The sequence below is a fragment of the Macrotis lagotis genome, chromosome 5, assembly GCF_037893015.1.
Source record: "Macrotis lagotis isolate mMagLag1 chromosome 5, bilby.v1.9.chrom.fasta, whole genome shotgun sequence".
Classification (NCBI taxonomy): domain Eukaryota; kingdom Metazoa; phylum Chordata; class Mammalia; order Peramelemorphia; family Peramelidae; genus Macrotis; species Macrotis lagotis.
Genome location: NC_133662.1, coordinates 121,616,417 through 121,732,688, shown reverse-complemented (window position 1 = coordinate 121,732,688; position 116,272 = coordinate 121,616,417). Strand labels below are relative to the sequence as shown.

The 116,272-nt window shown below is 36.1% G+C and overlaps 1 protein-coding gene across 1 annotated transcript; it reads right to left on the bottom strand.

The window, feature by feature from the left end:
- Positions 1-4,072: 4,072 nt before the first annotated feature.
- On the bottom strand, positions 4,073-110,721 carry DCBLD1 (discoidin, CUB and LCCL domain containing 1). The gene is made up of 15 exons (XM_074187444.1): positions 110,320-110,721; positions 77,174-77,386; positions 48,866-49,000; positions 46,969-47,020; positions 45,097-45,169; positions 42,144-42,277; positions 27,693-27,733; positions 24,997-25,212; positions 24,040-24,164; positions 19,857-20,004; positions 19,620-19,727; positions 16,734-16,821; positions 15,640-15,689; positions 9,732-9,848; positions 4,073-5,520 (listed from the first exon to the last, which is right to left on the bottom strand). Exons 1-15 carry the CDS (start codon positions 110,486-110,488, stop codon positions 4,991-4,993), a joined length of 2,199 nt encoding a protein of 732 aa, XP_074043545.1. The 5' UTR covers positions 110,489-110,721; the 3' UTR covers positions 4,073-4,990.
- Positions 110,722-116,272: the final 5,551 nt, after the last annotated feature.

The window sequence follows — 116,272 nt, the reverse complement described above, 5'->3', positions numbered from 1 at the left end:
CAGCCCTGGAGTCAGGAGTACCTGAGTTCAAATCTGGTCTCAGACACTTAATAATTACCTAGCTGTGTGGCCTTGGGCAAGCCACTTAACCCCATTGCTTTGCCAAAAAAAAAAAAAATCCTTAACATCTGGGTGCAGAGAGGGGTTGTACCAGCAGTCTGCTCTCCTCACCTAAGATAACATATGGCCTTGAACACCTGCTGTTTCTTCTATCTCTGTTGTATTTCTTCTTATCTGCTCAGTATCAGAGATAGATTGAACCAGACCATAATCTTGTGATCTTCTAAATGTTAGAAGAGCCATCAGAGGTGCAGGAGATGAGGTTTGCCTGAGGATGGACCTGCTTGAACCAGCCAGTGAGATGCCCTTTCTTACAAGCAAAGGTACTCGTCCATCAGCTTAGCCAGGAAATAAATTACGTAATGTTTTGAAGTTACCACTCTAAATATTTGAATTTAGTATTAGTACCCTCAGAAGTTGAGTATATCTATGCATGTACACACACACACACACACACACAGAGGAGACAAGACATTCCCTAATTTCAGAGGTAGTTTTTTATTTTTGCTATAGTTTTTTAAATTAAGATCCTTTTGTTAAAACAAATTGATTTTAGTTCTTAGTGATAGGAGATACTGGCTCAGGAAAATGATATCGAACCATTAATGGTTCGTATTTGGGTGAACACAAGGGTATTGAGGCTCACAGTGACCTAGTAGAAGAACCCCAAAATTCCAGTAGAATTGAGAGACAAACTTTCTCCTAGCTATCTGTAGTCTGTCAGATTTTTCTCCTTCCTCACCTGCTCCTCCTTTTCCAATTACAATATTATAAATTCTGAGGTATGATGAAAAAAAAAGCCCCAGATTTGTTTCTTCCATCATTAGCCCAATGGTATGGCAAAAAAATTTAAAGAATGAGTAGCATAATTCAATAGCAACTTTTTAAGGGCTTTCTTTGAAAAACATAACTTTAAAGTATTCTAGGATAATGAATTGCCAAACTATGAGATACCCAAAGGGAGAGTTGGGGCAAAATGGATAGAGCACTCACTGGATTTGGAATCAGGAGGCCGCCTCTTCAGGAGTTTTAAAAGTCTAGCCTGAGACATTTACTTGTCTGACCCTGGACAAGTCTCTTAACTCTATTTGTCTCAGTTTCCTCATGTATAAAATGAGTTGGAAAGGAAAATGGTAAGCCATTCCAATATCTTTGCCAATAAAACCTGGGGGGGGGGGGGGTTGTGTGAAGACCCAGAAATGACTGAAAAGACCATTATATTTTTAAAACAAAAGCTAATGAGAAGAATGACACTCTTTCACTTTTTCCCCCCAATCTAATACTGTCTGGCCTAATAAGAAGATAGCTAGATTGTCATATATGCTTCTTTATTCAAAGTGATGCAATGTTGTTTTGTAGGTTGAATTAAACTCTTGAATGGGTCTTATAGACTGCCCCACTAATAGCACTCCATGTACCACATTTTGGGAACTGCTGCCTTATACCATAATGCTTTATGGGTTATCCCCTTACTAAATAGTTTATCTGAGTTTGGGGACTGAAAGGGTTTTTTTTTTAGGGCATTCACAACAGGGAAATTTATATATCTGGATTTCAGTAAAGCACTTGACATGTCTCATAACATCCTTGTAGAAAGGATGGATGGATATAAATTGGATAAGCTTATAGTTAGGTGAATTTAGAACTGTCTTGTGAGGTAAATAATTAAAAGTATTATCCTCACTTTATAGATGTCATTAATTGAACTCACAGAGATTAAGTGAGCTCAGGGTCACAGAGATTCCGGGAATCAAAGGCAGCATTTAAGTTCAGGTTCTATGCTATTGGCATTTTACTATATCTTTTTTTTTTTTCCTTTTTGGTGGTAGTGTTGGGAGGAGGAGAGTGAGAGAGGGAAAAGATGATTTCCCTATTGAAATGAAAGAGAAAATGAATTCTATTTGGACCCAAAAAATACACAGACCTATAAGTATGAACTATATTGAGGAAAATTAAAAGGTATACAACTTAAAAAATTAGAGCTGTCCAAAATGGAAAAGGTTGCCTGGTTCCCGTTCAGTGTTCAGGACAAGACTAGATGACCGTATGTTCAAAAGCAATAGAGAGGCTTATACTTTAAGAAGGAATTGCACTAGATGGGAATGGTTATGGTGTAAAGAACACTGGGTTTAATTAAAGGACCTCCATTGTTATCTTGGCTCTATTATTTTTTATGTGAGAGCTTCAGCAATCATATCAATGAATATTTATTTCATTATATAATTTAATATTTAAGTTCCTTCCACACCAGTAATTGTGCTGTATACCATGGATGGAGAGAGACGAAGAAGGAAACTAACCCTCTTTATAAGGAATTTACATTTTGATGGCACCTAAGTAGATAATGGTCTACAGAATGAATAAAATAGCAGTAATAGTAGTTAAATACAAGGTTGTTTGGGGGGAAAGGTGCTAGTATTAGGGAGATCAAGAGAGGCTTCTCATAGATGATAGTGTTTCTTGAAGGAAGAGAGATTCTATAAGGCACTAGTAAAGGAGGGGACAGGCCAGGCATGAGGAATGATCAGTGCAAAGGGAGGGGAAAGGACATGGAAGTGTTGAGTGAAACTGAGACCAGTCTGGGTGGATTACAGAGTGTGGGAGGGTAATGTTGAAAGAGTCTGAAGTATGGATCAGGGGCCAGTTTCTAAAGTGCTTTAAAAGTTAAACAGAAATGTTTCTATTTTATATTAGAGGCACCAAGGAATCCATGGCATTCACTGAGCAGGGAGATGACATGGTCGTATCTGTGCTTAAGGAAAATGCAGTATTAAGGATGGAATGAAGTGGAGAGAAATTAGAGTTAAGGAGACTCAATTAAAAGGCCACCACTGCCATAATCTAGGTGGAAAGTGATGAAGTCCTAAAATAAGGTAGCTAGGTAGCTATGTGAATACAAAGAAGAGGTACACTCAAAGGTCAAATGAATTTTGGTTTGGAAGTTTAATTATTAAAATTAGTATACAGTATTACCACATAAACAACAAAAATGTCAACAACTTAATCCCTCAGTATTGTGAAAATAAGCTGCCATGACATTTCAGCACCCCTCAGTGTTTCTATACATTTCACAGAAATTATGAAAAACTGTACACATCTACAGTTACATCCAGAATTTAAGACTGGATTTTTTTGGTCCAGACTTTCAGCTAATACACCCAAGAAGGTCACAGATGGAGAAAGATCTACTTTCTCTCTTGTATACAGTGTTTACAAATAACTACATTGCACAGTTTTGTTTCATAAAGCCTGCTCAGATTAAAAACCACTTCAAATAATTTAAAAGCTTTTCTGGCCTAATCTAGAATTAGTAATATGTGCAAGAGAAAAAATATATATATTTTCAAAAATACCTCTTTTCCAACCATCTTGGAACAAACAACTATTGAGCCATGTCTTTGTCACTCATTCAGTAGACTCCTTTGAAATAAAAACAAATTAAAACCACTTTTTCATCAGACTCAGTAACATTCTGTTCTTAGAGTCAAATGTGGTTATTTGACCTCAGAATCAATGTTAAGTTGAGATCAGAAATCATACCCAGTAACAGAGTCTGGAATTTACCTTCATCTTTTGTTGGTAAGAGCAGAAATTTTTGTGTTTCATTGTTATTAATTCACATTTTGGTTTCACAGACATTTTGAAAAGGGTAGACACACATAGAAAGAAAGCTCTGTGATATTACCCAGAGTTCAAGTGAAGAGTATATGGGAAGAGAGGAAATGATCAGCTGAGAGAAGGAAAACTAGACCAGTATGAAGTCTTCTGAATTTCACAAAAACTGAAACTATTCTTGAGAAATGACTTAGTATTTCATGTTCTCATTGAAAATGGAACCAATCCCTGGAGTCAGGAGGACCTGAGTTTCAAATCTGGCCTCAGACACTTACTAATAACCTAGATGTATGACCTTGGGCAAGTCACTTAAAAAAAATGGAACTAAGGCAGTTGATCACAAAAGAATAGATGATGTCTGCATTTTAAAAACAATAACAGCAGCACATGTTGCTTAAAAAAAAAAAAGAAAAACCATCACCCTTGTTGGTGTGTTTTTAATGCTTCAAGTAATCTGAGGTGTTCTAGGAAAAAAAAATTTTTTTCATTTTTCACTATCAAAAGAAAGGAAATGAGCCATAATAACAAGATGATTAAGTTTAAACAGGCCTGCTGCTAAGATTATCAGATAAAACAGCTCTTAAAAGTCAATGTAACTATGTTTTTTTAAATAGTTGCACATTCCCACTTCACCTCTGTGCAGATCTAAAATTTGATCAAGAAAATTTAAGTTATTTTAATTCATGTTAAATAAAATTCTGTACAGATTGCACATATTACACCAAGTAGCTTAAGATCACAGTTACAGAAAGAAAACTACCACCTACTCATCTGACAATTTCTGCCAGTCCATGAGAAAAACCATAGCCTTCTATGATCAACATCAACCAACATCAACTGCAATATTGTGTAAACAGTAAAAGAGGTTGTCTTTGAACCTCCCCAGCAAGATCCTATTAGGATACATGCACATACCCCATGTATGTCTATATATCGAAAATAGACATAAAGATATATAGATATACATATCTATATATCCACATACATACATACAATGGGTATGTGTGTGCGTGTATACTAATAAGATACACCTATATCTATGTCAATAAAGATATCCATAGCTATCTATATGTATTAGTAGCTATATTGAAAGGTGTGCTTATCTTTATAGCTAAATCTCTATACATATAGTTATGTATATCAATATACATACAAATAGCTAGAGATAATATCTGTAATGATAGATATAGGTAAAAGTAGATATATACACAGACACATACATATTAAAAAAATCTTTAGGAAGATTCTAATGTTTTCCAGTGACTATACACCAGCATAATGTTCAGTACCACAGCAAGTTTCTTTCATGTTGTGCTTATAAAAGGGCAGTCATTGCAGTCTGGTTTATTGGTTTGAGACAGTCTCTAGGGGCTGAATAACCTTCATTCATTAAGGGATTCATCTGAGGATTCTGATAGTCAGTATCACAGTCTTCTGTGGTTAAGAAGCTTTTGACTTTGGGTTTATCGTAGTCACCATCCCCTGGTTTAAGGACTTGAGGCAATTGATAGTCTCCATGTTTGGCATCCACTCTACCTGAACTGGAGAAGTTGCCAGAGGAAAGGGAATGTTTATGAGCTGGAGCAGTGACGGGCACATTGTAGCCCCCTTCAGGAAAGGCTTGTTCTCTCATTAAGTGCCGCTCTATAATAGGAGTGGCATACTCGGGCTCCTGGTTTGTCAAAGGCAATGCATACTCATGGCGGCTGGTGGGGTGAGGACAGGCATAGTGGTTTTCTGGCTCAGAGTTCTTCCCAGTCTCATTAGTTTCTGTGTCCATTGGTCTGAAGGTGGAACCTTTCCTCATGACTGTCCCGGTTCCGATCATGAGAGGCTGATGATAATCTAAAAGTCAAATAGATTATGAAATCTGATTAGGTAAATGATACTGCAGTATTATTTTAGTCTTGGAGAGGCGGGCTTGTAGTTAATGAACATTTTTCTTTTTTATACCAATACCACCTTGCCCTTCCAATTCTCTACCCCCAAACAATAATGAAAATTTTCAAATTTAGGTACAGTACAGTAATGAATGTGTGTCAATTGTATCTAATTCTCCAGTTAGTCCTCTATATTTGGAATATTTGTTAGTTGACATAGCAACCAAAAAAATTAAATAATTATTATAAACAGCAAAAGTAACTGGGATATCCCCCCCCAAGTTGATATATATCAATCAATCTAGTTTGTGCCAGGCACCAGGCTAGACATTGACCATAAGATGGCAAGATAGTTATGGGTCCTATTCTTAAGGATATGAAAAGATATATGAAGTATATGAAAAGATAGGAGAGTATAATACAAATAGTAATAGTTTAATCAACCAATGAACTACTCATATTCCTTCATCCGTTTCCTTTCCAAACATGGCTTCTATTGACATTGGTCAAGTGCTACATCCCATTCCCCTAAAATCTCCTATCACCTGGCTGCTCCACAGGTGCAGTATTCATTGAACATATTCATCGGCCTTGACCTGGCCACTTGGCTTTGGAGATTGATCATATCTCAGCTATCTGAAGCCCCCAATAATTCACCATGATTCACACTCCCAGCCTTATCTTTTACTTTTACCTTTTCCCTAATGTCCCCCACATAAGACTCCCACTTCTCTCAATTGTTAACTCCTTAGGAAATTATTCTTGACGGATGTCATTACCCATTGTGGCCAATTCCTCTAGACCCACAGAAAATTCCACAAAACTCTCCTTCAGAGAATAAAAATGAGTCAAGAAAGATCATGAGGTGGGGGGGGTATAATATCCACAAATGATAAAGAATAACAGAAGCCAACAAGATAGCCCCTTCAGGTGATGTGTAATTCTAATTTCAACTTTTAATTTTAATAATTTTTTTGGAACTGTATCATTTTACTGTTATAATGCAGCTACATAGCATCACTGAGGATATAGTCACATGAAAAACATGAATATTTTAAAATAAAAGCCTATATGCAGTGTTTTTAATGACTTCACTGTTATCCTTAAAACAATTTCCCAAATACATTCCAGAATACTCTCTATTGTTTAATTATGGGGTCATTTTATTACACATCCTCAGTATCTGCCCAACAAATGAAAGACAGCATCTTACAATGGAAGAATTTGGAACAGAGGCCCTGACATTAAATTGAGGGTCTGTTACCTCTGGGCAAGTACTTCAACTGTCTAGACTTCAGTTTCATGTACATTGATTCTTCCATCAGAATATAAGTTCATGAGGCAGCTAGGTGGTGCAGTGGATAGAGCACCAGTCCTGGAGTCAGGAAGATCTGAGTTCAAATCCAGGTTCAGACATTTAATAATTACCTAGCTGTGTTACCTTGGGCAAGTCACTTAACCCTATTGCCTTAAATAAATAAAAAAATTTTTAAAAAGTTTACAAGTTCATTGAAGGCAAGGACCATTCTGTATTTTTCCTTTAAATCCCCAGTCCTTAAGCATAGAGTTTCATACACAGTGGATAATTATATAAATGCTTGTTGATTGATTCATCCACTTGGATCTTCCTGTGTAGAGAGTTAGACTAAACTATTATATAAGTATGTAAAATAGACTTTCACAATAGCAAGCATCCATGGATCACTGAAAGTACTGCATAATTCTGCAAATGTGATTTCATACTGATTGAATCAGGGACTAGATCACTTTCCATAATCTTCACTAGTTCAGGGTAAAAACATAGACACATATATATCTATGCATGTGGATATTTCTGTATGTGTGTGTGTGTGTATACACATACACACACATACACACACACACATTAGAATATAAGTGTATATGTGTATATGTGTATCTACTAGGTTGTATATTCAGATATGCTCACTGCATATCTGACCTGAAATTCATCTCTGTGAAATCTCACTGCTGCATGGTCACCAAACTGATTTCACCATTCCTCTAGGCTGGTGGAGTAATCACTGATGAAAAAAAAAGAAATCACAAAATTGAGCTGACTTGACCCTACTACATATTCATGGCATATAAATGAAGCCAGGTCCTCTCTGATGCTTCATAATCTCTATGTTCTACCCTTACCAATTCTTTATCTTTTCCCTATAGCAATTATGCCAAACATTTTCTTCTTTCCTCTCACTATCACCTATGCAGATGATCTAGCCTCCTACTTCACTGAAAAAACTGAGGCTGACCAAAGTCTAATCCCCTTGTACATTCTTTATATTTTTTTACCATCACTCCATGACTTACTTTCTTTCTTCTGATCAGAGAAAAAAGAGAAACTCTTATTATTCCCAAAGTCTAATGTAGAACCAAAAAGTCTTAGTATTATACAAATATCACACAATAAGAAAACCAATGATTTGTTTCTAGATGTTTTTTTTCTGTTTTATAGTTCACATTGGCCCAAAATATTTATCACTTTTTGGTAATTTAGTTTTTCTGTTCTTAAGATGGTCCTAAGATAGCAGCCTAGCACTAGGAGGAAGGAAATATACATTTATTAAGCACCAGTTTTATGCTTGGTTCTGAGATATGCACTTTAAATTATTATCTCCTTTGATCCTCATAAGAATTCTAAGAGGGAGGTACTATTGCCATCTCCATTTTTATAGTTGAGGAAATTAAGACAGAGGTCAAATGACTAGCTCAAGGACACACAGTCACTAAGTTTCTGAGGTTATATTTGTACTCAGGTCTTCCTAACTCCAGACCTAGGCAGCACTATTTAGCTACCTATGACAACAATTGAAGTCTTTCCTGAGTTTGATGGAATCTGCTGCAGTTTGCAATCTAGTGACAGTCTCTGGGAATCCAGGTTAACTACCAAATCATCATAAAGCACTTTGCTGTAGGGTTTTAGTGGAGGAAAATGCCAAATGTTATTTTAATGAATGCCAAGTCAGTAATAATCTAATAAATACATTCCTAAACTAGATTCAAATACTAGATCTAAATAAAAGGACATATCCACAATATTAGATACATTTCACTACTTTTCAAACAGGAAAAAATAATGTTCCTTCTTCCTTGGCTTCACTATTCCTAACTTCAACACTTTCAGAAAATCTCTAGAATGGGATAGTCTAGTTGACTATTTTAAGAGTTACTATATAAAGCAGATGCAGAGAATAGTGAAGAAAGAAGCTGTGATACATAAGTATAATGGCATTATTACTATATTATGTCATAAATACAAGCAAACATGGGAAGATTTAGCAAAACTTGATATAGAATAAAATAAGCAAATCAGGTGAGATAATAATATAAAACACTTTGTAAATCTTAAAATTCTATAAAAAATTCTAGCAGTTATTAACATAAAATCAGGAAAATAATATACATAATGCTGATAATATAAATGATTAAAACAATAAAAACTGAAAAAATGTGGTGAAAGAAATCATTATGACCTAGTTTGGTCCCAAAAAAGACATATGAAAAGGTACCTCCCCAAGTTTGTTTGCAGAAATGGGGAACCATGGGTTCAGAGAATTAATTATGTCAGACTTTTTTGATGTTTCATGAGTTTTGCTGACCTTACACTTTTTCCTTCTTTTTTATTCTTTGTAATAAGGGATGGCTTACTGAGAAGGAAAAGAAGGAGAAATATATTGGGAAATATAGGTGGTATGAAAACAATAAAAAGGTAAAAGCTTATACCATCTCAAAACTAACAATTTTTAAAGGAAAAAATACACTCAAATGTTATTAATTGTAGTAACTGTATCATGATACTTGAACTATGGAGAACATAACTATCTTCCTTTGATAATTTAGAATTACTATGAAATCTGATAGTGGCTGAGGGTCAAAATCATGTCTATTAATTATTAGAACTGTTGGCAATTGGGTAAAATCAGTGCTAAACACATGATACAGATTCTCAGTTCTTTAGATATCTTTCTCATAGGGGCTTGTTTACAGCTTCTCTAAAGTAGAGTGCTGAAAAAAAAAATCTTGGGAATGAGAGTTCTCATTTTTAGATTCAACATAAATGAGAGTTGACTAAAATCATGTTTCCCACAGGTCCTATTATTGCCCTAAAACTCCTCAGGTCAAAGGAGATCATTTTCTTCAGAAAATGACATTTACCTGCCATGTCACTTGTGACCAGGTCTAATTTCTGTGTCATCTTATCATTTTCATAACTGATAGTGTATTCTGATGATGGACGTCTAACAAAGGGCTGTTTAAGCAACTTCCAACATCCTGGAAAAAAGATGTAGCAATTAAGAAAAAAGAAAAAATTACATATTTACAATGCATTTTGTTAGAGGAGCTATCAAAGGACAAAAGGACTTTGTTGAGGCTACCAAGTTTTCAAGAAGCTGTAATGCTGGTAGGCTATAGGGAAATACAATAGACTTACAAAGAAGACCACAACAACCAACCAAATCATCAGAGGTATGAATTGCTCAATTATGTTTATTATGGTGAGGGGTATGCTGTGCAAGGCATCTCAGGACCTGATTTTTAGTAAGATGGTCTTGCTACTGCAGGAGTCCGGTCTTTAATGGTTTCAATTTCTTCTTTATCAGTGAGGCAAGTCCAACACTTTAACAATGCCAGGCAAGCACAAGTCCATGTGATGTGGCAATATACTACAACCTGTCTCTCCATGAGCTAATCCTCATTATGGTCTTAAATCTCAGACCTATAGCTATCATTGTGATGGGCATGGGCAGGATTATGACAATATCTAATTGTGTTCTAACCTCAAAGGACAACATGGTACACCCTAACCTGTGTGCATGAAGAAGTATACATGCACACTATATCTTTTACATAAGGTTCTTGCTTTCTTAGATGTAGAATAGCCTCATTTTAGAAGTCAGTTTGAATAAAGGGATTTTCAAAATGCTAAGGAACATAATCATGCTACATTTGTTGACAAATGCAAATAATATTTATAAAGGCTGTTCCTCAAACCTGACAGGTACTCCCTCCCCACTTCCTAGAAATCTAAATTTCTTTCATAGCTCAGTTCAAACACAACCTTCTACATGATGCCTTTCCTGATTTCCTGAGTCCTTAAACTTGCCCTGTAAAATTTTGCATGTATTTATTTATTCATATTCTCATCTATTGACTCCCTCCATTGGTTATATGTTCCTTGAGGGCAAGAATAATTTCATTTTTGTATCTTCACAGTGTTTAGCACATAGTAAACACTTATTGCTTACTGATTGTGATTAATATAGGAAAAAACCCTTAACTATCTTCACTGACTCCATGTTAGTCTTGTTTCATGGCAACCCCCAAACCAAATCTTATCTAGTCTTCAAGGTAAGTAGCTCATTTATAATGAGATCCTGAAAACTGAGTATGATCTCTTCTATGCAATTTCTAGGGTTGTCTGCATTCAGTTTTCAAGCTCTGTGGCAGGGATGGGAAAAGGTTTGAGGATCCCAAGATTTCTTGGTGCCTCTGAGACAACTGAGTTCATTTCAACTCCTTGGTGGCCACTTTAAAATCTTTACTCAAGAATAATAATAATATCATGAAGTGGTGAAGGGGATAATGATGTACTTCAAGAGGAAAATGTTGGTTTCTCTGACACGTAGACATAGGGCACATTTCTGCAATTCCATTGCTACCTTAAAGACACAACAAGGCCCTGCATTAGTACTTGCTGTTCTAACATAACTAAGAGAAAATGAACAATCTTTTTTCATCTGGGAAATCCCACAACTTCACAGAAAGTTATTAAAAACTGCTAATATGGGGACAGAGTCAAGATGGCAGAGTAAAGGCAGGGACTCCCCCAAGCTCTGCCCCAAACCACTCCAAATACCTTTATTTTTTTTATTTTTTAGGTTTTTGCAAGGCAAATGGGGTTAAGTGGCTTGCCCAAAGCCACACAGCTAGGTAATTATTAAGTGTCTGAGACTGGATTTGAACTCAGGTACTCCTGACTCCAAGGCCGGTGCTTTATCCACTATGCCACCTAGCCGCCCCTGCCAAATACCTTTAAATAATGATTCTAACTAAATTCTAGAGTGGTAGAACCCACAAAGACTGAGTAAAACAATTTGTCAACCCAAGACAACTAGGAAGATCTGTAGGAAGAGTCTGTTGCATCAGGGTAAGAAAGGGCCTGCAATGCAGCTGGGGCTTCACTGGAGTGAACTGGCTCTAACCAGCCAGGAAAAGAACACGAGGACCTGGGTCTGTGGCAGCAGTGGTGGTTTCCAGACCTCTCAGCCCAAGGATTGCCAAGGACAATTGGGAAGGTCATCAGGACAACTCTGCTGCACCAGGGTGAGGGAAGCACAGTGCAATGCAGGCCTCAGGGCAGACCTGGCCCCAGGAGACCAGAAGCAGGCCTGGAGAGCCTCCCAACAGCTTCTTCCAGAGCACTCAGACCAGGATGGTAAGGGGATCAGGGGAGATTGCAGAAGTCTCCTTGCTATCCTTAAGGCAAGACTCTACTGCTTAGTCCATATTAAGATTAAGTTGTAATAGGGGGCCCCAATCTCAGGAAAAGGAGCAGAAGCACAACAAAGCTTATTGCCTGCAGCAGAGCAGGGACCCTCCTCACAGTCACAGGTCAGAAAGGATTGCTCAAGATCATCCACATACCAGAGCACAGATCAGAAGAGCAATCATAGCTTCTCTAAGACCTTGGAGGAAGTGAGAACTTGTAGGTCCCTGGGGAGTATTCCTGAAAAGCCCTCAAAAGCTTAGGAGTGTGTCGTCTACCCTGGAAGCAGCCCACCTTAATAAAGAGTTAAAATCAAGTCATAGGTTGGGGAAATGAGCAAACAAGAAAAAATCTCACCACAGATAATAATTTTGTTCCTATGGAGGATCAAAATGCACACTCAGAAGATAACAAAGTAAAAGCCTCTGAATCCAAAGCCTCCAAGAAAAATATGAATTAGTCTTAGGCTATGGAAGAGCTCAAAAGATATTTTGAAAATCTAGTAAGGGAAATAGAGGAAAAATTGGGAAGAGAAATGAGAGCAATATGAGGAAAATCATGAAAAACCAACAGCTTGGTGAAGAAGATACAAAAAAATACTGAAGAAAATAACATCTTAAAAACCAGTTTGATCAAATGGAAAATGCAGCCCAAAAGGCCAATGAGGAAAATTGGGCAAAAGAAAAAGGAAACGCAAAAACGCTCCGAAGGGTGCAGCTAGGTGGCGTAGTGGATAAAGTGCAGGCCCTGGAGTCAGGATTACCTGGGTTCAAATCCGGTCTCAGACACTTAATAATTACCTAGCTGTGTGGCCTTGGGCAAGCCACTTAACCCCGTTTGCCTTGCAAAACCCCCCCAAAAAAAAAACACTCCGAAGAAAATAATTCCTTAAAATGTAGAATGGAGCTAAAGGGAAGCTGATAAATTTGTGAGAAATCAAGAAACAATAAAACAAAACCAAAAGAATGAAAAACTAGAAGAAAATATAAATATCTTATTGGAAAAATAATTGACCTGGAAAACAGATCTAGAAGACATAATTTAGTGGACTACCTGAAAGTGATGACCAAAGAAAGATAGAAGCAGAGGGTAAACTAGAAATTGAAAGAATCTGCCATTCAAGGGGTGGCTAGGTGGTGCAGTGGATAAAGCACCGGCCCTGGAGTCAGGAGTACCTGGGTTCAAATCTGGTCTCAGACACTTAATAATTACCTAGCTGTGTGGCCTTGGGCAAGCTTCTTAACCCCATTCGCCTTGCAAAAATCTAAAAAAAAAAAAAAGAATCTGCCATTCACTTCTAGAAAGAGATCCTAAAATGAAAATTGCCAGGAATATTATAGCCAAATTTCAGAGCTCCAAGAAGAAAATATTGCAAGCAGCCAGAAAGAAACAATTCAAATATCATGAAACTACAATCAGGATAATACAAAGATTTAGCAGCTTCTCCATTACAAACCACAGGGCTTGTAATATGATATTCTGGAAGGTAAAAGAGTTTGATTTGCAGCCAACAATCAACTATCCAACAAAACTGAACATACTCTTTCAGGGGAAAAGATGGACATTCAATGAAATAGGGTGCTTTCATACTTTCTTGATGAAATGACCAGAGCTGAACAGTTTGACCTTCAAGTATAGGACTCAGGTGAAGCATAGAGAGAATGGACAAGGGGAAGGGCAAAACATAAGGACTTAATTATGTTGAACTACTTCTATTCCTTCATGGGAAGATGATACTGATAAGTCATATGAACTTTTTCATTTATTAGAGCAGTTGGAAGGATCATATATAGATAACATAGAAAGGAGCTGAATTTGAAAGTATAATATATTTAAAAAGATGGAGTTAATGGGTGAGAATGAAATGTACTAGGAGAAAGGAAAAGGAGAGGTAAATGGGGTAAGTTATTTCACATAAAAGAAGCAAGAAACAACTTTTGCAGTAGAGTGGAAGAGGGGGATGGTGAGGGGTAGTAAATAAAACATGCTGTTATCAGAATTGGCTCAGAGAGGGGAATAACATTCACACTCATTTGGGTATAAAAATATATCTTACCCTAAAGGAAAACAGGAGAGAAAATGGATGGGAGAAAGGGAACAGTTGGGTGTAGGTGACAAAGGGAGGGAAAATCTTGGGAGAGCATTCACAGAGGAGTCAGATGCAATACACTTTTGAGGAGAGACAGGGTAAAAGGAGAGAGAGATAATAGAATAAATGGGGGTGGGAGGAATAGAGTGGAGGAAAATACAGCTGGTAATAGCAATTGTGGGAAAAAATATTGAAACAAGTTTCTCCGATAAGGATCTCATTTCTCAAACAGAACTGAGTCAAATTTATAAAAAAAAAAAAGAGTCATTCCTTAATTGATAAATGATCAAGAGATATGAACAATTTTCAGATGAGGTTATCAATGCAACCTATTTAAATTTTTTTTAATGTCCAGCCTCACTATTGATAGGAGAAATGTGGGTTGGAACAATTCTGAGGTACTACCTTATACCTACTGGATTGACTAAGAGGACAGAAGGAGAAAAATACCAAATGTGGGAGGGAAGGAAATTGAGATAGGGAAATTGAGATGTTGATGCACATTGAGAGGAGCTGTGAAATGTTTTAACAATTCTGTAGCACAATCTGGAACTATGGCCAAAACTATAAAACCATGCCTACCCTTTGGCCTAACTGTGACACCTGCTAGGTCTATATTCCAACAGAGGAAAAAATATGGGAAGAATTTATATGTATAGGGATACTTATAGTAGCTCTCTTCTATTGGCAGGGAACTGGAATTTGAGAGCTGCCCAGCAGATGGGGAATAACTGAACAAATTGTGGTATGATTCAGATGAAATGCTGATCTGTTATGGGAAATGATGAACAGGATGCTCTCAATAAAAAAACAGAAGCAAAAACAATGGGAAATGTATCTTATACAAATAACAGCAATAGTACAGGATGATCAGCTGTGAATGACCTACGTTTTCTCAACAATGCTGTGACCCAAGAGAACTCTGAAGGATTTATGATAAAGAATGCTATCCATCCCAAAGACAGAGTTGTTAGTGTCTGAATACAGACTGAAGCATACATTTTTTCAGCTTTATTTTTCATGAGGTTTCTCTTTTTTTGTGGGGGAGAGGGTTATGTTTACTTTTACAACATGACTATCATAGTAATTTTTTCATGACTACACATTTTTAACCTACACCAAGTAGCTTGCTTTCTCAATAAGGGGGAATGGAATGGGAGAAAGGGAGAGAATTTGGAACTCAAAAGGTTTTGGAAATAAAGGTTGAAACTTGTTTTTAAATGTAGCTGGGGGGGGATTTTTCAAAAAATAGGTGAAGATGACACACACAAATAAAAAACATGATTAATGTGGAAATATGTTTCCATGATTGCAGATATATAGCCTAATCTATGTTGGATTGCTTACTGTCTTGGGAAAGGATAAGGAAGGAATAGAGGGAGAAATATTTGGAACAACAAAATGAATGTTAAAAATACATGTAATTAGAAAAAAATACTATTTACAAAAAAAAGGAAAAAGAAAAACTGTTAATATTTTTGATCAACCTGTTTTCTGTGCCTCAGCAGATCCATACAGATTTCCTTTCGTCTTCCATCTAGAGGGATTAAACAAAAAGAAAAGAAAAAGAAGCTATAAAGCATGTTTTTTCTCCTATATCTCAAATACAATTTGCATTTAGCTAGAAGAAAGTAATTGTTCTTTATGTTTTGGAAATTGGCATCTATAAATGTATTTTTCATCACCATCTATTTTACTGCATTACTTAGAAAAACTTAGCTATAAAAGTAGTTGGGGGGGAAGGTATCCAGTTAGAATGCAATCTTAGAAAGATTAAAATGTAACTCAAAGTCAGCTCTGCAGAGTAAAGGTTTTCATTGTAGTCTGCTATGCGCCAGTCTCAAATAATTGGCTCTTTAAAAGTATAAAACTAAAGTACACAATTGTTTTAAGCAAATAACAAGTCTGGAGCTCTAAGCTCCAGACATTTTTTATCCCATATCAGCTTCTAATCAGAAAGTTACTCATCATTTTGTTTGCACTAACATGCAGAGAACATTCCCCCCATACCAGAAGACAAAGCTTTTTATATCATGGCAAGAAATTATAGTAAAGTATATGTTAATTAACGATAAATCTTAGTCTTGATCCTACTCACTGTAACCCAGGATTGGAATCATAACATTTTTGAGGGACCTTGTTTAACATTTTATATTGTTGTTGAATTGTTTCAAAAACTGGGACCCAGAGAGTTCTAAGGTCATATAAGTAAATTGAACCCAAATCTCTAGACACCTAGTTTAATTTTTATGTTCTAACACATGCTTCCAGGAGATGTCTTTTGTCCCACAGATCAAAAAAAAAAAAAGCACTTGAAGGTGTCAATAAGGAAGATTTAATATAGTTCAAGATCCTGACATTAAATGAACAATGTCATTTCCAGAATATGCATCTTCAACAAGGTACTAAATCCTTATTTAAAGCTTCTATATTACAAAAAAATTATTATCTCCCAAACTTAAAACTCAAAATAATGTTATTTTGAATGATTTCCATGCATCAGTGGAGGAAGCCAATGAATCACCCTTTTAAGTTCTAATACTATTTTGCTTTAATAATTAATAATTAAAAAGTCACATACTTTTTTCTAGCAGCAAAGATACCCATTCCAACTACGAAAATGACCACAAAGAGCACCAATGGAATGATTATAGTCCTCAGTTTTATATCTAAAAAAAAAACAAACAAATTCTGACATCAAATTGAACAGATTCCATTTATTTGAAACAATATAATTTGACTTGAGCCAATAAAAATATAAAGACATTTATATGACATTGTAGAAATCAAGGCTCAACCACTATTATTTGCAGACTTTGTGCATTAAGTGGATGAATTTTATTGGTGAGGAATGAAAATACCAGAAACTCAGGAAACTTAGGAAAACAACATCTAAAGTAAATGTTAATTAAAAATGGGCTTAGTTCCTATGCTTCCAAAGGATTTTAATCTGCTCTCTCAGATGGTTACTTGGTCTACACTATGTGTTCTCCTCTGTGGGTAAAACGGAATACAAGGAAAGATTTGAAATGGGACATCTCAGAATTTCTTCTAGCTAGCTGACCACAGTTCAAAATGGAATCTTACATAATAGGTTAGCACCACTGGAAGTAGGCAGTCCCAACCAAGGGACCCCAGGATGTACTATTCATTTGAATTTGGAGTATGTAGATTAGAAAAGGAGGAAAAGATAAGGAATGCAGATCCCTTTTATCCTCCAGCCTGCCCCAATAGAATATGAGTTCCTTGAAATCTGGGACCATATTTCTTTTTTATCTTTTATATCTCATCATCTAGAAAAGTACATAAGAAGCACTTAATAAATTTTGTCAAATAAGTCAATTCTGAAGGTTGATAATACCAAATAGTACTTGGCTTAGGCTTCAGGGAATCTTTTAAATCACAGTGAAAATATTATAATGTAAGACATATTAAGGAGGAAGCAAATTGAATGGGTTGGATATGTTTTTGGTTCAACTCTGCTTAATGAAACAGTGAATGATTTTAAGTAGCTATGGGTACAGGTCCCAAACTGTTTGCTCTTTCTACAACCTATGAAAACAAAGAAAAGGAGACCCTCTTTACTCCTGAGCTCCTTGACCTTTAATCCCAGAAAGTATCCTGAAAGCCACAACAGAAAGAAACTCTAGGAAAGTAAGAACTCCACAAAAGTGCCTTTGTTAAATAAAGGAAGGAAAAGAGGGATGGCTAGGATTGTGAAAGAAAGATGAACAGAAACATTGTTCCTGTGATGCCCTCTTATATGTTTAAAAAAATGGAGAGGGAATACAATAAGAATAACAAATCAGCATCTTAACTCACAAAACACCTGTATTCAGAGCATCTCTATTACTGATAATATTCATTCCATTTTGTCTCTAATCAGTGGGTGTCTGTTTTCATGATGCACTACAGTTCCCCTGGAGGTTCTATCAGGAACTTGGAACAGTGGAATTCACCCTCAGCTATAAAAAAGAACTTACATTTAAGCAGAGTTTTAATATATACAATATGCTCCTTTCCTCAAAACAATCTTCTGGGATAGGTAATTCACCTACTATACAGATGTCCTTATTTCAACACTAAAAAGCTCCAATGATGCTGCCATCTTATAAAGGGGACTATGACAAAAGCAAGATCTTTGGCATGTCAGTAATTAAGGTAGATATTATGCTGAATTCCTCTTGGGTTATAATATAGAATAGCTGAATGTTGGTTGTTATACTTAGAATCCAAATGTCTTGCTGAAGTAATACACATATGCACATATTTAAATTTATTTTTAAAAAATTATATATACTATTACATATATTGTATAATTATATATTACAACATGCTATGTTATATAATTACAACATACTATGTCTATATGTATATGTGTATATATACACATAAATAGATAGGTATATAATAATTTGTTTAAACAGTCTCCACGCTCTGAATGGAAATGATAAAGTTTACAAGTTTGGCTTCGTATTCAAAGACCACTTCCACTAAGCAAAGTGAATGGAGAAGAGACTCTCTAGTCCTTTATAAATAGTCTCAGTGCCAAAGGGTAATTGCCAATAATGAATATGTTATTATTAAATAAATATTGTAATCATTGGACTGGTTTCACAGGACCCTAAAAGATCCCTACTAGCTGCCAACTAAATAGAAAGATGATGGATTCAGAGTGTTTCAGAGTATAGATTGAACCACCCTTTTATTGTACACAACCAATGAGGAATGAGACTTTACTCTACTTGATTATACATGCTATCTGTGGGGTTTTGTTTTTTCTCTTTTCCCAGTGGGGCTGAGTGGTATAAAGGAGAGACACAGATTTTCTTTTAACAACAACAACAAAACCACTTTATTTTTAAAAGTATGTAAAAAACAGGTACAAGGCAACTAATTTTTTAAATAAGAAATTGTTGGCCTAGAAGCTTGGAATAGGTCAGTAAGAAGACAAAACTCAGCTTTTCTCGAAGGTAGTAGGAAATTAGAGAAAAGAGTCTGCTCAGAAGACAGTCAATTCTGAAATGAGTGGCAGTCTTTCTTGGTGGAGAGGCAACACAGTATAATGGAAAGAAACGATGTTTTTAGATTTAAAAGTTCTGAGTTTGAATTCTAAACTTAGTACTTTTTCAGCTCAGAGAACTCCGGATTTACTTTAGGGAGCCACAGATCCTCTCTTTTTAAAAATAGATAGTAATTTGAGTCTCTATTTTATAGAATCATTTTGAAGAAATTACTTTGAAAACCTTAAAGTTTATATAAGTGCAAGTTATTATTATCACCATCATCATTGCTATCTTTGGTTACCTCATCTGTAAAAAGGAAATAATAGTAAGTGACTACTTTTGAGAATCAAATGAAATAATAAATATAGAGTTCTTTGCAAACTTTATCAAACTCTATAAATGTTAGCTATTATTGTGATTAAAGTAGCCAAGATGCAAAACAAACAGTAAGTGATGTTTACCTCTTAATTCTTCAGATGATGGGATGGGCTTTGTGAGAGTTTTATCTTCTTTTCCAATCGAGACACCTGTACTTGGACTTGGCTTGTGCCAAATAAATGAATTATTACCTGTCAAGGGGGAATGGAGAAAGGGGAAGGGAGAAGGTTAAAAAAATTTTATGTTTGAAGGACAAGAAACAGTGGTGCTCAAAGGAAACATCAGGAATCTATATATTCATGAATTTACATGAATCCTACCTGGTGTGATCTGACAACCAATCAATTCCACTTTCAGAGCAATTCTCTGGTGCCAGGTCTTTGGAATAATTCTCACATATCTGGCCACAATGGGAGGGATGAAATTGTTCCGAACTGGGTCTCTAAAGTTAGAATTACCTTGAAATATCTGTAAGAACAAAATTATTATTTTTTTAACCTAGAAAGAATATTTATTAGTATATATACATATACATAGTGTATATACATATACATAACTTGTGTGTTTATCTATAATTATACACACACACACACACACAAGCACAAATAGTGCACAAATTTAGTCATGAAACTTGCTTGCATAAAACTAAGATAACTTGTGTTATTAGAAACTCCAGTGATTGTTGAAAAAGTCACAAATTTTCCAAGTTCAATCTATTTCACATAGCTTCTGTCTAGAATTTTTTTGGAATAATGAAGAGAAAACTGCACAGTTTAATTTTGATTACCTGGAATTAATGTTGGTTTGATGTATATAAAAACACAGAATTTAGTTTATATCCTATCATTAAATCTTCAAGTATTAATCATCTCCTTCCTACTTAATGTACCCACCAATCTCTGCCAATAAATTCCCAAGAACAGTTCTCTACATTTCATTTCCTCTTGAATTTGAGTTTTTATGGCTCTCAATAGTAGACAGTTTTTACTTTCCAGATCCACAACTCATTTCTGGTGTTTTGACAAAGCATAAGCCATCTCACCATTTCTACCACCACCCCTCCATATACCATATACCAACTTTAGTTTGTTTGGGTTTTTTTGCCTGAGAGTCACTGGGTTTCATGATAATTTGTTGTGGTGGTGGTGGTGGTCATTGTTTTTCAGTTAATATTTATATTTAAGTGACTTCTAACTCTTCTTATAATCTGGGTACCACCCTAAGAATTAACACAATTTCCTCTCACACTGCTTTAGGGAGTCGAACCTAATAAGATTTTTCAATTACTTCATTTATAAGAGCACTTAAATGTTCAGAGGAAGTCAACATGAAGATAAAGGTTGAGATATCTTTAAAAATTTCAAATCTCATCTTTGATCACTCTATTAGTGCAATGTGCTTGGTTACTTTTCAAAAAAGTTAAAGCTAAAGATAATGCCAAAAAAATCAAGCATCTCAAGTAAAGATTCAATCTTACTGTTTTGTAGCTATTTGTATCCAAAATCAATTCCTATAATAGACCATAGATTGTAAATTCTTTGAGGGTAGGAGCTGCATCTTAACTATTTTAGGATATCCCACTGGCCCTAGCAAAATAGATTTCAAAAGTTCTCCATAAATACAGGTCTTTTAAAGACAGAAAATTGAAGTAGCATGATTGTTAGTAGTGAAACCAGGTGTCAAGTCCTGGCTTTGATACACACTAGCTCTATGATCCTATATAAGTCACTTAATTTCTTAGTACCCCAGGCAACTCACTAAGACTGAAAATTATGTACAAATTGCTAATCTGAATTGGGAATTCCCTAGATGTTTGAAATCTATACTGTAATTTTTTAAAAGGGTATTATAACTAGGTAGGGATGAGAAATTTATCTTAAAATTCAGATATTTCAGACTATGGAGCAGTTCTTAATTTGAAGTCTAAGAACTTTTTAAAAATTGATAATTATATTTTATTATAGTTTCCTTTGTAATTCTACATATTTTATTATCCCAGGGAAGGAGTCTACTAGCTTTATCAGACTACCAAGGGGGTCCATGACATAAAAAAGGTTATGTGAGTTTTGCAGCTACTTTTCTCATTCATATGCAATCAATAAATATATCTAATTTCTCTTTATTGAAATAAAATATTGGAAAGTATGTTTTTTTTTTGTCAAGGCAATAGGATTAAGTGACTTGCCCAAGGTCACACAACTAGGTAATTAGTAAGTGTCAGGCTAGATTTGAACTCAGGTCCTGTGCTCTATCCACTGCACCACCTAGCAGCCCCAAAAAGTTAATGGTTCATACCATTTGAAAACTAGCTTCCCAAAAATGTGTATATCTTTTCGCTCAGAGATTATACTACTAGGTGTATATTCACAGTGGTTAATAAAAAGAGGAAAGGGCCTAAATATAGCAAATTTTTGGTAGCAGCAATTTTTGCAGTAGCAAGGAATTAGGAAACAAAATTGATTCCTATCATTTGGGGATTATATAGACAAATTATGGGAAATAAATATGATGGAAAACTATTTCATTATGAGAATTAAATAATATGAGGAATACAGAGTATAAGCAGATCTAGAAACTAATATACACAATGACTACAACAACATAAGCAGATAAAAAATTGAAATGAATACGGTGAAATCATAATGGTCAAAATGATTAAACTGTGAATATCTATTTATGCAAACAGTCAAGGATCCATAGCTCTTTTTTGTGGGAGCAACAATTTGGAAACTATAAGGGGATGACTATCTAAATGGACAAATTAAGCAGAATGGCTTAAAAAGTTCTGGTAAATGGGCGGCTAGGTAGTGCAGTAGATAAAGCACTGGCCCTGGAGTCAGGAGTACCTGGGTTCAAATCTGGTCTCAGACACTTAATAATGACCTAGCTGTGTGGCCTTGGGCAAGCCACTTAACCCCATTTGCAAAAACCTAAAAAAAAAAAAAAGTTCTGGTAAATGAATCTGATGGAAAATGATTTTATATCTGCAGAGGAAAAAGTGAGGCTGGTGACTTTGCATTGCCACACACACACACACACACACACACACACACACACACACACACACAAACACACAGACACTCTTAAATACAAGCTGATTGCATATCATGGCTTGACAACCTTGATGTCAAGCTCTTCTTTGAAAACAAAGGACAAACAACAACCTATGTGAGTAGTCATTGCTGCTCACTGCTGGCCAGTTATGTAACAATCCTATCTTCCTTCACTTTTCCCTTCTTCCCTTTCTTTGCTTCATTTCTTTCTGAAGGAGTATTGCTTCAGTCAAACAGAGACCCATTAAAGACTTTAGCTTAAAAAGATTCACTGAATCCAGAGCCATCTTCAGTTGTCTTAATCCAGATCTGGCCACTGGACCCAGATGGCTCCAGAGGAGAAAGTAAAGCTAGTGACTTTGCACAACCCCCTCCCTCCCTCAAGTCCAATTTATTTGCATGTCATGGCAACACCTCCTCTGAAAATGAAGGACAGGGGGTGGCTGGGTTGCACAGTGGATAGAGCACCAGCCCTGGAGTCAGGAGTACCTGGGTTCAAATCTGGTCTCAGACACTTAATAATTACCTAGCTGTGTGGCCTTGGGCAAGCCACTTAACACCATTTGCCTTGCAAAATCCTAAAAAAAAAAAATGAAGGACAGGGGCATCTAGGGGGCACAGTGGATAGAGCACCTGCCCTGGAGTCAGGAGGACCTGAGTTCAAATCTAGTCTCAGACACTTAATTGCCTAGCTGTGTGATCTTGAGCAAATCATGTAACCTCATTACCTTGCAAAAACTAAAAAAAAAAAAAAAAAAAAAAACCAGCAACAACAATACTACACTATAAATATGATAAAGGGGCCAAGCACATGAAGAATTGTATGAATTTATGCTGCAGAGTGAAGTATAACAAGGAAAACAATGTATACAATAACAGCAACATTAAGACAAACAACTTTGAAAATTTAAGAACAGTGATTGACACAATTGCCAACCACAATTCCAGCTGATCAAGATGAAAACTCGCTACATGAAAGAAAAGTGATGGACTAAGATAATAGATTGAGAAATGATTTTTTTTTGTTTTGTTTCTGGCACAATCAATATAGAGGTTTATTTGCAGACTTTTCATATCTGTAAAAAAGGCCTTGTTTTTCTTGCTTATTGATGAAGAGGGCAGAAGGAAGATAAAACATATTTGAAAATATAAAAAATTTAATTTAAAAATCAGAAAGACCAAGCTTGGTCCCAGGGACAGTAAATGGAACATGGGTATGCAAGACTTCATTTAACGTGAGACTTTTTTTGATGTGTTGGTTAGTGTTGCAAAACATTTTTATTTTCTTTTTTGCTTTGGTGTTGTAAGCAATAGTTCTCCTGAGAGGGAAAGGGGACGTAAATTGTAAAATGCTGGTAATTTAAAAACAAAAGATGACACTGAAAATGAATTAAAAAAATGAAGAATAACCTCCCCAGGTCAGATTCTTCACCTCAATCATTCTTCTTACCTTTTCTTCATTGTTCACAATTCCTGTGTAGGTCTTCCACTTGGAGTTCATACTTTTGAAATGCATCACAAAAGACTTAACATAAAAGTTGAAATTTGTTTGGGTGGATCCTGCAGTCCTAATCCCTTGTAACAAGACAGTTTCTCTTGGTTAGTTTTCTTTTTAAACATGTCCCCCATTTTTAGGTACACATGACACATTCAAAATCTTCTGAAACTTCCAATTTTATTTTTTTCCATAATAAAGTACAGATTTCTAAACTATATTAACATGTTTCTTTCTATTAACTTCATTTTTCTGTTCAAGAAAGGAATAATTCCATAACTAATGGAATATTTTATTTCAGAACTGTGACTAATATTCTTCTAATTCTTGGAAAAAACTTCATTTCACGTATTTTTATATAAAGCTTCACACAGAAAAGGAAAAAATCCTATCAGTCTAAAACATTTGCAACTGAAGATCTGCTGAATTATCTTCTCATGCTCATCTACAAATAAATGTTGGTTATGGAAAACAAATGGAACCAACTCAATATGTGCCATTCATTCTCTCATACATTGAAGTCCTGAAGAGTCATTTAATTTAAAAAAAAATTTTTTTAAGTGTTTTGTCAATCAGTAGTCTGTCAATAAGTATTTGTTAAGTACCTATTTTGTGCCAAACACTGGGCTATGGATATAAGGAAAAGCAAATGAGAGTCCCTGCTCTTAGGGAGCTTGCAGTGCCAATGTGGGAAACAAGATGTCAACAACTATGTATAAACAATACATATACAGGATAAACTGAAGCTATTGAGAGAAGGAAAGCTCTAGCATTAAGCAGTATTGGAAGCTTTAAACTCTTTAAAGAAAAACACTTATAAACCAAAAGTATTATATTAATGTAGCCTGTTGAAAATGAATTCCTAAATGCAGTCCTCTATACTCATAAATTAATTTTTTAGTGCTTAGATACCTGTTATTTTCTTTGTCTTGCCCAAATCTATTTCCAGCCATTCCCCAGATTTGTGGTTGGTGCTGGTGTCTCCTGAAGCCCACGATGGTCCTTGGTCTTGGAGGCGTGCCTGGCCAGGAGACCAGTGAATTTCTTCTCCATTTTCATTGATCCAGTGCCAAGAGGAAGAAGCTTTGATTTGCCTGGCAGGTTCTAAACTCAGGGTTTTATTGCACCCTATAGTAAAGGAATAATACAATCCAGGTACAGATCTAGTCATGAATAGTTAAAGAAAGCAAAGTAAAGATGATTGGCCTCAAATCACTCAGCTGATTTACCTGGTTATTAATATGATAAGGATGAAGCAAAAGATTTGGATAAACATGGAAGAATTAGGAGTTTGTTTGCCTGAACTAATGTTATTTTTAATATATGAATACTGGAGTGATTTAAAGATCTTATGCACTTGTGTTTTTCAGCTTCTACATGTCCATTTGGAAGCCTAGTAATTTGTTCACTATAATCATATCCAACTTGGGTTTCACCTTACACCCCTGTAGATTTCTTTTGTGTCCTCTTAACTTAACCCTGATTCCCAATGCAATAAGGACTCAAATCTGACAGGGTCAGGATTTAGAAAATTAAAAGAATAATCTTACAAGTTGAAGAATGTAAAGTTGCCATGCCCTTAGGACTGGTAAATCATTCCACTAAGTCCTCTCTGTGGGGAAATTAAGGGAACACGAATGGTTAATTATAGTAACAGTGAACCGCATTGACTCTATCTATTGACTCAATTCTGGAGCTAACCCAGGTACCTTTCTATTCAGTTATGGTTTTGTCTAACTTCTGTCTTATTAAAAATCTTCATTTAATTGTGAAAATAGGGATAAAATCTTATTGTATTGTTTGAAGCTACTCTATGTGACTAGGAAGCTGGATTACCTCTACCTATTATTTAAAGACTGTTAACTGAGGTTATGCTGACCAGAAATACTGTCAGACCCAAAGACTGATGCAAGGAATTTTCTCACATTTCAAGCAGCTTATATGTCATTAGTTAAATGGCATAAAAGATACCATCAGAAAGATGTGCAACTGGAAAATAAGGTGTGTTGGTCATACAGAGGGAAAGAAGATGTCCCACTGAACATCTCATGTATTTCTATTTTTTTTTTTAGGTTTTTTGCAAGACAATGGGGTTAAGTGGCTTGCCCAAGGCCACACAGCTAGGTAATTATTAAGTGTCTGAGGCACATTTGAACTCAGGTCCTCCTGACTCATGAGCCCGTGCTCTATCCGCTGTGCCACCTAGCCACCCCCATCTTGTATATTTCAATGAAATTAACAGTACAAGAAGAAGGATTCATTATTGATTGTTTCTGCTTTTGATGACTGAAGAAAATGGGCAAGAAAAGTTAAGGATGAGAAGGTGTCAATAAAGAATATTCACATTGATAAAACCAGAGATTCAGTAAAGTATTAAAGTAATAAGTTCATTGAATTTACTTTAATTAACTAATGATAATTTATTTATATAGTGTTTTAAGATTACAAATTAATGTATTATCTCATTTGATCCTCATAACAACTTTGTAAGAAAGGGGATATTATTATCTCCATTTTACAGGTAAGGAAACAGGTTGAGAACAGCTAAATAACTGCTCAAGATCACTGTCAGAAAGTGCCTGAAGCAAGGATTGGAACCTTAATATCCAGTACTTTACCCAGAGGACCACCTAGCTGCTTATAAAATTTAAATGGCAATGTTGAAACTATCTTTACCATTTTTTTTCCAGCTATAGTTTGGTAGGATATGAATTCCACTGACTTCAGAATTGTATCATTTTTCATTTTGCTGTGAGAGGTGGGGAAAGGAGAAGGAGGAGGATGGAGTACAGAAACAGCTTTGGTATGTTTAGCTTATAATTTTCACTCTATCTATTCTATCATAGTGATTCACTGGGATTATTAACAATAGCTTTTTTTCTTTTATAATTATTTCCCCAATTTTCTCTTCCAACCATCATAAAAGAAGCATGTTACTTAGCTCTGTTCAACATCTTATTTAAAAAAAAATTTTATTGGGGGGGTACAGGGCAAATGGGGCTGGGTGGCCTGCCTGGGGCTGCATAGCAGGGTGATCATTCGGTGTCTGAGGCTGGATTTGGACCCGGGTGCTCCTGGCTCAAGGGCCAATGCTCTGTCTGCCACCCAGCCACCCCTACTATTATTATTACTATTTTATTTTATTTTGGGTCTTTTTTTTTCTTTTGGGGGGGGGTTGCAGGGCAGTGGGGTTTGGGTGGCTTGCATGTCACATGGCTGGGTGATTGTTGGGTGTATGGGGCCGGATGTGGGTTCGGGTGCTCATGGCTCCAGGGCTGGTGTTCCGTCCATTGTGCCACCTAGCCATGCCTACAATTATTACTATTATTTTTTTAATTTTAATTTTTTCTCTCCCCTTTATCACTCAAGCGAGTCTATATTTATTGGGGGGGAGGGGGTATTTCGTTTGCTCTTAAACAAGAATATTTTATTAATGTATAAAAAACATTATTTGTACAAAATTAAAATAAATATTAAATTAAAAAAAATTTTAACATCTAATTTTTACAGAATATTTGATTTCAAAAGGTAAAGAAGGCATGACATAGTAACTAATGGGGAACTATAAACATTCATAATTTCCAAGAGATTAATTCATTATTTCTTACCATTGGATGCAAACACAAATCGCCTTTCTGACAGAGAACCACTGAGGAAAAAAAGTAGATAGTACTTATTGTTAGTTGAGTTTTCCGAAGGCAAATAAATAAATATAAGGTATATTATATAAAATATGGACATTTTTAGTGTTTTAATTTTTAGTGCTTAGACAATACCTGGCATTACACACATGATAAAATATATCTATGGTCTATGGGTCATGAAATGACATTTGCACAAGATATATTGAAGTACAGGAAATAGTGGATAGAAATCTGTTTTATAATTAATCAAAGTCCCTGCCATAGTCTGAAAGGATTAAGTATTTGAGCAGCTGCCCAACATCATTACTTCATCCTCTGTTCTTTGAGCCACCCACCCCCACCTATGTCTCCCTACATCTCCCTAAAAAAAGCTCACTCACTGGGACAGCAAGGTGGTGCAGTGGATAGAATACCAGCCCTGGAGTCAAGAGGACTTGAGTTCAAATCAGACACTTAATAATTATCTAGCTGTGTGATCTTAGGCAAGTCACTTAACCCTATTGCCTTACAAAAACCAAAAAAGAAAAAAAAAAGCTCTCAGTTGAGTTGCTCATCTTCCTTTGGGAGGGCACCCTGCTCTTGGGGAGAGCAATTCCCACATAACCTCTCTTGCTTCTCTATTTTCCTTATTGCTCTCCTCTCATGTTGGCTTATGTTGCTATATTGATCCTATATTTCCCTTACTGCTCTATCTTCAATAGTGGCTTTGGAGCTTAGGTTGTTTAGGGATCAGTGGTTTCCTGCCTTTAGTCTCCTTTTCCCTTAGCTTCTGCTAACTATAGCAATATTTAAATAAATCTTTTTGTCCCTAAAATTTCTTGCGTCAGACTTGGTCTTTTATGTGAATTTTTCATGTTCCATCTGAAACTTTAAGTCAGATACATTTTCCCTGGCATCAATACCATACTCCAAACTGAGAATTTTCTCCTATACCTTGGATTCTCTTCCTCACCTCTGTCTTCTGTCCATACAAGTTTCTTTCAAATCCCACCTCATCTAAGAAACTTTTCCAGATCTCCCTTAAAAGTAGTGCCTTCTCTCTATAGATTATCTACAATTTATCCTGTACATACCTTGTTTGTATGTGGAATTAGGAAATTTCTTGAGCAAGAGCTGTTTCTTTACCTTTCCATGTTATCTTTAATGCTTAGACAATAACTGGCATCTAACAGAAGCTTAAGAAATACTTGTTGACTGACTGATATGCTTTCGAAAGCAACAGTATTACTGAAAAAGAGTACTTTTCTTTTAGTAGAGACCTGTTTTCCATTTATTCTGGACACTAAAATCTCATTAACAGAACAAAAAAGTCTCACTTGCCTCTACCTGCTACAATGCATTTTCATTTTTTTTTGCAATCTTTTGTTGACTTGAGAGTCAACATATGTGCCACAGTTATTGCCATTCAATATCGAACCTTGGGATCAAAACCTAATATCTACTTTCCCTTCTGTTGTTGGCTCCTGAACTTGTTTTATTTTTTTATTTTACCTTTTTTCTTTTTTTTTTTTTAGGTTTTTGCAAGGCAAATGGGATTAAGTGGCTTGCCCAAGGCCACACAGCTAGGTAATTATTAAGTGTCTGAAACCGGACTTGAACCCAGGTACTCCTGACTCCAGGGCCACCTAGCTGCCCCTGAATTTGTTTTATTTCATGAGGTGTCCCAGCTATAATCTCTTCACTTCTGGTTCAATTCACTCTCTAGACTTACATGCCACTTTGCTTTCACAAAGGTTACACAAACTTTCTCTTTAAGGTAGTAGGTATCACTCTAAGATTTGAGTACTGAAAAACTAAACAAAATGAAACACTTTGAAACTGGATTTCAACATAATTAGCTTCTTTAATAATGATATATATTTTATTTTTTGCATTCAAAAAATTATTCTGAGAAAGGGCCAATAGGCTTCAAAAGACGGACGTCCAAAGGAGCGTCTTTCCCCCACCGCTCCATTTTTCTTTTCCCCCACTACATGTTATGACAGTTTTCAATAATCATTTTTCCTCCTCTTTCCCTTCCCTTCCCCTAACTGAAAGTAATATAATATAGGACCTGTATCCATAACCATGTTAAACACAGATTCATATTATTCATGTTGTAAAAGAAGAATCTCATCCAAAGAAAAAAATCAGAAAAAATGACAATTCATAAGCCAACTTTTAAAAAAAAAAAATTAAGATAGTAAACTTCGGTCTGCATTTAAACCCCACAATTCCTTCTCTGGATATGGATGATATTATCCATCACAAGTCATTTAGTGTCATCTTTGATTTTTCTACTACTGCAGAAATGATCAAATCCATCATAGTTGATCATCACCCCATGTTGCTGTTAGTGTGTATAATGTTCTTCTGGGTCTGCTCACTTTGCAAAAGGTACAATCAAAAAATTTAAGAACCTCTGCCTTAAGACCTACTATCCAGACCCTTTCCTGAATTCTGGGTATGTGCTTTTCATCCTACCCTAGTGAGAAAAATCAAGATGCTCAAACAAGAAGCAATCAGTATTCTAATTCCTGTCTGCATGCCTTTTTATAGGTTGTTCCCATGTTTGGTTCGCACTTTCTCCTCAACTCATCTCTAAGATTCTCTAGCTTCCTTCAAAGCTAGGTGTTAATTATCTCTAGGAAATCTACCCTGGTCTGTTCAATTGCTATGAATTTCTTCCTCAGAAAAATTATTCTCACATACATACATACACACATATGATTTTTATTTATATATGTATATATGTAGACATATGGTTTACATATTTGGTAGCCTGGACAGTCTACCAGCGCCATGTCAGGAAACTGAATCGCTTCCATTTAAATTATCTTAGGAAGATTCTGAAGATCACTGGTGAGAGAAGATACCAGACACTGAGGTCGTTTCTTGAGCTAAACTGCCTGGAATTCCAAAAGAAAGTGCAACTATGATGAGCTGGACACATTGTTAGAATGCCAGACATATACTTGTCAAATGGAGAACTCACACAGGGTGGGTGTTCACAAAGGGGTCAGGAGAAACAATACCAAGCGACCCTGAAGGTCTCATTAAAGAACTTCAGAATTAACTGTAGTATGGGAGACACTGATACAGGACCAGCCAGCATGGCATGCCCTCATCAGTGATGGTGCTGCACTCTATAAGAAAGGCAGAATTGAAGCAGCTCAAAGGAAACATGCCAAACATAAGTTTAGAATACCAACCTCAGGTATTCACATGGATTATTTGTGCCCAACTTGTGGTAGAGCATTCCAAGCTTGTATTGGTCTGATTAGCCACAGTCAGACACACTGTAATTTTTCTCAAACACTGATGTCATTTTGGTCTTCTTTGATAACAAAAGACAAGAAACAACCATTTTGCATATTTATACTTACTTATCTGTACACATATTTTCCCCAATAGAATACCAATTCCTTGAGAGTAAGGATTATCTCTCTCTCTCTCTTTTGTTATTTGTATCCCCAGTGTCTAGTATTTATTACTAAATGCTTCTAAAACTCCTGTGCTAATCTTACTAAATCCCATCAATTCATCTTCACATAATCTGTTGCATTCATCTATTTTTCTTTATTTCAACTAGTTCAGATCCTGTTAATCTCATATCTGGACAACCTTGTACTCTAAGAACCATGAGATCTTTCTATCTGACTCAAAGCTGAAACCTTTTTCTGAGTTTTCTTTCCCATTACATGAGCTTCTTGAGAACAGAACTATCTTATTTTTCTATACTGCTTTGTAGATAAGAGGTGCTTAATAAACATTCTCTTAGTCATAAATTCACTATACTAAGACCCTAAATCATTTCCCTACCTTTAGTCTTTCTTGTTCTAATTTTTCTTGTACAGAACTGCCAAACTAATTATTCTAAATGTCAATCTATTGTTCAAAAACCTTTAGAGGCTTCCTCCAGTCTATAAAGTCTAAAGACTGATGACTCATCTGTGAATAAACACTTTCCAATTCTGGCCTCAACCAAAATTTCCAGCCTTATTTCCTGCTAATTTTCTATGCAAATCTACTGCTTGTCAACCTGTTCTACTTACAGATGCCAAATACACACTGCTTTTTCTTGGCTCAAGACTTACTATCTTATCTACAACACTCCGTCTCCCATATTCTTCCAGGAAAAAGAGATTTCTTTGTCCTCTGAATTCATAGAACAGTTATTGTCTATATAACTTATATTCCATGCTTGTTGACTTAGCATGTCGACATGCTATTTATAATGTTTTGTGCTGAAGTTTGGGTTTATATTGTAGTTCTCTGCATATACATACTGCCTTCCTAACACTGTAGGGTCCTGAATGATGAAGTAATTTTATTTTTCTTTTTGGTGTCCGTCCTCAACTTTCTATTGTCTGCCCATTTTATCACAATCAATCAACAGTCATCTACTAAGCCTTCTTATGCACCAGGCCCTGTGCTAAGTAGAGAAACTCTCTTTTTGTATCATTGGATATTAGTGAAGGGACTGGCCTTGGAGTCAGGAGTACCTGGGTTCAAATCCGGCCTCAGACACTTAATAATTACCTAGCTGTGTGGCCTTGGGCAAGCCACTTAACCCCATTGCCTTGAAAAAAATCTAAAAAAAAAATTGAGTAAATGTGAGTAAATTTCACAACATTGTATTTCAAATAGGGAATTTTTTTCAAGATTATATGACATTGTCTCTCCTTCCAAGAAAATTATCTCAGACTCAGAAAAGTGGATCTGCAGAAAAAGCATGATAGCTTACTTTAAACATCACAAGGATTGATTCAAGGAAGAAAGGTTAGATTTTCTTTGTTTAGCCTCGGAGGAAAGAACTAAGACCCAAAAGATAGACACTACTGAAAGGTATATTTTCACTCAAGATAAAAAACAAACACTTCCTCAACATTTTGAATAATCCAAGTTCAAAAGGCTAGGCCATTCCATGAGGCACTAAGTTTCCCATCAATGAATGACCACTTGTTGGTAATTCTGTAGAAAGGATTCCTGATTCAGATGGACTAGAGAATCTCCAGTTCCCTTCCAGACTCTAGTATCTAATGATAACAATAAATAATTTGAATATGTTTACTCTCAACTATTCACAGCAATAGAGGACAAGGATGAGGTAATACTCAAATCTCCAGTTAATCAAAATACATTTCATTTTGTCAATAGTTGCAGTACATCTCATTAAATATTTTAAAGCACTTATTCTTATGAGTGTAAAATTCATCTTTCATTTCCCCTGTCCCATATCTGGAATAGGTTCTAAAGTTGTTATAAAGGGTCAAATGGAGGAGGATATGAAATAAGTCTTAAAAAATCCACACATTTCATAATTATCCCTTGAATGATTGTATGTTACCTAAAACAGAAGAAATTTCTTTATTGTGCCTCTGTCTGCTCTTGAAAGATTGATTTTAATAATTATTTATAATCAAGACAAACTATCAGCACTAACTCAACCACCCTCAAACCTAAATCTGCAATATCACATTTATAAAGCACCTACTATGTCCTGGGCACTGTCCTAGATATTGGGGATACAAGTGTAACAAAGGAAATAATTCCCTGCTCTAATAAAGGAGAAAACAAGTACATATAAAAATAAGTACAACAAAGTAAATCAATACTTATGTACATCCTATCTAGATAAGCATATATGCATATACACATATATATGTATACATACAAAGCAGTTAAATATAAATTACTATAGGAAGGAGAGCACTAGAACTTAGGAAAATAGGAGAAGCATCACACAAAAAATGTCTGAATCTTAAAGGAAATGAGTGGTTGTGAGGCAGAGGTTGAAGTCGGTATGCATTTCAACAATGGGAGAGGGTCACTGCAAAGGAACAAACTCTGGGTGTGGAGTATCATGAATGAAAATAGAGACAAGCCCAGTTTGACTGGATTACAAAGTATAAGTAATAGTATTATTCAATGAGACTGGTAAGGTAGGGTGAAGTCAGATTGTGTAACACTTTAAAATCTATTCAAAGTTATTAATTTTATTCTAGTGGCAACAGAAAGCCTTTAGAGTTGGCTGAGTAGACATCAAATGGTCAGATTTACTCTTGAGGAAAATTACTTTGGCAGAAGGTTATATAATGGACTGGACTTGAGGCAGGAAGACTAACTAGGAAGTACTGAAATAATTTAGGTGAGAGGTGATAAGGGTCTGAATGAAGGTGAAAGCTGTGTAAATGAAAAGAAGACATCAAATGAGAAAGAGGTTATCAAGGTAGAAATGGAAAGATTTGATATGTAGGCAGAGGGAAAGTAAGGGATGATAATGTCAAGATTACAAACCAGAAACACTGGAAATATGGTAGTTCCTTCAAAAGAAATAGGGAATTTTGGAAAAAGAGAGGGTTTTGAGGTAAATAGAATGAGTTCAGTTTTAGACCTTCTAAGTTTGCATTACCTTTGCAAATGCTGGCAGTTCTCTTTTGTCTAGCATTGGTATAAGTTGCAAAAGGGTATGGGATTTGGCATCAAGCTACATGTATTCTTCCAATTTTGTCACCAACTATAATCTTGATCAAATTGTTTAAATATATATGTGACTTGTTCCCCCACTCCAAAACTTAAGTCACCTGCTCATTTGCTCATTCCTTCAGTACAACAATCAGGAACAATTTGGGGGTATCTGTGATGGAGAATTCCATCTGTATCCAGAGAAAGAATTGCGGAATTTGAACAAAGACCAAAGCTATTACTTTTAATTTTAAATAAAATGTTATCTTACTATGTAATTTTGCTATCTCTTATACTTTATTTTTCTTCCTTAAGGATATGATTTCTCTCTCTCTCATCATATTCAACTTAGATCAATGTATACCATGGAAACAATGTAAACACTAACAGACTGCTTTCTGTGGGGGGGTGGGAGGGGGGAAGAAGCAAGATTAGGGGGGAAAATTGTAAAATTCAAAATAAATAAAATATTTCTTTTATAAACAAATTAAAAATTAAAAAAAATCTGAAAAGTCTTTTATCCCTTATTCATTATAAACATATTCTGGGAACTTTAGGAAATAACAACTAATGCAACATTTCTGAAATTTGGAGGAAAAAACAAAAACAACCTCCCCTCCAAAAAACAAACAAGCAAACAAAAACCTCAGGCCTGGACACTAACTATAGTTCTGCTACATGATTACTATTCCACCCTAGACCAGTCTTATTCCCTTTCTTAGTCTCTGCATCTTATCTTGAAAATGGAGATAATTCTTGTACTTTGCACCCCTCAGAGGGTGGCCATAAAGAGCAAATGAAGTAGCCTTTGGGAACTTTATATAGAAGAGACAGTGTAGTAGAGTGGATAGAAGACCAAACTTGATGTTAGGAAGATCTGAATTGAAAATCCTGACTGTTGGATACATAGGCTCATAGATCTAGAGATTATCAAGTCCAACTCCCTCATTTTGCAGATGAGGAAAATGAAGACAAGAGTAATTAAGTACTTTTTCTAAAGTCACACATATAGGTATGTGGCAGAAGCAGAATTCAAAATCAAGTCCTTTTATTCCATATTCAACACTCTTTCTACTGTACTATGCTACCTCTCCCATACTAGCAGGATGCTAGTTACCCTTTCATACACTCACACCATCCCCACATCTCTAAGACCCTAAATTACATAGCAATTGTTGATCTGTAATAAGGCAGGGGGAAGATCTTACACTGACTTCCTCCACCAATCACCATGTCTTACCTGCTACCCCTCCAAAGAGAAACACCTAATTCATATGTAACCTATTATATTTCTACTACACAAAAATCCAAATGGCAAAGGCTATTTCTTTAATAAAGAATAAAATGTGAGGATGTTTCTGCTAAAAGCTGACAGAGACATGTATTTGGCAACATTATATTTCCATAGTATAAAAGAACTTGCTTTTATAAACTGTGATCATTGAGGGAAACTATAAGTAAGATAATGATAGTAGTTTGGGGATCAAATAAAACTCACAGCTCTGCTAACTGAGATTTCTTGAATAGAAGCTTCTTGACATTTTTCAATTAGTGTGAATTATCTATTAATAATAATAACTGGCATTTACACAGTTATGTAAGTTTTACAAAGTGCTAATCTAAAATATATCATCTCATATGATCTTTGTAACTTCCCTGGTATTAAGTAATATTATTTTCATTTTAGAGAAGAAGACACTCAGGATGATGGTTAAGTGACTTAACCAAGCTCACATAATTAATAAATTCTTAAGGTAGTATTAGAATTCAGGTCTTTTTGATGTCCTGTTCCACTCTGACGATAAAATTTATCAAGCTAGTTTTAGTTATGAGTCATACCAAAGGCCGAATATAATTATTCAGCTATATCAAAATAAATTGTACTACAAGAATGATCCAATGGTGTGAATGTCTGTTGGTAGGCATTTTCTTTTGTCATATGATTGTCATTCTAGAACTGATAACACAAAGAGCAATAAAAAGCAGTATGGATAGAGAGTCAGTTTTTTTTAATTCCCTTCTGGCTTTGGTAAGATAACTTGTTTGTTTTCTTTTTTAAAACATTCAAAGGCATTATATTAAGTAAATTTCCTGAAGAATCATTTAAGGTTTTTCTCAAATTTTTTTTCCTGAATATAGTATTGTCCTTGTAATGACCTCAGATCCCTGCTTTCTTCTGATTTTTTCTGATAGCTCTCAAAAAGAATAAATCCTCAGGAACTTCCTTCCTGGTCTGCATTCTCCCCTTTTTCCTACTACTCCAGGGGAGTAGATTGCAACAAAATGTTCCTCAAATGTATTTAAGATTTCAAGTACTCTTCAGTGGAAATGTTCTCTCTGTGTAGAATTGGGTCAAGAGGTTCTTAGCCCATTCCAAACTTTTATTAATCAGCATGAGATTTCATTTTACAAAGAAATCGGGCAATTAAACAAAGGCTGAGACCAAGATTAATTGTGTAAGATTGTCCTCTGACTTTTGGTTTAAGGGGCATGGATGCTTAAAAATTCTATTGGAAATAGTAGGACTTTGGGAAATATCCCTTCTGCTTCTTTCTGAAATTGTAGAAGGGTTGAGGAATTGATTAAAAGTGATGATTTATGCCCAATGGCTAATAAAACATTCTGAAAGATTTCATTTGATTTAATGTACCTTAAACCTTTTTAAAACCTGAATAAATGTAAATAGGAGACTCACATTTTGATAAAATATATTGCTCTTTATATTTCATCAAAATGTGAGTCTCTTACTTTACTTTATTTAGGTTTTAAAAAGACTTAAGGTACACATACACACACACACACACACACACACATTCACACATATATATTTTGGGGGTGGGGAAATTCGGTTAAGTAAATTGCCAAAAGTCACATATTTTTAAGTATCAAATGTCTGTGGTCAAATCTGAAGTCAGGTCTTTCTGATTTCAGGGATGGTGCTATATACACCATACTACCATGCTACCTAGCTGTTCCTTGGTAGTATATATATGTATGAAAAGCAAAACACACACACACACACACACACACACACACACACACACACACACATTTTTTTAAGACTCAGAGTCAAAAGATCTAGGCTCAAATTGCAGCATCACTCCATTCAGCCACTAAGTAGTAATAGCAACAAATCACAACTTGTATTTGTGTACCACATCATGGTTGTAGCATGTTTTATTTGCATTATCAATTTTGATTCTCATGATAGTGCCCAGGAAGCAGGTCATAAAGCTGAGAAGAGGAAATATTGAGTTCAAAGAAACTGATAAAGTGGAATTATCACACAGTTAGTAAATAGAAAGGTCAGAAATCAATTTCAGTCAATAGGTCTCCAAGTCCAATCCTTTTTTCATTATGCTACCTTGCAAAAAAAAAAGAAAAAGGAAGAAACTGTAAAAGGAAGGGATGGCTTAGAGGAGTTGAGCCTAGGAAGCAGCCTTGCCAGGAGGCATTGTTTACCCATATTGTGACCTCCGAGAGTTCCCAACTTTCTTCTCCCATATTCCCTTCAATATTTTTTCACTTCTCTTTCTTACAATGCCTGAAAATTTTCCAATATGAGTTAATGAGGATGCATATTCTTTTCAAAGATGGTATACCTGTGTTGTGCAGTGGATAGAGCAGCAGGTCTGGACTTTAGACACTTACTAGGTATGTGGCCCTGGGCAAGTCACATCATCCTGTTTGCCTCAGTTTCCTCATCTGTGAAATGAGCTAGATAAGGAAATGGCACACTATTCTAGTATCTTTGCCAAGTAACCCAAAATGGATTCACAAAGACTCAGAAATGACTGAACAACAAGCAACACTCTTTCATGTTTTGTTTGTTTGTTGGGTTTTTTTAGGTTTTTGGAGAGCAAATGGGGTTAAGTGGCTTGCCCAAGGCCACACAGCTAGGTAATTATTAAGTGTCTGAGACCAAATTTGAACCCAGGTACTCCTGACTCCAGGGCTGGTGCTTTATCCACTTCGCCACCTAGCCGCCCCAAACAACACTCTTTTAAAAGTGCAAATACTTCTGGGAAGGTTATGGGACTATTATTCATGAATTTGAATCAGTTCAGTTTTAAAAAAAAGAGTGGCTAACCTAAAAAGCCTCCTGGAATAACACAAATAGCCTAGTGTAAGAAAACAAGATTTTCCTTTCTATTTTCCTCTTACTGGGTTGATGCAGCATCTCCAGGATGTATTCCCACTTCCTGAGTCTATTCTTGTCTCCTTAAATCAAGGAAGTGAATTGAACTTGCTTCAAGCTAAATATAGGGTCTTTACTTTAGGGACTAAAAAGTACCAGTTATACATTTTCATTGTTTTCCCCCAGACCCAACAAAGGAATAGATTTGTTTTACTTAACTATATTTATTTGTTCAAAAAGAGAAGGGTTTTGTCTAGAGAGGAAAGGGACAGGGAATTAGTGGGAGGGATGACAGTAATACAAAAATAAAAAAAAGAATTATTCAATCATAGCTGACGCTTTGTGACTCCTACTGGGGATTTCTTGGCAAAGATACTGCTCCAATTCCTTCTCGGTTCATTTTATAGAGAAGGAAACTGAAGGAAATGGGGTTAAATGACTTTACCAGGGTCACACAGCTAGTAAGTGTCTGAAGCTGTGTTGGGCTCTGGAATATAAATCTTCCTGATTTTAAGCCCAGAACTCTAGCTATTACACCAAATAGAATCAATGAAACATTAAAAAAAATACACAGACGAGAGCAGAAGGAAATTCAGAAGTGGACAGAAACAAGTAGGACACTGTTTGGCAAGACTGAATTAAATCTAATATCTACTTTTTTTAAAAAATCAAGTTATATGTGATAGAAATTCATTGTGTCATTCAACCTCTTTCTTCTGTGTATGGGATAAGAAAATGTTCATGTCTACCAGGTTCAAAACTATAAAAAAGAAAAATTCTTAAGAAGGCAATGTCTTTATATAGGGAGAGCATTCACACACTTATTATTTTTTTTTTTTAGGTTTTTGCAAGGCAAACGGAGTTAAGTGGCTTGCCCAAGGCCCAGCTAGGTAATTATTAAGTATCTGAGACCGGATTTGAACCCAGGTACTCCTGACTCCAGGGCTGGTGCTTTATCCACTACGCCACCTAGCCGCCCCCATTCACACACTTATGAATATAAACAGGTAACTCCCTAGTTAACTAGATGTGGTTTTTTTTTAAAAAGTCTTTTTGCTCAGATTGGTATTAATTAGCAGTATCTAATAAATTTATACCGAAATTCACTCTAATTTCCTAACTAATATATTAATGTACATAAATCTGTATTTAGACTATGACAACTGCAGTCTGGTACTAAGGGACCATGTAAAACTAAATAGACCCAGGAAGGTCAAGGTCACATCTGACATTTAAAGGCTCAATGCACATAAGCAACAGCATTTGATGGAGATAATTTTATTACAAATCATAAAATGACATGAAGTCTTAATGTACCAAATCACCATAAACTGGTTCATGACTCCATCTACATATCTATCTATGAAATGTTTCAGTTCAAGAAAGATTTAGACCTTAAAGCATGCAACTTAAATTATGAGAAAATGGGAGGCTGTTGGTTAACATGCCTCCAATAGAGTTAATGTGAAAAGTCCACGATCTTTTTGAACCTTTAGGGTTAAATAAAATCCTAAATGTCAAATGAAAGGAATGTGAAAATCAAAAAGGCTGGGGAAAAGATAGATAGTCTCTGTTTCAAACTATGTTTAAACAAGATAGGATAAACTGGGGATAATCTTAGAGGAAATGCACTACACAGTAATGGGGATTCTGAAAAGTACTTTGCAGGTGAGATTTTATTTGGGACCTAAAGGAAGTAAGAAAAAAGAGAGAGATGAGAAAAGAATACCAGGCACTGGAGACAGCCAGTTTAGACTGTCCCTTACTAACAATATGACCTTTGACAAATTATCCAATTTCTTTGGGTCTCAGTTTCTTCATTTAAAAAGTAAGAGAGTTAGATTAGAAAATCTCTAACATGTCCTTGTTGATGTTAAGTCATTTAATCATTTCTGACTTTCCATGACCCAATTTGGAGTTTTCTTGGTAAGATACTGGAAGGCAATTCAGAACTATTCAGAACTTAAATTATAACAAAAAAAATTTTAAAGAAATAAAATGTATATTTTGATAAACTTTTGATAGATAACAAGGAGAACAAGGCAAACAGGGTTTAGTGACTTGGTCAGTGTTACACAGCTAGTGTCTGAGGTAACATTTGAACTCAGAAAGATGAGTCTTGTTGAAGCCAGATCTGGTGTTCTATCCACTCAACCACTTATAGCTCTATATCTATGACTTTATGATCTTATTGCATGTCATATATTTGGTAGATCTTGAAATGTCAATCAATGACAGACAAAGCTATATGGAATTGTTTATACTCATTTGTAAAGAACTAGACTACAAATCTATTTACCAGTTGTCTCTAGGATCTAGCTCTTCTCCTTTCCAGGAGTCTTCCTCGGTTTATCTACTGGTGTCAATTCAGTAATCATTTATTAAATGATTTTTATTATATTCCAGATGCTAAGCTAGGTATTGAAATAAAAGGACAAAAAAAGCAAACAAACCAACCCTCAAGAAGCTTATTGGGACAAATCCATGGTTTTCATCACAACACACATACACATGTATGATGATGATGATGATGATGATGATGATGATGATGATTTTATTATTTGTTTGTCCTTCATTCTCTCTCTTTTTTTTTTTTTTTAGGTTTTTGCAAGGCAAATGGGGTTAAGTGGCTTGCCCAAGGCCACACGGCTAGGGAATTATTAAGTGTCTGAGACCGGATTTGAACCCAGGTACTCCTGACTCCAGGGCCAGTGCTTTATCCACTGCGCCACCTAGCCACCCCTTGTCCTTCATTCTCAGAGAAGAACATGACATCACAGGAGATGATGCCATGACAAGCACATGAATTAGATTTGAGTGAGAGAGTGTTGTATTTAGTCAGTCTCACTTTCTCCTCCAGAGTTATCTGGGTCCCAGTGCCCAGATAATGAATCAGGATGATTGGAGATGGCCCTGGTGATCATCATCATCATCACATATATGAATATACAAATATACATAGAAATATATATATATCCAGTTATCTTCAATAGAGCTTAGAATATACATAAAATACAGTATACAGTAACTGTATACAATAATAATGTTCAAAGAATGTGAAATGACCAAGTCATTCTGAGTTACATTCAAAACAATTATAAAGAACTTATGAAGGAAGATGCTATCCACTTCTAAAGAAAGAACTACAAAATAGAAGTATGCACAGTATGGTTTTATATACATTTATATATCTTTGTCTAATGATGCCCATCCTAGTGCAGGGTAGGGAGGAAGGGAGGAAATTCAGAACTTAAAAATCTAATAAAAAAAAGAAAAACATGTTTTGTTTTTTAGGCTTTTGCAAGGCAAACGGGGTTAAGTGGCTTGCCCAAGGCCACACAGCTAGGTAATTATTAAGTGTCTGAGACTGGATTTGAACCCAGGTACTCCTGACTTCAAGGCCGGTGCTCTATCCACTACGCCACCTAGCCACCCCAATAAAACATATTTTGATAGACTTTCTACTTCAACACCTTGTACACATTCTGGGATAACTAATAATTTTCCAAATATGTAAAACCAGTAAGAGAACAAAGCTTCATTCTCTCTCATTGAAGTAGCTGAGATTAGGAAAACTCCCCATGCCCTGAAGGTGGGGGTCACCTGAACCACCTTAATTTAAATGCCAGCATTGCCAATGCACCCTTTTATAAGCTGCATTTATCTTCCACAGGGAAATCATCAGAACTCATTATGAGCATACACATTTTCCCTCAAATGATAAACAGTAAACATCACATTCCTTCTGCTCACTCTGGCTAATTATGCCTTCAGGGTTAACTTCTATGGATGGAGATGGGGGAGAGGAAAGGCAGAGTGGTGACACTTACTCCTTGGAAAAGATGCCATTAGCCAAGATTCCTTCATATCTGCTGATTCCTTCTGACTGAAGCACATTGATCTGGCCCCCCAATTCATCTGCAATCACTCCTGCATGCACTGCTGCTTTGCATAATAAGGAGGTCTGAAATACAGAAGAAATAGTACTATGATTCATAGTAAAACTATTCCTCACAAGCTCGTTTTACTTTTTAATAAACAGCAGTTTTTCACAATACAGACAGAGCCTGTAGCCAGCCAGACAAAATAAAGAAGCAGGTGAAGCTTACAGAGATACCCTGAATCCCTTAAAGGTCCTGTAGTACAATAGAAAGAACAAGTAATCTGAGAGTTCATGAAACCTAACTTTACCACTAAGATAGTATATAGAAAGCCTCTTAACCTCTTGGGGTACTAGATTGCTTATCTATAAATGGAAGCAGCTGGATTAGCCTATCACTAAAGCCCCTCTGATGTTCTATAATGTTCTATGAGGTGATGTATCAATGCAGCACAATGTCTAACCATGATTCAATGAACTGTTGATATACATGCTACTCACACCTCCAGTGAGCTGATGGCATCTGAGTGCAGAATGAGATACATATTTTTTCAACACATCTAATGTAGAAATTTGGTTTTGTTTGACCATGCATATGTTACAAGGGTTGTATTTTTTTTCTTCAGTTTGAGGGGATGGAAAGGAAAATGATTTTTTAATTAAAAATATAAAATGTAATAACAACAGGAAAGAAGAAAAGCATAGGATGCTATAGCCCAAAGCTTAGTTTATCAGACTATCCCTTGAAATTAGCCTGACTGGTTTCAGAGACTCAATCTGGGACTGAGTTATACTGAATCCCAAACCAGGTTAAGTCCTCAGGATAACCTTTCTTTCATAGGCCTGGAAATATTGGTGAGACATATCGATCTCTGTAGGTGCTGGACTTTCACAAGCATTCAGTTGGTACCTGGGTATGGAACATGTTGAACTCTGCCATTGCACATGGTTACTCCATGTTCTGGACAAGTAACCAACTGTAACTTTCTAGAACTTGCTGAAACATCCCAGTTACTAAAGAGATTTAACATCTTCTATTTCATGAAAATCCATTAGTATAAGGGACTGTATCATAAGAATTTTGAGGGTAACTTGTAACTGGTAAGTTAATGTACTGAATCATTAACCCATTTCATAGTCCGTCCTTCCAGAAAACTTCTATTTTCCTCAAAAAAAAAACCTTTCCACCCAAAAATGAGCTTCTAGCTTTTTCCAGTTCTCACTGAAAAAGAACATTCCAACAAAAAAAATTACATCATTAAAATATGAGTTGTGATGATCTTTTTTGAAAGTTGTTTTATTGTTTGAGCAATTTCACTTTTAGTGAACTAGCAATACCATGAAACAAATAGATAGACCATGCTCTTGAAGTCTGTCTTGTCCCACCAATGAGTGGATTTCCTTAATTCTAATTTAATCACTTTACAGATCAAACATCCCAGGAGAACCAGAGAATGTCTTAGTCAATTTTAAGTGGAACCAATGACATTATCTACAATAAACAAGTCTCAAATATACCAATTACCTACAGAATACTGCCAAATGTCAGAGATTAGTCATAAGGCTTACAAGCATGTAAATAGAAAATAATTACCCATGAAGTATCCCTTTTAAAAGCAAAGCAAAACATAATATAACTAAGTGTAAGCCACTCAGGAAAAATAAGCTTATAGTAAAATGTTATAAGATTGATACTACTATGAGATCAACTAAATTAATGTATAAAATACTTAGTAACTACAAAATACTAGAGAAATGTGGGAAAGTAGATAGGGTGTAGACTTGGAATTGGAAAGACCTAAGTTTGAATTCTAATTAGTTGTGTGATCTTGGAAAAGTCACAGGTCCTTTTAGGGACCTAGTTTCATTCCCTTCTGTTTTTTAATCTACAAACCTATGATGATATTATTATTAGAACTTGAACACTTCAAAAGGTTCCTAATTTCATTACAGATCTCCTCAGGCTATATTAAATCTTTATGTTGAACACTTAAGACCAGATTCTAAGAATATAAAATTGTAAACTGGGATGAGAAATATTTGTACATCCTTAAGGCTCTTTTTATGTGCATCATATTCCAAATGTTTTAAAGGAGGAATTCTCCAAAGTATTTTTTTTCTGGGAAGAACACATAATGAGGGTTACTAAGGGACTAGAATTAGGGTGAAAGGGTGGGAAAATAACTTATGAACAGAAAGGAAATGACTAGTTATTTGGACAGAATGGTACCGTCTATAAAAAATTTTCATGGCTGAGTATATTCTGTACTCTTTGTATTTTGTGTGTGTGTGTGTGTGTGTGCACACACAACTAGGTGGTACAAGGGAAAGAGAACCTGGTCATCCAGGCTTAGACATTTACTGTGTGTTGACCTTGAGCAATGCTGTTGTCTCAGTTTCTTCATCTACAAAATGAACTGAGAAATGGCAACTTACTCTATTCTCTTTGCTAAGAAAATTCCAAATAAGGTCACAAAGAGTTGGATACAACTGAAATAAATGAATGACAAATATTTAAACACACATAAATATATGTATGTATGCTATGTGTTTATATGTTTATGTGTATGTATATGCAAAATATAAAATCTAGAACATAATTAAATCAAGTGGTAGGCTGAACAATCTATATAAGCTGTCACCTAAAATAGAAAATTAGTTACTAGCTTGCTCTTTTGTGTTAGAAAGGTTTCCCTACCAACATGTGTGTTTTTTTAAGTTTTACAAATAGTAAAGAAAGTGAGAAACCTAAAGGGTCTTATTTATACTTATTATATCATCTTAATTGTAAAAAAATTTACTAATTTTAGGTTTGACTCTCCCTTGTGTTGAATTTACGCAAACAATGTCAACCATTCATTTTTCTTTTCTAAGTCCCTTCTCATATTGCCTTGATTACTTACATCTCTGTATCCGTCTACCACATTCCCAGAGATATCACCTACTATATCTCTGCAGCCAGCTGGACAGAATTTGCTGTAGCAAAAGGAAATAGAGCTGGTTAAGGTAAGAGGATGCAAATGTATCTTACATTATGCAATCTTGATCTAGGAAACCCTGAATTTACACAAAAGAAAAATTAGTTTGTGAATCTTTGAAAAAGTAGTCTCTTTTATATAAGTATTCATCATTTGAGTTCCTTTACAAACCGGGAGCTCAAGTAATGTATTTAAAAATGGATATGGTGGAATTGCAGTGCAGTTAATGGTTGTCAAAGAATCAGGAGACTGGATTTTAGTTTCACTGTTAACAAGAGGGTGTTTGACTTTAAGTCTATCACTTTGTAGGGTCTCTATGTGCCTTCCATCTATAAAATGAAGAGATTCAACCTTTAAAATTCTATTATTTTGTGATATAAAATGAGAAGCTGCTATAAGCATTATGAAACAGAAACCCTTGAAAAATTAAATATTGGAAGAAAAATTCTGAGAGCTTTAGGAAGTTGATTTCACTTTTGCTAGTTTTTAAAGCCATAATTGCTTGGTATACAAGGTGTTTCCAAAGTGTTGGTGTAGTTTTAAGCTTTAGCAATTTAAATGCATTTTAATGCAAATGCAATTTGTGGTTGAACATAAACCACTAGGATTTGGAGACAGATAAACTAGGCATTTTAAAGCAATAGGCAATAGTCCAAAGAGATAACCAAAATAGTATTTCTTCTTGTATTTCCTTAAGGCTTTCTCTATGCTGTGTCTACAATGATATTGGCCAAATAAACAAACTCCACAGTACTTCAACATTAATCCAATATTATCACAGTATCAACTCGAGAATTAAAGATACAAGAAACAAACAACCTATATGAACTGAGATTTACATTAATTAATAGTACACATCTTCTGGCCACTTTGTATTCTTACGTGAACCAATAGACACATCCATGTTTGGGAAAGCTCCTCTCTAGGAAAGAATTGGGTTCATATCAACAATTCTAACTCACCTAGCTACCTTGACCTTCATAATTTGCAATTTCATTAGGCACATTACACTTATTTCTATAGCTTGGATCAATAACCATAACAGTATAATAGTCCAACTGTAACATTTTTCAAATGGACCTGTTCTTCTTTTAAGAGTAAGTAAAATTGGGGCGGCTAGGTGGCACAGTGGTTAAAGCACCGGCCCTGGAGTCAGGAGTACCTGGGTTCAAATCTGGTCTCAGACACTTAATGATTACCTAGCTGTGTGGCCTTGGGCAAGCCACTTAACCCCATTTGCCTTGCAAAAAAAAAAGAGTAAGTAAAATGAATACCTACTGTTCAGAGTATTCATTACCATTAGGCTGCTAAAACAGATTGGACCAGGTCACAAAGAGATTTACAAACCTTGTACTAATAACAATGTGTATATGCCTACACAGACTTTACTGCAGACTAGGGAATCATAAAAAAAAATCAAAAGAATAAAGAAGCATTATAAAGATTACCTCAAATCTTTTCCAGGATAATTCTTTTTTTGTTGTTTATTTTTGCAGGGCAATGGGGTTAAGTGACTTCCCCAAGTTCACACAGCTAAGGTAATCATTAAGTGTCTGAGACCACACTTAAACTCAGATCCTCCTGACTTCAGGGCTGGTGCTCCATCCACTGCCACAGGTTAACTCTTAGAACAAAAGTTTACTTCTTTTATTCAGTTAGTGGGTGACTTTTGCTATTGTGATGCTGTTTTGGAAAGGTGATTACAACAGCACCTGGGATGGTTTCAAGAATAACCAAATATCCACTTAGACATGACTATGGCACATCTGAGGATACTTGAAAACACCTATAATTTACCTGTATTCAGTCTCTTCAAAATGGTTAGCACGATCCAAGCATGTTATTAAATCTGTCATAAGAAAAGAAAGACTCAATTAACTGCCTAAACTGTGATTAGGATTCACCCATCTTTAATATTTACAGTCTATAAAAAAAAAGAACAAAATTTCTTAACCTTGCATGCAAGATACTAATCTGATTTTTTTCATTAAAAAAAAAACAAAGGAACCCTTCCCCAAAGAAGTATCCATCTACTTTTTCATCCTCTCTCTTTTCAGCTTGGATTTCCTGAGAATATACAGGATCTAAGTTCAATACAAAAACTGACATGTACTCCATGTCTACAATGGTCACATTGTCTTCACAGTAGGAAAACAATTTAAGAAACCAGCTATGGCTCATGAAGAAGGTTGCCATAAATATTATATATTAATGCTCCAGATTCAATGTGACAGTATGTGATAGACATGAACATTCTATTCTGTACAGGACAGCAAAAGGATGTTAAATATAAGGAACAAGAAAGAGCTAAAAGATGGAAGTTTCTATGCTTTCCATTTCTGTGCCTCAATTTCCTTATCTATAAAATAAGGGAATAGATAGATCAGAAGTTCTGAACTAGGGGTCCATGAACTTTAAAAATATATGTATTTATATATATATAGATATAGATACTGTAATTATGTTTCACAATTAGATTCCTCTATTGTTTCTATATATCTTATTTTACACAGGGGGTTCATAAGTTTCACTAGACTGTCATAGAGATTCATGATACAAAAAAAAAAGGTTAAGAACCCCTAGATTAGATGATCTTATCAGTCTAAATCAAACACCTTTTCTATGTATTTGTGTACATTGTTAGTGTTGACAGGGAATTGGGCAGTGCTGCCAAGGCATGCTGGAACTCATGATTCTGACCCCAGAGGTATAAAAAGGCTCAGGTTTTTATTCACAGACCTGCAAAGTTCTTCACAGGCCTGAAAAGAAGAAGCAGTTCACAGACTAAACTTCATCTGGAGAGATAGTTACTTGGGGACAGACTGAATAGTTTCATTGAAAGAAAGAAAGAGACGCTTAGATTAACATAGGCCTAGGAAGGAATTTAGTTACAAGCTCAAAAACAACATAGGCCTAGGAAAGAATTTGGAGAAAAGAAGGGAGAAGAAAATGACAGGGAACCCGGGAGAGGAGAAAAACTTAGATCAACCCAAATCTAGCCACATGAAGCTAGAACCATATTGCTCCAGTGGCACATAGTTCTACTTTAGAGAGAAATGGGGGAAGAGATGCCTAGAATCCAGAAGAAAGGAAAAAGAGCTCCACCCTGGAAGACTTTGCTTAAATGCATTTCCAGGGTGGGTGGGAGTTTGGGGAGTGGTCTAACACCTGGCTCCAGGTATTCTCCAATGGGCATGGGAGGGGCGTCCCCAAGGAATGGCTAAGACAGCCCTCATCACTCATGAGTGGCATTCTACACACTAGTCTTTTCTGTCCCAAAGGGTGTGACCTTCAAGTTCAGCATGTCAACAGATTACATCATTTCCCAGGGTCCTGCTTCACTAGCATGCAACAAATGAAGGGCCTCAGCATTTAACAGAGCCTAATCAGTGGCAACACTTCCTAAACATATGTAGAAACAATTATGATCAATTTTCAGGAAACTCAATTTTGCAGTTTTCTTCCTCTATCAACTTTCCAAATGTTTCTTACCTAGGTACTTTGAAATCATTCAATTACTCTTCTTTCTTTTCTGATGTGAGCACAATTAAAAAGGAGATGATCCTTTTTTTTTCTTATTCACTAATTAAATACCTTGGATTAAGCTCCCAATTACTGTTATGTGTGATCAGATGAATATTTAGATAGTTATGAGAGTACAGCTTTGCACAAATCATTTAGTCTTGCACCATACCTGGATGATCACTACTGGCATAGGAAAACAAAAATCCACGCCCAGAAATGTGGGATGCACTCTCAAAGCAAACAGTCACTTCATTTGTGTCCAGAAAGAATTTTGTGGGAAAAGTCATACTTCCACAATATGGTCCTGAAAAAAAAAACAACAAATTTTTTTGAGATCTCAAAATTTTCATGAGTATAAATAATGAGAGGGCAGTTAGATGATATAGTTGATAAAGTGCCTGGCCTGAAGTTGGAAGACTCACCTTTGTGAGTTCAAATCTGGTTTCAGAAACTTACTAGATGTGTGACCCTGGGCAAGTCACTTAACCCTGTTTGCCTCGGTTTCCTCATCTATAAAATGAATTGGAAAAGTAAATGGCAAACCACTCCAGTATCTTTGCCAAGAAAACCCCAAATGGGACCATGAAGAATTGGACGTGATGTAAAAATAACTGAATGACAACAATAAATAATGAGTAGGAGGTGATTTTTTCTTAAAGGTCAAATATATCTGAGAACACCCTTATTGAAAATTCCAGTCTTCATCAAATGAAATCCTGTTTAATAAGGAGAACTGGATGATTGCTGCCTATTTATACATTCAAACAAATATCCATTGAGCATTTGTGTTGGGAAAGGCAAGGATGCCCCAATGATCTAAGAAAAAAATGACTTCTGGAATATATAAATGGACTTACAACTAGAAGGGTCTTTAGTCTGGTCCAATTCTTCATTTTACAAATGAGCAAACTACTATTGTATATAATTGGAAACCAAATAAAATATTAATAAAAATAAAATAAACCAAAAGAAAAAAGAAAAGCATATTGAGATAAATAATTTGAGAAGATATAGACCAATGAGGCAACAGGATTGTTTTTGTAAGATGCAATTTAAAGAATGAGAGAAACTAGAAAGCAAATACAAGACGCCATTATGAACAGAAGCTATTATGAACTCATTAGAACAGGTGATCTGACACAATTCTTCAACATTTTCCAAGGATCTCCTGGGTTTCCTTAAATAGTACCTATCGATCGATTAACATTACTTAAACACTTCTATTCAAAGCCCTGTGTCCAGAGGTAAAAAGTTATATTCCCAGCTTTCCAAGAGCTAACTTTATATTAGAAGAGGTAACTCACATGCACATAAAAAAAAATGTGTGTGTGTGTGTATGTATGTGTGTGTCATGATAAGGAGGCAACATGGGAGTTGGAATACTTCTTATAGTCCATTCCTGCCACCATCACTGACTATCTTCTCCTCCTCTGAGATTCATTCAATCCAAATTTATGACCCTATCAAGACTCTGTAAGCTGTTTCCTGCTTACTCTCAGAACATTCCTGGTCAGTGCCTGCTTACATACAGTCTTTTCACTCCATCCCAAACATGGCCCTCATAATAGGAGACCACAATATATAGACTCCCACAAATATCCTAAGCTCCAGTTTCTCAGTCTCCTTATTTCTCATGATCTATTCCTCTACTTCACCACTTGTGACCAGTGAGAATGAAGTCTAGCTAGTGACAAAAAAAAAGGCAGGCAATAACGTATATACATCTTCTTGTATATATCCCACAGAGTCCTTGGGAATATTCTAAAATTTAAATCTTTAATCCTCTTCGTCAAAAATCTTCAAACTAACAGTGAGACAAAAGAGGTGACCATGGCTGCCAGCCCCAATGCAGGTTTGGTTTTATTGTTTATCTGTCTTTCTATGTTACTTGATACTGCTTAGTAAGCTATAGGACCATTAACAGCCATTTTGTCTGATTCCTTATATGTACGACTCAAGGCTGAAAGAAGAAACTATCCCAAGATAACAGAGTTCCTCATTTTACTTTAGAATGAGGGCCAAGGCAAGTTTATAATCTTGGTAATTGTTGAGATTATTACAAAGCATCTCTGCTATACTGTCTTTGAACTAAGAGAGAATGAATAAAGAATAATAATAACACTTAACCAATATCAGAGAGGGATATAGGTGGGGGTTGGTTGAATTATCCCCAATTGCATATGAAAGGCACTGACTCATACTTCCGTAAGAGCTAAAGAAGTAATGGAAGCGGGTGAGATGAATGAAATGAAAAGACCTAGTTTAAGAATGAATTTCTCAGGGAGGGAGGAGGGGAAGCAAGATGGGGGGGGGGGATTGTAAAATTCAAAATAAATGAAATCTTTCTAAAAAAAAAGAATGAATTTCTCTGAAAGGGAACAGAAAGCAATAAATTATATCATCAATACAACTTCAATCAGTTTTTAAGCTAACATGATGAGAGTTGGAGCTTTAAAAACAACCAATACTATATGCATAACACTGTCAGTAAGTTCCATTCAACAATGTTTAAAATGGATAAGGCTCCTTCATTATGTGGTGTGGAGGTATTAAAAAAAAGAAACATTGTTTTCATGGAGTTTACAGCTTAGTAGGAGGGAATGAGATAAATATATAAATCACTAGGGTGGATGGTTGTGTTGGTAAATGTTTAACAAGAGGCTCTCCAGAAGAAAAAAAAGTGTCTACAACATACTTTTTAACTTAACCTTCCATTATTAACATTTTCTAAGTGCAGGTTGAATCAGATTAAAATGTAATTTTAGAATATTTAACAAAATAAATAAAAATACAATCAAATGCAGATGGTTAAAATATGGATTTTCTCAGTCAGTATATGACTGTAGGTATCCTTTTGAGTTTGACACTGCTGGTATAGATGATCAAAAATAGAATAAATTACACTCATATTTGTCAATGTATAAATGTCTGCACTGAAAATTTAACAATCAATTTTCCCAAGGCAGTATGAGTTTGATATGACACTCCTATATAAAACTTTTATGTAAGTCAGAGCATAAACACCACAAGAAAAATGCAAACAAATATAGAAGTTTAGAGGAGAAGTTGCATTCAAATAAGGGTGAGAAGGATCTAGACTCACTCAGAGCAGGTTTCAGGGAGGAGGCAGCTGGGTCTCGAAAAATAAATAGGATCAATGTTAAAATGTGAGATGAAGGAACAAATAAGTATAAAGAGCCAGAAATGAGAAAGATTTGTTCAAGAATGGTCAACAGACAAATCTGACAAGAGTTGGGGTGTTAAGCAACCAACCAATAGTGGGAGATATGGCTGGGAAGTGAGATTAAGGTCTGATTTCAGAGATTCTTAGATGCCAGATTAATGAGCTTGAACATTATCCTGTAGGCAATAGAGAGTTAAAAGATTTCTGAACAGAGAATATCATCAGGGCTTGAAATATCAAATATATACTATACTAACAGACTGTATAAATGAATGAACTTTTAAAGTTGGCTTTCTCTACCCACAAAATATGAAAAGGAAGTAGGATCATTCTGAGGATACGGTTAACTAAACTATGAAGTCAAATTAAAACAAAACAAATAAACAACCACCAGATATGAACCAGGGCCAGAATGAATCATAATTAGACTTCCCCTGTACTTAACTTCACATATTGAAGTAGAATGTGCTTAGTGTCAAATTCACCTACTCAACATTCTCTTTCTGTAATTTATTGTTATTTTGGTGAAACCCACAGATAAAATTAAAATGCTTTCTTGATTTTAGGCATCTTTTAAAAATTAAATCTTTCCATATATGTACAATAAAGACATTTTTGATTTTTCTGTAATTTGAAGGTGTTATGAAAGAAAGCAGATGGGAAGGACAGAGAAAAAAAGAATTATCAAATATATTACATAGCATATGTACTCTTTATGATAGATGCCCCAAATTTATCCTAAGCACTATGCTGAAAGATCTATAAAACTGCGCTTACCCTTTGATCCAGAAATATCACTGTGTCCCCAATATAAAAAAGGGGAGAAGGACCTATTTTGAAAATATTTATAGTAACCCTTTTTTGTGATGGCAAAGAATTGGAAGTTGAAGGTTATCCATCAATTAAATAATTACTGAACAAGTTGTGGCTTATGATTAATGGAATATGATTTATTGAATGATTTCAAAAACACTTGGGCTTAGATGAACTGATGTAAAGTCAAGTAAGCAGAATCAGGAGAACATTGTGCACAGTAACAGTGATATTGTATGATGATGAACTGTGACTGATTTAGCTATTCTCATCAATAAAATCATCCAAGATAATTCCAAAGGACTCATGATGAAAAATGCTATCCATTTCCAGGGAAAGAACCGATAGAGTTTGAAAGCAGATCAAAGCAAATTGTTTTTCACTTCATTTTTTTGTACAGTTTTTTTTAATCTATCTTCTTTTACAACATGACTAACATGGAAATGTGTTTTACATGTCTGTACATGTAAAAACTATATCAAATTGTTTACCAAAGGATGTGGGAGGGGTGAGAGAATTTCAAGAATTTGAAACTCAAAATTTTAAAAAACAAATGTTAAAAATTGTTTTGTCATGCAATTAGGAAAATCCATCATAAGCTTGATATTATTAGTGCTATTTTCATGCTGGTGAATAGAAATAACACTGCATCTGGAGTCTCAGGATTCGGTTCAAATATTACCTTTGATATTCACTACCTGTACTACCATTGACAAATCATTAACCTTCCTATCTAGACCTCAGTTTCCTCATCTGATGAAAGGGATTTGAACTATATTACTTCAAGTCTCTTCTCAGCTTTAAATTTGAAATCCAATGATCCTAGGCATAACAATAAGAAACCACAAGAGTGAATCAGTCAAGAGCAAAGTAGAAACCATATTTTAGGTGATCAGACCTGTCTTTTCTCCTAATTGAGTTCTAGAGAAACAAAAATGAAGGCCTAGCCCATTTTTCTGCCAGCACATGTGGAAATTATTATTATTATCTTTCATTTAAATTTGGCATCCATGAAAGTAATACTACTTTAATAAAATGTTTTCCTTCTCTCACTAGCCTTTACCAGGTTAAAAGTTATATCTACAATATTATCTGAACAACCACTATCTATCTCAACATTATAGCTCTTTTCAATATTCATTTGAAAACACATCTGAGAAACCACCTTTAGCAATGGTTTAATTTGGTTTTTGGTGAGAATGCATCTGAACAATTGGCTGGACTATGTGATATAAAGTAACGTAAATATTATGATACCTTAAAGAGTTTGAGTAGAAAACAGTGCTTTTCAACTCACTAAATTAAGGGGGTATCTGTTTCTGTGTGTGTGTGTGTGTGTGTGTGTGTGTGTGTGTGTGTGTATAAATTATTTGTGTTATCTCAAAAATTGAGGGTTTCATAAGGGACACAACTTCTTAATTTTTTTGACAGAGGTTCAAAAAAAATAAAATTTGAAAATATTTTGTCCTTATCCTACAGGAATCCAACTCTCTATACTATTATAAAATGTCAGAAGAACCTAAGGATGTAGAATAAAGGTCCTCTCTACCCACCCTTCTGTCTTACTCTCTCTCTCTCTCACTGACAATCACACATAGATGATGCACATTTATTTGAAAAAGTTAATCACAGTCATGATAGTAGGGTGGGTCTTTGCCATTTTTTTGCCCAGGGTAAAATAGTTTAATCAATGACTGTTAACAAATATTCTCAAAGTTTCCAACTTGTAATAATAAATATTTAATGACTATGAACTCAGAGTTGTGGGAGAAAATGGACAGGCCATATGAAGTAAAAACAAATTAACGTGAAGCCGCAGAAAGCTTATCTAGAAGTTTGATATTTTGAAACTTCTTATAATTTAGTTTTGATTTTTTTCCTACTCTGTACTCCATCCTTGAGCATTTTCAACTACCATCAAACTACTTATTACTACAAGAATTTATTTTTTCAGAAAAAAAATGGATCCAAATAGCCTGTTGATTATGTAAATGGTGTATACATATATGTATGCATGTATGTATGTGTGTGTGTATGTTTACATAAATTTATACCGCCAGTATTCTTGGCTTTCTTCAAAACTCAGTTCAAATTCTACTTTCTGCCACAGATCTTTACTGGTTCACCATCTGTGCCTTTCCCACTGAAATTATCTTCCATCCACTTTGTATATCTTGAATGAACCTAGTTATTTACGTTTTTTCCTTCCAGAAGAAATTAGTTGCTACAGTAAATAAAGCACTGGATCCAGAGTCAGGAAGACTTGAGTTCAAATCCGGATCAGATACTCACTATATGAACCTACACAAGTCACTTACCCTCTGGCTGCCTCAATTTCTTAACTGTAAAATGGGGATAATAATAACATATACTTTCCAGGGCTGTTGTGAGGATCACATAAAAAAAATTTGTAAAGCCCTTAGCATTGGAATGTAGAAGTACTAATATATGGAAGGTGTTTAAAAATACTTATTCTTCTCCCTCCCTTCTTCCCTTCCTTCTATTAAAATGGGAGCTCTTAGAAGGCAAGGGCTGTTTTTGCATCTCTTTGTATTCCTAACAATTAGCATTATGTTTGGAAGATAATGCTTGATGACATAATTCTGCATATTAACATGTTTAAAGGGAAATCTAGCAGGGACCCCAATAACTAATTTACATGGTCACCTGTTTTTGTTTTCATTTTTTTAGGTTTTTGAAAGGCAAATGGGGTTAAGTGGTTTGCCCAAGGCCACACGGCTAGGTAATTATTAAGTGTCTGAGACCAGATTTGAACCCAGGTACTTATCCACTGCACCACCTAGCCGCCCCGGTCACCTATTTTAAAAAGGATTCTGTTCAAATCAAGCTGGATAACCTCTGACCCACCTTCTGAGGTTCTGCAAGTCTACGAACCATATGCTGAAAGATGAATCTCCAGACCTCATAAGATTGAACCCAAACACAGAGGGAAATATCCATGTGCAACTAATGCCTAAGAGGTTTCAAGATTAGACCAATATGACTCTGGGCATGTCTGTGCATCTCACAAGGCTAGACTTGTTGTATTTCTCCATTTATAACTTCAAGCCAGCTTGACAGCTAACCCAACTCTTATTTCACAGGCATGCATTCTTTTCTGCTTAGCCAACAAACTGTTCCAACTCCTGTGGCTGGTCAGCAATTAGACAAGAACACCCAGGGCTTGGATTGAAGGCAAGTGAGAATCCCTGGGTCACTGGAAGGGTCAGCTGGGAATTCCATTTGCAGTATAGTTCTAAGGATCATTGTAATATCAAGTCCAGGACATAGCAACCAATTGGCTAACTGCACAATGGAAGAATGTAGTGAGCACCTAGAAGTGAGAGAGAAATCAGGGTTTGAGACCTACATTCATGTTTACTTAACTACATGATCATAGCCAAATTACAAGTTATTCCTCCCATAGTTTCTAATCTTTCAAACTGAAATAATACTATGGTTAGTAGAAATTTATTCACAAGGATGCCCTAGGGATCAAATGAGGTGATATGGATATAAGCATATAAATGGATATAAGAATATGTAAATTATATATATATATATATATATATATATATATATATATATATAAATATATAATGCTATTTGCAAAGCATGTATATGTGTGTGTGTGTGCATGCAAACAGGGGGGCTATATAAATACTCTTTGATCAAATCTCCATGAAGATAGCAGAGAAAATTCATGACCCTACTTAAGGAACAGCAGGAGCCTCCACAATCTAGAGGAAGTGAGCAGGAGCATTTCTTAGCTATAGTAAAGCAGAGAAATGCAGCTTTTCCAAGTGAAGTCTAGAAGTTCAGTTATACTAACAGCCAAAAAAGATCCTCAAAGCAGACAGTAGCAATGGGGATATACCAGCAACTGCTGGGGGCAAGAGGAGTGGGGAAATACCTCACTTTTCAGAACTAGACAAAAGTTAGATGGAGAACAAAGTCTAGGAATTCTTTAGCCACTAAGCTTCTTCCTAATGTCCTTTAGGGTCAATGCGATTCAAGGGAAAAGATCCAATGCTTAATTTTATTCACTTCAAAGAAATTTTCCAGGTCTTTAAGGGGTACATGTCTACCCTTAGATAAGACTTACACAGCATCTGATACATAGAAGACATTTAATAATTCAATAAATGCTTGTTGATTGGCTGGTTGTTGGCTCAAACCCTGTATATTCAACCCTGAATCTGGGGATCATGTTTAGGGCTCTTGATTCCCAAGCCTCAGTCCACAAAGGGCAATAAATCCAAAATTCTGAATATCAGTTCTGGAATCTTGCTCACCTCCACAAAGGCACATTGTCTATTTACCTCTGCCTCATAAGGTATGCCTTTCATATTGTAGAATCACAGAATCAGCTGGATAGGACCCAAAAGATCAACTCCTTCAAACTCCTTACTTTACAAATAAAAGAGGCCCTAAAAAAGTAATTTTGCTAGTGTTATGCAGGTAATGAAATAGCTGAGCTAGGGTTCAAACAAAGATTGACTAACTTCAGACCCACTGTTGTTTAGAAGATATCTTCCACTAGAAAACTTTCACAATCCATAGTAAGAAAGAATAGAGGGTGGGGATGACAGAGTTGGAGAATCTATGTTCAATGCTATTTCTGTCACATACTACCTCCATAAGGTCAGACAAATCACTTAACCTCCCTGGGTGTTAGGCTTTTCATTTGTAAAATCTGAGGGTTAGACTGGATGAGTCTGAGGTTCCTTCTGATTTTAGATCTATAACCTTTATAATATAGAGGGTGTGCTGTGTAGCCAAATGAAAATGAAAATGCTCAGCTGATAGAAATTCACTCATCTTCCAGCTTCCTGCTATAGAAGACAATTCTACTTGACATCAGATCTTCCCCAATTCCATTTCCCACCCAACCCTCCATTTTCCCAATATAAATCATCCCAACTCTGTCAGAACCAGGTCCTGGTGAGTCACAGTCAAACCACAAGGGTACTTCCCTTTGGCAAGGACACTGGTTTTGAAGGTAGCTCTAAAAACAGGACTAGGGCCGTGGAGAGAGCTACAGAGGCAGAAGGTGAGCTTTGTTCTCTTCAAAACTAGAAAAGCATCAATTTCATTCCAAGCAGTGCAAATTTTCAAGGGGCCAAAACTTTATAAAGCATTAAAGTCAATCAGTTGTGGCATTATTAGTAGGAAAAGAGAAAATTATAATACCTGACATCTATATAGCACTTACTAATTATCAGGCTAACCATTTTACAATGATCTCATTTGAGCCTCATAACAGCCCTGGAAGATAAGTGCTATCAATATCATCCTCACTTTTTAGATATGGGAAGTGAGGCAGGTGCTATTATTATCATTCTCATTTTAAAGATATGGAAACTGAGGCAGACAGGTTAAGTGACTTGCCTGAAGTCATACAACTAGGCAGTGTCAGAGATCACATTTGAACTCAGGTCTTCCCAACTCTAGGTCTGGTATGTTGAGCCATGGAATCACCTAACTGCCATATGTGTATAAATGTTATATGTCTATGTTATATATGAATGTCTATTTGCCTTCAGAGTTTAGGCAAGCAGTTTTCAAAAAGAGCTGAAAATGCAAAAGCCTATCGACTTGAGTCAGCCTCTCTGCCCCACTAGATCTTCAGTACTGTCAGGAGGCAGAGCTGGTAACTCTGAATAGCAATAAGGGTGAAAAGGAGAGCAGTTTGTCCAGAATTATCAAGTCCATTGCTTTTCTTCTCTCTTTTTATCTTAAAAATAAAAGTTTCCATGTAATATCACAAAAACTAGCTGCACCAAGAATCTAGGGGTAGTATTTAGGCCTCTTGATTCCCAGGTCTCCATCCATAAAGGACAACCTCACTGTCAGTGCTAGAATCCTACTCACCTCCAACAAAGGTACAACTTTCCTTTTTAGTCAAAAGCTCTTAATTTATTTTGAATCATGGACCATTTGGCAATCTGAACCCTTTTGTTTTTAAATGAAAAAATTAAAATATTTGGGGCCACAAAGAAAAGCAATTATACTGAAAGACAATTATAAAAATAGTTTTAAAATGGAGAATATTTTTCTTCCTGGAAATTGCATTTATGTTAATAGTAACCAGCTGTAGAGTCTGCAAACATTTGGCTCAGCTCCCTTTGAAAAGCAATTTAAATATTAAACTGTTCATATCTTTTGTATCAGTAATATTGCTACTAAGAAAAGAAATAAGAGGAAAAGGACCAATGTGTACCAAAAAATATGTAACAGTTATTTTTGCAGTGACAAAGACTTGAAAACTGAGGGGTAACACATCAACTTATGAAATGACTGGATAGTCATGGATGTGATGGTGTACTATTGTGTTGCATGAAATGATGAAGTGGTTGATTTCAGAGAAATTTGAGAATACACATGAATCATTGTAGATGAAGTGAGAACCACAATAATAATAATTTCTCTAATCATAACAATATTGTTAAGACACTCAACTTTGAAAGTCTGATTTCTGATCAACACCATGATCAACCATCATGATTCCTAAAGACTCAGCATGAAGTAGGCTGCTCACCTCCAAATAGAGAGGTGATGGATTCAAGAGTACAAAATGAGACATATTAAAATTTGGGGGTTAAAGGGACATGGCCAATGTGGGAATTTGTTGATTTTGCATGTTTGTAACAAAGAGAATTTTTTTTCTTGCTTTCTGAGAAGAAGGTGAAGGAAGAGAATGTAAATCTGCTTTTTTAAAAAAAAATTAGTTTAGGGGGTGGCTAGGTGGCACAGTGGATAAAGCACTGGCCCTGGAGTCAGGAGTACCTGGGTTCAAATCCTGTCTCAGACACTTAATAATTACCTAGCTGTGTGGCCTTGGACAAGCCACTTAACCCCATTTGCCTTGCAAAAAAAAAAAAAAAAGAATGAAAGCAACTTAGGTTGTTTCCACCTTCCCCTAATACCATCCTTGTCAGAGTAGGAGAAACACAGCAAAGACGTACAATGCAGATGTCACTAATTTATAATTGCTAGACTTATTCAATGTTCCTTAATGCAAGCAAGGACTGATGCATTGCCCAAACTTGGATCTGGGTTGCAGTCTAGGATCTCAATCTCAGGGCAATGAGGAGCACTAGCACACCAGAGTTTGCAGTTATAGGGGAAAAGGAAATCTGGTCACAGTTCCAGGGCAGAAAAAAGTGCTTGCAGTGATTCACAGATCAGTGCATAGTACAGGAAAGTAATAAGCATACCTCTTCCTAGATATATCATTTTGTAAGAGCCAAAAACTCACAGGTCCCCAGAATTACCTCAGAAAATAGCTGTACAAAAAATTTAAAACTTGCATCAGTGCCCCCTCCATTTCAGAAGTTAAAGCCTCACTATAACTGAGTTAAAAATCAATAAATAGGCTAGAAAATGAGCAAGCAGCAGGAAAAGATTCTGATTATAGAAAGTTACTATGATAGGGAAGATCAAAATACTAACTCAGAAGAAGACAATTTCTACATCTAGAGCCTCAAAAAATTATGAATTGGCCCCAAGCATGAGAGTGCTCAAAAAGTATTTTAAAAACCAAGTAAGAGAGGTAGAGAGAATCAGGAAGAGAAACAAGAGTGATGAAATGATGGGGGGGGGGGGGATTTAGTAGATTGGCAAAAAATACTGAAAAAAGTGCCTTAAAAACCAGAATAGGTCATATGGTAACAGAGGCACAAACATACAATGAAGAGAAGAATGCTTTGATAAGCAGAGTTGGCCAAATGGAAAAAGGTACACAAAAATTCACTGAAGAGAAGAACTTCTTAAAAAATAGAACTAAAGGGGTGGCTAGGTGGTGCAGTGGATAGAGTACTGGCCCTGGAGTCAGGAGTACCTGAATTCAAATCTGACCTCAGACACTTAATAATTACCTAGCTGTGTGGCCTTGGACAAGACACTTAAACTTAACCCCCATTGCCTTGCAAAGACTAAAAAAAAAAAAAAAAATAGAACTGACCAAATGCAAAGAGGTATAAAAATCCACTGAAGAAAATAATTCTTCAAAATTAGAATTGTACAAGTAAAAACTAAAGACTTTAAGACAACAAGAAAAAATCAAAAGAATGAAAAAATACAAGAAAATGTGTTCATTGGAAAAATACTTGACCTAGAAAATAGATCTAGAAGAGATCATTTTAAAATTATTGAACTACCTGAAAGTCATGATCAAAAAGAACCTAAATATCATCTTTCAAGAAAGTATCAAGAAAAATTGCCCCAATATTCTAGAACCAGATGATAAAATGAAAAAAAAAAATCCATCACTTCCTGAAAGAGATCCCTAAATGAAAACTCCAGGATTATAGTACATTCCAGAGCTCCCAGGTCAAAGAGAAAATACTGCAAACAGTCAAAAAGAAATACTATTCCTGAAGGCAAAAGAACTAGGATTACAACCAAGAGAGACACCTACCCAAGAAAATTGAGTATAATCCTTCAGGGATAAAAATGGATATTTAATGAATTAGGGGACTTTTAAATATTCCTGATGAGAAAACCAGAACTGAATAGAAAATTTGACTTCCAAATACAAGACTCAAAGGAGGCATAACAAGAAAAATAGATAAAAGAAATCCTAAGAGATTTAATAAGTTTCAACCATTTACATATCTATATGGGAAAGTTATAACTGTAATTCCTAAAAACTTTTTCATTATTAGGGCAGTTAGGAGAATACAAAGACAGAAAACAGGGGTGTAAGTTGAATGTGATAGTATGATTATCTAAAAAAGTAAAATTAAGGGATGAGAAAGAATGCACTGGAAATGGAGAGGTAGATTGAGGCAAATTATCTGAAATTAAAGAGGTAAAAAAAAGCTTTTATAGTAGAGGGAAAATAAGGGGGAGGGAGCATGTGAACCTTATTATCATTGGAACTGACTCAAAGAGGAAATGACACACTCAATTGGGTCTAGAGATCTCTTATCATATAGAAAATTAGGATATAAAAGAAATAAGAGAAAGGGGGATAGCTGATAGTAGGGAGGGCTATTGGGGGAGGAAAAAGAAGCAAAACTTTTGGAGGGTGGAGGGTACAGGATGGAAATAAATAAATAATTGATTATCATTACTGTGGAAAAAATGCTTGCAGCAAGTTTCTCTGACTAAGACTTCATTTCTTAGCTATATAGAAAACTGAGTCAAATTTATAGAAATAAGAGTCATTCCTCAATTGAAATTTGCTCAAAGGGTATGAACAGGCAGCTCTAGATAAAGTAATCAAAACTATCTATGGTCATATTTTAAAAACCCTCTGGTCATATTCTTAAAAAACCCTCTAAATCACTATTGATTAGATGAATATAAATTTAAACAACTTTGATCTACCATCATCATATTCCTATTAGATTGCCTAATATGACAGAAAAAAAAGAAAATGATAAATGTTGGCAACAACTTACACCCCTGTTTTCTGTCTTTTCACTTAATGTGGAAAAATTAAACCACTAAAAAATTTTATACTAATTCAATCATTCTGGAGAACAATAGGGAACTCGCCCAAAGGAGTATAAAACTATGTATGTACTTTAATCAAAAAAAATACCATTACTAGATCTATATCCCAAAGAGATCAGGAACAAAAATGAAAATGTCTTATATGTATAAAAAAATATTTAGAGCTGCTCTTTTAGTGATAACAAAGAATTGCAAATTGAGGGGATGTCCATCAATTGGGAATGGTTGAACATGTTCTATATATGATTGTGATAAAAGATTTTAAGAAAGGTCAAGTAAGATGCTCTCAGAAAAACCTGGAAAGACTTAACATGAACTAGCATGTCATCTGAAAGAACACATTAAGGAGAGAAATAATAAATAAATCTAGAAAGATAAGTGGAAACCAAATTTCAGGAATTTTAAAAAGTCAGGCTAAGAATATTTTATTCTAGATCCAATAGAGAGCCATTAAAGATTTCTTAGTAAAGTGATAAAATCAGATCTGTTTTAGGAATAACAGTCTCCTATCTGTGGAAAAATGGATTGGAAAGGGCAAAGGCCAGGAGATTATTTTTGAAAGGTCAGTGCAATAGTGTAGGTAATAGTTGACAAGGTCTTGAACTAGGGGTAGAAGTGAGAGTAAAAAGGAGATAAATGTAGGAAATATGTGGAGGTAGTATTCATAGGATATGGCAACTGATGGGATATGGGAGAGAAAATAGTTAAAAGGATTCCAAGGTTGCAAACTCAGATGATTAGAAGAATGGGGTTATCTTCAATGGGAATCCCAAACAGATTAGAGCAAGAATGGCTCTGGAAGAAAATATGATCTGGATTAAAATCCTGCCTCTTACTTAGTTGTGTAACTTTAAGCAAATCACTGAAACTCCCTGGGACTTTGTTTCCTAAAGTATAAAATGAAGGTATTAGATTATATGGTCTCTGTGGTCCCTTCAAGGTCTAGATCTATGAAACAATAAGAGATCAAGGAGGATTAGATAAGTGCTTAGACTTGCATGGAAGTTTAATCACCACAGCCTTTTTTTTTTTGAAAGATTTTATTTATATGGTTTCCATGGTATGCATTGATCTAAGTTGAATGTGATGAGAGAGAAATCATATCCTTAAGAAAGTATGAGATATAGCAGAGTTACATAAGGTAACTTTTTTTTAAATTAAAGGTAATAAGGGGGCAGCCAAGTGGCACAGTGGACAGAGCACCAGCCCTGGAGTCAGGAGTGCCTGAGTTCAAATCTGACCATAGACACTTAATAATTGCCTAGCTGTGTGACCTTGGGCAAGTCACTTAACCCCATTGCCTTGAATAAAAATAAAAATAAAATTAAAGGTAATAGTCTTTGGTCTTTGTTCAAACTCCACAATTCTTTCTCAGGATACAGATGGCATTCTCCATCACAGATATCCCAAAATTGTGCCTGATTGTTGCCCTGCTGGTATGAGCAAGTCCATTAATACTGATCATCACTCTCATGTTGCTGTTAGGGTGTACAATATGCTTCTGGTTCTTCTCATCTCACTCAACATCAGTTCATGCAAATCCTTCCAGGCTTTCCTGAATTCCCATCCCTTCTGGTTTCTAATAGAGCAATAGCATTCCATCACATACATATACCACAATTTATTACGCCATTCCCCAATTGATGACATCCCCTCAATTTCCAATTCTTTGCCACCATAAACAGAGCTGACATGAATATTTTTGTACAGGTGATGTTTTAACCCTTTTTCATAATCTCTTTAGGGTATAGCCCCAGTAGTGGTCTTGCTGGATCAAAGGGTATGCACATTTTTATTGCCTTTTGGGCATAATTCCAAACTGTTCTCCAGAAAGGTTGGATGAGTTCACAGCTCCACCAACAATGTATTAGTGTCCCAGATTTCCCACATCCCTTCCAACATTGATCATTGCCCTTTCTAATCATATTGGCCAGTCTGAGAGGTGTGAGCTGTTACAGACATTATTTCTATAAGAAAATTTTACTGCTTTTAAAGCTAACATTTTCAAAGAGACTTTTGGTATTCAGTCCACTTTGAAAGTAGGGACCACATAAACTAGCCGTCCATACTACTCCCTTTTCATCAGATTTTTCTCTACCCAATCTATAGGGCACCATCATTAGACTTAGTCTTAGGGTGCTCATTAATTTAGCATTAGGAAAACTTTCATTTGCATCAAAATTTTTAGCAGTATTTCCTACTTTTCCCATTACAATTGTTTCATTTGCAAAATAAAAATCAATAGTAATACTTACACTTCTGAGGTAAAGACAAGATTTATAATGGAAAAATGTTGGTGGGATGAAAAGTACAGGAAATTCATGGGAAATGTTACTAGTTGTCCTGATTTCAAAGGTGTGCAAATAATTTAGCAGACTGTAAATTAATGTGTAATAGTAATACAATTAGGATTCCCACATAAATTATTTTCTTTCTATCATTATCCACCTTTTCCACATCTTTTGTATGAAAATTTTAAATTTTAAAGCATACTTCTATCTTTAATTTATATATGTCTCAAAACTCTTCTGACCAAGATGTTTGCCTGAAAGGAAAGCAGGCTATCCAACTTCAATCCTTAACATTTACATCAGATAAAATAATGATCTAGAGATCTAATGAGAAACTAGAATAACTTCTACTTCTGGACTGTCTTATTATCTGTTCTCCTCTCCATTCCTTTCACCTACTAGCAAAAACCAGTCTCAGTTCTGGGTAGTTTTGTGACTAGAAATGGGACAAAAGATGGAACATATATAGTCTACAAGTCTATTAGAATTATGAGAGGTGGACACTGCTGAGAAAGTTAAAGGTGGGTGGGGAGGGGAGAATACCTGGGAAACATTAGCAGTTATCAACCAACCTGGTATAGTGCTTAGGACAGAATATCTAATATCCCTAATATTTTATTCTCACACACTTGAAAGAACCCTGAAGATATGGTACTCTGAAACTTTGAGAAGTAAATATCTGGGCAAGAAGCCAAAGCAAGATCAACAGGAACCACTAACCCTACCCTAGAGTATAACAGCCTGACCCTGGCATGAGGTCCAAATTCTGAAACTAAAGCTGAAAAGATAAGTAAGTCAAAGAAAAGAGCTGTAAGCAGAGATTTAAAAGGAAAAAAAAAAGGATTTTCCACAAATACCACACAAACATGTTGACTGTACACCCACTTACACCCAAACACTCATAAAGAAACCTTAGGGCTGTACAGGACCACAGAGATCCTCTAGATTAGTCTAATCATTTTTAGAAATCAATTAATAATCCAGAGAAAGAATTGATGGAGTCTGAATGCAATAAACATTATATGTTTTACTTTAATATGACTAACATGGAAATGTTTTGCAATACTGCACATGTATAATCTATAATAAATTGCTTGCCATGTCATTGTAAAGGGCAGAGGAAGGAGAAAGAAAATTTGGAACTCAATTTAAAAAAAATGTTAAAATTTTTGTTCACATGTACTTGAGAAAAGTTTAAGTATTTAGTGAATTTGGATTAGAAAATTATTTCAGGCACCATTAGAGAGGTTACAATACAAAACCATTTAGACACAAAGTGACATTTATCACATTTATAAGTACATTAGGGTTTCGGGTCTACAATGCCTCAATTAAATGTAAGCATCTTGAGGGCAGGGACTGTACTTCTTTTTGCTTGTATTTAGAGATCAGTACATATCACAGTGCGGATTTCATAACAGACAACTAAACTTTATAGAATGGTTAGCAGACTGACCTGATGATAGAAATCAAGCCCTGAACTAATTTTGATTTAAACCTAGAGCTCTCTGTTGGTCAGCAATCAATCAAAAAGGTTTTTATTAGGCACGTCCTTTGTGTACTATGCCCTGAGGATAAACCACAACAAAACAAAACCCACCAACAATTCCTGTTCTAATAAGCTTTCAATAGAAAAAAGAGATGATGATAGTTGAAAAGAATAAAAGGAAAAGAGATATGGAAAAGAGAAGATAGATTAGGGAGTTCCAGATGACTTGAGGGAGAACCAGAAAACCGAGGGTGAGCTAATGGAGTGCTAATAGAAAAGATTATGAAGAGCAGTGAAGGGTTTTAAGGAGAGGGTGATGGATATGGAGTGTCAAGCAAAAAAAGATAATTTAGCTAACAGCACTTTGGCTATCTGCAAAGGAAGAAAAATGAGAGCTACCTGAGGCAGAGATGAGAAAATGAGGGAGAATAAGGGTCAATTACGTTAGAGTTAGAAAGTAAAACCTGGAGAGAATATTCTAGAGAGGCAGAGACTGGTGATAATTGGTTGCTGTAACGAGCTGTGAGGTAAAATTGAATGTAAGACAAGGTGAAATTTGCTCAGATGCATATATGTATAGCTCATTAGAAAACTGATATTTTGGCAAGCATATGTCTCTATGCATATGGACCATATGTCTTCAGTGCCTTCTTTTCAGCATTCTAAAAATTATTACTATGTTCCTGAAAACATGTACTATAAGAAAGTTAAATCCTTGTTTGCTACCTCATCTATGCCAAAAAAGAATTATAGGGAGCTACAGGGTGGTCCTCTCCTGTAGCAAACCTGTGGCATCTTCTAATTTCCCTGATATATACAGTCAAGTACTTATTATTTTTTGTTGGGTTTTTTTTTTTTTGCAAGGCAGTGGGGTTAAGTGGCTTGCCCAAGGCCACACCAGCTAGGTAATTATTAAGTGTCTGAGGCCGGATTTTAATTCAGGTCCTCCTGACTCCAAGGCCGGTGCTCTATCCACTGCACCACACCTAGCCGCCCCCAGTCAAGTATTTATAACACATTCTTTGTTTGAAAGAGCAAGAAGAAATGACCGACAATTACTTCCTGAAGGTGGACTACTATTTAGCTGTTCGTTTGCTATCTGATTGGCTTCACATAAACGCTGTGATTCTTTAAAATGTCTGATATGATTTTAAACTTCTTCAAAATGTTATATGATTCACATACATTAAATCTTCAAGAGATCAGAGGCCAAAACACCAATATGATGAACAGTATTATCTTTAAGAGCTGATAGTCTTCCAAGAAGTGACAGTGCCACTCATCAATATCTCATTTTAAGTATTTTAATATCTTCAATGTAAAAACATAGTAATGTGCACAAAGAGAAATGAGTTGGGAATCAATACTATCCAAGTCAATATTAGATCACTTGCAAGAATGGATTTCAAAATGAAATTTATATCCTTGGTTTTATTCTTTAGAATCCTGGAGGCAGCTAAGTGGTATAGTGGAGAGAGCATTGACCCTGGAGTCAGGAGGACCTTAGTTCAAATCTGGCCTCAGATTCTTAATAATTACCTAGCTATGTGTCCTTGGGCAAGTCACTTAACCTACTTCCTTGCAACCCTCCACAATAAAAAGAATTTCAAAATCCTGATGAATTTGATCAGTTAGTTAAGAGCTTTGGATGGCTAAATCAGATTTCTTATTCTCTCGTTGTTAACCTATATATAATGCTCTTCATCTATAGCCATGAAGCCTTCATATATATTATTTGGATACAGAGCTCAAAGCAAAATTAGATGAAATCATTTATAATGAATGGTTTTGACTCATCTGCTTAAAATTCTGCTGCCCTATCTCTCTTTCATCTTGATCTCTTAAAAAAAATCACCCACAGAATGAGTTCCATACTTTCAAATGCTTTTGAAGTTAATTTTAGATGAATTAAAAAATTGGCTTATTCTACTTCAGCACTTCCTCAGAAAGGAATCCAATATATAACTGATGAATTCAAATGTGAGAAGTTTCTTCGTTGTCTTTTTGAATAAAATTATTCCATCACACTTGAAACATATTGGTTTTTTACTGCCAGCTGCAAAAATTATCACACCTAAAAAATTAGAATGTAATTATAGCCATACCTCAGAAAGGTAGTAAGGCAACACACAATTAGAATATTTCTTTGTATAACTAATGCACATATAAACAATGTTATTTGATTTGATAATGAATAAAGAAAGATCATTGTATTCGTTTGGTTATGCTATCCTCAAAAACAGTGAAATAATCTTCCAGATGTCCCTTTCTTTTGAGGGTTGTCTCTTAAATAAGAACCAAGATTCATTTAGCTGTGGTAAAAAGGCACTCACTACCAAGCCAAAGAAAAATGTCTGTGTACCCCTGGCTTTAGGCACTGGATTTGTATGAGACACAAACATCCTCTCAAATATCTATTTTCTTGGCAGTATATTAATTGATATGATTTAAAAAGCTACTGTTCAATACTGTTTGACTCAGAGATATACTACTAGGCCTCAGCTCCAAAGAATTCAAAGAAAGAGAAAAAGGACTCATGCATAAAAAAGATTTATAGCAGCTCTTTTAGAAGTGGCAAAGGATGGGAATCTAAGAGGCTATCCATTAATTGCAGAATGACTGAATAAGGGGCTGCTAGGTGGCACAGTGAATAGAGCACCAGTCCTGGAGTCAGGAGTACCTGAATTCAAGTCTGGCCTCAGACATTTAATAATTACCTAGCTGTGTGGCCTTGGGCAAGCCACTTAACCCCATTTGCCTTGCAAAATCCTAAAGAAAAAAAAAAGAATGACTGAATAAATTATGGTATATGAATGAGTAAAATAAAATAATATTATGATGTAAGAAATGATGAAGTAGATGGTTTCAGAGGGAAGATTTGTATGAACAAATGCAGAGTGAAATGAGCAGAACCAGAAAAACAATTCTTATAGTTCAACACTGTAGAAATAGACTACCTAGAGGTTATAATAATAATTAATAATAATAATAATAATAGAGGTTATAATAATAAGAATAATGTTGCAGTCCTCTTTGAAAATGAAAGATAAACATCATCATTAATATTATTATTTGCTTCTCTATCATCGCTACTCAACAGCATTATTAGTCCCAAAGATATGCCTGGCTGAATTCATCTACTTAGCTTGGAATTCTTACCCAAATCTGAGTTTAAATGACCAGTGAATGAGTACAAACTCCCCTAACTTTATATGACTGACCCAGTCCATACTTCACATCTATCCACCCCTGTTATCTTGGGACTTCCTGACATGGGATTTGCTTCAGTCATATACACTCCCTGGCCTCTGTTCTCCCATTCCCTTCTCTGCAATTTATGTTTAATTTCTTTCTCTGGGTAAAGGGTCAAATTCAAATCGAAGCTACCATTGCTTGTGGGGAGGGCATTATGTCCTTATGACTCTCTTCAGCAATTCTATGACTCTTTCTTCACCCACTCCCCAGCCCCAAATTCTCTTCCCCAGCTACCCCTCTCCATTTCCTTCTATCAGAATGTAAGTTCTGGGGGCAGCTAGGTAGCACAGTGGATAGAGCATCAGCTTTGGAGTCAGGAGGACCTGAGTTCAAATCCAAACACTTAATACTTGCCTGGCTGTGTGACCTTGGGCAAGTCACTTAACCCCATTGCCTTACATAAAATTTAAAAAAAAGAAATTTTTCTTTTTTTTTTTTTTCAAGACAACAGGGTTAAGTGGCTTGCCCAAGGCTGCACAGCTAGGTAATTATTAAGTGTTTGAGGTTGGATTTGAACTCAGGCACTCCTGACTCCAGGGTCGGTGCTGTATCCACTGTGCCACCTAGCCAGCCCCAAAAAAGAAATTTTAAAAAAAAATGTAAGTTCCATGAAGACAAGTACTCTTATCATACTCCTCTGTCATTTTGTGAACCAGATAATTGCTCTTCTTTTTGTTCCTCACTCAGAAAGCTGTTATTGATCCTGTTAGTACCTTCTTTTCCAAGCTACTCTGTATATATTTGTATTGATTCACTTTATATTTATGCTGTGTATATTTTTATATGTATCTGCTGTCTCCAGATTATATATTTGTATCTCAGGTACTTAACAGAATCTGGCACAGAGGAGACACAATAAAAAATAGCATCTATATTGCACTTTAAGATTTACAAAGAATAAAATGTAAACTCACAATAGTCATAGGAAGTGGCTATTATTATTATTATTATTATTATTACTATCCCTATCTTAAAGATGAGGAAACTGAGATCAGGAGAGGCTAAATGATTTATTCAAGGTCACACAGATTTAAATTTTTGCTGAGGCATGATTTAATCTCGAATCTTCCAGACTCCAAGTCTAGTCCTCTATCCACTGCATTGCCTAATCCCCGATCTTTGTCTTTGTACCCCTAGTGCCTAGAACATAGTAGAAACTTAACAAAACTATTTTTTTCATTCACTCATTCATTCATTCACTGTCATCCTATTTATCTCTTATCTATTTCCTCGGTAAATTCTACAGGAAATTGCTCTTTTGACAATGCATGGGTATAAATGAAAGCTATGCATCTGTTATCCACCGTGCAAACTACATGACTGGCTCCTCTCTTTTCTGGGCATATATTTGATGATATTGTTTATGCTACCTCTCATTTAATTTATTGATAATTTTGGAGGTCCTAGACTCTACCTTGATACTTAGCAAAGTACTTAATATACAGTTAGCACTTAATAAATGCTTGCTATTTGACGTATCTCTTCATTACCCTTTGAGAGACTTATTAATTTAATTTTTTAGAGAATAGGACTCGACTCAGCCATAGGACACTACTGGAAAAATTCTGATCTTTAAAAAAATGGAAACTTTGTTATTGTTCAGTTGTGTTCAACTCTTCATGATTTCATTTGGAGTATTCTTGGCAAAGATACTGAGAGTGGTTTGCCATTTCATTCTCCAGTTCATTTAACAGATGATAATCTAATTTAATAATAATAGAGGCAAAAAGGTTAGATGATTTGCCCAGGGGCACACAGCTAGTGTCTGAAGCCAAATTTGAAATCAGGGAGATGAATCTTCCTGACTCTAGGCCCAGCATTCTATCCACTGTGGTACCTACCAACCTAGGGAAAAAATTTAGGATCATTGAAAGTACAATTTCTAAAAAGCAATCTTAGCCTGTTCTCTTCCTGTTTAAGCCTGGACTTGAATCACTAACTATCCAAGAAATATGTACTGATGGACCAGCTTCATGGATTATGCACTTATCTATCCATCCATCCATCCATAGTCTGGACAAGAAATTCATCACCAACTTGGTTTCTCATGTGGATAGTTAGACATGATTCCATACGGAAAGTTGTGCAATATTCTGGGACTTAAACCAATTAGCACAATGCATCCACAAATAGGATTATAACAATAATTTTTAAGATCAACTGGACAGTGATATGGTTAAAAAAATACCTCTTTTCAGTGTACTCCCTAATGAAACTTTGTTGAGTTTAGTTAATAATAATAAAAGTATTTTGTATATAAGAAATTGCTTTTTAATTTGAATGTTGAGCAGGACTTCCTCCATGACAGTGGCAAACAACTTCAATAAGCATTCATGTTATAAAATTATAAATTATAACTTTTGATATCAATAAATCAGAGGGTAATTGAACAAGGTGTTTTCTGTTGTTAGATCTTTCAAGAAATTTTAATAAACACATGGAAATAACTTAATGGATGAAGACCTTTAATGGTAAGAACACTGACCCTGGGGTCAGAGGTCATTGGTTCAAATCCCACCTCTTTCACATTTATTATAAATGTAACCTTCAGCAAATTATTTAGCTTGCCTGGGGTTCAGTTTACTCAACTATGAAATGAGGGGAGTTTAAGATTAGCTAACCTTAAAGTCTTCTAGCTCTGTAACTATGATCCTTTGATCATCCTGCTCTACTAACAGAAATGCTTTTTTCATTGTCAACAAAAAATAAGTACAATGGGAGCTTATACCTTCTGTATAGACAGTAAGTCAGGAAGACTCAATTTTTGTGAATTCAGATCTGGCCTCAGACATTCACTAGTTATATGACCCTGGGCAAGTCACTTAACTCTGTTTACCTCAGTTTTTTCATGTGTAAAATGAACCAAAGGGGAAAAAAATGACAAAACACTCCAGTATCTTTGCCAAGAAAAACCTCAAATAGGATTATGAAAAGATAGATAAGACTGAAATGATTGAACAAGCATAAGAATAATTATAATGATGGGATCCGTTGTAGAAAAGCATTTACTAAAGGTTGGCTATTCCTTCTTGTCATAAAGTTTTATCAAGGATCATCTCAATACATGCAAAAATTATTCTCCGTGGGAATAAAGGCTTATAGGTTATTGATACTTTCTTAGCATCCTTCTCTAATTTGTTCCAAGTATTTTATTTCCTCTCCTCTTTCAGATATTAAAGATGATCCATCTGGTAGTTTTGTAAGAAATAGCAAATAATGAAATGGCAACATTCCATAGTGTCTACATTATACTCCCCTCTGTTCCCAATAACATGAGAGAGCAAATACAATTTCTGACTGCCTGCTGTGAAGCCTGTGTGGGTGGTCAAATTTGTTGATGGTGCATTCTGTTGATAGGAATGTGAAATACAAAAGTGCCTTCAGTAAGTGAGCCAAGGGTTATAAAACAATGCTGATGTGGGGGAGAAAATTTTAAAAAATCAACTGTCATATGGTTCAAAAAAATGCCTCTTTTCCATGTCTTCTTTGATGAACTTTTGCAGAGTTTTGTTAATAAAATTATGACGTATACATACATGTCTAGAAAAAAAAACTGATCAGATCCCACATGTAATAGCTCTCTTAATTTTTTCAAAATGTCAGTGGATTCAAAATATCAAAATTATATCAAATAAAGATTAGGAACTGGTTGACAAAAAAATCAAACACAATAATTCTTCTAATTAACAAAAAAAGACATGTTATAACACCTTTCTTTGTTGTCACAAAGTGTTACTGAAGTAGATATTCTGTGAAACATGGTGATAAATTCTAGAAGATGAATTATTTCTCTCCTCTCTCCAAGTGAAGTATGCTACCTCTACAGGCACTCTGGCTCTAAAACCTCCCTCAGGACAATTGTCTATTCAGTGATATGAAGCTGTATACTGCTATAGCCTGGAGAGTGCTGATCCTGCTACCAGGTGAAAGTCAAGCAACTAGTGATACAATGAATAGCACTGGTCCTGAATGCCAAAAAATTTGATCTTATTAGTTATGTGATCTTGAGCAAAAATTTCATTTAGCCTGTTTCCCCCAGTTTTCCTTAACTCTAAAGTGGGAAGAATAAGAGCACCTATCTCCCAGGGTTGTTGTGAGAATAAAATAAAATATTATTTGTAAAGCACTAAGCAAATGTCTACAGTAGGTATTATGTAAAAATGCTTACTCTTGTTGTTATTATTTTTATTTATTAGATAACAGAGGCATGTGAGTTCCAGGAATGAGGAGTAAGGTCCTTGTTCTGAGCTACCCCCAAGAACTATCCAAACTTGGGGTGGCTAGGTGGCATAGTGGATAAAGCACTGGCCTTGGAGTCAGGAGTACCTGGGTTCAAATCCGGTCTCAGACACTTCATAATTACCCAGCTGTGTGGCCTTGGGCAAGCCACTTAACCCCATTTGCCTTGCAAAAAAAAACCCCAAAAAAAAAAAAGAAAAAAAAAGAACTATCCATACCTGAGACAGTAACACTATTGTTTCCCCCTGGGATACAGTGCCTCTGAGAATGCAGTACTAACCCTCCCCCCACCCCAGCCATGACTGTCTAAAGCTCTGAACTCAGAGAATTTGTCAATTAAGATTCTTTATTGTGTAGCACACACCAATAATAGATATTTTGCCAAAAGAGTTATATACTGGTGAAATTAATCTTTGATACAAAGGTGGCCTTTGTAGTAGCCACCAAAATGGAAGAGTTTTAAAAAATGCTGAATATTTTCTTCTGTAAAAGATAGAAAATCTAAGCTTAACTCTCAGTTCAAGCAAAAACCTACTATCCCCTTCTTTAATGACAAAGTTTTGAAGCTTTGGAACCTGAAAAAGATTAATAATTAATTTACTAGCTTTTATTGCTATAAGTGAATCATAGTCCTATTACATAGTCCTAGATTTACTAGAAGCATCTTGGGCCCAACTATAGGAATTCAGAAATTTTACCAAGTTCATCATAAGATGAATATGTATTTTGAAACCTGGAGTGAATGATAAATCATTAATCTTTCCCTATTCACATAGAGTATTTCCCACCATCTTTATCCACATAACTCAAAAGTTCCCAAAGTCATTACTCACCTCAGAAACCTGCCTAACAGTGAATGACCTGGCCATTCTGGTTACTCTCATCCACCCACACTGCCTTGGGCAATATGATGGCAGCAAAGGAAGACTATACCTGCCACTTTGTCAGCAAGTGAAAATTAATTAATTACTCATGGCTGGAAAAGAAAGGGAAGAGGCTTTCCCAAAGGAAACATGATCTGACCCTGAGGCACCCTACCTTCCCATTTTCTGCTTCCATTTAAGCTCTGACATGCAAACACTTCTCCAGAATAGGAGCTATTTTCCTAGCTAATGTTGTTCTTAGAGCCCTTCTTAGTAAGCTCATAAACATTTGATGATTAGAAGTACTAAATAGCAAATTGGCCCAGAAGCCTGAAGCATTCCCAGATTTCTGAGTTTTCAACTTAACATAAATGGGAGATGCAGTCCAAAAGAAAACAGAATCATCCTTATAAGTTTCCAACTACTTGAAGCTCTTTGTAGGAGTAATTAAGCAGCTTGTCATTAACAGAGACAGAAAGTACCCTGGGATAAAAATCTTAAAGGATTCTTTTTCCCATGGTGTCTGTCTGGGAAAGTTTCAGTAACTAAATATGATCATCACTGGTCTGGGCCTGCAGAGTGTAGGAGAACTCAACAGTATGAAAATCAAGTTTCTGGGCCAAGAACGAAAGGAAGGCTGGACAAGTTTTATTAGTAAATATGAAGTTCCCATATCTGAGAATAAGGATTGTTAACAGCCTCTACATAACAGCCAATGAGAGTTTTACAGAACTGAGTACAACTCTGTAAAAGTAACATAAAATATAGTTTCATATTAATTATGTAAATGTAAAAAAGAATTTCCTTAAATCTTTAAATTTAAATTCAGCAAACATTTGTCAAGTACCTTTAGATTACCATAAGACTCCTAGGAACCTGTCTAAAGGATGTGGATTGGAGTTTCAAATTGAATTATAGTATTTCTCACCATTTTCTCAAGAAGACTTTATTAGCAACTACATTCCACACACTGGCAATACAAAGACAAGAACAAAATAACAGAATTCTTGAGGGTTCTCCCAAAGGGAGGTAGGGAATGGTGGGAGGAGGGAAGCAGATAGAAAAATAAACATAAAAAGTATGTTTTTTGCGGGGAGGGCACAGGTTTAATATGAAGAATGGTTTATTATCAATAGGGCCGGCATTCCAGGGGTAAAGTAGAGTGGAGTGAGAACACAGGAGGAATGAAGTAGGTAAGGATAGATATGAGAAATCAAGGAATGGTGATCAGGGAAAGGAGCTTTGCTCTAAGCAGACTGCAACTTAGAATCACAGGAATTCTTAATTGAACAATTGTCATACTCCACAATAAAAGTTGGAGAAGGAAAGAAAGGTAGGTAGCTGCAGATATTTGGGTAATGGTCAAGTCAGGGATCTGTGGAGTCCTGGGGCCTGGCTGATTATAGAGGGATGAGGTTGATTTCATCCAAAAGACAAAGGTTACATATCTAGTTCTTTTTAGCATTTTTTTTAGGTTTTTGCAAGGCAAACAGGGTTAAGTGGCTTGCCCAAGGCCACACAGCTAGGTAATGATTAAGTGTCTGAGACTGGATTTGAACGCAGGTACTCCTGACTCCAGGGCCGGTGCTTTATCCACTATGCCACCTAGCTGCCCCTTTTTGGCATCATTCTTGGAGCTTTCACAAAGATCACAGGAATAAGACTTAAATCTGAGGTTTATAAAAAATGCAAATTTGTGAAGTTTCTATATTTACAGATTGCAACCAAATTCTCTTACACAAGTAATAATCACAAAATAAAGTAACTGAGAAACACTTTAGGGTATTGTTTTATTGCATTTTTCCCTCTCACCCTATGAATTATGTGTTTCTAGTTCAGGTATTCATATATCTTGCTAAATGACTCAACTTAGGACACTTGGAAGGATTTCAAGGGAGATTTATGTATCCAAATGGGAAAAAAATGATATTTTTAAGTGACCTTTATTTTTCTTTAGAATCTTATGAATTTTATGCATCTAAAAATATTATTCTAAGAAGGGGTACATGACAAAAATATAGTTCAGAACCCTGGCTTTTTTCACCTTTTTATATCCTACTGGGAGAATGGAAGCTCCTGGCAGTCAAGCCTTGTTTTGTTTTTGTCTTTGTGAAGGAAAAATAGAAACCACAATCATTTTTACACACTTTGATGGACTAATATTGTAGAAATCCCTCAACCTCCTGGTAATCTAATGGTAGAAAGTTACAAGAAATAACATATAATAAATTATGTAAAGTAAGTGATCTCATACACAATTGTAATGAAAATATTCTTTGAATAAGAGTCACATGCAATTTTGTCTAAATGACTACCTCAATTCTATATTTTGTTTAAAAGGACTTCCTTCACAATTGTAAGAGAATTTGGTCACTTTCCTTTGCCTCCTGCCCTTGAACACGGAATGTCTTCTCATTTAGATAATGTACCCTCCCAATTCCATGAGAAATATTCCTATAGAATCCCCCTTCTTTCTTACTTGAATGATTTCTTCTTTTTCTACTCTCCTTTCTCCTGTGAAAATGTTATTCATCTATCCTAAGTTGCTGCAGAATACTGTTGATTGACTGTATACTCTAAGTGAGCTCTCAAAGTTATAAAAACTGAACATGTATTCTAAGAAGTAGAAACTGCTATCAGCAGTTTCCTTGGCAGGCTAATACATTTCTCTGCCTTCAATTTACCCTCCTATCTCTGACCCACAATCATGACTTCTGCTCCCAGGTACCCTTTCCAAGAGGTCCCATTAGAGAAATGCTCAACATCTCCATGTATATCCCTACCACCTAAAATGATTTGAATTGAATTAAGCTGTTGATGATATTCTGTCCCCTTGTTCTTTTCTCACAACATATCAATCCAGATTTAATTTACATACCATATTGAGCTGAGGAACTGTTGAAGCGTAAGTAGTTAGATTTACATGTCTGAGATTCAATATTCACATCTGCAAGTTTCAAAATCAGTCTTTTCCCCTGGGGGACTTTAATGGTCTTTTCACATATGGTATGATTGGGGTAAGTCCCTGGATAATTCTTAGATGACAATGTGCCACTGTCTTGATAAGTCACCATGTGTCCACATCCATCACCTGTATGAAAAAAGAAAAGGATTAGAAGAGTGAGGAAGCTGTAAATTTCTTGAAGTACAAATTCCTCACTCATGAACTTCTTGCTAAGGGCTTATAGGTTAAGCCACCATTTAAAAAAAAATTTTTTTAATTGGAAGTTAAGTATCAAATAGAATGAGCATTTATTTACCTCATGAAGAGGACTTTACATGAAACTGTAGATCTCCATTATATCATTTGTCTTTGCTTTTTAAGTACATAATAAGTTTAATTTTCAATTTTCAATGCTATCCTGGCCTTTCTCTTTGTCTCTTCATTAAAAAAAAAGATGCCTCAATGACCCTCTTTTCTATTTCATTTTTACTAGCATTCTCTCCAGGTGACAGGTGTCACTCCAATTTTAGACATTAAATAACTAAAGTTGGATCTCCTTTTCCTCAATTTAGTTCTTTTGATCAAAAGAGAAGAGGGTGGCATGATAAAGGATGGCTATCTAAGACCAAAAGAACAGAGATCAAGACTGGTCTCTGACATGTTCAGATTCTGAGATCCAGTCAAGTTACCAAATCTCTTCAGTGCTTCAGGAATTTCTCTAAACTGCAGATCAGTCATTGATCTGCTTTGGTAGAAAGAACTTATAAGGGGTTCCTTACATGCAATGATGCAACCCCTAGCCCAGACAAAAAGTCCTCTAGCTGCAATTAACCTTAAAGGCTTTGTATCTGAACATGGAAATTCCCTGGTGAATTACATTTAATTACATTATTTTATTTAAAAAGATAATTTGTTATTTGTCCTTTGTTCTTGAAGAGGACCATGACAGCAAAGGAGATGATACCATGACATGCAAGTGAATTTAAGTGAAGGAGAGTCATTAGCCTCACTTTCTTCTCCAGAGTTATCTGGGTCCAGTGACCAGATATGGATCAGGATGATTAGAGATGGTCTTGAATGCAGTGGAAGATTTTAGCCTTTTTTTTGTTTGTTTTTGCAAGGCAATGGGGTTGAATGACTTGCAGAAGGTCACACACCTAGGTAATTATTAAGTGTCTGAGGTCAGATTTGAATTCAGGTACTCCTGATGACTCCGGGGTCAGTGCTCTATCCACTACGCCATCTAGCTGCCCCAGGATCTTAGCCTTTTTAAACTAAGGTCTTTAACAGGCCTCAGTTTGACTGAAACAATGCCCATTCACTGATTAAGGCAGGTAAGAAAGAAATGAATCAAAGTATAATCTTTTTTTGCTTGGACGTGTATACAAGAATATGTTTAGCTGAGAAGAAGGGCCACTTCTTGTGAAACAGGGTTGAAGAAGGAATCAGTGGAGGAAGGCATCCGGGTGATGTCAGATGAAGAAGAGGGGGGGGAAGAGAGAGAGTTCTTAGAGAATGGCCTCTTGTTTTTAGTGATGTATGAAGCCAGGTTCTTAGCTGAGAGAAGTGAGGGAGGTGATATGGGAAATCTGAGGAGATATGAAAATATTTAGAAAAGATGCTGTGTTGAGTAAGAAAGTCAATAAATTAAAGAAGTGTAAAGGGCTTGTCTTGCTTCCATAAGGTTCCAATTGAGATTTATGTAACATAAATTTATAGTGGCCCCAGTTAGCATATGTTCATGATTTTTCTTTAGCTTGGCTCATTAGCATCTGAACAGAAGCAAATACAGTGGATGTTTGGAGTAATCAAAGGCTATTCTTTGACAGGACAATGATAAGGAAGACAAAGGATTTGAGAAATGACTTTAGTATGAAGTTGAACAGGCTTAACAGTTTAGAAGTCAAGATGGAGAAGAGGGTGTGATTCAGTCAATGTAGAGCTGATGCCTGGGAAAGAAGTGATTGATTAGTGGAGGGATTAGAGGTTGAGAAGATGATGAAGAAAAAGGCTAGGAGCTGCAAGGCAGAGGGAAAGACTGAATGATAAAAGATTATGATTGGATAATGAATTTTCAGCATTGGATTTTTTAAAGGAAAAATAATAACTAACAAAAGGGGAAATGGTTTTTAAAGAATTATACTAATAAATAAATAAATCCCAATGGTTAGCTAAATAGTTTTCATCTATTTTAATACCTTTGTCCCCCCTCCAATTAGCCATCAACATTTCTTTGAATTATCAAATAGGTTGGCATTTCCTAAAAGGTAACATAGTAGGGTGATGAGAAGATGAATATTAATTGTATAACTAGGTGTGCATCACTCAACTTCTAAGTATCTCATCTATTCCAAATATAAAATAGGGAGAATAATTCTAGGAAGATCTACCTAACACAAAGTTATGAGAAAAACATTCTATGGATGTCATCTATGTTTATTTTCTTTACATAGCTCCTGGACAAATCATTTAATAAGATATTATTGATCTATGTGTCCAGCACTATGCAATATTCTATGATGGACGCACAAGTATGAGATCTTCTTTGCCATCCAGGAGTTTTTTCACAACCTAGTTGATGACATACATATGTTATGTGTACAAGGAAAAAACAAAAACACAGGTTTCCATTAATTTTTTCTGAGGAGTTATGAGTCAATTAGGGTGTCCCAAAAGTCCCAGTGCAATTTTATCTTTGGGAATATCCTGTATAAGCCACAAATTATAAAGACTAAACTATATAGATATAAAATTATGTTGTAATCAAATAAGGCACATAAAAGTTAATCTGACAGCAATTTAATGATGGGCATAATTGCTATTGCACTGCATGGTAATGAGATATAAATGGCAAACAGTTCTAGGAAATGATTATGCTTTTACACAATCAAACCAAACATGCATAGAGATTTTTGGAGGAAGGGAGGGAAGAGTAAAGTATACAACAGGAAGCTACTCTGAGGCTTTTCTCTTTGAAGAACTTAGAGTCCCAAAAAACTGGACTTCCCAGTTTTACTGGTGAGTTATCTATCATCTACATTGTCTGGGAACCTGGGACTGCATATTCTACACACACACACACACACACACACACACACATCCAATTTCCCCTTCTGTGGTAATAAAGGAGAAATCCATCTCTATCCCACAACTTTTTTTTCTTCTTTCCTCATTCCATGACTACTGCTCCACTACCTCCCTATCTAACAGAAGGCATAAGGAAAGCTCCCACCACCAGGCCTTTTAGTACTCTGACTAATATTCAACCGTCAAGCCAGGACTTGCTATTTCCAAGGCTAAGGTAAAGGGGTATCCAGCCTCCACAAAAGCTGACCATAGCTACTGAACAATGTAGTCCTCATTTTCAATACTTGGAGTCTCCCAGAACACCTAGTTTGTGGGTACCCACTGTCAGGGTCAGAGAGGACCAGCTACTTGTGTCCATCAGAATCTATGTCTTTAAAGAAGCCTCAGAGCAAAGTCTTGACCCATCAAGTCCCTTTTTCTCTCTCCTCACTACTGGAAGAAAGGGGCCACAAACAGTCTTTCTCAATTCTCCCTCTTGAGGTGGGATGGGGAAAAGGGGAAATCAAAACATTGACAGAGTTGGCCTTTACAATTTAAATCTTGTCATTGATGCTTCTACATCTCTCATAGTAATCTCTATAGAAAGCCTGAAATCCTATCAATCACAAATTCTTTTGCATTACTAAGGAAACATTTATGAGATGGGGGTAGGAAATGAAGAAAAAGGGTCTTTGTCTTTGTCAATTATCTACATGGATTTAATTTTAAGATTTCTGAATAAAGAAGTGCTGATGAAAAAAAAAACCTTAAAAAAATAAAAAAGAAAGGGGTGGCCAGGTGGCAGAGTGGATAAAACACCGGCCCTGGAGTCAGGAGTACTTGGGTTCAAATCCGGTCTCAGACACTTAATAATCATCTAGCTGTGTGGCCTTGGGCAAGCCACTTAACCCCATTTGCGTTGCAAAAAAAAAAAAACCTTAAAAAAAAGAAGTGCTGATGACAAATAGAGAGAAGAGGGAGTACATTCTGAACTACTTCAGGTATTCTTGAGTGGGAGGCTTGATATTAGAAGTCTTTGAGGATAAAGGGGTACAAAAAGGAAATCAAGAGATCAACTAAGACAAACTCCATAGTTTTCCCTAGTTAATGCTAGCCCTCTATACAAAAAGCCAAACAGGTCTTAAATTCAACAGGTCTCTACTATGCCTTTTCCCCTTAGCCCTGTCTGTAATTCAAACTCAAGGTTTTAGATTTCTGATGATGTGTACAGAAACCAAGGGGTTGTTTTCCTGGGAGAGGCTCTAAGCTAGCTATCCACAACAAAGAGAAGACATTTTGGGATAATTCGATGCTGCGGACAGAGTATAGGAAAGCATGAATAAGACTATATAATTCAGTGTTGAATTGTGTGCTGCAGACCACAAGTAAAGTTCAGAGGGGAGTAATCACAGAAACCTTCATGGAAGATATGAGATGGCCTAGTCATTGAAATAATAACAGCTAACATTTATATAACTGCTTTAGACAGGCAGAACTTATAGATATAGACAGGAAGGGGAGGATTGTCCAGGTCAAGCAATTAATCAATCAACCTGTATTGATTAAGCACCTACTGGATACCAGACTCTAGACTAGGTTCTGAGTAATTTATATTCAATAGGAGGAGCAAATATGTGTGTGTGTGTGTGTGTGTGTGTGTGTGTGTGTGTGTGTGTTCTTTGTTCTCAAAGAGGACCACTAGTATGTTAGAATCAGGTTATAGAGAGTCTGAATGTGACTGATCAGAACAATATAAGCTCAGTATGCTCTATCACAGGTCTGGCACAAATATTCCATCCATTTGGGATAGATTTTCTAAATATCTGGAAACATTGGGATAGATTCTCTAAATATCTAGAAACATAGGGAGAGACACTAGAAATTGGACAGAAAAAAAATTAGAAAAAGTTTCATGTAGGAAACATCTTTTAACTGAGCTCTAAAGAAAAGTAGGGAAGCTGAGGTAGTAACACAGTCTAAGCTTGGAAAATAACCAGATAAATGTGGGGAGATAGAGTGTCCTGTGTGAGGAAAAGCAAGAAAACCAGTTTGGCTGGACCATGGAGTCATATATATTAAGACTGCTAAGATAGGTTGGAGTGACATTATAAAAGAGTCTTTATGCTAAGCAGAGAAATTTGCATTTGATCCTTTTGGTAACTGGAAACCAATGGAGCTTACTGTGCTGGATAGTGGAATGGGAAGATAGGTGGGATCATTTAGGAAAATCACTTTAGCAAGCTATTTGTAGGATGAATTGTAATAGCAAGAAACATGAAGCAAGGATAGCAATTAGGAAGCTATTTCATCTGTCCAGGCAAGAGGAGATGAAGAGACTGAGTCAGGGAAGGTGGTGACCCTAAGTGAAAAAAGAGATTACATATAGATGTAGAAGCATCAATGACAAGATTTAGCAATTTATTGGATATATACGTATGTGAGAGATAATTAAATCTGGGGAAATGGTGGTGTGCTGGGCAGACATAGGGAAGTTCTAGGCTTGAAGGAAATAAGTTCTGTTCTGAATATGTTTGAGATGCCTCTAAATTACTTGCTTGCAAATATCCAGTAGGCAGTTGGTAATGCAGTACTAAAGCTCAGGAGAAAGACTTGTTTCAAAAATCTCAGCATCTTTCTAAATGAGATAGAATAAGAAATGAAGGCCCCTGACAGAACTTGTGTCATATGCATCATGTTATGTTCATATCTTTCTTTGGAATACACTCACAGTTTAGATGAAAAGATGATGAGAATAACATATAATGATCACTATATGTTTGTGGACAGGGAGAGAAAGAATTGTGTACATTTGGTGGTTTTGTTGCTGTTGTTTTATAATGCAGATGCATAATTTCACTAAGGAGATCTGTAACTGGTTTGTAAATTTTTTTTTTGTCTTAGAGAAACCTGAAGGTTATGAGAGGATAAGTGAATTACCTCTAATTATATGGCAAGTGTCTATCAGATGCAAAATCTCATCTGGAACTGTCTTATGATAATTTAAAACTACATTGGAATAAAGAGATTTTTTTTAAAAGAAGAAAAAGATTCATTTGTAAAAAAAATATTAACAGGACTTCTTCATGGAGGTACAGAACAGTCCACTGAATGGGGAAATGACTAGACAAATTTTGGTATTTGGAATGTTGCTGTACCATTAAAAATTTATGAAAGGAATGGTTTCTGAGAAACCTGGAAAAACTTGTATGAACTGATGCAGAGTAAAGTCGGTAGATCTGGGGAAATAATTTATAAAATAGTGTCATTGTAAAGATAATTGATTCTGAAAGAAATAAGAACTAATCAATGCCATGCCTAACTACAATTACAGAGGACTCATGATAAAAACTTTCTGAAAGTTGATGGACTCTGAGAGTCCCCAGGGAAAGACAATTTTTTCTTTTTGAACATAGGCAATGTGGTAATTTGTTTTACTAACTATGCATGTTTGATTTTTTTTCTTTTTCAATAAAGGGAGAAAAAGATAGAGGCAAGAAAGAGAGAAAATAGATTTTTGTTGATTAAAATATTAAAAACAAAGTGCATTGGGAAAGAATGAAACATAAATTTGGTTAAGTAGGGTAGGGGGAGGTAAAGAGAAGACCCTGAAGAACAAGTGGAAGAATATAGGTTTGAGAAGAAAGAAAAAGGTGGCAAAATTAGGATTAAAGACCTGAAATTGAAATCCTGACTCTTCTTACTAGCAGCCAATTTACTTGGGCATGTGGCATAACCCATCTGTACCTCAGGTTCCTCATGTGTAAAATGAGAGGATTAATTAGAAAACTTCTAAATTCCTTTCCAAGTCTCAAACTATGATACCAGGAACCTAAGGCAGGTCATCTGAGTAGTAAAGACCAGTAGTAATAGCTACAGAAAAGAATACTAAAAGATGTATCAGTCTCAGTCCAATTCTTAGGCTACCTACAAGAGCTGATAAAAGTAGAAAAAACAAATTCTGGCCTGCTTCTTTATACTGCTGCTAATCATTCTTGGACCACTGAAATAGCTTCCTAATTAGTCTCCCTAACATAAGACTTCCTTCTCAGTTCCTCCATACTCTCTCTGACTCATCATGATCCCATTTGAGGTTGTGTCTGACTCTCCCTGATTCCATTTGGAGTTTTCTTGCTAAAGATCCTAGAGTGGTTTGCCATTTCCTTCTCCTGTCCATTTTATAGATGAGGAAACTAAGATAAACAGGGTTAAGTGACTTGCCCAAAGTTATACAGCTTTTAAGTGTCTGAAGTCATATTTGAACTCAGGATGATGAGCTTTTCCGACTCAAGGGCTGGAAGCTACTCACATGTAATATATCACTTCTCATCTTTGAATCTAAACCTTCCTTTATAAAGGTACATTTTTCTTCCCTGCCCCACTCCTTCTCCCTCCCTCCCCCCACAACACACAAATACACACCCTTCCTGTATACTTGGAAATCACTATGTCCCTGTCTTTGCTTAAAATTTTTAGCTTTCTTTGAAGCTTAGCTCATGTACTATGCTCTATGAAACCTTTTTTCCTACCCCCCCAGCTGCTAGTGTTCCCTTTCTATATTTACTTTAGACATACTTATGTGTGTGTGTTGTTTATACTGATAGAATGTATGCTCCATAAGGTATGGAATTGTATTTTTGTAATAATAGCTAGTATCTACATAGTGTATTAGGATTTGAAAAGATCTTTACTTCTCTTAATGGTAGGCTGTAATTATATTATGCCCATTTTACAAATGAAGAAAATGAGGCTTGGAAAGAAGTGATTTAGGGGCAGCTAGGTGGTACAGTGCTTAGCATACCAGCTCTGGAGTCAGGAGTTCAAATCTGCCCTCAGACACTTAATAATTGCCTAGCAAGTCACTTAACCCCATTGCAATAAATAGATAGATAGATAGATAGATAGATAGATAGATGAATAGATAAATGAATGAATAAATAAATAAATAAGCAAACAAGCAAATAAATAAGTAAAAGCAAAAATAAATGAATGAATGAATGAATGAATAATTAATTAAATGAATGAATGAATGAATTTAAAGTTAGAGAAGAAATGACTTACCCAAGAGCACACAGCTAATTTTCAGGATTTGACCTTTGGTCTTCTACCTCTTTCCTACCTTGTATTAGCAAGACTGTCCACTACATCAAGCAATTGCTGCCTAGCCCACAAAGGGCTCCATGATTGATTACAAAACCATTTGAGTGTGAGATATAGGTGAGGTTCTGAGAGTCTCTTTATGTGACTTCCTCTGTGTGTTTTGTCCCTAGGAAATCATGTGTGCTGACTTATGAGCTATCTAAGGTTTAGGCAGAGAAAACTGAAAAATCTGGGCAGTGATGAATCTGAGTCATAGGTGCAACTCCTTGATAACAGCTTCTGAGCTTCTTTCTATTCTCTAGGCTTTCCTGTCAGAGGTCAAGGGGCTCTCAACAATTAGTTTGTCAGCTCTATTCAATATGAGTTGCAACAGGGACCTTCTGGAATAGAGGAAATTTAACTGGAAGGCAGAGAGAGAAGAATGAAAGCTTTGAGCCCAGTCAAAAAGAAAAAGGCAAGGAAAATACACTTTAAAGGAAACCTTGACAAGGGGAAATTGAATTCAAAAGCCAAGAATAAAGGGATCTTGGTAATTGCTAGATGCAAAAATAAGGGAGAAATAAGCAAGGATGACTCTAAATTCTCAAACCTGAATGAGAAACTGAGTGATACAATAGAACAGTAATAGAAATAGGAAAGTCCAGAGAAGGAGCTGATTGGGGGAGGGGTCCAGATAATAAGTTCAATTTTAAACAAATTGAATTTGAAGTGACAGCTAAACTTTATCTCCAGAATCTCTTGCACCAGAAGTTTAACTATTTATTCTGGAAAGAGGGTCTCTCAGTGAAAAAATAAATCCTTCACATGCTACATAGGGTGGCAGTGAGTAACTAAATAACTATTATTATTCACATGTATATAATACTTTCTATAACATAACATTTTCACATATTCTCATCTGATCCTCACAATCTTATTACTATTTTACAGAGAAGGAAATTGACACAGATAAGGAATCATTTCACTGTTTGACAATCACTTTTTAAAAAAAAATAGTGAATCATTTGTCTTTTTTCGATCACAATCATTTCCCAAACCTATCCCAGTTGAATCTTCTCTTATAAAGAAAAAGTCAAGCAAAATCCAACTTACAAAGTAATTAGGTCTGGAAGTCTTTGCAGCAATCCTTACTAGCCGTCCTCTACTTTTCTACTGATTATGGGTCATTGCAACTGCTCTGAGTATATACATTTATGCAGTCATTTCTCTATTTTTTCAGATTTCCTCATGTTGCATTGGTTCAAACAACTTTTACCATGTTTCTTTGAATTCCTCATAATTTTGTTGCCTATGATATAATAATAATATCATTTATATTTATACACCACAATTTGTTCATTCATTCATTGCCCAATACAAGGGAACCAAATTATTTTCAAGTTTTTGATACCAAAATGTATACCCGTTGCTTTCTTTTTAGAGATAAGGAAACTGAAACTGTGCTATTTTTTCACAACTACAAAAACATATTTAAGTATATTATTCTTAACTATCAGGAAATTCATGTGAGTCTGTCATCAAAAACTTCCTCTACAATTTTTTTTTTTATCAAACTCCTCTAGTTCTGGAACCACAATCAAATTAACTCTAATATTGTTTCTGAATAAGGTGTGTCAATCTACTCCACTGGACTCACACATGATCTAGGTGATTACCCTACCCCAAGTGCCTGTCTCTGGTCACTACTCCATAAAGTATGCAATCTCACCCATTAGAATGTAAATTGTAAACTCTGGGAGGTCTGGAACAGACTCTTGTTTTGTATCTCTCTCATTCAATTACAAATTATTGTGGAGAACACAAAATAAATAAAAAAAATGGTTTTTTTCACTTCATTCATCCTTTCATGTGCTTAGATGTACTAGAGGAAATAGTTTGACCCTTACCCTTTAACAAATCCTTTCTTATACTTTCATAACTTTTATCTCTCTGTTATAAAGGGCAGTGGTTTCTAAGTTCAAGTTCTTTTTGGCCTTCCTAGAAAAATGAGCATGAAGAAAGAGCAATGAGAAAGCTAGACTATTACATTGTTTTAATGGCAATAAATTGTTCAGTTTTCTGATATTAAAAGAAAAAAAAAGAAACAGGAATGGAGAGTAAGGAAGGAGTAGAGGGGAGATACCCATATGTTATTTTCTCAATGAGTTGTATAGTTCATTTGCCCAGGCATCCTAAGATTACAGTATGTTTTATTTCCTCCAAACTTTATAGGTGAATTTTTCTCCCACTCCAGATTGTATGGGTTGGTTGTACATAAAATGGCACATTTCTTCATCATCCTTCATCATCAACTTCATCTTTGGGTTTTCAAGGAAGTCATGGATTCATATTAGTTTAATCCCAATAGACTAGCTAATTTCCTCATTTTTCCTTAAAACAATTTGTAAATATTTAAATTTGTGAAGTTTTGTTTAGAAAACTTCAAAGTTCTCAAAAAACTTTTAAAACTTCCCCAATATATTCTGTGAAACAAAAAAAACTTTTCCCATTATGAAGACATAAATAGTATAAAAATACGATTAAAAAGGAATCAGAGCATTTCAACACAATGTTTCCTCCTCTTGTTTTAGTCATCTATCACTAAATACCACAGAAAGGATCTGAATTTGAATTCCTGCTGGACCACTTAATACCTTTGTGAAGTTGGGCATCACTTGAGGAGGGGTCAGGGATGGACTAAGTGGCTTCTAAGATCCCCTTTTCAGTCCAAATTAATCATCCTTGGGAGGTTATTCTCTTTCTCTCTCTCTCTCTCTCTAGATTTAAAAGAGTTAAAACCAAGAAATTAGACCTCACCTTTCAACTTTTAATAACCTTTATTCTCAGAGTGCTAAATTGACATTTATGGCTCGACAATATTAATAAAATACAAAATTAAGTTCTCAATGAAATTTAAGCTTCTATTTCATCTACTCTAATTCCACACACTTAGAAAAGAAAACATTAGCTTCCTTAAAACACTATTTTCCCTTTGACTAGAAATCATATTCCATTAACAGGAAAAGGGAGTGGAACAAAATAAAGCTATACCTGAATGAGACACAAGTTTTGCAAGACTAAATAACTCCTAAATCAGCTATACGAAGTAGGGTATTTAGAAGAGAAGTCCTTATTGGGAAATTATTTGGGGCCAATGGAATGATTAGTCTGTGTATAGTTGGGGTTTTATTTTTTCCTATGGAATTAACTTTTAAGTGGGTTAGAGAAAAAAAGGTATCACTAAGATAAAAACTTATTTCAAGCAATGTGATTTTACTGCTGTTGTAACATTCAAGTTACAGCAAGTTTTCAAATCATGTACCTGTGTGTGGGAGAAAATTTTTTCCCATGTATGAGATCAGGTCTGAGCCCTTGATGATGAGGATCTTTTCAACCACAACAGGGAAGATTGCATCTTATTATAGGGCTCTTTGTTTGACTAGGAAAACAACCTGTATAGCGTGGGGCACATATACCATGATAAAGGGGACTGGAGTCAGAGGACTTGGGACTAAATTTCTTCCATTTAACTATCAATATTTGTGTGTCCAATGGAAGCAGGTAGATGGTGCAGTCAGGAAGACCTAAACTCAACTCCACCCTTAGACACTTCCTAGCTGTGTGACCTCTCTCAGCCTCAGTTTCCTCATGTGTAAAATGGCATTAATTTCAAAAATGCCATTAAGAACAGCATTTGCTTCTCAGAGTTACTGTGAAAATGAAATGAGATAAAATTTGTAAAGGTATTACAGGCCTTAAAGCAGGATATAAATGCTAGCTACTAACTGTCTGAGCAAGTAGGTGGTGCAAAAGTTGGATACTGAAGTCAGGAAGACATTTTCCTGAGTTCAAATACACTCCCAGACATTTATTTGTTCTGTGCTGGGCAAGTCACTTAATCCTGTCTACCTCAATTTCGTCATCTATAAAATGAGCTGGAAGAGAAAAAGGCATCTTTGCCAAGAAAATTCTAAAATGGGGTCTTAAAGAGTTGGCCATGACTCAAAATGCCTGAATGGGGCATCAGTTTTCCCTCCCTGAATTCAGAGAAATAACAGAGTTAAACTTGATGACCCTGTCCAGCTCTATGGTCTGTGATCCTCTGACTATATTGAGATAAAAGACCAGAGCTATCATACTTGAAATCAGATATCAAGTTCAAGAGGTATTTCTGAGAATTTCTTTTTAGTGAGTCTTCATTTTTTTTGGTATTTTTTCTAATTATATGTAAAAAAAAGTTTTCATCATTAAATTTTTGGTAAGATTGAGTTCTGAGGGGCAGCTTGGTGATGCAGTAGATAGAACACCAGCCCTGGAGTCAGAAGGACCTGTGTTCAAATCAGGCCTCTGACACTAAATAATTACTTAGCTGTGTAAGTTACTTAACCGCATTCCCCTCCCCAATCAATTTGTTATTGGTAGTACATATCAAACATAGGAGAATTTTTTGTCACATTCCCTCTATCTGTGACTGCTCCAAATGTCAATAATTTTACAAAGCTGATGTAAAAGTTAATGAAGGATTTGGACCTAACCTCAACAGATGAAAAACTGCATGAAATTAAAGTCAAATCAAAATTTCATCAATGGCATATTTTTAATATATATCAGTTAAAAGTTCCATCCAGGAACAAATGGTTTAAAAGCATTCAGATGAAACTTGTTTAACTGAGTCTATCCATAAGCCTGCTTCGAGGACATTTCCTGTAAGTGAGAATAAAGGAAGGTTCTATTTTAAGCTTTAGCTACAGATAATTTCTACACCTAGAGAAAAACAGAATGTCAGCATTCTTGGAGATCATCTTGTCCAACAGTCTATAGCTTACAGAGGCTGAGTATGGACGGAAGTCAAACTTCCTGACTCAATCTATTGTTGTCTTATGGTTAAGAGGTCCTTGAAATTGTTTTTATTTTTTGCAATTGCATGCTGATGTAATTATAGATAGCTTTCCACAAGGGAATTCAATTTTAATGTCAACTCTCTAGTTCTTGGCACTATTTAAAGGATGCTAGCTATGGGAAGTTCAATAAGAAGTTGTAAATTGTAGGGACTTTTATTGGAAGATTTCAAAATAATTTTATATCTATCAAGAAATGTTTTTACATTTAAATTTCTCAAATCTTAAGAAACTTACATTATAACCATGTACTAACAATGCCAAAAAGATGGTACTGAAGTACATAGAAAATTTGAAGTCAGGACATGTGATCCTTAAGACAGACTCAGTAACCAGTCTGTTGTGTGACCTAGGCAAGTCATATATTCTGTTTCCTAATCCTGGAGGATGTGTTAGAATAGAAACTCCTTTAAAGCAAGGATTGTTTTTATATTTGTATCTTCCATGTCTTGCCAAGTGCCTGGCATATCTGACACTTAATAAATGTTTATTGATCTTGAAAAATAATGTAGACATGTGTGGTCAGACTGAGATATGAGTAACATTCTAAATGATTCCAGTAAGAGAGCTCTTAACTTGAAGTTCATGAACTTGTTTTTTGAGTGTTTTGATAACTTAATTAACATACTTGATTTCCTTTGCTTGAAAACATGTTTCATTTTATACATTTAAAAATCTTCTTCTGAGAAGCGGATCCAAAAACACAAAATAGCTTAAGAATCCTTTGTTTTAGATGGTCTGGAAAAATTGTGTCTGACTTTTTATGACAATATTTACCCAATGCCTAAAAAGTGCTGGGCCAATCTAAGAACTAAATACAAAAGAATGCAACAAACACATATGCCTGGGACCAATGTAGTGGTGGGAGAAGGATCTTGACCTTATAGTTCTAAAAATAACATTGAAATTGTGACTACTCTCATTAAACTTGTCCTCAGAAGGAAGCACCCCCCCTCCACTCCACCCACCATCCCCTTCCTACTATTACACCATGCCTATGTTTTTATTGTTAACATCCTAAGATGAATCAATTAGCTTTAGCTGCAAGAGAGATTTAATGGTAATTTTGCAGACAAAAGATAGGACGGAAAAAACAAGATCACAAAGTGATCAGTCCAAGACAATTGTTTGTCTCTGCTTAATAGATGCTCAGGATGAGGAAGTCAGAAGAGTGGTGGCTGACCTTTATTCATAATAATGTCAGGATGTTGATGCAACATTCAAGCTGCTCTCACTAAAAGAGATGTGTACACATATGGGAATTTTTCCTTGTCTTTAGAAAGTAAAACATTTGCTAAATTTATTTCCAGTACTTAAATATGCATACTTTCAACTTTTGAATGAAATGAACTATAACTAAAAGGGTCACTTCTCTCCCTTGAGTCCAGAAAGTCATGGATATGATTATAAAATCAAGGAAGGATAATCCAAGCATTCTTAATTAAGGATACAACCAAACCCCTCCTTTGTGATATTTCCAATCTGCCATTGGATTCAATGACACTTACCCCCATGAGTCAACTCTAGCCTCTCCCAACAATTCTTTCTTGGGTGCCTTTTCTGGCTCATTCTCCTCTTGCCTCCAAAATGTCACTGATCGCCAAAGCTCTGTCCTTGCCTCTACTCTTTCTACATTTTCCTTTGGGTATTAATTACAGGTACAGGAGGATAACTGATGTGAAGATAACCAAGGTGAGAATAGAGTGCAGGTCAAGATCAGGAAGCTGCTCTAGCTGAAATGTGGGGTGCAAGAAAGGAGCAAACTGCAAAATAGGCTGGAAAATGGTTTGGACTCAGATGGTAGATGTGTTTTTATGTAAGCTTAAAGAAGTTTTTAGTTTTTTTAAATTTTGTACAGCAAGCAAAGGAGGAGGCATTGAAAGATTTTGAGCAGGAAATTAAGATGTTTCCATATTTCCAGTGGCACAGTAGTAGAATTAGGGAGACCCAAGATCAAATTCTGCCTCAGAACTTATGAACTATGTCACCCTAGGCAAGTTATTTAACCTCTCTTAGCCTCAGTATTCTCATATGTGAAATAGGGATAATAAAGTTATAGAAAGTTACTTTGCATACTCTTTGAGACCTTATTTTGGGTTTTCTTGGCAAAGATACTAGAATGGCTTGCCATATTTTTCTCCATCTTATTTTACAGATGAGGAAACAGAGGCAAACAGGGTTGTGTCTTACCCAGGGTCATACAGTTAGAACATGTCTGAGGTCAGATTTAAATTCAGGAAGAATAGTCTTCCTGACTTCAGACCTGGCTCTCTACCCACTATGCTATCTAGTTGTCCCATATAAATTCCAATTATAATTATCATTATTATTATTATTACTATCATTATTGATTATTATTAATTTCCAACTACCTACTAAATTTATTTTTACCTCAGTTATTGTTACACTAAATTGCTTCTTCAGGATTACATGTCCCTTTGAAAGAACCTCAAAGACCAGATAATTCAACCTTTACCTGAATAAGACTCCCTTACACATTATTCCTAACAGTGTGGTCATCCAAGATTTTGCTTCAAGCTCTCTAGTGAGGAAGTAGCTATTAATCCACCAAGAAATCCTACTCCCTTTCAGAAGGGTTCTAATAATTAGGAACATTTCCCTCATATCAAGCCTTAATTTACCTCTGAAATTTTCAACCATTTCCATTAGTTCTGCCCTCTGAAGTCAAGCAAAATAATTTTCCAAAGCTTATTCTTTGTGATAGACTTTTTACCTGGTACATTCTGCCCCCACCTCCCCCTTCCCGGATTTCTCTTCTCTAGCATATTCCCAGTACCTTAATGAATTTTCCTAAAACCTGAGCTTGAGGTCTTTTGTCTGCCCAGTTGTCCTCTGAATGGTTCTCTAGGTTTTTTTGGTTTTGTTTTGTTTTGTTTTTGTTTTTCTTATTTTTGCAAGGCAATGGGGTTAGATGGCTTGCCCAAGGCCACACAGCTAGGTAATTATTAAGTGTGAGGCCGGATTTGAACTCCAGTACTCCTGACTCCAGGGCCAGTGCTCTATCCACTGCGCCACCTAGCCACCCCTGGCTGTCTAGTTTTTAAATATACTTAACATGTGATGCCTAGAAACTGAATACTCTAGATATGGTTTGGCCAAGGTAGAGGCTATCACTGGCCTTGACCATTGTTATGTTGCCCAAGATTGCATTAGCTTTCCTAGAAACTGACATTATTGACTAATAAACTTTTGGTTCCCTAAGCTTTCCAGTTTTTTTCCCCCTTCAACTGCAGTCTAGATATATCTTCCCTATGTTGTACTTGGAAAGTTCATTTTTAAGAAAGCAACTCCAGTGTAAGCCTTTATATTTATTCATTATCAAGTGCGATATTTATAAGTACTTAGAATAGTCCTAAAATAATGCTTATTTACTAACTTTCTCTCCTCTCATTCCTATTAAAATGTCATCTTTTTTGATTTGGTCTAATATTCTAGTCTTTCAAGATCTTTTGTAACCATTATCATATTTAGTTTGCAAGTTATCCTGCCAATAAGTAAATCAGATAAGCATGCCATCTTGCTTTTCTTTTTCACACTTTTGGATTTAAAAACCTTTTGACTAATATCTGTTTAGTCAGTCCATCATTCCTAATTGTTCTCCCTGGTCTCCATAACCAAGCTTAACTTCACATTAAACTACACAGATTTTGTTTCATTAGCTACTCCCCTCCCCTCCCTTATAGACTCCTCTGGCTACCATTTATTGACCTACAAACTTTCATTCCTAGGTAACTTCCACTATCTGATTTCCCTTGGGTGTGTCAATCACTGGAGAAAATCAAGGCATTAATGTTGATTTTATGCTTCTTAAATTTTATGGTTCATAACATCAGGGAAGCCCTAGCTGCCATTTGATAATACTTAATTGAGAATATTGATTATCTTGAACTCCCTCAATCCTCTCTATTTCTCAAACTTCTCAATAGTTTTCTTCCTCCTTCCTTCTAGTCACAGGAGGGATAGCCTAGATTGACAGTGAGGTTAATCCCTCTATTACACCCTTGACCCCATTTCCTCCTGACTCCTTTAGCAGGACTCTCCAACAATCATCTCTCCCCTCATATAGCTTTAATTTAATCCTTCTCTCTCTCCAATGGCCCCCTCTTCCCATATACTTACTAATGTGTTCTGATCTATTCAAACTGAAAAAGTCTTTCCTTGACCCTTTTATCTCCCATCTAGTTAATATTCTCTCTCTTCTCCTTTACTACTGAAAAAAGTATTTCTTTGTAACACCTAATGCTTAACTTCCACACTATTAACTCTTATCAACCTCTTGCAGATGGTATTCTCAACCACTTAACTAGAACTGTTTTATCAAAGGTTTACCAGTGATTTCCTAATCTGTAAGTCCAATGGTCTCTTTTTAGGTCTCATTCTCCTTGATTTTTCAGACATTGTTAATCGTATCCTCCTTCTGGATCAAATAATCATTCAAATTGGCACATATTGATTAAACATTTATTACATGCCACATGTTAGAAATACAAAAGGCCCTGAAAGAGCTTACATTCTATTAAGGGAAACATACACACACACACACACACACACACACACACACACAAACATATGTCATGGGTATGTACAAAATATATAAAAGATAAATGCAAGGAATGCAGGGATTGGGGGAGGGGTGGGATGGGAATTCAGGAAAACCTCCTGTAGGAGAGGTGGCATTCAAGTTGTGCTTTGATGGAAATTAGAGATTTCTCCCTAGACTACAAAGATCCCAGATTTCTAGCTGTCTTTTCATCTTTCCAAATGTCTCTATTCTTATTCCTCAAACTCTTTTAAACACCTAAATGAGTATAGTTACCCCATCCAAGAATTTTGCTGTAGACTCTCTGAAATCTCCCCTAGGCAATCTCATTCACTCCTCCCAATATCAACTACTCCTTCTAAGAAGAGACTCCTAAATCTGCTATCTCTGTTCGTAAACCTTTATTTCTAACTGAATGTCTCACTATCATTTCAAACGCAAAACTGGGTTCACCTTTTCTCCTATAAACCTGTTCCTCCTTCTGACTTAATTACAGCTTTTGTTGATCACACCACCTTGCATTTTTTCCCATGTGTTTAATTTGGGGTTTACTTTTGATTCCTTTATCTCTTTCACATCTAATTCAAATCAGTTATGAGATTTTGACTCTATCTTTTCAAAATCTCTCTTTCTTTAATTTCTTCACCCACCCACATATAGACCTTCATTACTATTTCCCTGGACTACCACAATAATCTCTTTTTTATTCATTTATTTTTCCAACTACATGCAAAGAGTTTTTAACAATCATATTTCACATTTTCCCTTCTGATTTCCCTTCCCTTCTCCTCCTGTCAGATAGCATGTTATACATGTATAATTATGTTAAACTATTTCTATATTAGCCATATTATGAAAGAAGAATCAGAACAAAAAAGAAAAATTATAAGAGAAAAACATAAAACAAATTTAAAAAATTGAAAATAGTAAGCTTTGATCTGCATTCAGACACCATAGTTCCTTTTGTGGATTGTATTTTCCTACACAAGTCCTTTAGAATTGTTTTTGATTATTGTACTACTGAGATGAGCAAGTCCATCATAACTGATCATCACATAATGTTGCTATTAATGTACAATAATCTCTCTTTATTTTTAGGTTTTTTTGCAAGGCAGTGGGATTAAGTGGCTAGCCTAAGGCCACACAGCTAGATAATTATTGTGTCTGAGGCTGGATTTGAACTCAGGTACTCCTGACTCCAGGGCTGGTGCTCTATCCACTGTGGCATCTAGCTGCTCCCCAATTATCTTTTTTTTTTAGGTTTTTGCAAGGCAAATAGGATTAAGTGGCTTGCCCAAGGCTACACAGCTAGGTAATTATTAAGTGTCTGAGACCAGATTTCAACCCAGGTACTCCTGACTCTAAGGCGGTGCTTTATCCACCATGCCACCTAGCCCACCTAGCCCCCCCCATTATCTCTTAACTGTGCTTCCCAGCTTCCTCCTCTAGGCAACTTCTACAAAACTGTCAGAATAATATTTCTTCTGCATTGATCTGGTCCTTTTACTCCTTGGCTCAAAATCTTCAACATCTCCCTATTATCTATCAGGTAAAGTTCAAGCTATTTTAAGAACTGAAGTCAAGATTCTTCACAAAATCCTAATATAGACCATGCATATATTTAACCCTTAAATTAAACCATTATGAACATACACCAAGAATAAGTAATAAAAACACTTATGTATCTGAAAAGCCTATAACTTTATGTGGAAACAAAAAAAACAAAGACTGATAATTGTTTTGGATATGCTGATTTTGTGGTCCTTCAACCAGGAAATGTTTCAATAAATTAAAGTATATGAATGTAATAAAAATGGGGAATGAAAAATTCAGAGAACCATAACAAAATGGTCCCTAATATATATGATCACAAAAGATTTGCCAGGTGAGAAATGAGAGGATATGGATACAAGTCTTCTCCACATGGGGCCAGAAATCACCATTCCCAGTCCTAACTAAAACTACTACCCAACACATCCATAGCAATTTATTTTCTTTCCCCCAAAACTCACCCATCTTCTGAACTTCACTATTAATGTTGAGGGTACCATAAAAATCCAAGTTTCCCAGTTTAATAACCTTGGCATCCTTTTTTAACACCTCACTCTCATATATATTTTCAGTTGCCAAATCTTGTTTCTGCATCCATAACCTCTCATTTAAGTCTCCTTCTTTCCATTCACAAGATCATACCTTGTTCATACCTTCATCATCTCTCACCTGGAGAATGGCAGTAAGCAAGTCAATTCAACAAGTATTAAGCACCTAAAGGCCAGGTATAGTAACTGAACTCCAAAATTGGTCTCCAATTCATCCTCCTCATAGTTACTGAAGTGCTTTTCCTAAAAAGTAGCATCATCACCTTGCTCAAGGTGATAAACTAATGTGACTCACTATATTTCTTTGATTGACTATAAAGTCCTCTGTTTGACATTTAAGGCTTTTTAAAAACTAGTTCCTTCCTAATTTTCCTGCCATTTCATAGGTACTCCCTGTCCCTATGTGATCCAGCTAGCATTGACCTATTTACTATTCCTCTCACATGATTATTCCATCTCCAGTCTCTATGACTTTTTACAGGCAATTCCACCTCTTGATTTCCCTAGGTTTTCTCAAGTCTCAGTTCAGATACCACCTACTAAGGAGGCTTTCCTGGCCTCCTCATTTCAGTCACTTGAGACTTCCTGCCTAAGGTTCCCTTCCTTCTACCTCTTGTATCTTGTATGTAACACTAGCTCCTCCATTAGTATATCAGCCCCTTGAAGAAGATAAGGATTATTTTTGTTCTTGTCTTGCTTTGTATCCAATAATCTTTATTACATTGCAAAGGCTTTAATAAATATATTGAGAATTTATGCTTAGCATGATTACTTTCAATCCAAGGGAGTAGGAAAACAAGGGAGAAAAATGTGAAACTTAAAACCTTGTGAAAAAAAATTGTTGAAAATTGCCATTACATGTGATTGGAAAAATAAAAAAAATAAAATATTAAAAAAAAATAAATGCATATTGATTAATTGGTGCTTCATAGACCATCATCAACTCACATCATGCAGGACAACCCGGCTAATCTAAAACAGAGTCGCTATTGCCTTGTTATCCCTTTCCTGAAGACTGTTTTCTGCTCCTAAAACTGATGAAGGTAGACAGGCAGATAACTCCAAGAGATGAACCATCTCCTTTATCAGATAACTGCAAGTAGTTAAGAATGTCCTATGTATGATCATTGCTTTTCCACCTACATAGGACTGTCTTCTAAACCAGTGTCTGTCCCTCCCCCAAGATGAAAGAATTTCTATTTAAGGATCTATATAGGAGGGAGTATATGAGCTAATGCAGAAGAAAGGAAAAACCCAAAGAAAAAGATACAGGTCTATAAAATGTAAATGACAATAGAACCTAAAAGGCAACTTTAAATGAATTAATCAAAACTGGCTGTAAAAGATAGACATAACTTTTGTCCAAGTAGGGAACATATATGGATGTGTAGGTAGAAGAAGCAGGGGAAGAGAAAATAGACTATAGATTATGTAAATGAAATGTGATTGTACCTAAAAAGATATTGTTGCTGTATTGAACAATTTTGCATGATTTTTTCCTACTGCAATGAACAGTTGAGAAAAGGCAAGGAAGGGGAAGTCAGTCAACAAAGTACCTACTATACACCTAGCACTGCTTTTTAAAAAAAAAGGTAAAAGTTGGGGCAGTTAGGCACATAGATAGAGCATTGGCCCTGGAGTCAGAAGGACCTGAGTTCAAATTTGACCTCAGACACATAATAATTGCCTAGCTGTGTGACCTTGGGCAAGTCACTTAACCCCCATTGCCATAAATAAAAATTTTTTTAAAAGGTAAAAATCACCTCTGCCCTTTAGCTTTAAGGATTTTTTTTTCCAAAGCAATGGGATTAAGTGGCTTTCCCAAGGCCACACAGGTAGGTAATTATTAAGTGTCTGAGGCTGGATTTGAACTCAGGTACTCCTGACTCCAGAGCTGGTGCTCTATCCATTGCAAACCTAGCTGCCCCTGCCCTTTAGCTTTTAAAAAAAGGCAAAAATCATCTCTGCCCTTTAGCAACTCATATTCTATTAGAAGAGAGAACATGCAAATAACTATTTACAAACAAAGTAGAGGAGAGAATATGCAAATAACTATTTAAGAACAAAGTAGATGAAAGAGACTAGAGAATGATGATGCCTTTAATAACAAGATGGAGGTTCAGAAGAGGGAAGCATTTGAGGGGAAAGATGTGAGTTCAGTTTGGGATTTGATCTTTTGAGGTACTCCTCAATTATGCAGTTTAAGATGATCAAAAGTCAACCTATGATAAGAGACTGGCAGTCAGGAAAGACCATTCAGGCTGCATAGAGGTACTAACTTTCCCATGGGAATTGATGAGATCACCTAGTGAGACAGTAGAGAGAGAGAAAAGAGAAAGTAGCTAAGTCAGAATTTTGGAAAACACTAAGTGGGTAGATCTGGATGAACAAGGGATTGAGAAAGTACTGACATACAGACAGGATAACAAGAAGAGAATAGTCATAAAGACCAAGATTATCTAGAAGAATCTGTCAAAAGTTGCAAGGAGTTCAAGAAGGATTACAACTGAGAAAAACACACTGAATTTGGCAATAAAGAGATCATTGATGACTTGGAGACTGCATTTTCAGGGGAAGATCATCTTTGTGATATGAAAGGAAGAAGAGAGAAGAGGAAAGAGGAAACTCTTTGGAAATGGCCAACTTTTTTCAGAGAATTTTTGAGATGTTGCATGGGAGAAACAGATGTAAAAAATGAATGAATGAAGGAACAAATGAATGAACAAGCAAACAAACAAACAAATAAATAAATAAAAAGAAACAGATGTCCTGGGAGACTTAAGAAGGGATGAGAAAGCTTGAATTTGAGAACAAGTCAAAAGGAAGGAATGGGGTGGCTAGGTGGTACAGTGGATAGAGCACTGGCCCTAGAGTCAGGAGTACCTGAGTTCAAATATGGCCCCAAACACTTAATAATTACCTAGCTGTGTGGCCTTGGGCAAGCCACTTTTAACCCCATTGCCGTGCAAAAAAAAGAGAGAAAGAAAGAAAAATGTTCTTTTCAAAATATTTCAAAACTTTTTTGAAAATGGTTTTACAAACCTCAAACATTGTCTAGGTGATAATTATTATCATTACTATTGTTGTAATCCAGATTCATTCAGTGACATGTGATTAGAAACAACAGTAGCCTGATTGGTGGTGACAGGAAAAGTCGGAAAGAAATGCAAAAGCAGAGAGCAGCTTCAACCTGAATTGATTCACAAAGGAATTGTGATAGATAAAGGAGAAGAGTATAGGCAGCTCAAGGGTCAAAACCTGGAAAGGAACTGAGGGGTGGAGGTAATAGTGACAAAGGGAGGAAGTTAGAGGTTATAAGATAGAAAGTTAGAAGGTCTTGATTAGATAAAGGAATTTCAGAATTTGTGACATTTCAGAATAATGGCAAGGCAATGTGTGTGGCAAAAGTAAAAAGAAATAGATCATGGGCATAAAGAATGAGGAAATTCTGATATTCGAAGGAGTAACAAAATGTATGTTGAAATTTCCTAAGACGCAGGCAGGAATTGGAGAAGTGAGGAAGGCTGTGAGACTCATTAAAGAAGGAAAGAGAAATTTACAAAAGAATCAGTTGAGGGGTAGCTAGGTGGAGCAGTGGATACAGCATTGGCTCCGGAGTCAGGAGGACCTGACTTCAAATCTGGCCTCAGATACTCAGTAATTATCTAGCTGCTTGACCTTAAGCAAATGACAACCCCATTGCCTTGCAAAAAAAAAAAAAAAAAAATCAATTGATAGATAATGACTACCAGAATCTGGATTGAGTGATAAATTTGCAAAGTGTGAAACTTTAAAGAGAAGAGTTTGTGTAGGTGATGGGGGTGGGGGAAGCAATCTAGAAGTAGCAATGGGTAGCAAGAAGTTCAATAGATAGCATTTACAGAGCTTAAAGGTTTGCAAAGCAATTTACATTTTTGATCCTCACAACAAGGTAAGTACAAATGAGGATACTGAGGTACAGAGAGGAATATTCTGGCATTTTTAACCCTACCAACAGGTGAGTTAGGTATTAGGAATAAAAGTATAACCAGTATTGGAATGGTGACCAAGAATTCAGTGCCATTAGGCAGTAATCAGGTTTCAGAGGGAGCAAATGAAAATGGAAAAAGTTTAAAATGAAAGTAAGTTTGTTAATTATGGACCAGGCAGGGGCAGCTAGGTTGCATAGTGGATAAAGCACCCACCCTGGAGTCAGGAGTACCTGGGTTCAAATCTGGTCTCAGACACTTAATAATTACCTAGCTGTATGGCCTTGGGCAAGCCACTTAACCCCATTGCCTAGCAAAAAAAAAAAAAAAAAAATTATGAACCAGGCATTCCAAAGAGAAAATTCCTCAAAATTCAGAGGTAACAAATTGAAACTCACTAGACTAATAAATGCAAGCACTCTTTAGGTGTGATTATCTCAAGGTATAATTAATTTTTCTAAAATTATTTCAAAAGTAGGCTAAAGATCCTTGCATTAAAAAAAAAAAGAAGGCTGTTTTGTAGATATGGACTTTTATATTAGGGTCCTTTTGTTTGTCTATTTTTTTAAAAAATATTTTCTGACTAATCCATGCATATATTAAACACAAAAGTATATGTACAATAGTCACCTCACTGTTCACTGCTGAGGGGAGGAGAGTGGGAAGGGAGGGTGGAAGGAAATTATATAACTTTAAAATATACATAAGCATGTGGATGAATGCTGAAAAACTTTCATAATATATAATTGGAAAAATAAAATATCAATTAAAAAACATTCTCAACTTGCAGATATACTGCTTTAAATCAAATTGAGTGGAATATCTAAGATGGATATAATAGGTTGTAAAAGTCAGATAAAAGTGGCATTTGTGATATCTGGACAAGTTGGTTAATTCCAAAACTATGTTGCATTACTTTGACTCTAAGAGAACATAAATAAAAGATGGACAATCAGGGAACATGTGTTCATGCACTCATAATAGAAAAGAAGAGAAAAGTAATCAATGTTTACTGGGAAAAAAAGGAAGCCTTGGTGGGGGAAAAAAATGACATCTTAGTATGCATCTAATGAGGCAAAAATGCTGGCAAGTTATGAGACTAAAAATTAAATGCTATCAAACTAAAAGCTTGTCATGATATCCCCTTCTTCAGGGAAAATGTGAAGTAACAATATACTCCTACCAAAGAATGTGTACTGCTTTCACATACTATACATTGTCTATCACAACATAGAGAAAGCAAGTCATTAATTATCAACTACCATTTTAAAGGAAAATATTAAAATTTCTATGGCAATGAGGCAATATTGTATGAATGATGACAAAAAAAAAGTTGTAGGGAGGCTAGGTGGTGTAGTGGATAAAGCACCAGCCTTGGAGTCAGGAGTACCTGGGTTCAAATCTGGTCTCAGACACTTAATAATTACCTAGCTGTGTGGCCTTGGGCGAGCCACTTAACCCCGTTTGCCTTGCAAAAACCTTAAAAAAAAAAAAAAAAGAAGTTGTGAAGCAATTTATTAAACCTCAATGACAGCTTGCATAATGACTGAGTGGATCTGAAGTCAGAGCATTTGAGTATGAGTCAGACAAGTCGCTTTATATTTTGTGCCTCAGTTTCTTCATTTGAAAGATGAAAAAGGGCAAAATGATCTAAAAATTCCTTTTATCTTTAGATCTCATGAACTAAGAAACTCCAGATTGTTTTCCCCTAACGCTAACAAGCATTTAGAAGGGCTGTAGAATTGGCTGTACAAGACCAGATGTTCCATGGTCATTCAAAATTCTGAATCAACAATAGGGAACTGACCACAACTGTTTCCTCCCCATTTCTCATATACACATCTAACACACCCACATTGCCTCCCTCTCTCTCCAACCTGAAAGTCAAAAAAGTTTCCAAGGATTTTCAGGCTATTCTGAAGCAATTCTAAAATAAATACTCTTAATCCTTTTTTATGTCATGACCCCTGTAGCACCCTGGTGAAGCCTATGGAGCCCTCCTCAGAAAAATATTTTCTTAAATGCATAAAATAAAATATAGGACACAAGATGACAATGGAAGTCAATTATCCTGCAATACAGCTACCAATATTTTTTTTAAAAGTTCAAGGTCTCCAGATTTAAAAAATCCCTGCTCTAAGACTTTAAAATGCAGACTTCTGTTGGCTAAAGTAATGGTTCTCAAATTGTGAACTCCCAGGATATTCCAAAGGCCCAAACAGAAGATAGATAGAAGGTTCTTTCAGTAAATCAGATTAAAAACGATGAGGGTCTGGGTCAGCTATGACAGCAGAAAAAATGTTGGCTTTGAAGCCCGCCGACCTATTTCATATCACAAACTTCCATATGCCTCAGGCCACTACTTAGAATTTGGTATGTACTAGGTATAGATGATAGAGGGAGTTCCCTCACAGATGAAATAAATCTTTGATCCTTCTAAGTCACAAAAGTTTACAACTCTGAACTGAGCCTTCAAACCCTCTACCCTAGTTCCAGTACTTACCTAGTCTTCTAGAATAGCCTTATCTCTCATCTCTACCCTCTCCAATTCATTCTTGGCACAGCTGACAAATTGATATTTCTAAAATACAGTTCTGACCATGTTACTCTCTCGCACTAAAAAGTCTCTAATACTTCTGGATTAAAATACAAAATCCTTTCAGCTTATGCAAGTGAAGATTTGAGACATATTGTAGAGGTTGAGGAGAGATGTTTTGGAGGCTGAATTACCCAGAGAAACGTAGTCAATGTTTACTGGGAAGAAAAGGAAGGCAACTGATTGAATATATGGGTTGAAGGAACAAGTAGAGTCAAGATAAGGTCCAGCAGCTTTGTATTCTGTATGAAATTCCACCTCCCACACCCTCTATTACATCAATGAACCCCATACATTTATGAAGTTCCAACTGCACAAAACATTACAAAATCATGGGGATAACATAGTTGGAAACCAAAACTGTTCATGTCCTTAAGAAGCTTATAATTTAATAGAAGAAAATATTGATTAAACAAATAAATGTGATATAACATAGAATGTGATAAGAACAAAGGAGAGATTCATAAAAAACCATTAAAAAACGAGGATAGAGGGATCACTTTGGGTGGAACACTTTGAGTGCAGGTAAAGGTATAGAGTTGAATTAGGGAAATCTTCATGGAAGAGGTATTACCTGAGAGAGATCCCAAAGGAAAATGGAAAGAGGATTAAAAATTACTTTGGTGGGGAAGGCAGATTTATAAGAATTTGTGGTCTGTCTTTCCACTAAGTTGAGACTGTCTGGGGAGAAAAGCCCAACTCAGTTGAAAAAAAATAAGTGAGAGTTCAGAAGCAAAATCTGGAGATAAAATTCTTCCTTATTACTGAGTTTCCAAGTGATACCTGGCAGCCTTTTCAAATCATTAAATTTTCATTTACCACAGAACTCTACAAACAATAAAAACCTGGAATTTCTTCTAATGCTTATTACAAACTTTACACACAAACCAAGGGATGAGAAGGAAAGGAAACAAACCAAACCCATATGTGTTAATAAATCACTGATCTAAAAGACTTAAGATATGACAAAGTAACATATTAAGCACAGTGACTAAATGATGATGATGATGATGATAATTGATGACATATAGCTGAAAAGGTGTTTTTCTATTTATATTACCTCATCTGATTCTTACAACAACCATATGAGGTGGCCACTGTTATTAACCCCATTTTGCAGATAAGGGAACAGAAACTGAGTACTTAAGAGCCCTGGCCAGGTTCACATGACTAAGAAGTATCAGAGGTGAGATTCAAATCTAAGTTCTCCTAAGGATTCTGGAAATCTTGCACTAAAAATTTCATTGACTTAGCATTTGCCCAAGTTCAAGTCACTTGTCTTCTCAACTAAAACTATTGTGAACATCTGATTAAAAACGCCTTCTTGGTATTGCCTGAAAAAATTTCTCAGAACTTCCTACAATCTTTTGTGCAAATAAAATTGATGCAATCCTATAACAGAAGGCCATAATCACATTTTCAAGTGTTTTCAAATCTAAATCATAGATCACTTTTCTCTATCCCATTCTCTCAAACTATAAGATAGTGTTCTTCCAAACTATTCAGATTCATCCTCTTCCTTTCTTCTTCTCTTCCTCCCCTTCCTTCTTCTCTTTTCTTATACCAAAAGGAGCCCTTTTGCTGGATTCATTCTAGATTTACCCTGCTAAGAACTCCAGAAGTCAACTATTAGTTCTACATAAGGAATGTAGCCACAAGTAGCCATATGACTTCTTCATTTACCAGCAACAACCCCCCCAACCCCAAACAAACAACTATTTTTAACCACAACTAAGGCCTGAACATCTGGAAGATTACATCAACATGACTTTTCAACTTCAAAAAGGCAAATTGCTCCCACAGACTAAAATTCCTTAAAGGGGGGAGGAGGAAGTAAAGGATGGAAATGCTTTCACTTGAGCAGATATGAAGGCCCAACATTGCAATTTTGTTCCTTTCTCTTCAATTAAATTCCATAAATCTCCCTGACCAGTAATACATTTTGTTTTTCAAAAAACAAATTGTTCATATTTTACTAAAAACCAAAAGACTTTTAGCAGTTGTTTTATGTACACCATTTCTTTACTTTACCTTGGAATCATTTCATATATGTCTTGATGACTCAGATAAAAACAATGTCTTCAAGACTGTATGGCAGAGTTCAAAGAGAGCTGAATTGAGTTCAAATTCCAGTTTTCCTTTTACTTTCCATGTGACTTTGGGCAAGTCACTTAACCTATCTGCCTCATGTGTAAAATTGGGGGGGGGGGGTTGACTTTAAAAACCAAAGCTTTAGATCTATGATCCTAAGGGAAAGGAACTATATTCTTTTGTATTCTACTCGCCGGTAATTGTTGAGTGAGGTGAAAAGAAAGAATTGTTTAATGTACATGGTGACTGATATTCCTATAACTATATAACTTTATTATAACTATAACTATATAACTATCTTTATAAACTCAGAAATATTTACATAAACAAATTTTTATATCTCCAAATAAATGAAAGCCCCTGAACATGTCATAAATAGTTTAACTTCTTTCTAAGTACCTTCAAAATAAATAACAACTTATTTATTTTAAGGTTATGACTTTTCTTTTTCATTGACACTCCCCTTTCCCCCCAATCTCCACTCTTACCCCAGTCTGTTTCTAGCACCCTGAGGTTAGCAGGTTACCAAGTGTATATAAAAAAAAGATCAAACTTGTTTTGATATGATCAAAATTAAAATCTTGATTTTTATAAATATTCTTTGAATTATTTTAGTTGCTTTAGAGTAACTCACTTCCTTTCTGAAATATTTAGTCTAAATATTAAGCTTTTATTGAATGAAACAAAATATCTAAACCAGTAACACAGGTGATCTCATGCCTACTATTTCACTGGCATGCATTTTTCTGTCCACAGGACTTTCATGAAAAAGACATAGAAAAAAATATCTTTCTTGACCCAGGGACACTCATTTGCTAGTGAAGCAATAAACTTGGGACTAAATCAGAGCCACTGTTATCTATACTAGGAGTCAAAAGAAAGGGCTAGTCTGCATCATGAAACTAAATTTTATTCTCTAAGTGATAAAAATTATGTTGGAACAGCTTGTGCCAATACTTGCTTTCACTTAAGCAGATATGAGGGACCAACACTGCAATGTGGTGTTGCCAAACTGCAATCCTAGCATGACTTAAAAGGCTTATGAGTATGTACACTAAATCCTATTATAACATTGCTCATTGTTACATGGCTTTAGATACATGACAGATCAAATTATGTCCCTGAAATATGTCAACTATGTACAATAAAAACCTATTTATGTATCTCTATACCAGCTTTAAAAAGAAATTTTGCAGTTCCAAAAATGGTCCTTACAATCACATTTTTTGATATACTCTTACTTCTAGAAGAATAAAACAAAGATAACGAAATAAATATTCTTGTTTTTTTTCTCATGCAGAAGAAACTGTTATCATCCAAGACAGCTAGATGAGTGCCTCTTTTCAAGGTGCCTGCTGATGATAGCCTAAAAATGGAATACCAAGATATAACAAAAACAACTGGATCTACCACCTAACTTCCAAAAAGGTAACATTTCTAGTACTCAAAACTGTTTGGTCTTTGAGAAGAAAACACTAAAATATTTCACTCTATCAATTAAAGAAGCTGTAAATGAGGATATTATTATCATCAAATATTATATTCCCTCCCCCAAACAGTATTTGTTCAATTTTGCAATAGAATTCAATTCAGATGAATTAGTATTATCATGAGGGGGTGTGGAAGAGTAGGGGGGGAAAAACCCAAAACACTGGGCTGGGTATCAAAAGACCTGAATTCAACTCTCAGTTCCCATTCTACTAGCTATGTGATAATTGGCAAATAAAAATTTCTCTGAGCCTCAGTTTTCTCATATGTAAAACTGAGATACTATTACCAATCTTCCAGGGTTGTGAGAAACACCAGTTTTAAAATTCTTAAAACACCAGTTTTGTCATTTACTTTGTGTATGACCTTGGGTAAGTCACAATCTCTCTGGGTCTCCATTTCCTCATTTGGAAAATGGTCTTGAACTAAATGGTCTCATATGTTCTCTTCTAACTCTAAATCTATGAGTCTTTAAAAATGGGGGTTGTTACCTAATTTATTACTATTATTGTAATTGAAATCTCCTTTTAAGTCTAAGATTAGATTTTAAATTGCCCTCATCATTTTTTAGTGCCCTTGACACTCTCAATTTATGTAATACTGGATAGCAATTGAAATAGTAGACATAAGAAATATATCACATTCCATCAGTCATCTGTAGTGACATGTTCCATTTAAAGTCAAATTATAAGTGTTTACATAATCACACTAACTTTTGTTGTTCAAAAAAAAAATCTTGTTAATGGATTGGACATAGATCTAGAGATTTATTTAGAAGCAAGAGCAAAAACCTTAAATATATCAGCACAGTAAATAGTGTAAGCTGTGGTTCACCCATCTCATGTATTTAATAAGTAGCCCTTAATGCATATTTCAAGACTTGAAAATAAAACAAAAGAAATGGCTTAAATCAACCATAATCTGAATTATGTGTATGCTATATTAAACACAGTTCAACATTTTAAAAGGTGATTTGCTAATGGGGGGATTGGGAACTGTGATTTCACTAATATATATGGAATTCCTGATAAGGAAAAACAGATCAAGTCCGCAAGCACTTAAGCAAGGGCTTACCTAGTACTAGGCATAGCTATAAACTATGCCTTTACAAAGAAAGATAAAACAAAAAGAGACATCTCAAACCCAGTCCTCAGGGAGCTTACAAATGGGAGGGTCAACATTTGATAGACAAGTTATATAAAAAGTATATTAAGGTAGTCATATGATTGGGGAATAAAAGCATTAACAGATGAAGGGGAATGGAATTTAAAAGGTTTCCTGCAGAAAGCAGGAACTGAACTCAATCTTGAAGGAAGTCAGGGAAACTAAGAGGTAGGAGTAAAAAGTCAAAACATTCCAGACATGGGAATAACCAGGACAAAGGTAGAGATGGGAGATAGTTTATTTTATATGAGGAGCAGCAAATAGGTCAGTATGGTTGAATTGTAAAGAGTGAAGAGAATGGTAATTTGAAAGAAGACTGGAAAGGAAGGTGATAGCCATTGTTATTAATAGCTTTAAATGCCAGAAAATGTATTTGATCACAGAGAGGAGTGTGAGCCACTGAGACATTCTAGGAAAGTAAAAGAGGATGAGAGGAAAAGGGAGGGGTCAGACCTACACTTTAGAAAAATCACCTTGTTGAAAAGTGACAAGGAGTCATCTAAGGTTCTGTGATAAAAGACCTTAAGAGAGTGGTTGGGTCTGAATGTTGCCAAAGAGGAGACTTAAACCTAGTTTCCTGACTGAATTCACTTCTTAGTCCACTCAGCCATGATGCCTCTCAAGTTAACATATTCATTTTCACAATGAATTGCTAATAATTCTTAATTAGTAGCATGAATTAATGCTTTTAATCTTGCCAACAACTGTCACACAGCACTGTGAAAACTGCCATATTTTGGTTTATTTTTAGTTTTCTTTCTGTTTTATATAAGGTGGTCCAGAAGGGCTCACTGATCAGTTTCTTTTAGAAACACTACTTTTTTGATAATAGCAAGATTATTTGCCAGGTGGAGGAGGAGGGGAAAAAAAAATCAAAGAAATTGAGACAAAAAAAATGACAGTTTGGGCATAAAAAGCATCCCTTGGGATCAGATGGCCACAGTGTGGTCTTTCCCTTCTTTCTTTCACTCAGGTTAGACAGCTAATTAAGAAAGATTAACAAATCATAGTTATACACAGTCTCCTAGGATTGCTTACCACTTCAGTCTGGTGGATTCTCAGTCTCAAGAATAAAGTAGGTATGGATGAACTAGGTCAAAGCCTGCATGGCACCCAGATCAGTCAAAGCGAACAGACTAAGAGAGGGGAGTGGATTGTCAGCAGTTACTGAATCCGTCCCTCGGACGCAAAAATAAAGCCAGAGTCTATGGAATCCCTAAAACTAAAGGGCTAGAGAAGAACAATGGTATCTATCACTCATAAAGCTGCCACGGGGATCCACGGGTCCCTTTGGTGAAAACCAAACTTCCAGTCAGTGTTACCTGCCAGGCACTTCTCTGGAAAAACTGTCACAAATGGAAGGAAATGCTGACTTTCGGGAGTGAAAATAACTCAATACATTCTTTGCCCCAATTTTTCCACCGAACCCTTTGAAATCTGGTAGGAAACCTGAAGAGAGGGAGCAGGGCGAGAGTCCAGGGACTTCATGTAATTTCTCAAGAATGTGTTCACTATCACGTTTTACGTTTCTGTCCCCAAGGAAGGAGCACACACACACACACACACACACACGCACACATATACACACACATACACACATACACATACACACACATACACATACACGTACACATACACACACACACACACACACACACACACGCACACACGGAAAGGCAGCAGGACAGGCGCTTCAGGCTCTGACATTTCTCAGGAGGCCAGCGGCCGGGGAATCCGAATTGCTCTGGAAGGGACTGAGCAGGCACAGCGGTAGGTTCTGGTTTTATTCTTTCGGTCTGTTTGTTGGGGGGCTGCTGGGGAGCCACGGGGGGCACCTCGCCGGGGCTCCGGGACCACACTGCGGTCTGGGCTTCGCCCGCGGGCCGCCTGGCACGGGATGTGGAGGCGGCGGCTAACCCAACTTCTTCCCTCCCTCCATCCCTTCGGGCCCCTCGGGCCCCCCGGCCTCTGGAGGAGTCTCTCGCGCGTGTCTGCCGGGCGGGGCCAGCACCGAGAGAAACTCGCCCAGAAAAGTTGGGGTTTGCCCCGGGCGGGCGACCCCCCTCCACTCACCGAGCTTCTCCGCCGAGACCCCCAGCAGCAGCAGCAGCAGCAGCAGCGGCGGCGGCGGCGGCGGCAGAGACCCCAGCGGCGGGGGGCGCGCCAGGCGCCGGGGCGCGGGGTCCGGGCTGCCCCCCCAGATCATGGCTCCGGCGCCGGAGGACGCCGACTCTCTGGGCATTCGCGCTTGGCCGGGAAGCCCGCACTTTCCTCCCGGCCAGCAGCCGGAGCTGGCAGCCCGGGCCTCCGGGGCCTCCCGGTCCCCCCTTCTCTCCGGGCCGGAGTCGGGGGTGGACGGCCGGACTGGCAGGACAGGCCGAGTCGGAGCCCGCGCGGCGGATCCCCCCGGAGCAAACTTCCCCAAGAGGGCAGGCGGCCGCGCCTCTCTGCTCTATCTTCTCCTTGCCCCAGAGGAGGTGGGGGGCGGGCAAACCCCGACATTCCTATTGGAGGGGTGCCTTCTGCCAAGGGCACCTCCCTCTCCCGGCCACGCCTTCTGGAGGGGCTGGACCATCAGAAGAAGGAAGTCGCTCTCCTAGGTCCGGCAAGGATGGACTCTGTCCGGCTCTCTTTCCCCCACCTTTCCCTCTTTTCTTTCTCCCTTCTATACTTTTTCCCCTTCCTTTTTTTTTTTTTGAAGGTTTTTGCAAGGCAAACGGGGTTAAGCGGCTTTGCCCAAGGCCACACAGCTAGGGAATTATTAAGTGTCTGAGGTCGGATTTGAACCCAGGTACTCCTGACTCCACTTCACCATTTAGTAACACTTTCCCTGTCCTATTCTATTTTTCCCCCTGCTGTCTCTCAGATGTGTCCGAAGTAGGCAACAACTTATTATCTTTAAGACCTTATGTACAGGGTGACTAGGTAGCGCAGTGGATAGAGCACCGACCCTGGAGTCAGGATACCTGAGTTCAAATCCGACCTTAGATACTTAATAATTTACCTAGCTGTGTGGCCTTGGGCAAACCACTTAACGCAATTATCTTGAAAAAAAAAAGATTTTATGTACATAAGACCTTATGAGGAAACACCTGCTTTTATTTCTAGGGCAAAAGTGTTCAAGTACTGGTGCTTCAGAGGCCTTCCAAGGAAGTGGTTCTGTGCTCTGAGCCCCTTCATTGCAACCGTGTACATCAGAAGATTTAAAAAGATGATAATTTGAACCAACTAAAGTTCAATTTCCTCTATGAAGTTTTACTTAGCCACTCCAGTCCCCAACTGATTCTTTTTTCCTTAACAATTATTGCACTTATAGTTTGTGCCACACAATTGAGCACTTAATTATATGATGCCTTGTGTTACTTTTTAATTATTGAATGCTTTAGTGTTGCTCCTCAATTACACTTTAAGCTTCTTAAGTAAGGGGACAATAGAATCACAATAAAAATTTTAAAATGTTTGCTTTATAAACTATTTTCATGGAATCTTAGAACTAGACCTTACCATAAACCTCTTTTTCAGATCTGATACTATTTACTACACTCTACTTAAAATTTCCTTCCTCTTTTAGAGTCTACTCTAGATGAACCTCTAGGCTCTTGACTTCTCTCTAACCATTGTTCAGTCATGACCAACCCTTCATGATCCTACTTGGGGTTTCTAGTCAAAGATACCAAAGTGCTTTGCCATTTCCTCCTCCAGTTTATTTTATAAATGAGGAACTGAGTTAAATAGGGTTAAGTGACTTTCCCAGGGTCACACAACTAGCAAGTGTTTGAGGCTAGATTTGAACTCAAGAAAATAAGTCTTCTTGACTCCAGATTGGGCATTCTTTTCACTTCACCATTTTAGCCATGAAGGTCTCATTGAAGAGCTTTAGAATTGATTGTACAGCATGGGAAACATTGGAACAGGACCACCGAGCAAGGTGTTCCCTCATCAATGAGAGAGCTGCACTCTATAAAAAAGGCAGAATTGAAGCAGCTCAAAAGAAATATGACACATGACAGTTTAGAATATCCACCCCAGTTGATCACATGGACTATTTGTGCCCAACCTATGGTAGAGCATTCCGAACTCTTATAGATCTGATCACCCACAAACAGACCCTAATTTGTCTCAAACATAGTGATGTCATTTTGGTCCTGTTCATAATGGACAAGAACTGATCAACCATTTAGTCATCTTAAAGTTTACAAAATACTTTACTTAGCCTAACAACAACAAAACCTGATGAGTAGGTTCCACATTTTAGGCAAAATGATTCTCATTTTACAGATGTTCAGAAAGCTTAAGTAATTTATCCATGGTCACATAACTGGTAGGTAGGATTTGTCTTTGGATACTCTTAGTCTGAAACTGTAGGACACATAGCAAATGAGCTTAGTGAATGCTTATTACATCCAAATGAATCAATTCCAGGTCTATCCTAAATCCAAGTATTCTTTCTACATCATCTCAATAATAATAATAATAATAATAATAATAATAATAATAATAAACAGGTATTTCTCTTCTGAGTTCAGAGCCTTCAGATGCTAGTTCTTTTGTAAGCCATGTATGTTATGCTATGAGATGTATATGGTTGCTCATCACAAAGGTTGCTTCCATGATAATCGTTGCAGACTGCAGTGGGCTAGAAGCATTGCTGTTCTCAAGATTCTTGGGTTCAGGGCCCTGGGTTGTCTCCTAGAGATGTAGGGGAGATGGTGGTCAAGAATGGTGGTGGTGATGGTTTGACTCACTGGTTACACACTGCTTCCTCTCTCCTTCAGGAAGCTTCATGCTTTCACTAGGCTGATTGGCTTACCCTATGGAAGGTACTTGGTTGGAAGTTGGTGAGGATAGCTCTCCCTTCTCTGCAGAAGTTGTTTCTCTGAATTCAAGTTGTGGAGGCTATGCTGAATGAAGGACTAGGAGACTGGAAAGTACTACTGCTTCCTGATCTCCTGTGCTTATCTATCAAAAATATGGCCCAGAAAGCTGAAATGAGCTGTCCACAGTCATGGAGTCAATTAATGTTAGAGATTAGACCAGGCTCCAGACATCTTGCCTCCCAACCTCTCTTCTTTCTAGTTCACAGTATGCCCTCTCCTTGTATTGTCCCTCTTTGTCCTGGACAGTGTCTAGAACAGTAAGCACTAATTAAATGCTTGCTAATTGTTTGATTGTTTAGGGCAGATGAAAGTACTGGATTCTCAGAACTCACTTGGCTCTACTCCCTCTAACTGATTGCTTTTTATTTGACTTGTACATTGTGGGTGATTAATAAATATATGGATGAATATTACCAGCTTGTAAACTCCAAGAGGCTTAATGTTTGAGTCTTTCCCCTCTTTTAGCACAGTTTCTTGGGCCAGTATTTCCTACTCACTATTCTGGGGTACAACAGTACAGTAATCAGGGACTTATCTACTATTTATCCACACAATCTCTAACATCATTCACTCATTATTTATTGAACACTTTCTCCTCGTCTAGCCCTGTGTTCTGAATTGTGAGAGATAAAAAAGTGTAAGAAATTAACCCCTGACCTTCCATTTTTGTTGGTCAAAATACTCCCATCATGAGAATTCAAATTAAATTAAATTGTGATTTATATTTTGAGATCCTTGGAAATAGGTTACAATCCAAGACTTAAATATAATAAACAGTTGAATAATGACATGTCACATATTGATATAGGTTAAGGTGCCAATATAACTTATAGCTAAAAGATTAGATAGAACATTGGACCTGGAATCAGAAAGATCTGAGTTCAAATTCAGCCTCTCTGACATGTACTAGCTGTGTGACCTTGGGCAAGTCACTTAACCCCTATTTGCCTCATCTGTAAAGTGGAGATACACTGGAGAAGGAAATGACAAACCTCTCCAGTATCTTTCCCAAGAAAATCCCTTGGATGAGGTCATAAAGAGTCAGCCACAACTGAACATTCGAACAGCAACAACAATAAGTAATATAGAAATTCTGGGGGGGGGGGGGGAAGAAATCTGTATAAACTGAAGCATTTAGGGAAATTTCATGAAGGATTTGGAATTACAACTGTACCTTGAAGAGGTGGAAAGAATATCTAGAGTGATAATTAACCAGAGGACAAGATATTCCTGTAGGCCATGTGTTCTGTGGACATACTAATTCACATTTTTATCATGTATTGTTTCATTTACCCCGAAGTCCTTTTTTTCTTTTTGATGGGAAAGATGTTAAAACATCCTCTTTTTATTGAAATTCATATGAAATTGTGTTTTGAAATTAGGTTTTTATAAACACAAAGATTTGCTCTTCAGAAGCAAGATGCATAAGGCTGAAGTACTGGACCTAGACTCAAGGAAGACTTGGGTTTGAATACTATTTGCTAGTTGTTCAACCTGGAAAAAGTTACTTAAATTCATTAAGGCTCTTTGAAATGGGAAAAGATTTGTTGTGAGAATCAGATGAGGAGATATATGCATTTTCCCTATATACACCTCAATTGTGTCATATAAATGACAGCTATTGTCTTACCTTTTAACTAGTCCCATAGATATACAACTCAGGAACATGCATAAATGATCACATAGGGACACAGTGAATTTCATCCTAATTTCCACTGCCTCTTTTCCCAATTTCCCTGTATCCTTTTTTAAATGAATGGCTCAGTCTTTGACAGAAGCTTACACATTCAACTCCACGTGTTATGAATGAAGCAAAGACAATGAGAGCATTGTCTACTAGATAGGAATTCTTGTGGTTTGAGATAGGCACAGAGTCTCCAGGGAAACGGTGTGCATATCAGGTAATACTAGTGGGGAGGAGACAAACTAACATAATGGAATCCTGTGAAAGCATTGGGTAAAGATGGGGGGGGGGGGTGAGAAAGGGGAAAAAGGGAGACCAGCTTGAATGAGAGTTTTAGACATTTTTTCCTTTCAAAACATTCCCATTTTAAAAGGGAGCCATGATGAAATATCAGCAATTTCTCAATTGTATCTTTGTTGAAACAAAACAAAACGAAACTCTCATCTAATTTGCCTAAATAAATTTAATCATGCAGAGTTTTTTTAATAGTAGATTTCTTTGTATATTTTAGCCTTGAATCAGAGGCCTTGATAAATTCCAGAATGACAAGAACTTAGAAGGGACCTTAGAAATCATATAGGCCAAGCTCTATATTTAGGAGGAAACTGAGGCCCCAAAAATGTTAAAATGACTTGCCTAAAGTTCCATAATAAGTAGCAAAGTCGAGACTTGATTTCAGGTCTCCTGTTTCCAAATCTTGTCCTTGTTTTGTTCTGTTTTGTTTTTCACTTCAAACTACTCCTAATTTAATTTAATCTTGTAAGTCCATATCTCAGAATTCAAATAGTCATTTTGTCCAGTTTGGTAGAGCTACTCTAAAACACTTAAAATAAATCATTGTTCATCTTCTCTAAAATTTCAGGGATGAAGCTTCTATAACTTTTATAGCAGTCTATACATGATTTAACTCCCCATTCTTCTCTTTTGTCTTTAGAAAATTCCATCTAATTTTAACTTTAATTTCTTGCTATAGCATTAGCTCATTTTATTTTCTAGTTCTATTTTTTCAGTGAAGATAGAGAACAGCTGGTCACTGTCTGTCTTGCTGGGAAAAAAAAAACACAACAAAAAGTATGTCATGCTTAGGTAATTTTGAATTAGAAAAGAACTGCCATACCAGTGAGAGTCCAAAGCAGTTAGAAAGATTCATATACTTTCATGGTTCAACAGGGAAAAAGAGCGTGTCAGTTCAAATTGAAGATCAAATTAATTTTGTCCTGCATTTTGTAACTAACTCTCCATTATGAATATTGTAATGAATGAAGTCCTCAAATATAAGGATAGTGCGTTGCAAGCTTCTCTCCCTCTCCCCTTGTTTCCCTCTCTAATGCCATGATCAATGTGACTTTGTCACTCAACCTCCTAAGGTCTCAGTTTTCTCATCTGTAAAATGATGGGATTGAACTATATGACCTTTGAAATCTTTTCTGGTTCTAGATTTATGATCTTTTGAAATTCCTGCCTC

Bases quoted from the DNA above. Each gene is read 5' to 3' on its own strand.
- DCBLD1 (XM_074187444.1), bottom strand. From the start codon at position 110,488: ATGCCCAGAGAGTCGGCGTCCTCCGGCGCCGGAGCCATGATCTGGGGG. The intron at 20,005-24,039 runs GTAAGAAGAATG...TTGTTCTTACAG, and splicing joins TTGTGAACAATGAAGAAAAG to ATATTTCAAGGTAATTCTAA. The intron at 15,690-16,733 runs GTATGTGACTTT...TAATCCCTCTAG, and splicing joins ATCTTTGCTGCTAGAAAAAA to ATGGAAGACGAAAGGAAATC.